Source organism: Toxorhynchites rutilus, chromosome 3, assembly GCF_029784135.1.
Source record: "Toxorhynchites rutilus septentrionalis strain SRP chromosome 3, ASM2978413v1, whole genome shotgun sequence".
In the NCBI taxonomy this organism is placed as follows: Eukaryota; Metazoa; Arthropoda; class Insecta; order Diptera; family Culicidae; genus Toxorhynchites; species Toxorhynchites rutilus.
In genome coordinates this window covers 308551266-308667704 of record NC_073746.1, presented here as the reverse complement: position 1 = coordinate 308667704, position 116439 = coordinate 308551266, and the positions used below count along the sequence as shown (strand labels likewise).

Below are 116439 nucleotides of genomic sequence, written 5' to 3'. Positions count from 1 at the left end.
CATTTGATAATTTGTCGGTCCCCGCTTTTCTTTTTATACAACAAATATATTTTATTGTAGAAAAAGAAAATAGTCAGAAATTTTTCTCGTAATAATTGTATAACGTCTTCTATATTTCGTCCACCGAAAAAGGAAATCAACAATGTGTCTTCTTTGAACCTCCATGTTGAGTGGCTATAAGACTGAACTGAAGTGATGCTGCTTTAAAGTCTACGCTTACTATATGCATTTAAAAATTGCAACTTGTTCATTTATATGCAAAAACACATAATTTCAAATTTAATTTACTCAAATACAAAAAATAACACTCTTTTGAAAGTTTCACCTTATGTAGAGTCAAATGTGCTCTTTAAAATGCTATCAATAATTTTTTATTATGTTTGCCCCAAAAAGAACGACAAGCAAATTAAAAGGTCGTGTTTTCGGGGAAAAAACATCAATAACTTTGAGTAGCATTAAGATACATACAAGTTATGCAACGTAAAATGCGTGGATTGGAAAGCTCTAAAGATCATTCAAAGACAGTTTTGATGTAAAATTTTACATATAAAAGTTAGAGCAAAAAAACCTTTTTTTTCATGGTAACCCTAACTCAACCTAGAGAAAAAGCGTTATATCGGTTATTTGAAGAGATAGAAAGAAATATTGTTCCACAAAGTTACTTAAAACAACCAGAGCTACAATATTGTCGAACTATGTTTACCTCTATCTATAAAGATAAGAAAGTTAGATTTTTTATTTCATCGACAATTTTGTTCACCCTATTTTTGATAACATAAAAATGAGCGCTCTACAACTCTACAACTTTGTCGAAGACAGTTTTTGTCTAGAGAATCACTGTCGAGCTCTAGATGCTAATTTCCACTTAAATGCACCTCCTGGACCATAGTGCAATGTGGAAAAAATGCAATTCCCCTGATTAGAATTTTGATTATACAGTAAGTAACCTCTGATTCGATATACCGAGGCACCACTTAGTGTCGCATTAGAGACAATTGTGATCTGTAGTTGCCATACAAATGGAACACAAATTTCTGAATTACTCGAGAATTAATCAAGCAAACGAAACCAAATTTGGCATGTGGATGTTTTAGGATGCAAGAAATATCTCTATGGTGGTTAGACACTCCCTCCGCTCTCTAAGGGTGGGCTGTCATACAAATGAAAATCAAATTTCTGCATAACTCGAAAGCTAATCAAGCACAATTTGGGATGTGAGGGTTTGTGGGTATGAGAAATGTTTCTATAATGGTATGACACCCTGGAATGGAGAGGGGGTCCCATAAAAATATTACACATATTTCAACCCAGAATATTCCAGCCAAACATGAGAATTTAAAATTTTCGGAAAACTCTGAAGGAAGAAGGGAAAATTCGAAAAATTAAATTCCCATATGTTCGGCTGCCATACAAATGAAACACGAATTTCTTCATAACTCGAGAATTCATCAAGCAAACGAACTCAAATTTGGCATGTGGAGGTTTTAGGGTACAATAAATGTTTCTATGTTGAATAGACACTCCTCCCCCTCCCTTATGGGGGAAGGTGCAGGACTCGAGAATCAATCTATATATATATATATATATATATATAAAAATGGATTTCTATCTGTTTGTCTGATTCTTATGGTCTTGGAAACTACTAAACCGATTAACATGAAAATTGGTATGTATGTGTTTCTGGGGCCGGGGAAGGTTTTCATGATAGTTTGAGACCCCTCCACCCTCTCTAAGGGGGGGGTGGGACTGCCATACAAATGAAACACAAATTTCTACATTACTCGAGAATTAATCAAGCAAATGCAACCAGGCATCTGGAGGTTTTAGGGTGCAAAAATGGATTCTATTGTGGTTAGATACTCCTCACTCCTCCCCCCTTTCTAAGCCGGGGGGCTGCCATACAAATGAAACACAGATTTCTGCATTATCCGAGAACTAATCAAGCAAACGAAACCAAATTTGGCATCTGAAGGTTTTAGTAAATGCAGTAAATGATTCTATGGTGGTGAGATACTCCACCCCCCTCTCTAATGGGGGCTGCCATACAAATGAAACACAAATTTTTGCATTACTCGAGAATTATTCAAGCAAACGAAACCAAATTTAGCATGTGCAAATTTTAGGGTGCAATAAATGTTTTTACGGTGGTTAGATACTCCTACCCCCTCTCTTAGAGGGGGTTACCTAATAAATGAAACACAAATTTCTGCATTACTCGAGAATTAATAAAGTAAACGAAACCAAATTTGACATGTGGAGGTTTTAGGGTGCAGTAAATGATTCTATGGTAATTAGATACTCCACCCCCTTCTCTTAGGAGGGGGCTGTCATACAAATGAAAAACAAATTTCTGCATAACTCGAAAACTAATCAAGCATGTGAAGATTTTGGGGGGCACAAAACGTCTCCTCCCCCCTCTCTGTCTTTATTATATCATATTTTCTGTATAAAACATTTATTCCATGTAACGGAGAAACATGTTATTTGCAAGTAGTTAAAAATCTTGAACGAGAATTGTGTCTGAAAATAATCTGATATTATAATTATGAGATTTGGTAGAAGTACTAGGATTATTTTTTTAGTAAAAGGTAAATTCAACGGGGTCGATTAGAAGGTCAATGAATGAACAGTTCTGCGATTGGACTCATGAACTTGCGCTTAGTAAGAAAACGTGAATGTTTGAAGGTATTGATAACGAAAAACAAATTTTGGGCGAGACGAAGTTTGCCGGGTCAGCTAGTGAATAATAATAATAATAATATAAGGGGCAAAAAATGTTTCTATAGTGGTTTGACACTCACATAGCTCGAGAATCAATCAATTGGAGGCGATCTGGCGTAGTGGTAACATCCATGCCTCTCACGTTAATGGTCACGAGTTCAATTCTCACTCCCGACATTCTTCCAAAACTGGAAGTAAAAGTGACGAACCAGCCAAAAAGTGTTGAAAGTCACTATAATATAGAAATAAAAAAGAAAAAAAAGAATCAATCAAGCAAACGGAACCATATTTAGCATGTGGAGGTTCTAGAAGGCACGAAATGTTTCTATGGTGGTTCGACACTCCTCTCCCCTCTCTAAGAAGAGAGAGCTGCCATACAAATGAAACACAAACTTTGGCATAACTCGAGAACTAATCAAGCAATTGGAGCCAAATTTGGGATGTGAGGGCTTTTGGGTACGAGAAATGTTTCTATGATGGTATGACACCTCCCTTCTCTGGAATGGAGAGGGGGTCCCATAAAAATATAACAGATATTTCAACCAAACATGACAATTGAAAATTTGCGGAAAACTCTGAAGAAAAATGGGAAAATTTGAAAAATTTAATTCGCATGTGTTCTACAAGTACATATTGACAAGCGTTGTTAGTCTATTTGATGTTTGCGCCAACGAAATTGATTTTCGTTCGAAAGTGTAAATGGATTTTAATGTACGCACTCCTATATCTTTTTCTATCTATGTAAATAAAAATAGATCGCTGAATGTGTTGATAAGAGCAAAACTCGAAGAAGAAATTATGCGATTTAGGGCTATCTTCATTCTATTAAATTTTCTATTTCAAACATTTTTTCGATGTAACGAAGAAATGTTATTTGCAAGTGATTGAAAAATCTTGAACGAGAATTGTGTCTGAAAATAATTTGATATTATAATGACGAGTTTTGGTAAAAGTCCTAGGAAATTTAAATTAAAAGTAAATTGTAAAGGGTCAATTAGGAGATGAATCAATGAACAGTTCTGCGATTGGACCCATGATCGTAAGTAAGAAAACGTGAATGTTTGGAGGTATTGATAAGAAAAAATAAATTTTGGGCGGGACGAAGTTTGCCGGGTCAGCTAGTATCCAAATAGAAAAATAAACCGCCGCTCAATTTAATAGGAGGCGAACGACTACGATTTCTACGACACAATCGACAGAAGCAGCAGGACGAATAGATTCACCCGCGAGAAGCTATCAAAGCAAAGCCGACACAGCCTTTGCTATTACCAGACTAAAACGCAATGCATTGTTATGGAAACCGATAGAATAATTGCCTCGGAAATTCCAGATCCGTCTACTGATCAACTACTCACCCGTATTCTGAAATACGATCGAGTCAGAATAACTCGAACGGATCGCATTTTCCATACTGTAATCCGTTCGACTCAAGTCCGAACAAGTTATGATAATGCGATAATGCATGGCTATTTGCCATAGACGACAACCCTAGACTTTTAGAGTGAGGGGTACGGATGTTAACCATTACGCCACATCGCCTCCGCTGGTCTTGTGTACACTGCAGAAGAAATTTATAAAATGTTTTTATAAGAATGAAGAGATTGGAAAAAAATCGATTTTATTGTTTTTTTCGCCCAATCCTAGTCTCTAGCGGTGTCCAAGTTTCGCAAAAGTAATTCTAACTGACTGCTTCGTGTGCTCTACAACTGCTCAGAGACCCCAAAATCAACCATAAGTATTCTGTAATATTCTACTGAGTAGTGTGTCGTAACGTTACGTTGTATATAACATTTTCCAACAATTGCTGGCTGAGCATACTTTTTCGGCTTTTGGATTTCTTCTGCATTTGCATTTCTATGATTTGACTTTAAACAATGTTTCATATTTCTATCACGTGCTTATTCCATCATATAAAATCCTGATAGGAGTTTGTGAACCATTGATCTTGAACTTGTGATATATTTAAGGTTTGATGATATGATACCGAAACGACCCGGGTAAATTTTGTGTATTTATTTTGCATATTTTATGGGATTATATTACAAAGCATCAATGTGTTTTTCTTTCTAAGTTTATATTACAAACGGCTTATCTAGAGTAAAATACTAGTGGAAACAGTAGCGGAATGCTACGAAACTCTTCGATTCAATGGGCATATATTTTTTGGTTTATGTTGTGTTGTTCCACTTCTCAGAATGCGTCTGTATGATATAAATAAAATCATTCGTTTGCTCTGTTCCATGATTTTCTTGTCTCATTCGTTAAATTTAGTCACTATCAAAAATCATAATACTAACTAAATGCTGAAGTGTTGAACTGTTTTTGGTTTACTTTCCGGGCTTTTACTGTAGATGGAATATAAAGAAAATAGTTCATAGTTTTTGGTATTTCTAATATCAATACTTCCTGATAGAACTTGTACACTCCGTCTCATGACAATAGTCATGAGCTCGACTTTCTGGACTTCCAGGGATGATTCATCCGCTTTTAGATTTTAGAAATGTTTCGTGTCTAACCAAAACAATAAAGGGTATAAAACTAATCTTTTTAACGGAGCTGACTGTTAGCACATTTTACACTGTGATTCGTACCTTGGTTGTATTTATGATTTAATTTACCAAAGTAAGAGCGCAATCCACTTATTCAAGGCTATGACATTGAATAAATGCTCGAGTCCTTTCAACAGCTTTCAAAAAATGTAGCGCATCCGATTTCTTTGGATAAAATTGCATATAGTCACGAGTAAGTTCTCCCCATTGATGCAAAAAAATGTGTTCTATTAGCTTGTCAGCTAAAAGTCCACCCCCAGTGTCTTATGCACTGGGTATTGTTTCACCGATTATAATGCAATAAATAAACAGGGTGATTGAATCCATCCTCTAATGAATCGCCCTGGACATTCCCGTTTCTCCCTAATGATGTGAATACCTATTTGATGAAAATTTCCTGAAGAAAATGAGTTTCTATACGCTTCAATAAATATAAAACCTAAGTTTCTTCCAATGATACTTGAGTACTTGAACACAAACATAAAGATTGGTATAATTGTCTGAACAAAAATGCATTTCTCATCGTAAACCAAACCTTCATATTAAATACAAGCGTTCAGCGCACATTATACATTGTATGACCTAGAATATTTTTGGAAATGTTCTCCTGTTCATAAAAGAATATTTTCTGAATCGTGACAACCTATGGCGAGTCGATAAAACTAAACCCTTAAAAAAAACGTCTCCTGAATACTTTTAAAATAATCGGTCACTGATTGTAAATGTAAATTACTAGGAACACAGTGTTGATACTAACAATAACTGAAGAATCGCAAATAGAAAGAAATCTGAAGCAAACGCTTCCCTGCGACTAAAAATCCTCTATGGTATTCTTCCTGTATAAATATATCATCCTCTTCCTCTCCGCAGAAGGAGTTCATTCACTCAAAACTAATCACTATTTATATCACACGCCGCCAGTTCGACAATGAGTTCCGGGGCTCCCACGAGCCCCGAATTAATCCTTCCGCCGGCAAATGGCAGCGCTGTCTTCCTCGGCCGGTGAACTCTTCTTGCTAGTGGCACTGGGCAATTTTGGCTTGATGAGATCATCGATGCATCGCAGTCGCAGCTTGGAACCCAGCAAGCCGGCGACACCCGGCGAGCCGTTCCCGTTGACGCTGTACTTGTTTTCGATCTCCTTCGTCGAGGCCTTGAACGTGTCGATCATTGCGTTCCGCACCCGATCCATCAGCGCCGGGATATCATCCTTGGTGAGACCCTTCGTCTCAATCGGCTCGAGTGTGGTCACAATGACGTGTCCCTGGTTCAGAATTTTGGCTTTATCATCCAGAAACGTTCGATACGAGCTGAACACCACCGGCATGATTGGAAGCTGAGCGCGAACGGCCACATGAAAGGCGCCCTTCTTGAACGGGTGAATTTCGTTCGTATTGCGTCGGGTGCCCTCGGGGAACACCCACAGTTTGACACGTTTTTCCTTCATCATGGTGGCCGCATCGTTCATAGCGTTGTGAGCGTTTTCGGGGTTTTTGCGATCGATGAAAATCAACCCGCTGAGCCATGCACCAATGCCGAATGGGCCCGTGTAGAGCAGTTCCTTTTTGGCTATCACCGTGCACTTGTCCATGACATGCCAGAAGTCGAACATTCCTGTGGGAGGGAAAGAAAGAAAAACATGACGTAGAGTGAATTGTAAGTTGGAAATATAAGTACATATCGGTTTTGTTACGCTTCGATGAAGGCTAAAGACTTTGTACATTATGTTATGCACTAGGCCAAGTGCATTTTTTTTAATGTTCTTTCTAATTGGATAAACGTATGTCCTCGTGTCGGATTGTTGTTGAAACAAGGTGTCGACTACCTTGGAAATCCTTGAAAATCATAGAATATCAGGGAATTCAAACAATGTCAGGGAAAATCAGGGAATGTCAGGGAATTTCGTCATCAGTCTGAAAAAAATGAAATTCCGTCTATCAGAATTTTGATTGAGCTTGAGCTTGAGCTTGAGCTTGGGTAGACTGTACAATTCGTAGTTGCTCTCCGTGATTGACCTGAACCAACCAAATTGCACCAAGAACACACAGAATGACGCTTGGGACTAGCAAATCATTCTCGTTGTGCAATTTTCGGTGATTCGAACTTTGAATGGTCAATAACGACGCCGGCCACGTCCTTACAGTCACCAGGGGAAGGGAAGGAATGTTAGTATGATATTCGCCGCCCGAAGGCCAGAAGGGTCGCCTCTATAACGTGGTTCCCTAGCGTTTATCATGGAAGGGATAGTTGTTTGTGGGAGTGGTTCAGAATAAATCAGGATTCACTGCGGTAAGTGATGTGATTCTAAAATCTTCAATTTGAAAATTTTTAAATTTTTTAATTTGTAATTTTTAAAATTTTTAAATTTTTAAGTTTTGATTTAGTAGGATTTTTTTGTAGACTTAGTTTAGGATTTAGGAACTCGCTGTCGCGCTCGCGGATAATCGAGGTTCCACTGTAACTCACCCACTCTCCCTTGACACGATGAGTTCCATGTTGGCTATTGGGGGTCGACATTGAAATTTCTGTCCTACACACCTGAGAGAGAGAAGCCAGCTGAATGACAGATAGATTGTTTTCTTCTTATTCTTTTTACGAATTCTCATCAAGAAAATTCAAATCGGACAATTTCAATCAAGCAAGTTGTTGTCATTCATTTATAAGAAAAGTGTTGAAACTTGACGTGAACTCTTGTTTGTGAGATCATTTGTGCGTTTTTATCCGCGATTTTATTTTTGACTTAGGACTACGCCTAACAGGAATATATGGGGGATAAAAATTTGAGCACTTACATGATCAGGAAATAATAAAATATGTACCAGGTCAGCCCACATCATGACTTCCAGCAGCATCGGCTCATTCGAACAAGTTTTTTTTTTTACTTTTGATAATTCCGATATAGTTGTCTAAAAGAACTATTTCGATGATTTCTAAAAAATATCCGAAATAAGAAGTAAACTGATTTTTATGATTTGCTTACCGGTGGAGTTCTTGTGTGAATTAATGGGTGTTTTGCGCTCATTTGTGACTTTTTCCGATCGTTCATTCAATTTTCGTGAATTCTTTCATTCTTTAACTGGTTCCAGTTTGATTTATTGCTGCAAGCTCGGTGAATCGATTTTTGCAATGTGAGCCATAATTGTATATTCTCCGATACAATTTGAATATGCAGCGTATGTGGAATATACAAAATAAGCGCTAATCTCCCAATGAAAAGAGTCAACATTGATGTCTCCCAGGTGCATTTTGAGGGAATTTTGTTTGTGTCCGATGGAAATAAGAATAGGTTCCATCAAAATGATGCTGTGTCTGCATTCTTAATAAGCACTCTGCCCTTCCTCACAATACCCACTTCCCGTTTGTTTTTCTCAAGATTCATTGTACCCCTTATAAGTTCTCGAAAGATGTAATTTTACGTTGATCGCACTTGATCGAAGAAATTACGAAAAGAATGTATTTGAGCGCAGTATTTGATATACTCTTTCTGAAAAGAACTGGATTTGATTTGCTGAAAACACTCTCGTGTTGTGCGTTATGTGTGGCGACGGTAGTTTTTAACGAAGCTGCTTCTGATTTCTATGGCTTCGGCTTGTATGCAGCGATGCTCGAGGATTTGTTTGACTTTTGCTTCCGGGCAGCCACACCAGCTCGATGCTGACGCTTTCTTGGTCGCCTTCTTAGCGATACTATTCTTCTCTTCGGTGGACTCCTTTTTGGCCTTGCTTGAACGAACACGATGCTCCAGTGCCCTTCATTTGCACAAACATGCTCTTGGTGGTGACTCCATTCATCAGGATTTCGGAGCTGCTACCTGCTTATATACAGATTTTTGTGATTTCAATAGCTTGCTTTCAAAGCAATTTTTGAGCTTTGGAAACAAATTTTTGGATCAATAAGTAACACACATATAACACGTAGATATTTTTTCTTTCGAATGAAGCGGTTATCATACCATTTCTTTCAACCGGCAGGTATTATTGCTCAAAATTCTGTTTCTCCAATGTAACACTCTCGATCTCGAAGCTTTGAACTTACACCCCGGTATAGAAATGAAAGATGTAGTCCGACGTCAACATTATTTTCTTATAAAATGTCTTGCGAAAAAATATCATGTTAAAATTTTCTACATATTCCAATACTTCCCCTTGGTTCACCGTGACTGGTTCGCGCTGACATAAGGGCGATCACAACAAACGCGAGCTGGCTCCTCTCTCTCAGCTACACACTGAATGGCACTTGGGAGTAGCAAACCAGTCTCATTGTGCAAGTTTCGGTGACTCGAGCTTCAAATAGTCGATAACGACGCCGCTCGAAAGCCAGAAGGGCCGCCACTATAGCGTGACTCCCCAGCGTTCATCATGGAAGGAATATTTGTTAGTGAAGAGAGGTAATAATCAGGACCCACTGAAGTAAATGATGTGACCATGTAAACGCGAACTATCGATCACGTGTCACAACAGAGATAGGTATCCTGAGAAGGAAAACCTGTTAAATCAATTGGGCCGGCTATATACTCTATAATTTATCAAGATTACTTTTTATCGAGATCCAATCGCGACGGCGAAGAATTATTTTCGAGAAACCTGAGAAGGTAACCGTGAAAAACCCTTCGAAATCACTCGACCCGGCGATATATTTCGTTATCGATTCTTAGAATCAACAAACTGAACACAGAAATAATTTTGTACACACACATTAAACATGAAATTATAAACATACAATCTGCTATATGGAACATTAAATTAGAACCAAATGTGTCATCCGAAACTATCTGCCACTGAAATGGAGTATAAAATTCGTAAATATAATATGTAGCTGAAGTATGTTAACATGGACGCATACAATGACTAATCGCAATGGCGGGAAATAATAAAAAATAAAGAATTAGAAAAACTACGATGCACTGTAATAAATGAATCAGATTATATTATGTGTTAGAGTCGTTAAACTTTTTTGATGTCATAAGCTACCCGAAATTGTAGAAATAAAAATTAGATTTTTTGGATTTTCCAGTTTCTCCCTAACGATTTCGATAATTACTTAAGAGTTATAATTTGAATTTTAAGATTTACGATTTTGGAGATTGCATCGCACCTCTCTTATTTTTGTTCGCTTGATATCATTTACTCTCCAAAAATAATCACCTCTCACACTCACATTCTATCATCTCTCCAGGAAAGCAGCGAGTTAATGATTCCTAACGAAATTGGAATCATTTCCAGGATTCCTGTTAGAAGTTCATTCGCCAGAAACAAAACCCGTGATGAACACTTGAAAATTTAACATTTAAAAGTTCTATGTCGACATATATGGAATTCAGCTTTCAAATTAAGAGAGACGTATGAATAAATGAATAAAGCAGTAAATTGACATTTGAATTTGAGTAAGTGTCAATGTTATCGCGACGCTTTTTCGTGGGGCGGTAAAATGTAATGTAATGTAATGTAATGAACATAAGAGCAATCAGAAAGTGTGTTATCCGATTGGGTTGAAAGAAACCAATTTTTAGCATTTTACATAGTGTTCGAAAAAAAAGTAATTGAAAAGTGCGTGGATAAATAAATGAGAAAAAAAACTTAGCTGAATCTACTGTCTGCTCTCTCAGCCACGCCAATGTTTCCTCCGGTTGTGATACATTCACTATGACGCATTAACTTTGAACTCGTTCTGAAAGGTACACACACAAACCCTTGTATATTGGTATGTCCGAATCTACCACACGAAACAACCAAACCGCCGCGCGACAAAAGAAAACACTACAACACTAAATCAAACACGCGATCGATAGCACAACGAAAACGATGGAGTGATCACCACCACATATGAAGTATGAAAAATGGCTTCGTCCAATACTTCATTTCGCCATTTATTTTCATGTTCATTTCCATGATTTGAGTAGAAAATTTGATTGTTTTCCATTTTACACGAGTGTAAAGAGCTCACTCCTTGCACCCTTCAAATAACGCAGGGCACAAACTGCGCATTTTCCGTCTAGAACGTTGCAAAACTCCCCCGCTCATCACTGTGATTGAAAATAAGACATTTTCGATTTCACAATTCCACATCCTATTCACAACTATATTTGAAAAAAAAACACCACTTTACAATAACAACAGGTACGGAGCACAGGAACATTTTGCACAGTAACAAGCAACTTCAAACGGAAATATCTTGGGAGACACGAAAGTAATTGATAACTTTAACATCATAGTACCTCGAGATACTTCGAAATTCCGTCTATTAGAATTTTGATTATTACAGTAATTAGAAAATTTTAATGACACCAAAAACTGAGAAGGTCTAGCTAGGGCGTGATAAAATGAGTTTGGCTTTGTCTCGAATTCTAAACTTGAGCTCGATGAAACTTTGTGAAGCTATACTTTGACGTTGGTTTCAACAAGTCTGTGAACAAGACTATAAAGAGGCTGCAGATATAACTGAATGTCAGATTTTGGGACGAAGAAAGGATGAGGTGGTTAATCGTTACATGGCGTCAACGCTCTTAGGACGTTCTCAAGCATCAGAGATCAACTTGCAGTTTTGACGTAGGATTACGTCTTTCGGGAACATTTTGAGGTACAAATTAAATATCGAAAATCGAGCACATCGTGAAAATTGTCCAATTTCAAACGTTTATTACTAAGACATTTCATGATGGATTGATGAAACTTTTGCGTCAATCGATTTCGGCACTTCATAACAATTTTTTATATTGAATAACACAATATACGTCATGAAACTAACTATCGAACAATTGAAGAATCTCAACCCCTATACTAACGGAAATACCCACTTCTGGTCGGTCGAAATTGACTACACATGCGGCGGTTCCCTAACAGAGACATCAAAATCAAGCTGCCCGGGGAAAATCGGTATTGCAAATACATGAAAGTAGGGGGCATTTTATATTGCAAATAAGGTGAGTGATACGATTAATTCTAGTAAATAAAAGTTAAATTTGCAATTTTAATGTTGGTTGCTTCGTAAAATTTCATATCAATTACCGATCGCCTATTATGAAAAATTAAGCACAAGTATAAACGTAAAATTGTGTATGGTAGCAGTAGCAGTGACTTGATATATGAAACGATTTATTTCAATTTTCATAAATGAAAACCAAGGTGTGTTCCCGATCGAGAACGGGTCATTCGTTTTGTTGTGTTCATTTTCACCCAAGGAAATTTCGCATAAAAAAATGTGAAGAAATATTCGAAAAAGTGATTTCCTATATGCTGTACATGTAGTATTATGTGTTGTTAGTCCAATTCAAATTCGCATTGGGTTGAATAAACACTCGAAAGTAAAAATTATAAAAGAAAATTACCTTTTCCATTTCAGATATGTTTTCTCTATATTAAAGTAACATGTTTTACTGATGAGAGAAAATGATAATTGTGCTCGGTGTTTTTTTTACTTTATTTCATTCATACATTACACGGGAGGCATCTTGTCTAGGGTCACAAAGGGCAGTTTTCATCATATCTCATTCCACTTCGGCATATTCTATCTGATACGCACCATCCAACGACTGTTTACCATACTTCTGTCATCATTACAGTCATCATCATTCGGCAAACACTGTTGGAGTGAATAAATAATACCCAACAACCAAACAAAACGGCCCTTTTCAGGACCACCAAATCATTATCAAAGAGTTTAACGATGCAATCCTTCAAACATATCCATAATCAACAGATAGGTCAACGGAATCCTACGTCAACTATGAGGGTCGTGTCTCGGACACAATCCTCCTGTGACTTTTTAAAGAAGATCTAGGTATTATATATTTTGAACAAACTTCTTGTGTCGATGGACGGTACCAACGTGAATTGATCATATTACGCGAGCTTTAACTAGACTTTCAAAATGAAGGAGAAAAACTCTTGAATTTGGGCAGCTTCGGATAGCAAATTGTACACGGTTCATCAAAGGATGGATGGAAAACTCGCCAAAATTTTACAACATACAAATCTTGAAACTTCGTGTGGGATGCGAAGCATTGGTTTTAAAATTTATGAAGTATTGATATAATCTTGATCTTGTAGAAAAAAAAATGTCTGGAAAAAGATTCGTGGAACTTTTGACTATTGAACCCATTGTTTTTTTTTGATTTTTGATGTATTTGACGGATGTTGAACATATCGGTTGAGCTCCAGCAGACTTAGCACTGAAACCATATGATAGCAACAAAAGAGACAAGTTCGCTCACTATTATTCGAAAAATGAACGACTGGAACATTTTTGGAAAGTAGAGGTTTACAGAACTTTTTACCAAAAATGGTCTTCTGTCTCTCGTGTGGAAACTCCAACGTTGTGAGGGGTTTTTCCGATATTTTTCGAATGTTTTTAGAAAACATTTGTGAAGGTTGTGCTATGCGACAAGTTTATTATGGTATGCTTCACTTTGGATTTGGAAGGATAGCATCAATAAAAATGTTATGCTAGGTAATTCAACGATTTCGAGGTCCTCATTCTCTTTATCTGGTGGACAAGGAAAGTTGGAAGAAAGAAGCTTTTGCGTTAAATGAGTTAATAAATGAGTAACGAAGAAAACTTTGAAAAACGCACAGAAGGGAGCCGAAAGATTGCAAGAAAAGACTTTTCTTTAAAACCGTATCAGTTTCATGAAATTGATCCGAATCAGAATGAAAATTACTCATTCTGCACTAGTGTTGAAGGGCCTTCAAGAGAACTATGAACTGTACTTGTATCAGTCGTCGTTTAACTCAATTAAAAATCACAAACCATTGATTTATTGGAAGATATCGACAAGACGTTCTTAAATTTAATTGCTCAAGCTAAAATGTTTTAGGAACTACTGCTGAAGTACTAGTAGAGAATTTGATTACATCTGGATTTTTTCTGAAAAAGTACTGGAAAATCAGGGAATATCAGGGAATTTTTTTTCGGGTTTTGAGTCGACACCCTGTGAAAACATCAAAAGCCATAGTATTTATCGGTAGACATACATTTCATAACGACCACAACCTGGCCTGTTGCGCTTTCGAGTTTGGTGGACAAAATTTTGAGTTCTTTTAATGCCATGATCCACTGAAAAGAATAATATGACCCTGACCCGACCCGACCCGTATCCTTAAATTGAAACCTCCATTTATCACATAGTTTTTTTTGTTTTTTTGTAGCTTCGACATCGAAATGTATGGTATTCCTCTTTAGCTATGTTTTCTACTGGCCGATGGAGTTCATGAGTGTTGAAAAAGTTGAAACATAGGCCAAATCGGAAATCCCTTTTCTTCGACACCTTCGAAAATTGTGGTCTGTTGTGTTTGGTACAAATACAACTTATTTCGCAAAAAAAAATCACAAAACATTTATTTTCTCTACTGAACTCATAGATAAAGGAAGTTACGGTTAACGTGTGTTGCAGGGTTGTGGCTAAGGGGTGGTAACAACTCCCCCTTCAAGACTAACCCACGACGTAGTCCTCTAAATGCATCGGAAGACGACTGGTTGTGGCTAGTCTAGGTATTGGCTGAACTGTTGCTTGACTAGAAATTGTTGAGCCAGCTTCTACTTCGAAGAGCTCGTCGTTGTCCGAACTGTCAGGCTGATGCTGATCTACAGGAACTCGTTCAGGATCGATCGATGGAAAATTCTGTGGAGCGATCTGTTGCACTGATGGGTGCTGCTTGAGTTCAAAATGATCCACCATTATATCCAACAGTGTTTGTATTACTGACGGCTTAACTGCTACGTTGATTCGAGATCGAAGTTGGTTCACGTGCGAGTGAATTAGCTTTCTCCGACCTGACTGATAATCAAGGAGAACGTTGAAGTTGACTGCACCGATGGCTTCGATGACAGTAACGGAATCCCACTTCCATTTGTCTACGTTGTCATAGAGCTTCGCGTAAACTGTGGAACCCGTCGTAAACTCTGGACATTGCCTGCAGTTAGGGATTGCATAACCGTGCCAAAATTTCAATAACCGGTTTTGCGGTAGTGAAAATTTCATTACCGGTAAAACAATACTTTAAAATAAACCATTTTATTGATGAAACGGTGTTTATTGATAATGATTAGTTCACAAGAAAACATTTTGCAAGTTTTTGCTATTTAGTTTGTTGGTTTAATTAATACTTAAGAACAAAAATAACGTTAATGTTGTCGTCTTCTAATCCAGATCGGATATCATTACCGAAATTTCCAGAAGAGGAAAACGCATATTCAGAGTCCGATGATGTTGGGCGTACAGTACGAAGAACATCGAATACCCTTTTCACGTATTTGCCTTTGACGCCCTCAGTACTCTTGTCTGAGGGTTTTCATCAATCCTTTTATAGGCGTTGAGTTTGGGCTGGATGTTGCTACCTTTGCTTGCTGCAATCGTGGTTCAAGTTTTTCCTTGAACTGTTTTGCATCCTCTAGTCTAGGTTGTCTAGCTACTGAATCAATACCATAATCATCAAATTTCGTCAAGTCACGAACGATTTCAAATGCCAGCTTGATGATTGCAGTCCGACTATTGATAGAAGACGCCGAAGTCATCATTATTGGTGTCCCGACCACGAGCGAAACCATCTGTATAGACGAAACGTTTTTCTGTGGTCTTTGCAATCAGGGCTTCAGGCAGCTGTTCCGAAATTTGTGATGGTTGCTCCGGTAGCTGTTCTAGCATAAATTGCAATCCAACGTCAACCTCATAAAGGGTGCAGTACTTCCGACATAGCAGTTCAACAGCGACCCGAACTGGTTCGAGGGTATCAACCAATTCCTTTATCGCTGTCAGTTCTTCATCGCCGAAGCTTATCCTGTGCTTCGTTTTTAGATCGGGCAGCGATTTTTGAACTGAAGTTCGGAGATCGTAAAATCGGCGTAACATTACCAGTTTTGTTTTTTCGATCTTATTTTGATTCTCGTGTAATATTTCAAAGCGACATAAAGACAGATATTTTGACGTAGGATTACGTCTTTCGGGAACATATTGGGGTACAAATTGAAAATCGAAAATCGAGCACATCGTGAAAATTGTCCAATTTCAAACGCTTATTGCTCAGCCATTTCATGATGGATTGATGAAATTTTTTCGTCAATCGATTTCGGCACTTCATAACAATTTTTTTATATCGAAGAAAATAATATATGTCATGAAACTAACTATCGAACAATTGAAAAATCTCAACCCCTATCCTAACGGAAATACCCACTTCTGATTGGTCGAAATTGATGACACATGCGGCGGGTCCCTAACATAGACATCAAAACCAAGCTGCCTGGGGGAAATCGGCATTGCAAATACATGAAAGTAGGGGGAGCTTTTGTTCCCACCGAAATATGTTCCCTAACAGAGACATCAAAACTAAGCTGCCTGGGGGAAATCGGCATTGCAAATACATGAAAGTAGGCGAACTTTTGTTACTACCGAAATGTGTTCTCTAACAAAGACATTAAAACCAAATCATTATCAGAGAGTTTAACGATATAATTCTTCAAACATATCCAAAATCAACAGATAGCCTAACGGAATCCTACGTCAACTAAGCGGTCTTGTCTCGGACACAACCCTCCTGTGACTTTTTTTATGGTGTAAACATGAAAGTTACCGAAATTACCGGTTATTGATTGTAAAATTACCAGTAATTCGGTAATGACAAATGATCCGGTATTACCGGTAAAACCGGTAACGGTAAAACCGGTTAACAATCCCTACCTGCAGTTGAACACTGGAGGTTGCAGTAGACCAAGGATAGTTCGCATTAACCTGCCCAACATTTCCTCTACCGGAGACTTCCCAGCAAGTGCAGCACTGGGTGTTGAACGGTATACCTATAGAAAAGTTTGAAAAGCTTCGACTGATGATACTTCTTCCCCCTCTACTATTTTGCGTAGCGATTGCTTCAGCGTATCGACGAAGCGTTCTGCTTGTCCGTTTGACTGTGGGTGATAGGGGGCAGTGCGAATGTGAATGATACCGAGCTGCTCACACATTTTCTTGAACGCGCTGCTGCGAAACTGCGTCCCGTTGTCGGTGATGACGGTTTCCGGAATATGAAATCTGTCGAAGGTTTCCTGAAGAAATTAGATTGTCGACTACAACCAATTAGTACAATCCGTTAAGCGGACCTGCGTAATCCAAGTGTATTCTCTTCCATGGTCCATCTGCTCGCGGCCACGGCTGTGGTTGAAAGTGTGGTGGTCACTTAGTTGCACTTGCACAGATGTCGCACCGACGAACAAGGTCTTGAATGTCGTTGTCGATGTTCGACCAGTACAAAACACTGCGCGCGATACTTTTCATTCACTCCATGCCCTGATGGCCGCGGCGAAGCTGCTTAAAAATTCGCTGATTGTAGAAATCCGGCACAACTATGCGGTCCTCCATCATGATGCATCCATTGACCACTAATAGAGACTCACGGCGAGAATGAAAAGCTTTGAGTTTTGGATTTTCGATCTTGCGAAGCCAATCACCATCGATGAACTGGATAACCAGTTGAAGTATTGTGTCTTTCTTGGTAGCGGCACTGACCATCTTAAAATTCACTGGCAGGGATGTGAAACATTCTTCAAGACTCGCGTTGACCTCCTCTTCCAGACTGACGGCAGCGATGACATGTTCGTCCTCGGGCTTCTGATAATTGCTGATCAGCCGAGAGAGCACATCCGCGTATCCGAACTAGTCAGTAGAGATGTATTCCACGTTGAAATCGAAACCCAGCAGCGATACAGCCCACCGCTGGAGTCGATTGGCGGTGTGAAGTGGAATGCCTTTCTTAGATCGAAACACTTCGAGCAATGGTTGATGATCCGTCTGCAATGTAAACTTTCGTCCAAACAGCATGCGACGAAACTTCGTTACTTCAAAGACTAGAGCTAGTGCTTCTTTTTACAACTGTAATTTTGTTCTGTCCTGGTCAAAGTTTTCGAATCGTGAGCTGACCATCAAGAAAACGATACATGATGACTGCGCCTATTCCGGTCTTCGAAGCTGCTATCAACTCCAGTGATGGGTTTTTTTTTTATCTCATATATTTATTAGGCTCATTAGCATTTAGCTGTAACAGAGCCGGGTTTAATCGTGTACATGTACATATGTTTATGTTTCTATAAATTGTGAATTACACAGTAGTTAGTAGTAGCCATTTAGGCGTTAAGTTTTCTGTTCCATTACATTATGGTAAATTACACAGTAGTAGCCATTTAGGCGTAAGGGTATTCTTTCTGTTCTTCCATTGTTCAGCAGACCGGACAGCGGAGACAGTTGATATTGATCATTGTTGGGTTATTTATAGAACAGCAGCCCGATGTTTCTTGCAGAGCAGAGCAGTTGTATGGATGAATCGATCTTTGTTCCACCGTGGATCGATTTCCATCGCTGATGATGGTTGCGTGGACGTAGTTATTCTATAACAACACAAAGATGGTCAATTGAGGGCCCTGAGTTTGAACTCACGATCGATCGCTTGGTAAGCGAACGCGTAACCAAGTGGCTACGAAGACCCCCTAGTGATGGGTTGTAGTGCGTAAGAAATAAATTAGACTGTAACACTTTCTTGATGGTGTCGAAAGCATCTTTGCATTGTGCACTCCACACAAATTTTCTGTTCTGTTCAAGCGGATGTTGCGTCTGGTACAAATACAACTTATTTCTCTAAAAAATTCACAATTCTTTCATTTTTTCTACTGAACTCATACATAAAGGAAACTAGACTAGAACATTCTACTCCACTCAATCTTGGTTTTTAACACGAACATGCGAACTCTCTACAAGTTTGCAAAACAAGTTAAATTAATTTTTTTCTCTGTTGAAGATTGTCAGAGAATATGAAATCGATAAAACAAACAATATAACTGTAAAAATGGGACAGAATTATTGAAAAAAGTTAAATAAAATAAAACTCACATATGCAGGAAGAATGTTTACATTTTTATTAATCGTACAACTTGACATACATAGACTAAATTTGAAAAACGTTCCTCGAAAATCTTCCAAGGGGGGAGGAGTAAAGGAAATTTGAAAAATCGAAATTTTTTTTCTGTGCCAATCGGCTTAAAAATGCACAAAACATCGAGATCTTGTGTTATCACGAAAAAAAAATTCTGACCGTAAATCGACTTGTTGGGACTTAGCCTGAGTGCCCAAAAAATCAAAACTTTGAGTGCTTGAAATTTTGCACATGTCATTTTTTTGGGCCAATAAACAAAATGTACATGGTCGGTTATTTGAATTCGATAATTATTTTTTCCATACCTTCATTGCCTCTCAGGCTAAGTGCCAAAAGGTCGATTTTCGGCCAAAATTTTTTTTTCAAGATGACACCAGATCTCGACGTTTTATGCATTTTTAAGTCATTTGGTATCGAAAAAAAAATTCGATTTTCCAAATTTCCTTTACTCCCCCCTTGGAAGATTTTCGAGGATAAAAAAATCAAAACTTTGAGCGCTTCGAGGCATCCCTAAATCATGTCCGATCGAGCTGAAACTTTGCACAGATCAGTTTTTTTGGGCCAATAAACAAAATGTACATGGTCGGTTTTTGAAATTCGATGATGAAATTTTTCCCATACATCCATTGCCACCCTACTGTTGATAGACGGTTCCGGAAACTGCCGCATGTACGTTTTACCATGTTTCGAATCATAAATGTCATCACCTCCATGATCTTAGCTTTGAGTGACCTAAGTGTGGTGTATTATTTCGACATCTTTACGTTTACTCAACACTGTTTGCCTACATCTGACACCTAACAGAATTAGCTATCCTGTGCTGCCAGATATATCTGAATCTTGTTCCGCAAGCATGAGAAATTGCTATTTGAAATTTACCGCAAAAATTTGTCACGCACCCTGTATCGTGTCAAGACAAAGTATACGACAAACGATAGTTTCTTCATTTTTCGAAGAAATGCTCTTTACAGTTCTGTCGAAAAATCGAGATATTTTTCTCAGAGACTTTATTTTTCTCCACAACAGCAATTTATCCTCAATAGCCTCTGCAACTACTCTATAGGTACTGCCTATGAAAACAGCAGCAAAGCTCCTGAGGAAATCTGGATGTGTATCTTTGTACTCACAATCCTTTTGTGTTTTGCCTTAAGGCACGGCAGCATGTCCAGGGCTCTTTCTGCCATCGATTGGTTTTCAATCCATCTTACTCCGTAAAATTTCAGGGGGAACTTTTCTGATCCAGTAATTAAAGAGCAATCCACACGTGTTAACGGAACGTTTTTAAATAGGCTGCGCAAGCACTGAAGAAATTTATCAATTTTCCAACCTGTCTTTTTCATTTCTTCTTTGAATGAATTGTGCACATCATGCAAACCGTAGCTACCTATGTTCGTGAGGTCGTAGTTTTGGCTACCTCTGATTTTTTTATTGCTTTATTCAACTGCTTCATTACTTTCAAATTAACATGGGGATCTTTCATGATGACCGCTTTCTACAATATACTACACCCAAACTAGCGCTAGCAGAAAACATTTCATCTTTGGCAGAAATGATGCCATTTAGTGTGCTGGAGAGTCAAACGCGCAAATAATGAGCTGTTTTAAAAGCTTAAAAATGGTTTGTATGTATGCGTGCAGACATCTCTTTCTGCTTTCTTTTCTCATTTCATTTGGGATTGTGCCAAAAAAAAGTCCATACGACGTCAATGGGGATCGAACCAAGGCCGGCTGGAATGCAAAGCTATTTAACACGATCACGCTATCCACATGGCGAATGATGCTTCAGCAATTGTTCAGCAAATACGTGATAATATTGCACCTGATTATAAAATGAAGTTGGGAAGTGTTTTCTAAGAGTAAAAAAGGAGCGCATGAAGGAGAACAATATCTATTTCGGTCTGGGCCGTGTATGTGGCAAAGTATACGGAAAGCTTATTTGTCTTTTGTTTCGCTCGCTCGTATTAATCTTATATTGCAGTACCATGTATATTATACAAATGCTTACCAGTATTTGTGAGTCATGACATTTTCTGTTATGTTATGTCTCATTAAATGTCATAAATTGGGATGACATAACATGAGCTAAAAATCAATTTTCGGTGTAGGCTTAGCTCCAAACATTTCTTCAATCCGTCGATTGGACTTGTGTTTAGAAAAACTTCATTCCAGTAACGGACGCTAACATCCATCTGTTGCTTTTGAGAAATCTTATTTGACGTTTCGTCGAATGCGAAAGCGATATCCTTGCAATTTTTGAGTGAACGCAGGGTGCCATTCAGAAATTATGGCGCAATGCCGTATGAGAAAAATCGCCAAACCAGTCGTGAATTGGCGGAAAAAATTAACTGCGATCATAAAACGATTTGTAAATGAGCCTATTCGACTGAAAAGACCTGTCAAACATAGTCAAACCACATCCCTTCACGACAACGCCAGGCCCAATGTTGTACAAGTCGTCATGAACGCACTCCAAGATCTCGAACGGGAGGTCCTGCAGCACCCACCGTATTTTCCGGACTTGCACCGACCGATTACCATCTTCTCGCTTCCTGTCAAACCATATGAAGGGCATTACCTTCGATAACAAACAGGGCCTTCAAAACTGGCTCAAAAACGGTTTTTGGCGGAACGGCATCAACAAATTGGTCGAGAGGTGAGAAGAGGTTGTAAACTGTGTGATGACACAGTTTCCAGTACTCACATTTCACATTTTCTCCCAGAATGTATCGTTTTATGGGATCAGGTCTACCACTCGCTGAGGACCAATGACCTTACAACCTGACTCATCCCTGTATTCTGCGTTTCAGTGGAAATGGATAAATTACAGTTGTTTTCCACCCACAACTGTGTATAGGTTGGTGCATGGCGCATGACGCATGTGTAATTTTTTATGGTTGAGTTTGTGGGAAGATGAAAAATCAAACTTGTGTCGAGCAGAGACTCTAACACTAGACGATACTGAAGCGTTGACAAAAGCTCCGATTTGCCGTTGCTTATATTAAAATTTACTGGCTTTCCCGGTTTTCCTGGTTTAGTTGCCACCCTGCGATTACCAATGGCCAATGGACGGTCATATAACCATTAAAAAAAAGTCACAGGAAGGTTGTGTCCGAGACACGACCGCATAGCTGACGTAGGATTCCGTTAGGCTATTTGTTACATGCTGATTTTGGATATGTTTGAAAAATTACATTGTTAAACTCTTCGATAGTGATTTGGTGGCCCTGAAAAGGGCCGTTTTGTCTGGTTGTTAGGTATTGTTTGTTCACTCCACCAATGTCCATAACCGAGTGATAATGATAGAAAGATGGTGATTAGTAATTTGATGGTGCGTATCACGATAGAAGATGCCTAAGTGAAATGAGATGAAAGCCGCCCTCGGTGGCCCTAAATGGCTACTGTGTTATGTATGGATGATATAAGGAAAGAAAAAACCTCATCAATGTAATATAAGATAATTATCATTATCGAAAACAATTATCAAGTTTTCTCACCAGAAAAAACGAGTTTTATTTTTTATAGAGAAAGTATATTTGAAATGGAAAAGGTAATTTCATTTATAATTCTTACTTTCTAAGTGTTTACTCAACCCATTTCCATTTTCGCTTTAAACCTAACGGAATGCGATGCTACATGCCTCAATGCGAATTTAAATTGGACATTGATATCGGTCATTGATATGAAATTTCACGATGTAACCAACATAAAAGTTCCAAATTTAAATTTTATTTATATTCTATCAAACATTAGTTCTATTCAGTTCATTTAAATATCATTTTTCAATTAATCCATCGAAAGATTCTTATTGGAACGAAAATAAAAAAAAAACACTTATCGCTCCCTACTTATTCGCCAGCACGTATGCAATCAGCAATGCCCACGCTAGTTACAATGAGCACTATCCATTTGTGCGCGTCGTTAGTCAAATATCGACCACGAGGTTATCTACATGCTGATTTCCCCCAGACACCTTGGATTTGAAATCTCTGTTAGGGAATACATGTCGGTAGAAACAAAAGCTCCCCCTACTTTCATGTAATTGCAATTGCAATGATTTCCCCCAGGCAGCTTGGTTTACATGTCTCTGTTAGGGAATACACTTCGATGGGAACAAAAGTTCTCTCTACTTTGATGTGCCGATTTCTCCGTATCTTCAATTTCGACCAATCAGAACGAGGTATTTCCGTTTGGAGATTTTTTGATTGTTTGCTAGCTAGTTTCACATGATATTAATATATTATCAATTGTGATGGATTGTTATGGAGTGCTCAGATCGATTGATGCAAATGTCTCGTAAATCCATCAGGAAATAACTGACCAATAATTGTAAGTACATGAGCCGCCGCATGTGTCGTCAATTTCGACCAATCAGAAGTGGGTATTTCCTTTAGGATAGAGATTGAGATTTTCCAATTTTTCGATGGTTAGTTTCATGACATATATAATTTTATTCAATGTTAAATATTGTTATGGAGTGCCCAAATAGATTAACACAAAAATCTCAACATTCCATCATGAAATGACTGAGCAATAAGCATTTGAAATTGGACAATTTTCACGATTTGCTCGATTTTCGATTTTCAGTTTGTACCCCAATATGTTCCCGACAGACGTAATCCTACGTCAATAAACAGTATTTTTGATCATAGTTTTATATAGTTTTTGTGGTAAGTGGAAAACAGTAAAATAAACTCTTTTGTTTCAACACAAATTGATAGTCCTGAGAAGGACTGGAATGGTTTAATGGGTTGTACGGAATCTGCTGCGTTTCAGTCGGATGTAGCAGTTTAGTTTTGGGAGCGGTAGCTTTTACGGATTCGCTGATGCTTTCCTTGACTTTGGCGCCATCGGCTTCTGTGCGTCGATTTGCGAGGGTTTGATTGGCACCATCACGACAAGCTAAACGACGGATAGCGGGTGTGATACGATGCGATGCAATGCACTTCGCTCCTCTGTCTCCTTTGCCGCATCCAATTGTTGATGTGAAGAGGAGCGCGCCAGCAATGCACACTAGATTTAATTCGATGCTCTCCGCTGCTTCCTCTTCTTTGCTCCCTTTGCCGCACCGCATCCATCGTTGGTTGCCGATGGCTTCCTTTCCTTTGCCGCACCGTATGGTGTTGGATAATTTGTAGAGCACTGCACACTAGAAGCCCAGATGTTTGCCGATCTGAGCGTTGAACGAGAATGAGAAATCCAAAAATGCTACCGTCCTTTTATATCAGTTGGTATGTGAGAAATAGGCGCCCCCCACTCGCCCGCCATGCAAATATTTGACTTATCGGGGAACGAAAGAAGCGAAGCAGGCGAAAAAGAAATGACGTCAATTTCGACCAATCAGTACCGTTTGGATAGGAGTTGAGATTTTTCAATTGTTTGATAGTTAATTACATGATATAAATTATTTTATTCAAGGTGAAAAATTGTTATAGAGTGCCGCAATGTTTTGATGTAAAAATCTCATCAATCCGTCATGAAATGACTGAGCAATAAGCGTTTGAAATTGGACATTTTTCACGATGCGATCTATATTCGTTTTTCAATTTGTACCCCAATATGTTCCCGAAAGACGTAATCCTACGTCAAAAACACCATCCAGACTTTGTAGCTAACGGTTACAATACCCGTGTGGCTTTCTCAAGCTTTCGACGAGGAATGGATTCGTTTATTTTATTGAGGTGCATTTCCAGCTGTAACAGATCCGGATTTAATCGTGTACATTGCTATTTTATTGACAACATGTGCTAAATTACACTATATCGCCTTTTGGCGTAAGAGTATTCCTTATGTTCCACTGTTCACAGTGGGACCGTGCAAAGCGAGACAGAACAGTTGATGTGAGGCTTCCATTATTAATGTTATTAATAGCATGAATAGAGCAATATTTCTTGTTGTAAAGCAGCAGAAACTGTGTGAACGGAGAGAGGCTGTATCAACATCATATGATGATTGTTGCGTGGACGTAGTTATAACATCACACAAAGATGGTCAATTGAGGACTCAGTTTATTGAACTAACGATCGTTCGGCAACCAAAGATTGAAACATCCGAATCACTTTTCTTAGAAATGTATTGAAGGAAATGATTATATCCTTTTTTATTATGCAACTTTCGATAGCTACTGCGAACAAAAAACATGACGGTGTCGTTTGAACTGTGCCTAAAATCGACATCAACACCGACATTTTTTATTGAAATTCATTAAACTGGAACTAGAAATTTGCAAAACATCAATTTGTCGTATTGTGATATATGAAAAATGTCTGCTTTGTACCGCACGTACTGACTGATGGAAAAAACTCACTATCTTACACACCATCCAGATAAGCCGTGAAACTGTCGAGTGATCACATTCTAAAATGTATCAATGTATAACGCAACTTTCGTATTCGAATAAGTGATCCAAAAAATTGACCTCAGCTACTACAGGAACACTTAATGTCAGAAGTATAGTAAAGAGTTCTCTTACGCTGAAAAGCTATATTTTGTATTTTACCATATGTATCGATTAGATAAATTTACCTGCTTTAAGCCTAAATCAAATAAACGAAAAGGATAAATAAACTGCGCATCACGCTCGTTGGCTACTGAAATCATACATAGAGATTTTGAGTTCAAATCAATCTTACCTAAAACGTCCAACGAACTCTGATGATTGGCAACGTCTTCTAGATAAGAAGATAAGAGAATATGAAGATAAAAAAAAGATAAAAGAGAAAAATGAGCCTAAATAAAAGGTCATGAATATAATGCAGCAGCACAAGAGCTGACTAGCGAAGGAATATAAAATGGGCATATTAAAAGAACGAAAGGCAATTGCTCTAGCGCATTGTACTGATTAGTTCAGAAATTTTATTCCGTACTCACATGTCCACTCTTCTAGACAGAGATGAGACGAGTAACGAAGAAATTCGTACGCGTTGAGTCAATAAAAATTCTAATTTCAAACTAACCTTAAAACAAATACCCAGTTGAAAACTATATATCTTTTTTCAAACATTCACTTTTTAAATTTTGAAGAGTATACCACATGTTGCATCAATTGTTAATAATTATTTTATGAATAATGAAACCACAATCAGTAGTGCAATATTGTATAGAAAATCTGTTTTTATAAAAACGAAACGGAACGAATATAAGAATTAGGGTCCAGTTCAAACATGATAGATTTATGTACTTTTTATATAGGACCATATAGCATAATAAATATAGAAAATACTAATTGCACTATTAAGCATCCTGTAACAGGCAAACAAACGATAGTACACAAAAAAAGTTAATGAATTGCTAGTAATGCGCAAACTGGATTCAGTATTCCAGCTGTCAGCTGCTCGGGGGCAAATATGATTTGTCTCTGTTTATACGCCTACATTAATTATCGAATTCAAAACACGTGGAAAATAATGTATGCTAAGACCAACACCAGAGAATGTCTTCCCAAGTAGCGAAACTAAAGTTATCATCAAGTCGTGAAACTTATATGCACAAAACTAGTAAAAAAAAAAAATTTGAATATATTTTTCATTTGTAAACGCAAGCTCAGCGGGTATAATTTCTCTTTATCCTTTTTTCCCGAATGGTTACACCATTCTCTTAAAGAGGGGAGGTGTAACATACTAACTAACCTCAATTCCAATTAAACACAAAACATCCTGACCCTCATTCTTTCTCATCCTCAATTCCGCATTCTTATAAAGGGTGTGTCACATCAAATTGCATCACGGAAAAAACGCTGTAGAAATTTAATTTTTAGGAATTATATCTTCAGCTTTCGCTTATAATCAGATAAGAGTGTATAGATCACGTTGGCCATGCTTCACTGTCAATTTTTCGTAAATTTGGAAAAATGTCGTCGAACGAAAAAGAGCGTCGTGAATTAATCCTGCGCACTCATTTCTAGAATCCGGAGTTGTCTCATCGGGACATCGGTAAGATGCTGGGAATCGTCCAATCCACGGTCAGCAGAGTACTAAAACGATACTTCGAGAATCTAACCATCGACCGGAAGGTAAAGAACGGCAAAAATGGATGCTCCGTCAGTGAAAAAGATCACAAGCGCGTAGTTAAGCAGTTTAGACGTGATCCGTGAAGTTCGGTCCGGGATGTCGCCAATAAGCTGAATTTGTCAAGTTCATTCGTCCAGCGGACCAAGCAGCGGGAGGGCCTGCGTACATACAAGGTTCAGAAGGCTCCTAACCGCGACGAAAGGTAAAACATGGTGGGGAAGACGCGAGCCCGGAAGCTGTACACCGAAATGCTGACGAAGCCGCATTGCCTGGTAATGGACGACGAAACCTACGTCAAAGCGGACTTTCGTCAGCTACCGGGCCTGTTGTTCTTCTCCGCAGAGGACAAATTCAGCGTTCCGGAGGAGATTCGCAAGCAGAAACCATCCAAATTTGCCAAAAAGTACATGGTGTGGCAAGCGATCTGCTCTTGCGGAAAGCGGAGCGCCCCCCTTCGTGATGACCGGCACGGTAAACGGGCAGGTTTACCTTAAGGAGTGCCTACAGAAGCGCTTACTACCACTATTGAAGCAGCACGAGGGCCCGACCATCTTCTGGCCAGATCTCGCTTCGTGCCACTATTCAAAGGACGTGTTGGAGTGGTACGAAGCCAACGGGGTCACCTTCGTGCCAAAGGAAATGAACCCGCCCAACGCGCCGGAGCTTCGCCCAATAGAGAAATATTGGGCGATTATGAAGCAGGCCCTCCGGAAGAACCCAAAAGTTGTCGAATCGGAGGCGGACTTCAAGAGAAAATGGATTTCTGTTCAAAAAAAAACTACAACCTGACGTTGTACAGAACCTTATGGACGGGGTAAAGAGGAAGGTGCGAGCATACGGGCTTGGGCTCGAAGTATGAATAAAAAGAAAATGCCAAAAGTTGTTTAATAGTTTTTATTTTACTGTCTAAAATTTTCAAAAGGATCGGTCTACTGGGCGAATTTCTACAGCGTTTTTTCCGTGATGCAATTTGATGTGACACACCCTTTACATAACCACTTTTCCGCATACCATATCTAACAACATTTACATTCGTCAGCAACTTTTGATTTCCTTACGGAAATCCCCCAAACCAACTAATTTCATAACATCGGCTGAACGCTATTATGGCACGCCAAACTTCCCTGTATACGACCTCCAACAACTAACAACAATAATATACCGCCCCGCTCGACGCTTGTTGTAGACAACAATAATGATAATAAATAAACATGTAATATCATATGCGAACTTAGCTCGTAAGTTAGTTGGTAAGAGAAATACACTCTTGTGACAGACATCAACTAGTGCATGTCTTTTTAAATCCGAAATCCGAGCATGCCAAAGGGACAGGCATGTATCATGGCGACCGCGTATCATGATCCTGTATCATGGCGACCATTGACACTCTGCCTGGCGGACCAGGCAGAGCGCGAACGACAGTGAATTAGTGTACGGCGACCTGTGATAGTTTACATATACGACATTACCACTTTTTTCTGTCACGTGGGCCCTCAAGCTGGGTATAGAATTCTCTACGGAGAAAACTGAAATGGTCGTTTTTTCTAGGAAGCACGAACCCGCCCAATTCCAGCTTCACCTATCCGGCAAAACGATCCAACACTCTATGTTTTTCAAATACCTGGGTGTATATTTTGATTCTAAGTGTACCTGGGGGAGACACATTGCGTATTTGAAACAGAAATGCCAGCAAAGAATCAATTTTCTCCAAACAATTACCGGAACATGGTGGGGTGCCCATCCAGGAGACCTCATTCAGTTGTACAAAACAACGATATTATCAGTGTTAGAATATGGTAGTTTTTGCTTCCGATCAGCTGCCAGGATTCATATTCTCAAGCTGGAGAGAATACAATATCGTTGCCTGCGTATAGCCATGGGGTGTTTGCATTCGACACATACAATGAGTCTCGAAGTTTTGGCAGGAGTACCCCCGCTTACTCTTCGGTTCACAGAATTATCCTACAGATTTCTCATCCGTTGCAAGATCATGACTCCATTGGTGATTGATAACTTCGAAAATCTACTCCAACTGACTCCTCAGTCAAGTTTTATGTCTTTATACCATGAGTACCTTACCCACGACGTGCACCCTTCACCAGGCATCTCCAACCAAGTTTGCTTCCCATACTTCTGCAATTCCTCTGTCATTTTTGATCTGTCCATGCGACAAAAAATCCATGGAATCCCAGATCACCTACGCTCCGATTCTATTCCGCCGATATTTTCGGCAGAATATGGGAAAGTTAGATCTGATAAACTGTTCTTTACTGACGGTTCATACATAAACGGGTCCACTGGCTTCGGCATCTTCAATGAAAATTCCAGTGCCTCTTTCAAACTCAAAGATCCTTGTTCCGTGTATGTCGCTGAACTGGGTGCGATATATTACGCATTAGGGATCATTGAAACATTGCCCATCAACCACTATTTTATTTTTTCAGACAGTCTCAGCTCAATAGAGGCAATCCGCTCAATGAAAGTTGATAAATGCTCATCTTATTTCCTAACAAGAATAAGACAACTATTGAGTGTTTTGGTCGAAAAATTATTCAAGATTACCTTAGCATGGGTTCCCTCTCATTGCTCGATTGCGGGGAATGAGAAAGCGGACTCGTTAGCTAAGGTGGGCGCTTTAGAAGGCACACTTTTTGAAAGGCAAATTGCTTATAATGAATTTTTCCACATTCCTCGTCAGTATACGCTCGTAAGTTGGCAGCGCATGTGGAGTGAAGATGAGTTCGGTCGTTGGTTACACACGATTATCCCTAAGGTCTCGACGAGTGCATGGTTCAAGGGATTGAATGTAGGTCGTGATTTCATTCGCGTGATATCTCGGCTTATGTCCAATCACTACAACCTAAACGCGCATCTCTATCGCATTGGGCTAGCAGCAAACAATCTTTGTGATTGTGGCGATGGCTACCACGACATCGAGCATGTTGTCTGGTCGTGTATCCGGTTCCATGCTGCTCGCTCTCAGCTCTCTAGAGCACTGAGAGCACAAGGCAGACAATCGGATATTTCCGTCCGGGATATCTTAGGTAGCCGTGATCCTGATCTTCTGCTTCATCTATACCTGTTCCTCAGAAACGCCGATGTCAACGTTTAATGATGTTTCCTTCGTTGTGTCCCCGTTTCATATCCCTCCTATCCAAACGATAAACTTTTACTTAGTCGCGGCAATACATACACACACTCTTTACAGATACACGGGCCAAAGGTTGTGCAGTCCACTGATCATTCAACAAGAGCCAAAGGTTGTACCGCTTATGACAACTCTACACGAGCTGATGATTGCGCCGGCTAGTGACCATTCTATCCTGGATTCCTCGAGTCGAGAATACGCACCACGCTAGATATGGGGTACATACTAGGGGGCGTTGCTGATTAATGGTCAGCTGCATCCCAATAGGAAGTATCCCGTGTCGGGCACACGTACAGAGCATTGGAGACAGGAACATCCCAATTACGAGAACACTTGTAATACTAACCTCGAGCCAACCGCGAGTAATCGGTTACATATTACTAATATAGTTGTAAGCAAACATTGTCGAAATATTGAACTCCCGGCCCCGTTAGGCTGACGCCATATGAGCCTTAATAAAAATATATATTTTGGATAAAAAAAAAATTACCACTTTTTGGGCACTTATTCATAATTCGACCGATTGAATAAAACAAAATTGTGGCTTGAAAGATAGAACCGATATCTAGCATATACGGGAGGATTGGGCAAAAATACAGATATATAGGTACTTGGTGGCTTTTACCACCCAAACACATGTGGTTCAATCAAATAATCTGCTTGGGACTCCATGCTCGATAAATCGGAGCGATAACCATCTGGAAGCAATAGACAATAGTGTCACGAATCAGGATAACATACGCAACGGCATATCATGAGGCGCATGGAATCATTCCCGCGCCACAATGGACTGACCTTCAGCATCGCTCGAATGTTTGAATTTTGGGTGGTGAACTTATCTCTTATCACCAATCGACGTCAATGAAAAAGTCGCCGATCACTGAACAGTGTTTGTAGGCAAATATTGAGTATAAACAGTTCTCATGATAACTTTAGTGTCGCTACTTGGGAAGACATTCTCTGGTGTTGGTCTTAGCACACATTATTTTCCACGTGTTTTGAATTCGATAATTAATGTAGGCGTATAAATAGAGACAAATCATATTTGCCCCCGAACAGCTGACAGCTGGAATACTTGCGCATTACTAGCAATTCATGAACTTCGTTGCGTCTACTGTGAACCGATTTTTCAGAATTCCTTTAAATATTCGGTACCAAAAAAAAAATTTCGTCTATCGCCAGACTTGCGGGAAGGACCAGATCATACTCTTGCTGACCTCCTAGAAGTGCTAGAACTTTTTACATATTGACTTACGTTGAAACAATTCTTCACGTGTATAATTTACTCGCGACCATGGAAAATGTCTACTCTAGATTCATGATTGTATCGCCCGTCGGTATGTAGGTCATTATCGACCACTCATGTTCGGGGGCCTGCCCTCCACGCCGACAACTCAGTGACAAGCCATTGGTGATTTCGTTACGGACCAAGACGATCCGGAATTAACACCCGAACGAATATTGATTACCAATTGCGTCTGGCGTTCGCGTTCGCCTCATCACGTTTGCCAATAAATTGAACATTAAAGGCAGGAAAGGCAGATGACCATCCGTGTGTGCGGGTAAGAGTGTTTACGTTACTTTAAAATCCATCGGCCACACGCTCTTCGATTATCGTTGAAGGAGAGAGAGAAAAAAGGTAAATTTAGATCGCCACTGGAGATTGCCCAGTGGATGTATCGTTTTCATTTACGCCAGAGTTCGCTCGTAATACATTGTTTAGGACGCATTCGGCGCATGGTGATTTGAACTGCTAAGACACGTTCAAACGATCGAACAAATGGGTTCTGTATATAGAAAGTACAAATCTTGTATCCAGTAGGATATAGGTAAACAACACTTCTCTAGTTTGATGTTGTCTGTTATGAATATGTTCGCGATGAAATGAGCGACATCAGCCACTGTATCTTCTTTTTTTCAGATGAAAAAAAACCATTATGGATAATTTAACGACTTCACAGCGTTTAGAAAAAGGTCCAAAATTTTTACAAAAATTAAAAACATATGTTGCTATTCAAAGAGCAAGCTCGTGTTCGCAGGCGAGGGCCTTCCTGGTCATATCAATGAACAAAAAAAAATCATTACTGACGTGAGTCATACCCAAAAGTGATTCATGAAGAATCATTACACCCCTCAGAATCTCTGGGTTTGATGTGCATACTTGGTGTCATCGGGTCTATTTAAATTGTTTATATTCTTCTTGAATTAAACGACAACTGAGAAGTGTCGTGAAAGAGAAAAAAACAGAAGGGTGGTATCCAAGACATGACCGCATTGTCGACGTAGGACTACGAAATTGTCAGCAAGCATAAACATCATTGACGAATCTACTTTAGATTCACAACCAGATGGCGCAGCGAGTAAAATGACGATGTCTTGTTTTTTCGGTTTGAAATTCGTTTGAATTTTTTGAAAAAACAGAATTTTTCTTCAAATTTCCCAGTTTCAAGTATTCTTTCTACGCTGAAAAGTTTAGAAAATCTTCATTTTTTACATTGTGGTAAGGATGTTATGAACGATGGCATGGTATTGTTATTTTCATCCGTGCTTTATTATTTCATTAATTATCGCAAATAAAATAACACAGAAATCTTGTCTAGTTGAAATAACGCTGTACAAAAATGCTTAGCAAAAATAGGAGCATATGAGACGAGATGAAGTAAATAACACGAAGCAAATAGCACTAATGACGCTTAATCTGATTCCTTTTTCTTTAAACTGCGTCCCATATTTACTCCAGAGCCTTGATTTATTATAAAGACTCCCACTACATGCAATTCTTCCAGGTAGCAGTAGATTGGTTTCTGTGAGTTCATGTTCAAACAAGTGATTCGGATTCCCTTTTCAGTCATTCGGGCGTCATAATTTACTCCATAACAGCTCTTATAAGTCCCGTTATGCCATCGAAAAGGAACGAACCATCGGTGCCTCTGTCTGATATTCATGCAGAAACGATTTAAATGTCGATGCTGCCGTAATACAAAAAGTAAATTTTGGTCCAAGCAGCTTTTCATCCACAGCATTGGCGACAATCTCGAATGCGTTTGATCGGAAAACTGATGCAAAACTTCGTTTAAAGTTTGGATGGCTTTCCTTAAGCTTATTCTCCTCATGTTTCTTTGCCTCGCAGACAAACCGTCTGGGGTGAGTTGTTGTTTTGAATTATAGAGACTATGAGCTGTATGACAGTCATTCGTCTCTTTATTCCCCCTTACACACCGGAACAACCACTCAAAGTTACACAATACTTGTAGGTAATCATTTCAGGTGCGCACAGTAGCCTCTTTTAGAATACCTTGGTACGTAATATCAGGCTGTAACAGTTCAAATTCGATTGCTGTATCAAATGTAATGAATCAGATTAGCCTCTTTAAGGAAATCCAGAGTGTCTCTTTCTTTCCGTATGTCGTTTTTCAAAACGACATCTAGGTCGTCGGTTAAGCCGTACCTCCTACGAAGGTCCGCAGATCGCATGCATTCCATTAGAATATGTCCCACTGTCAGGCGGGTGCCGCAACAGGTAGGGGGCTCTTCTTTCTTTGCTAGGAAGTTGTGAGTCAACCACGTATGCCCGATACGTAGACGCGAGAGAATTCGCTGTTCATACGTGTTGGCTCTATCCATCAGTTTGCCGGTTGATGCTTTAATTCTACGAAACTGCAGGTCACTTTCACGATTTCATTCAGCCTCCCAAGTGAGGAGAATGGAATTGTTCGCCCTTCTAATGAGGTCCTTACCAGGTATACCCATAGTGGTAATGGAGCCTCTCCGCCGTTCGTTAGCAAGCCGATCGGCTTTCTCGTTCCCTGGAATCCCGGTGTGACCCGGAATCCAACATAGGGTCGCACTACTACCTCTCAGCTGCTCTTCAATTTCTTGAATGATGGTTTCTGTTTGATTTTACTACCCTCTGCAGCTTTGAGGACGCTCGCCGAATCCGAACAAACAACGACGCTATTAGCATCTAACGCAACTCAATGGTGAGAGCTTCACACGGGAAAATGCTAAACTCATTGGGAACTCTAATGCTGGTCTTAGCATTTCCCTCGAGTATCCCAATGGCTGAGGCGTCATCAGTGACAGACCCGTCATTATGGGCAATGCGTTTGTTAGCAAAGTCAGTACGTAGGGCCTCGTTCACCACCACAAACCGTTTTATCCTACAGCTGATGGTGAGAGGAACGGCAGCCCAGGCTCTAGGAGAGCATTGACTTAACCGCATAGGGCGAGGCAGTATCTCCCCCGTTAGGGTTTGATATTTTTGCCCGGCCCTGACACCGTATGAGGTATCAAGCGATAAGATGGCTGGCCAAAATTTCAATAACCGGTTATTCGGTAATGAAAATTTCACTACCGGTAAAATCGGTAAATTACCGGTAAAAAACATACTTCAAAATGAACCATTTTCATGAAAAAACGGCTTTTACTTATAATGATTAGTTTACAAAAAAAACATTTTGTAAGTTTTTGCCGATTGAAGTAATATCTAAGGACACAGAGAATGTTGATTTTGTCGTTTCTAATCTAGATTGGATCTCATTAACAAAATTTCCAAAAGAGGAAAACGACCATTCAGAGTCCAATTATGTTGGGCGTACAGTACGAAGAGCATCGAATGCTATTGTCATGTATTTGCCTCTGATGCTCTTTGTTGCAATCGTCGTTCAAGCTTTTCCTTGATGCTCAACTGTTCTGCAGGTTTCGCATCGTCCAGTGGATTTTTTCTCCTGTTGTCCAGGTAATCAAGCAATATCATCATCGTCAAATTTGATCAAGTCAAGAACAAAAAAATTATAGGAGGTTGTGTCCAAGACACGACCGCATTGTTGACGTAGAACTACGCTGTAGTTTAATTCAAGTCGCTTGTTTATAACTGCGAATATTATTTTATAATGCTACAACCATTCTACCAGTTTTGTCACCCTAAAATAGTTTTCTTCTTGTAGAATCATTTGACGATTATTGTTTAATTATTCATGCTTGTCCTCGCAGAACAATACATGCTCGAAATAAGCGCAGTTATCATCCTTAGTGGGGAAAGTATTGCTCCTGGCAAGCGAAACCAAATCACTGACATAATTCCAGAATATTTATTTCCTTTGTGAGCTGACGATTGCCTAGCTTGATGATTCCCAACACCATTAATACAATGGCGTCAGTTTGATGCAATTATTGCAATGCTAGAGACATCAGCGAGTCAGTAATCGCGTCGCGTCGGCAGCTCAATCCGAAACTAAGACATGTGAGACTTTAAGCTTCTTTAGTTCATTCGTCTCTAATCTTCAAAAAGGCTCTTGGAAAACTTTATTTTTTCCTCGTATTACTCCTCCACTCCTCACCGTCCAGCTCGCCCAGCAACGATGTTGTTCAGTCGGTGTCCTCACGAAGAATGAAAGTTTGCCTCAGCGAGATCCACTGTTTATACTCTAGGCAAATATTCCCCTTCGTTCTTGTTTTCCTTTGTTCACGTAGACTTTAAATCTAACGATTTCACCTTCATTGCTCGTCCATATGTTGCCCTTTATTGACAGCTCTATTCGGGAAAGCACACGAATGGACAGAACAGATGTATGGGAAAATGGAAACGCTTATAGTTTACAAGAACTTTAACCATTTACACACCATGGGATTGTAATGTATAGCATATCAAACAAATTTTAGGGAATTTCCGATTCGTTTGATATGTAAATCGTTAAAATCCGTTTGCGGCAAAAATAGTTATTAACGTTAACCTTATTTCATAAAAATGTGACCTGTTTTCTGATTTGGCACCCTTAATGAAAGACGTAGTTCTACGTCAAAAGTCATCATTAATTGTGTCACGACCACGAGCAGAATGATTATTCATATACGGGAACAAATCTGCATATACGAAACGTCTTTCTGCAATCCTTCCAATGAGGACTTCAAGCAGCTGCTTCGAAATTTCTGATGGTTTCTCCGATAGGCGTTCTAGTATAAAATGCAATCTTACGTCAGCTTCATTTTTCGTCAGGTGCATTTCTTCCGCAATAGCAGTTCAAAAGCGACCAGAGCTGGTTCGAGGGTATCAATCAATTCCTTTACCGCTGTCAGTTCTTCATCGCTGCAGCTTATCTTGTGTTTCGTTTTCAGATCGAGCAGCGATTTTTGAACTGAAGTTCGGAGGTCGTAGAATCAGCGCATTACTGTCAGTTGTATTTTTCGATCTTATTTGATTCTCGAATAATATTTTGAAGGCACATATTATTTATGGTGTAAAAAAAAACCAAAATTACCGGTAATTTGATAACGGAAAATGATCCGGTATTACCGGTAACGGCAAAACCGGTTAACAATACCTAGTCTTAATGTTTTGTCTGACACTGTATATTGCCACCATTTTTTTCAACTGCTTCAATTGGTAAATTTTTTTCAAAGCTAAGCTTTGCTTTCTCAAAGCTTTCTTCCTCATGTAAGGATTATGTTCTCTAAAGTTGAAGTCGATCCCTTGCCTATTTTCATCGGCCTTATAAAGGATTAACCCTTTAACGGGTGCCGGCATCTATATTGCCACCAACGATTTTATTTTTTTCTCTTCTTTAACAATAAATTATCACTTCAAACCTTATGTAGTAACTTGTTCTGATGTCTAGCAACATGCCTGATTTTTTTAAGCACGAAAAAATCAAAAACTATTCATTTTTGAGCCATTTTTGTGTTAACAACTCTCGATTTATAGCAGCCACAGCAAATTTCCCGTAAAGTCATTGAAATACAGTCTTTTTGCTTAAGTTTTCAATGCATATGAATTGTTTAGGACCTGTTGAGTCTGATCATGAGTTTTATTAGTTGTTTTTGTTGAATCTAACATCAAAAATTCAATTACAAAAAGATAATTTTCACCATCAAGTGTTTTCCGCTAGACGGGCAGGTGGCATCTATATTGCCACCAACATTTTACGCTAACCGGGCAGGTGGCAACTATATTGCCACCAACATCTAACACTAGCCCTTTTACGGGCAGGTGGCAGCTATATTGCCACCAACATTTTACGCTAACCGGGCAGGTGGCATCTATATTGCCACCAACATTTTGCGCTAGCCGGGCAGTGGCAGCTATATTGCCACCAACATCTAACACTAGCCCTTTTACGGGCAGGTGGCAGCTATATTGCCACCAACATTTTACGCTAGCCGGGCAGTGGCAACTATATTGCCACCAACATTTTGCGCTAGCCGGGCAGTGGCAGCTATATTGCCACCAATTTTTTCAACTGTTTCAATAGTTAAAATTTTTTTTAATGTTGATATGTGTTATTCCTCATGTAAGGATTATGTTCTCTGAAGCTGGAGTCGATTCGTTAGCTAGTTTCCACGGCCCGTTAAAGGGTTAAGCCGAGAAACATGACATGATGCCTACGAACAATTGGTCGATTATTACAAAAGTCGTGAAAAAAAAGTTTGAAGCCGGCTGAATAGTTCACATTGCTCCCGCGACTAGTCCGTGTTTCGGATGACTCATAGTCTTACAGAAAAGCCAAAAATTTTATTCGTCCCGTCTTCGATTATTGATTCGTAAAATGTTTTCAAGACAGAATCTGTATGCTGCTTGAAAGATGAAAGAAAAATTGCAGCTAACGATGAACAACACTTTTAATAGAATTTCTATGAACTGAAAAACAAAAATTAAAGCAAAACTCATCATCCCACCATCCCATCCAACTCATCCCACTGTTTTTTTAAAAAAACCAGTAAAACGAATAATGAATTAAACTGAATTCCAAAACCCAGCATGAATCCGAATAGTACGAGTAGTAGGTATATACCGGCAGTCAGCGACATCATTCATTATCATCATCCTCAGCGCGCTTGCTATTGATTCAAATTATGCTCGTTCGCAGCCAAGTAGACATACTGCAGTGCACCCCCGTCTATATGTCGCGGAGTAAATATCTATATTAAACACAACCGGGTTTGAATTGCTTATCCCACCCGTATGTACAACGATGAATGAACCTCGCACATTTCCTACGCCGGTTCTAAAAACAAATATCAAATGAAACGCCCACTGAGAAATTGTCAGCGAAACTTCAGCGATAAGTTGAATGGATGTTCTTGCTGAAAGCAAAAGAAAGAGTAGATAAAATCGATCGAAGCAGGTCCATCGCGAGCTGAACTCAATGTTTATTGTTAGTTTTTCTGTGCCCTATGCCCCAGGCCAATAATATCGATTTTTCGGCTCCCCTCTCTAGGACGCACACAAAGTTACAGGATACAACTTTTTCTTTGCGTTTTGGTTCCAATGAAATACTTACACTAGATTTCGTACATTCTTAGGCCGCAACAATGTCACCGGTATCAGCATTAATGAGATTAGGATGACCACAATATAGTACACGAAAAATTTGAAGTGGTACCGAAATTTATGCGATGTTTCATAGAGGATTGGCACCAGAATTATGCCACAGATGAGCAAAATTTCAAAGTAGCTCGAAATCATTTTGATGGCGTCTGCGAGGAGCTTCCTGCTGTTTATTTCATCGAGATGGGTTTGTCACAAAAATTAGAACACTAACGTTTCGGCGAGTACCCCACTGAGGGTTATTATTCAATTGCACTGAATTTCACTTCGCAGACACCATACGAAACCGATCTGATACAAAAAAGGGCTCGACAATAATCTGCCCAAGAATGTTCTTGTGCTCGGGTAGAAAGTTATGCTGCTCCTGAAAATTGACTGTGAGCATAAGTAATATTAAGAGCGGGTAAGCGCAATAATAAACCCGGGACGCGCGCGATCCAAGTAAACCATTTGAACTAACTGCAGTAGAACGGTTTCATCTGCCTGCCTTCGAGTAGAGTTCGCTCTTTCTCTCCGTCTCTTTTCGCTCACCATTTGGATTTCAACGCTCTCTGTTTTGATTGTGTTCCGAACTAGAGAGCTACTGGAATAAAGGATCTAAGTTCCTTTTCATTTCGAATAAATTTGTCTATATTTACAGTGATGATGAAAATATTAATAAATTGAAATACATTTGCATTTTAATTTTATATAGAGAATGCACACACGCTATTCCAAAGTAGACAAAATCGATATTCATTTATGTCAATAACTCCCACAGTTCATTTTTGAGTTTCCAGTCATTGTTTGTTGGTTTTACGACATTTTTACATTTGGACACTCCCTGAAAATCTATTGCAATATGGTCAATTATAAAGTTTTCAATAGTTATTTTGTTAAAATGGGTTTGAAAAAAGGTTTTCACTTCTGTATGCGGCGGGTTATCTTCGCCATAAGGAAGCATCACGTTAAGTGAAATCTTTCGACAGTCGATACCATATTCCAGTTTAAAAAATGCTGCCCCACGCCATCATGTTGCGACCTTTACCTTTCGGTATTTTTGGTACATCGTGGATTGAAGGCAGTATTCACCGGCCTCCTGGCAGTACGCTCTGTTCAACTTCTATAAATCCAGGTAACGATCTTGTTGCTTTGTTTCATTTTAAACAAACAATGCTTCAATTTATATTCAATTGTATTGGTATTGGTGACTACCATACACTGTATGACTTCCATATGTGTATGTGCAAGCGCTGAGCGTAAAGAAATGTTTTTGTATTTTTCAAGTGTCAAGTTTGTATAAGGCCAGTTACATTTTCAGTTGTTTAAGTTGTTTTATCTATAAATCTGGAAAATGCCGAAGGGAAAAGTGCTCACGGAGAGAGAAGAAAACCAAGTTGATGCATTTCACCAAGAAAATGTTGACATCAGAGAAATTGCTCGCCGGATTGGACGATCCTATCGAGTAGTGCTCAACAATATGGCAAATCCTCACGGACACGGTAAGGTGAAGAGAGCTCTACATGAATCGAAGCTCTCTGACCGCGATAAGTGGGAAATAGTTAGAACAGCTTCGAATACCTCGCTTATGCAAATACTGCAATATTTGAATTTAAATGATTCTCGGGTAACAATTTGTCAAGTTTTGGTAGAAAGTCCTCACATAAAGACGGCTTTAAAGGTTAAAGCTCCTAATCTTACTCCATCTCACATCGAAAGAAGTCTGAGTTTTGCCAAAATTCACGTGAACCGACAGTAAGGCATAGTATGTTAAGATAAAGAATGTTTTCAAAATAATACATAGATTATCTTCAGTGACGAAAAAAAGTTCAATTTGGACAGTCCTGATGGTTTCAACGGGTACTGGCGTGATTTACGGAAGGAGGAGCAGTATTCTTCAACCAGGAATTTTGATGGAGGCTCATGCATGGTTTGGGCGGGATTCTGTGCAACCGGAAAGCTCAAGATAGCTTTCACATCATTCAAGGATTACATACATGTTCTGGAATCCTCTCTCCTACCGTTTTTGCGTGGATATCGTCACAAAAAATTCACATTCCAGCAAAACAATGCTACTATTCATACCAGCAAGGAAACTTAGCAATGGGTTAAGGACCAAAAACTTATTTTTTTTTTTGGACTGGCCGGCTCGCTCTCCAGACTTGAATCCTGTCGAAAATTTTAGGGAAATCCTTATGCGCAGAATCTACACTGAGGGAAACCTTGAAGAGCTCAAGGTTGCAATTTCGAAAACATGGAAAAATACCGAGAAAACCGTTCAGCAGAATTTGGTAAATAGTATTCCTGTTGGATTTATTCCAACGGGATTCCAAAATTATAATTCTCCGCAGCGGAAATGAATTAAATACACTTGATCCGTTTAGTCAAATGGAGAATATAATTTTCCTGTTGAATTACAGAGTTATGTTGGTATTAATGATATATATATAATAATAGTAATATAACATAATAATAATAGTAATAGTAAATGCACTACAATTCACATGAACCTAATGAAGCACAAAAATAGTGATTGTTGCAACATTGGTGATAATAACAGTATATAATTCATATTTACAATAATAATGATATTTCATTCATGGTAATAATAATTTCATGATGATAATTCATTCATTGTCCTCTGGGTAATTGTTTTTCTCTCTATGGACTTAATCCATTCATTCGATCAAATCATTCATTAAACTGGCCGTTTCTCATTCGATTTACTTCCTATGCGTTGTTTGTTTCTCAATGATAATTATGTTACTCACGTTTAATTCCCCTTCGATATTTCTCGTGTTCAGTTCTAGGGCACTATGATTTTAGTGATTTTAGTCCTAAACAAAAAAAATGTAATTTAGTTTAGATATGTATGTTTATAATTACTCCACGTTATTTTCTCACCGTTTTCTCACTCATTTTCTCAATTTGGGCTTAAAAGTAATTCCTGTTTAACCTTAGAACACAGATTCGCGACCATTTACTGCGTAAACTGATAGGTCGAATTTCACTGTGTCTACGTATAGAAATTGATTCGCAGCTGAACAAGGAATAAGGTTAAAAAACATGCGCCTAAAAGCAATTCGATATTGCTGTGAAATTTCTCGCTATTTACCTCTTATATCGCGAAAGATAACTGGCCACAAACTTTGGTGGAATGCAACCACTCACACGCGAATGCTCACAACTTGATTAAATCGAGTATTAAACAGTTTGGATCGTTCTTATTATCTTATAATGGAAACCGTACAAAATGTGGGAGCTTATCTAGTCTTATGTTTATGTTCTGTCTTTTTTTTTTTTTACTCACCAGTAACGACTAACCTGTTACTTCGATGCTGTCGGCTGTCAAGATCGGTTCAGGTGAAAGGTGGGCGCGCTGGCCTAATGGGTAGGCCAACACTCCCCCCAAGGTACGCCAACTTCCGGTTGGCTTACGACTCGACGCGCTGAACATCTAGCACCGCCAGCTTGGCGGCCGGGCGCTCGTAGATTCCAGCGGCTGTCTGTACGGTTGCAGACCGTACCTGTCCGTCTCGTCCGAGGATTGTATTGATGACTCTTCCTTTGGGCCAGCAATTTCGGGGCATCTTGGGATCAACGATGACTACGATATCTCCACTGGTGATAGGTTTCACTGCATGGAACCATTTGGTTCGACGGGTGACTTCGGGCAAATAATCCGTAAGCCATCGCTTCCAAAACAGATTTGCCAGGACCTGGGAAGTGCACCAGTTCTGCTTCAAGGTGAGCCCAGAGTTGTTAATCGTGACGAGCGGTTTGTTTCCGTTGGACGATCCCAATAGGAAGTGGTTCGGTGTGAGAGCGGGAGCAGAGTCTTCGTCTGACGGCACGTGCGTAAGCGGACGGGAATTAACCACGTTTTCAATTTCGATTAGTGTGTTACGCAGTACTTCATCAGATGGCTTTTTCGTTGTGCAGACGGCCATTAAGTTGTTCTTTACTGTACGAATAAGTCGCTCCCAGCTTCCGCCCATGTGTGGCGCCAATGGTGGATTAAACAACCACTCAGTCTTGGTATTGGTAAACTCTTTCATAATAACGTTATGATCGATCGTTTCTCTCATCTTCTTCAGTTCTCGCTCGGCCCCGACGAAATTAGTTCCCCGATCGCTGTAGAATTTACAGGGTTGCCCGCGCCTAGCGATGAAATTGTGGATTGCCATGATACAAGAACTAGTAGTCATTGAGTGTACTACTTCTATATGTATCGCTCGAACGGTCAAGCAGGTCGCTAGCATTCCCCAACGTTTCTCGACTCTCCTTCCAACGACTACTTCGATTGGGCCGAAGTAGTCTATTCCTGTGTGCGTGAACGGGCGTGAGAATGCTGCCAGGCGTCCAGGAGGTAGATCTGCCATGAGTGGAGGGTTTGGTGCGGCATGTTCAACCTTGCATCTCTGGCAATCTCTGCATACTTGTTGAAAGCGCGAGCGTAGATGCTTGATTTGATATCTCTGTCGCAGTTCGTTTATCACCGTTTCGTGGTTTTGGTGATGATATTCGTTGTGGTAGTGCGAAATTATAAGGGTAGTGATATGGTGCTTGCTTGGTAGGATGATGGGTTTCTTCGCATCTTCAGTTGCATATTGACAGGCTGCGATACGAGTTCTCATTCGTAGAATGCCACATTCGTCCAGCCATGGTGTCAGCTTGTAGAGTGAGCTTGATTTCCGAAGGGTCGTTGTTGAGCCGTCTTCCTTCTGCCTTGAACTCAGGAAAACGGAGACTTCCTCGGGGTAACCTTCTTGTTGCGCGAGACGAATCAAATAAGCTTCAGCAGCGCAGAGTTCATTTCCGACGAGTGGTCCTGTGATGATTGGATGTTTCCGTTGCTTGGATCGCAAATTTTTTATGAACCGTAACACACGTGCTACAACATTTCTCAACCGAACCCAACTAGAATAGTCAGCGATGAGGACAATCGGTTCATAGAGAGCGTAGTGGAGGGAAAGGCTTGCTACGAGTTCAACATCTGTGGATTTGTTCCGGATTCCTAACTGTGGCCACTTGTCTTCGGTTGTCCATAGGAAATCTGGTCCATTGAACCACCTGCTGTCGGGAGATAAATCAGGTTGTTTGTCCCACTTGGTGCCATCGTCGGCAACGTTTAGTTTGCTTGGTACGTATCGCCATTCCTGTGCTTCCGTAGTCTCTAGGATCTCCGTTATCCTGAACCCGACAAATTGAGTATATCGACGATGATCGGAGTTAATCCAACATAAAACATCTCTCGAATCTGACCAGTAAAACTTCCTAGAGATTCGTATCCCAAGTTTGTTGATAACTGTTCGACTGAGCCGTGTCCCTATCAACGCTGCTTGTAGTTCCAGTCGAGGAATCGATGTGAGTTTCAGCGGTGCGACTTTGGTTTTAGAGGTGATAAGTGAACAATGAATTATACTATTCTTGGCAAGGCGAAGAAAACATGCAGCTGCCATTCCATTTTTCCCTGCATCTACGAAAGTATGCAGTTGTATTTCGTCCGCTTTGGTGAATGGATATCTGACACTGTAGGACCGGGCGATGTGAACGTTTTCGACATTGGGCAAGACTTTCAGCCAGGTGAGCCAATCCGTGAATGCAACGTCGTTTATTTCTTCGTCCCATTCAATACCGGATCTCCAGATATCTTGCAACAAGGTTTTCAAGTACGCTAGAAAGTGAGCAATCAGTCCAAGTGGATCGAATATAGACATGAGAATCCGTAGAACCTCGCGCTTTGTAGGTCGTCGTTGACCATTTAACAGAGCTCCGTCAAAACGAGTCCAACCGATTTTGTACGTGAATGCGTCAGACGTTGTATTCCACCACATACCTAGGACCTTCTCTGTAGACAGTTCTGATGATAGGTCAAGACATTTCTCCTCCATGTTTACTTCTTGTAGTGCTGACGTTACCCGTCTGGAGTTGCTGATCCAGTTTCGAATCTCGAACCCGCTTTGTGCATGCACGTGCCTAACATCCTTCGCTATCTGTATGGCTTCGTCCTCAGAAGCGACACTGATTAACAGGTCATCGACGTAGTGTGATTTCGTGATGGCCTCGTATGCCGCCGGGTATTCACTCTTGAACCGTTCTGCATTTATGTTCTTCACGTATTGAGCGCTACTCGGAGAACAGCATGCCCCAAATGTCATTACTTTCATTTTGTATACTGCTAGATTCCCCTGTTCATCCGTCCAAAAGAAGCATTGGTATCGTTGGTCTTCTTCACGTATCAACACTTGATGAAACATTTCGCGGATGTCTGCAGTTACTGCAACAGGATGAATGCGAAAACGGAGTAGAATTTCGAACAGAGAGGAGAGCAAATCGGGCCCCTTTAGTAGAACGGAATTCAGTGACTTCCCATGAACTTTTGCAGCTGCGTCCCACACTATTCTCACTTTTTCGGGTTTGTTTGGATTGGTGACTGGGAATACTGGCAGGAACCAGGTGTCGCTGCAATGTTGTTTGACTTCATCGTTGGATAACTTGTGGATATAACCTTTTGTAGTATAGTCTGAAATTTTCTTCTGTAGAACTTCCGCCAGCCGTTGATCTTTCGCCATGCGTTTCTCCAGAGATCGATGCCGACGTAGCGCCATTTCTCGGCTATCAGGTAGACGGAAATCATCGTATCGAAAAAGTAAGCCTGTTTCATACCGTTCGCCGTTAAAACGCGTACGGGACTCTAAGAGAGACCTAGCTCGCTCATCTTCAAACGATAGGAGTAACTTAGCTGGCTTACAAACTCCAATGCTGTCGATAGAAAAATACTCCTTCACAGCTCGATGTAGATCTTCGTCAGATTCATCATTGTCCGAATGTACATGAAACGTATAATGAAACATATTAGGAGTCTCCCCATTACACAATCCCCCACAGACTGTCCACCCTAGTCGTGTCTTCATCGCGATCGGTTGACCCAGTTTTCCTTCGCGGCTCTTTAGAGAAAGTCCCAGCTGTGCATGCTTCATCCCAATTAGGATGCGTGGACGAGCGTCTTGGTATGACTCGATCGGCAGTCCTTTCAGGTGAGGATACAGACGCACAAGTTCATCAAGGTTCAAGGTTTGACGTGGTAGCATCAACTGGCTCACCGTTCGCACATCCTCTAAGGAAAACTTTCTGGCTTCGTGATGTCTTGCAGCAACGTGAAGCTTGACGATACTGGAATTCTTCTCATGACGTTGTGTTCCTCCAGTCCAGCGCAGACAAAGTGGACTAGTGGTTCCATCTAGCTTCAGTTCGTCAGCAAGCTCTTGATCCAGGAGCGTCAGTGCGGAGCCTTCGTCCAAAAAGGCATAAGTATGTACCTCCTTCCCAGGACCTGACAACACTACCGGGAGATAACGGAATAACACAGAGCTTGATGTAGTCTGATGTGTGTTGCAGCTATGTCTAGAAGTACTAGCTTGGAGTGATTCTTGGTTCCCGGTCGATGTTTGGGTCTTTTGGTCGTTGTGTAGCAGTTCGTGATGTCGGTATGTGCACCCATCTTTGCCGCATGGTTTGGCTTTGCAATTTCCTTTGTGTTGGCGAAGGCACGTGCGGCAAAGTCCAAACTCCCTGACTATCGCCCATCTGGAATCTCTGGAGAACTCTAGAAAGCGCTTGCACTTGTCCGGAGATTTGCAGTTTCCTTTGCACACTCGACAAGTCTCCTTATTTGGTGCTGATGTGGAAAGTACTACCGTTTTCGGGGACGTATGAGAACTCATGTCATGTGGAGTCTCAGAGTGCGTATTGAGATAACTGTCTCCTTTCTTGTTCCGCCGAGTATCGTTGCGGCTGGGTTTTGTTTCCAACGATACAGTGGGAAACGTTACGGAGCTTGCTGCTTCTGCAAGGGTAAACACCCATTCACTGAAGGTCACCAGGTTGACCGTGAGAAACGTCTTCCGATGTTGAGCCCAGTTAAGCTTGAGCGATGGTGGTAGTTTACTGACTAATTGATGTAACAAAGCAACGTTGTACATATATTCCTCCAAACCACATGATTCGACTGTCGCACAAAAGTTCTGCACGCTCACTGCGAAATCTACTAGGGTTTCCAGTCGGTCCTCACGAATCGCCGGTAACGAACTTATCTTCCCAATCAGCGAGTGAACGATGACTTCTGGTTGACCGTACAACATTCTCAGTGTGTCCATAACTCCTTGAACGTTTCCGGGATGCATTAGTCTGCATTTAACAGCCTCATAGGCTTTCCCCTTCAAACTTCTTTGCAGCCGAACTAGATTCTCTTCTTCCGTGAATCCACACATAGCTGTCGTGCTATTAAACATGGATAAGAAGATCGGCCATTCTTCCGGATTGCCGGAAAATGTAGGCAAGTCCTTCGAAACTGCCTGCCGTGCTGCAATCTGAGAGCGTGATAACTGAAACTGGTTGTAGTCTTCTTCAACAATCATAGAGTTCTCTGGCAATCTCTGAACGTTTGTAGCATTTGGAGTGCCAATAGTAGGCCCACTGGGGTGAGCCATCTCGGGTTGAACTCGCGTCGACTGAGGTAGAGTATTTGGACTAAACTGACCTGACTGTCTACGCACTGAATCTCGGTTATGGTTATCTGATTCAAGATTCTCCTGAAGGATGTTAGATTGTAACGCAAGAATTTGTCTGGAAGGCTTTTGACTTTCAGATTGAATAGTGTTTGTTAATGGTTGTTCACGCAAGCGTTTTTCTAGTAGTAACTGTCGTTCCCATAGTTGGTTGATGCGGTCTTCGTCCTGTTGTAACCGTTGCCTTCGTTCATGCAGAAGTTTTTCTTGATACAGTTGTTCTTCACGTTGCAGCTGTTGATGTCGTCGGAATTCTTCTTCATTCTGCAACTGTTTTTGCCGTTGCTGCTGGAGCTGCTCTTGTTGCAGTTGTTGCTGTCGTTGCTGCTGTTCTAATAGAACTTCTTGCCGCTGAATCGGTTTCTGCTGCGTTTGTTCTTTTAGATTGTCCACTTGTTGAGCTTGCTGCTGAGTAGCAGGATCAGATGAACGTTTATCGGTTTCCAATTGTGCCTGACTGGAAGACTCAACCCATTCCTCTACTCGACTTCTTGAAACGATAGAACCGGAACACCGACTCGACCCTTTTTCTTCAGCCAAGTTTTCCAGAATTTTATATTTTTTATCTAGAAACTCCTTGTGCTTTTCTGCCTTCGCCAGAGTAGCCACTCGTTGGCGTTCTTCTTCTTCAAGCTGTTGCTTCTCCTCGAAATTCCTTTCTTCCTGCAACTTCAAGAGTTCTAATTTAGCACGATTACGGGCGGATCTCTTCGACGATGAACATGACAATTCCGAAAAGGCCCTTTCTAGCTCGATTGTAGGAACTCCTTCAACTGACGGTGTGAAAACTATTTCTTTCTGTTGTTCATTGCGTAAACTCGATTGATGAATTTCTTTCGGCTTCTTCAACAGCACTGAATCGGACTGTTTCGACGACGACATTGGTTCTGACTTCTTTTTAGGTGGACATGTCTCTGTAGGTGGACAACTTTCCATCGGCTTGGAGGACTTTGATGGCTCAGAGTGAATCGATGCTTTGTCATGCGATGAACAAGTAGGTACTGCTGTTGTGGCTTTCTGAACAGAAGACGTACGTTTGGATTTTGCCTCCTTCTTGGCATCCTTCGATGTTGGTTGTATGTTTGAAGTTGACGTAGTTCGCTGGAACCCTTTTGCGGTCATGCAGTTGGTACATCTCCAGCTCTGGTTGGCAACTTCATCTGTTACTCCCACACAATCGTAATGATCCCATCCGTTGCATTGATCACATTGCACCATTTCTTCGGTATCAGGACCTCCACAAGACTTACATGCGTATCCATCGGCTGTTTTCTCCATTTCATCCGTCACTACCATCTTATCGCTACCATCATTCTTCGAATATGCGCCCTTGCTACCATCGGACTTAGAACCACGGTTTGACATGCTCACGAATCAATTAATTTCGTTTTTAAACGAAAATTATATAATGTTGGATTTATTCCAACGGGATTCCAAAATTATAATTCTCCGCAGCGGAAATGAATTAAATACACTTGATCCGTTTAGTCAAATGGAGAATATAATTTTCCTGTTGAATTACAGAGTTATGTTGGTATTAATGATATATATATATAATAGTAATATAACATAATAATAATAGTAATAGTAAATGCACTACAATTCACATGAACCTAATGAAGCACAAAAATAGTGATTGTTGCAACATTGGTGATAATAACAGTATATAATTCATATTTACAATAATAATGATATTTCATTCATGGTAATAATAATTTCATGATGATAATTCATTCATTGTCCTCTGGGTAATTGTTTTTCTCTCTATGGACTTAATCCATTCATTCGATCAAATCATTCATTAAACTGGCCGTTTCTCATTCGATTTACTTCCTATGCGTTGTTTGTTTCTCAATGATAATTATGTTACTCACGTTTAATTCCCCTTCGATATTTCTCGTGTTCAGTTCTAGGGCACTATGATTTTAGTGATTTTAGTCCTAAACAAAAAAATGTAATTTAGTTTAGATATGTATGTTTATAATTACTCCACGTTATTTTCTCACCGGTTCTCCTTAAATTTGGGCTTAAAAGTAATTCCTGTTTAACCTTAGAACACAGATTCGCGACCATTTACTGCGTAAACTGATAGGTCGAATTTCACTGTGTCTACGTATAGAAATTGATTCGCAGCTGAACAAGGAATAAGGTTAAAAAACATGCGCCTAAAAGCAATTCGATATTGCTGTGAAATTTCTCGCTATTTACCTCTTATATCGCGAAAGATAACTGGCCACAAACTTTGGTGGAATGCAACCACTCACACGCGAATGCTCACAACTTGATTAAATCGAGTATTAAACAGTTTGGATCGTTCTTATTATCTTATAATGGAAACCGTACAAAATGTGGGAGCTTATCTAGTCTTATGTTTATGTTCTGTCTTTTTTTTTTTTTTTACTCACCAGCAGTGACAGAACGACTAACCTGTTACTTCGATGCTGTCGGCTGTCAAGATCGGTTCAGGTAAAAGGTGGGCGCGCTGGCCTAATGGGTAGGCCAACAATTCCAGTACTCAAATTTTCCAAGTTATTAGCCGAAATGACAAGGTTGCCAATTATTGACATGTAAATCAGCCGATCGTTTTGAATTTTTCATTGATAATACTTATGAATTTTGAAATGGTCTTATAGAAACTAGACAGCTGGAATTATCATATTTAAGCACAATAAATAAACGAACAACTCTTTTGAACGAAATTGACGTAAAATGTACTTTATTATAAGCTTTCAACAATGTATGAATGTTGAATTTCTAACTGTGTTGCAACGAAATAGAATCAGGGTGGTCTTATAGAAGCTGGACAGAGTATGTTCCCATCAGAGCTAAAAGTAATTAACTTCAACTCATTCGACCATAACAGAGTGTGCCATTAATTTGTAACCCAGTTCGAATACTTTCTAGCAGACTCTGTTCCATCCAGAACATGTCTTTTTTCAAGGAGATGTGGTTTATTATTTCCTGAATCAGACGATTTCTCATCGTTCTAGGCAAGCAGTTGAAGATTGAAATCATCAGTTAGAATCGGAACTCTTTTGACGTAGGACTACGTCTAACCGGAAGATATAGGGGGTGAAATGAAAATCTAGGCACTGAACAAGTAGGAAAAAATGCAAGATTTGGAACGCTTATAACTCGAGCAGTTCTCAATAGATCGCAAAGGTTTTTGCATCAATTGATAGGAAAAATATCTACGCATCTATCATAATGAATAACATTTCATTTTTCTTGAGATAATTGAATAATTGTGAAATATCAAGCTTATATAGTGTCAAAATGCACTATGTGCCCATTTTTGATTGGTCCATTTTGTGCTCCTCAAATCGTACCGACCAAAACGGGCAACCAGAGCAGCAGCGAAATTGAATGAAGCACGATTGGAAAGGAAAAAGAAAAAAAAGAACGAAACATTGGTCGCAGTCTCACACATGCGTAATTCTCGAGCCAGCCAGTCAGCTTAAAAATCCCCGCTCCGCTGCCGTAACGATCAGCATTCTTTGTGTGGACACCGACTGGACAACATCGTTGCTGGACGGGCTGGACGGCGAGGGATCGAGTGCCTTTCTCAAGGCAAGAGGGCGGAGGTGGTAGCGCTGGAGTAGAATAGAGTAGAGTTTTCAAAGGGCCTTTCTCAAGGCTAGAGACGAATGAACTGCAAAAGTTTAAAGTCTCTATAATACAATACCTTCCTTCCTTCCGTAACGATCATTCTCATTCAAACCGTACACCACATCGGTTCGCATCACAACACATCAACAAACCAACCCAAGCAGCCATGTCTGGACATGGTAAAGGAGGAAAAGTGAAGGGAAAGGCAAAATCCGATATCGAGTGATAACAAAACAGTAAACTCTTTAGATTGAAGATAATTTTGTGATCCTGAAAAGGACCCTTTTTAGCCTGCATGTGAATCCAACGAGCGAACAAATCGTAATGAATGTATTTTTTGCCATCGCTCCCTTTTAACGCTCATTCGTTCGTCTCGTTGGACTCGCCCCTCTGGCTGAGTCTGCCGATTTGTCTCTATCCTGTGAGTGTGTACCGCTAGAGTATAAAACACGTGGACCCCAAAAAAATATCTTATTTTCTTTCAAACCGTAAACCCGTGTGGTTGTACGGCATCGGCATCGTGGACGTAACAAAGGAGGACAAGTTAAGGGAAAGGCAAAGTCCCACTCGAACCGTGCAAGTGTGCAGTTTCCTGTTGGTCGCATTCACTGATTGCTCCGCAAGGGTAACTAGGCCGAACGGATTGGTGCCGGAGCACCAGTATACCTAACAGCGATTATAGAGTTTGGGCCGTCGGAGTGCTCGAGTTGGCTTGCAAAGCTGCTCACGACAATTAGAAAACCCGCATCAAGAACAGAGCAGCTTCGGTTCGGCGCTCATCAAGGCAACAATTAGTTCCAGTGAGTGGCAAAGTGTTTCTCCGGCACGTCGCATTAAATGTAATTTACGGATGGGAAGAAATTTTCCAACTGTGAAAGCTGTGGCGAGTGGCAAACGTAATAGCTAAACAGGAAGGTTTAACCGAACAAGATGGGAGTATCGAGTGATAACAAAAACACAACACCAAAGGTTCTTTTCAGAACCATCAACATATTCATAAAGAGTAAACAGTGAACTAATCCATTTTTCAGGTAGATAGGTAGGTATTCACGTAGGAGAAGAAAATAAAACAATATATTTAATATATATATTTAACAAAAGCTGTCCCCTTTGTATAGTTCTACGTCACTCCGGTTATGTCCTCGACATTACCCACCCGTCTTTTTTCAGTTTTTTTTACAACAATTGCCTCACAATCACGATGGGTCCGGTGCAAAAATGGCAGTAAAATATTCTGGAGGACTTCGTTGTATTTCGACTGTTCATTTATGTTGATGGAAAAGCTATATGCATCAGCCCTCTATGGGATAGTTCTCCTCAATCCATCCACTTTTGCCTCCGAAGTTGCGGGTGTAAACTAGCGTAGCTGTTAATCTCTTCTCATTCACTATTTTAGGGTTACTTCTTCTTTGAGAAGAAATTCTACCTGAATAGTACACTGGAGCGATACGAATACGTAATACGTCATGATTTGATATTTCAACAGGATAACGCATCAGTTCATAAAAGTCAGAGAACTTGGTTTATTGAACAGGGGCCTCAGATTCTGGACTAGAGAATCTGGAGATACAATTTTTCACATGCCGTAGATTGGTTTAGAGTACGTCGAATAGGTTGTTTGGAATTATTGGGAACCAAGTTTGGGAAATTAAAAACTTGGTATAATTCATGTGAGAATGCCGTCAGTGTTGTAAAAGAGTGATAGATTTTCATCTGGTTGTATAATCATGAAACACTAGCATTTTTGGTTTTTAGTATTTCGCGCCTGAACAATACGAGGTTCAAATGGACAGTCTTAATAACGAAGATAGTTATTATATCCTACACTATAAACACCATTTCAGTCGATTTGGGATCTCTAGGAAACTGTAAAACGAGTGGTTCTAAAGTTATGAAAAATAGTGTAAAACGCTGGTCCGGGAAGCTGGCCAAAATTTGAGATTGAGACAATCTCAAGTTCTACTGAACCGGCTCATGTCGAATTTATATGAATACAATTTGTATACATCTCTCTATCACATGAACCATGAAATCGGGAAATGTGAGAAAAAACGTTTCAAACCGCATTTCGTCTAAAAAGATGTTCTTGACTTGTCCGAGGTTCATGCTATAGCGGCATTTCTACTGATTTAGAATCTGTTCGATTTTTTTGTTTCTGATAACCAGGGCTGAAATGCTATGGCACAATTTTTTTTAACCCCCACACTCCAACACTTCATCAGCTTGTAACTATTCTATGAATATTTTTCCTCCGTTCAATTTTTGTTTTATTGTTAAAAGATAGATGAACAAATAATGATATAATGGATCGTAAAAATATTCTTTGTTTTATTTTTACGGAGCTCGAAAAAACGCCTGAAATTCGTGTCTCTACACTAGAATACCCCCTTAATAGATTCTAGTTATTCAATCTCCCAGCCCGTTAGTTTCTTCGCGAAAATTTATTCTTCCATTACCAAATAACCCTTACGATTTTGCAACACTTCAATGCTGAATTTTGTGGCAAGTTTGTCACATTTGCACGATCTCATTGGATTTGATACGAACGAATTACAGAATGCCACATCGTAAAATTTATTTGAATTGGAAATTTATGGCCTTCATGAAATTATGTAAACCTCGGGTATTTTCGAGATTTTATTTTATATGCATATTATATTAATTTTTGAATTCTGGAGAAAAAAATCAGCGTGTGCACTCAGCTTAACAAGTCGTCAGTTTGTTCTAAACCCCGATTCACATCCTTCCGACAGTGAACGTATGACAGCCATCAGTTCGATAAATATATTTTCTGATCCGTTCGACCGACGACTGCTCCAGTCGTGTTTCGAAAAATGGCAGCATTAATTAAAGGATTGAAACTTGTGTCACAAATATCCTCCAGGAATTCAGCATTGCTGGCCGTTGCTACCAGGAATGCCCGTATGTATGCTCTACCGTAAATTAATTGTGATGTTAATCGAAAAGTTATATCCATCCATTGAGTATCAAATTTTACGTAACGGGCCTAGGTCCGTCAAAATAAGGCTCCCTTGAGACAGATAATGTTTTGTTTACATTAAAATTTTGAATGATTTTTCATTATCGATTTGTTCTTAGATGGCTGGAACAAGGATTTCAAACCAGGTAAATTCCCGGAAACCGAGAAGGAGCGGGAAGCTGCTGCGCGAAAATATGGTTTACATCCATCTGAGTACAAAGTGTATCCGGATAATGGTCTCGGTTACGGTGACTATCCCAAACTGCCCGACGTACCTGTAGAATCCAAAGATCCTTATTATCCGTACGATTTTCCGGAGCTCAGAAGGAATCTACATGAACCGGTAATGATAACCGATATTGCCCTTGAAAATAATAGATATTTTTTTACTTGGAAATGCTGAAACTCTTAATGCTTTCTAGATGCATGCTGAACCGGACTTCTGGGGCGAAGATCGTTATGGCTCAGCAGAGCCCCTACGTTACTCTCAGAGAACATATGTTCTGACGTTTCTGGCCGTGATGACCGGCTGTTTCATCATTTACTATTGGCTCGAAGATTATAAAATGTTCCGGCCGGTAATGGCCAAGCAATATCCCCACGAAGGCAAAAATTACACATTCGAGTCAAAATAAACGAAAAGCTTCTATCGATTGTCGCTCTTTGGAGAAGCTTGAAAACATTTTTTGTAATGATTCTCTCCATTGGTGAAATCGAATCGAGTTTTTTGAATAATTATCGAAATTTGTAGGGAAAGCAGAAGTTATCGTGTTGCTTGTTCAATAACGGTGAAATACTGTAAATAAATTGGTTACAAATCGATGCGTTCTTGTTGCATTATTATGGTGGTTACAGATGATTTTTCGAGAATTTTTTAGGTTTTAGGTTTGTTAGGTTTTTGCTGTCGCTAGATCACAAAAAAACAACATACAGGGACCATTACAAAATACTTTACAACCTTTTCAGTCTGGGCTATTGGGTAAATTCTCAATGGAGCAAATCATTAGCTGTGATTTAATAAATACCACAGCAGTAAACCGGACTGAATCATCCAGACAGATGGCAGTATGGTTGACTTCCATACCTCCATGCAGATAGTTCCAAGTTGAAATTATAAGTTTAAGGAATCAGGATGATGACGAAAAATAATGATCAAGGCTTCGTCAGGATTGTTCAGAAAAATTTCAAAGCATGGCAGTGATCATTCGTATTTTCAAGGCCCACCCAAGGGGCGAACCGCTAGTAATGCTATTAAATTAAATAACAAAAAAAAAAAGAATAATAAAAAAAAAATGAATTTCAAACACGAAAAAAGATATGTCAGAATTAAAAATATGTTTGTTCAATACAGAAGTCATTAAATTATCTATCTGCTCACTCGTGTACATAAGTGGTCAGATAATGTGGAAGCCATGACCAAAACAAAAGTGCATGACCCTATCATTCACTGACAAATTCAGGGAAGGCCTATAGATTTACTATGGAGCTTGCTTTCGCGGATAATCCACACTGCGGATCATCCGCTCGCGGATAATCGGGGTTCCACTGTACTGTTCTCCGAATTAATCCGCCAAATGTTTTATAAAAAAGTGTTTTCAAATGTTTTTCAAAACGAACCGAAAAGTAGAACATTTTCGTCGATGCGAGTATAATGGACATAGGGCCATATTCCAGAAAACGAGACGAGCAATTCGTCTCGTCTCGTCTCGGCTTCAGTCACTGACGAGACGAGCAAAATATCCTATTCCAGTACACGAATTTCAATGGAATGTTTTATCAGGTAGACTGGAAGAGCTCTTTCATTTTTGACGTATATAAATATCAATATTTACATCAAGGAGCTGAAATTGTAATAGTAATAGGATTACCGGTAAGTTTCTTGGTTTTTTTTTTCGAACAATAATACTTTTTTCTGCAAAAATTGTTACAAATTTAATATTAAAAGTATTGCTCATCGCTTGTCACGCAGCTTTTTTATTCATATTGAAGTAATGAAGTAATACTCCTCGCAAAAACACTCTCGTTGGTGTGATATTCCGTTAAACACCGATATATCTTTCCTGTAAATACGTATTTCCAATTCTTGTATTCTTGTTAACTAAGTTACCACAGCATCTTTCGTATCATCAAAGTTTGTTTATTCAGTTGCTAGATATGCCTCATCCTCCGGAAGCACTAAAACGATCAATAAACGAAATATGTCTGAAGCGTGATTTTGAAAAAAATAAATACTTTTTTTTATCATTCGTCCTGTTGATTATTTATTGTTTTAATTTTCTTTCAACTTTCAACTGATTCTAAGATTTTTTTGTTTGTTGCTGGACAATAGCTAATTGACTGTCTTAGAAATTTTTTCTTGATTGTGATGTGAATAAATAGAATTTGAAATGATTACGAGCTTACTTACGTGCAATAATTCTGGCCTTGAGCTAACTCGGCGTAGTTCAAACCAAATATTGGCCTTGGGCTGAACCCGACACAATATGATGAGTCTATAGATTTTGCTATTACTACAAGCTAGCCTTGGGCTTTACCCGACTCAACTGTTTCACATGCAATGGTTCTAGCCTTGAGTTGAACTCGGCGCAGATCTAGCTGATTATTGGCCTTGGGCTGAACCCTACTCAATATGGTGAATCTATAGATTTTGATATTACTACAAGCTGGCCTTGGGCTTTACCCGACTCAACTGTTTTGCATGCAATGATTCTGGCCTTGAGCTGAAACTCGGCGCAAATACAATCAAATATTGCTCTTGGGCTGAACCCGACTCATTATAGTACATTAATAGTATTTGAAATAACTAGAAGCTGGACTTGGGCTTTACCCGTCTCAACTATTGTATCCTAAAATAATCTGACGTAAAATCCAGCTCAACTGTTCAGTTCACAAGATTCTTCGTTTAAACAATAATATTTGTTTTCTTGTTCTATCTTTTATGACATTTTCACATAGCCAAACATATAGTTTGAGAAATTTGAAAACATGTTTTCTGTCATACTAGCAGCACTTCCAGGATCGAATGTCCTCTAGTCAGCGCTATCATTGCTGTTTTGAAATAACTTACCAGAGGCAGAAAAACACAACAAACGAGATCACTTATTGAAAACACACCACTTCATCCATGCACGGTTTATCATGGCAGGATCGCCAATGTGATATTCCGTTAAACACCGATATATCTTTTCTGTAAATACGCCTAACAATGACGCCTAACTGAGACGAACCAGCCCAGGAGGCTGAAAGTCTCAAAAATAAAGAATTAAAAAAAAGCCTAACAATAACTCACCCAAGATGGGTCCAAGACGGGTCTATGGTACTAGGTGAGGCCGTTTCGTCACTAAGTTGGTTAGGGGAGCGGTATATGAAAACAGTACGGAAGAAAGCAGAAGGGGAATTATTTGCTTGTGGCGTGAAAGAGACAGACTGATCACGAGCGAGCTTCGGCACTAGCGTATTGTGTTTTGTTTACAAACAAAACACAGTAGACTTCCAAGATGGCTGAAGAGTGGTTTTAGCAAGTTGGCCCACCTTAGGATATACTTCTAGGCGCCTTGAACTCACCTACTATCTTTTTGACGTATCAATCTGAACTCTCTTTTGTTTACCATCCCTCATCAGAGCTACACTCTAATTCAGGATACCACAGTTGGTACGAAATCCGGCATATTCGAAGTGGCAGAAAACTATGTTGTTTACGCTTCAACTTTTTGGCATATATTGGAAAGACGCGCAATGACAGTAGTTTTCCAAAGGATGTCTGGAAATTTGATTCACTGGAATAATCATCAAGTTACGCCATCTGTTGTAAAACCGAAGAAACTTACCGGTACAGCTTATATATAACGTCACATAACCTAATGAAAAATAAAAAAATAAAAATTTTGATAAAATATCACAGACTGTGATGTAGGAAAAAAACATTGGATTCAACAACCTACACAGGAACAAAAATGTAGGTTTTAAGCAATGTTTTTGTTTGGAAATTTTTCCTTATTTTATAGTTCGGTGGATTGCATTGGTCGTTGGCGGAGAAGTCTGCTGACCATGGCTTCCGATCATTTGAGATCGTCCAGCGACTCTTCACGCGTTAGAAGCTGTCCGAAGTGACCAATTGCGGTTAAGCGATCCGTCACTCTGTTGCTGGCTATGCCACTATGTCCAGGGTCCCTCATAAAAACTTTTTCAGGATCGGCTTGATTGAAGGAATCGTGACAGCTTCAAAAACTCCAAAATGTTTCGCCTGAGAACACGTGACAGGTGTCGGCGAGTTTCTCGCTGGAGATCATAGAGTTGTTGTGAGCACTTACCCCGAGTAAAATTCGAAAAGATAAAAGTCGGTGCAAAGTTCTACATCGTTCAGTCAGAGGATTTAAGTTTTTCTTTTTTTGTTTGTTTGTTCCATGTTAGAAAACTAGTTAGGGGCTGTCCACATACCACGTGGAGAAAAAAAAGCACGATTTTAGACACCCCCACTCTCTCTCCGGGGACAAGCGTGGACATTTTCTTTACCCCCGCCTGTTGTCCACGTGGATATTTGTTCATGTTTTTGAATAAAAATCGGGAAAGTAATAAAGTAATTTAATTTAAGTTTGTTTCTATTTTCCACGCTATGTTTTCACATTGATAAAAAAGTTTATTAATAGTAGCGATTTGTACTCAACATTTTGATTTGTTTCCCAACATTGCCCGTGAAGTTATTTGTATGACTCATTGGTTTCATCCAAATTCCATTTACGTTGGTGTTACATTATATTACGTTATATTTACGTTATATCAAAGCATCACTTGTGAATCTTTTCTCGGCCTTTTTGTTATGCTACTGACGAAAATTTGCTAAGTTGCTTAAGTTTTGAAGAAAATCAAACAATGAATTCAAGGGCTTCGTTAGTTAAATTCAGTTAGTCGAAATCATCGAAGAAAAGCTGAAGCGAAACAAGACCCAAGGCCCCAGTGGTATAAAATATGGATATCATGGATATTAAAATGTTGCATGGTGTTATGTAGCCCTTCGCGCAATTTGAAAATTCCATCATCGCCAAACTTTTGTTTTTTTTTTGTCAAAAGACTGCGCAACATTTATATACAATACGTCGAAATTTTTGTCGTATAATTATTTTTTCCACCGACCTGGACAAATGATAATCTGAGAATGAAGTATCTGGGAAATACGGTGGATGAAGAAGCCCATCGCAGCCAAACTCCAAGAATTCTTCCGGGCTGTCGAAGAGACACGAGGTTTGGATTATTCTGGGGGAACAGGACGCCTACCATGATGGTTAATCGCTGGATCGCTGGTTGTTTGGTAGGAACTCAAATTACAGAATTTCTTGCCAGTCACTCAGACACAAAGAATGACATTCTCCTGGTGAAGACAGGCTTTGAGGATAGCTAACGGAGGTCATTTGACTGGCCCAAATTTTTTCACTCAACATTGTTGTGAATGCTTAGTTTTCACATCACCAATCACTATTTGGTTCAAATCTGTGAGTTTGAAAATACGATCCATTAAACGTTTTTTTGTATAATAGTGTAGAACCCATACATTGGGTTGTTTTACGTAACCAGGCTTCACCAGGTGCCATGAGCATGGATACTGTAAAACGCCGACTATCCGCGAGCGGATGATCCGATTTGTCAGTGAGAGATAGGCACTTGCTCTTTTATTTTGGTCGTTGCTTTCAGATTATTTGACACATTTTAGCAAAGAAGTTCAACGATATAAAAAATATAGATTATAAATAAAATATGGAAATATGGACCATTTTATTGATCAATACCGATAAATTTCTCGGAAATGAAGAATAAATTTCATTGAAATCCGCATCGCATCACGTTTACTATGTCAGGCCCGGGCGGTTTGCATTTGATTTCCGCATTCGTGAATGAAAGAGCTTTCCCGCATACGAGCCCGCGCCCGCGCCTGCATCGCATCGCATTCACTATGTCCTCGGCCTAAGACCCCTAACAGTAGTATCAACTTAACAAAAGGTGTAAAAATTTTCAGCAGGAAGATTTAGAATTGAAAATTTCCGGTATATATATGACAGAATGTATGTACATTAATCGAAATTAATCGTGAATTCTTGGAAAGGTTAAACAAGTTGAAAATTTTCGTAAATAATTTGAACGACTTTCGCATTGCAATAATAACGATTCAAATTGTTCATATCAGCACAGGACCACCCTCAGCACCGTACAGCGACCCGTTTTAGTACTAATCCCGAGGAACGTTATCGAAAATGGAACTGTCATGCGACCAAACAGCGATGCGAAGTGAAAAACGGTACAGTGAGATCAAAAGGAGTGCGAGGCAAGAAAGGAATTCCAAATCGTAGCTGTCAACTTCACCAAATTCGGCTATTTAGCACTTGGAAAACATCCCGAAACTCCGTTTCCCCAGCAGCTTAGCAAACATTACCGTCGGCTGAACACAGGTATAGTGCAGGTTGTGACGGCGAGACGGCAGAAAGCGGGAAATTTGCAATAGTTTTTTCTTCGACTTCTCACCTTCTCACTGTGTGTGTTGTGGCCACAATTAAGCTGCTGCTTGTTGTGTGTATTGTGTTTTGAATGACCAGTTGCATCGGCGGAAGGTACGGTAAGTGCTTGCGAAGATCGATTACGTGCCGTGATCCAGATCGTTGCCTGATGTTTTATTTCCACTTGCAGATGGCCCTCTAGGTGGAATGCATTGCGATTATATACCATTGACGCAGCAGCAGCAGCAGCATTTGTACGTTGGAGGCGGAGGAGGAGGAATGCCGAAAAAGTCGGAACCGGGTGAGATTACTGGTCCGAGTAGCCGTAGTAAGAAGATGAATAAGCTGGAGGTCGGTGGAGGACCAGGACAGCAACAAGGAGGACCAGTACCAGGAGGAGACAACGATTTGATGAGTAGTTTTGGCCTCAAAGCGGAAGACGGCTCCTCGATGATGAAAGGTGGTCCCCCTGTGAACGGACCAGGGCAAATCAAAACTTCGGATGCGTGTAGTATAAACAGCAGTGTCGCAAACAGTGGACCAGGTATTGATACGATGTCGAAGGGAGGGCCAGTGGGAGGTCCCGATGGGCATCCGGAACAAGGCAAAATGAACCACGGCATACCTGGGATGATGTCGAACAAACCGTCAAACAAATTGGAATACACACAGCAACAGAGCCAGATATTTGTATTCAGTACGGCGTTGGCAAATAAAGGAGCGGAAGCGGTAATGAATGGACACTTCAGCTCGATTATAGCATATCATTGTGCACAGATGCAGAAACAGCATCGTTTGGGTCCTTGCGGTCCAGATGATGGAGTTGGAGGAGCGCTGTCGCCGTGGATGGATCACGGACACGGTTCGCCTGATCATCATATGAGAATGAATGCAGGTTCGATGCCTGGAGGACCTCCGGATGGCGTGAAAAAGTCTGCTACGATTCATCACACTCCGAACTCCTGTCTGGAGAATGACAATTCTGTGCCAATGTTTGGAAATGAACATCACATGAGGATGGGTCCGGGACCAGATGGTCCAGGTCCGATGGGGAATAAAAAACCAGCTACCATCCATCACACTCCAAATCCTTGCATGGACCAGGATGGATCACTTTCTATGTACCCAAACGATGGACACCACATGCGAATGCAAGGACCCGACGGGATGTCGAAACCTTCCACGATTCATCATACACCGAATTCGTGTTTAGATGGCCCGGATCATCAGTCGGGGGACCACCCTGGTGGACCGGGTGGTCATCCTCCGATTAAAATGGAAAATCCATCTCCAGGTGGTCCAGGTCCCGGTCCCGGACCAGGCAGTAGTGGTCACTCGAGCTCGACAATCATCGATCAGATGAATTCTTTGGTAGCCTCATTGCCATTGATGAAAGGTGGCAACGTTTTATCTCAATCGAGGGGACATCCGCAGCCTTCCTTACAGGGCGTGAAAGTTCCCGATGAAAACCTCACGCCACAACAACGACAGCATCGGGAGCAACAGTTAGCCACAATTCGACAGATGCAGAAAATGTTCTTTCCCGAGCAACGAGGCATGATGGATCCCCATGGGATGGGAATGAGACCACAGTTTCGGGGTGGAATGCCCGGACCAGATTTTGGAGGGCCACCAAATCGGCCCCTCAATCCAGCATTTATGAACACACCACTGGGTGCAAACGGTCCAATGGGCCCGGACGGTCCTGGACCAGGTATGATCAACGAACAGATTCCCCCAATGCAATACAATAAGCCGGGCATGATGAACCCTGGAATGTACATGGGAGGTCCAGGTGGTGGACCAATGGGACAAATGGGAGGCCCAATGGGCCCAGGTGGCGGTGGTGGCCCAATGGGACCTGGAGGACCGATGGGTCCAATGGGTCATGTTGGCCCGATGAATCGTATGTACAAACCCGACCCAGATCCAATATTTCCACCGATGAGCGAAATGGGTGGTGGATACAACGGTATGAGCAATCACGGTGGTTCCGGACCCGGTCCGGGTATGTTTAATCCTGGAATGCAGCGTATGGGGGTTCCTGGTGGACCCGGCCCTGGAGGTCCTAATATGATGCCGAAAATGTCAGACCAAGGTGGCCCTCTGCCTCACTCACCACTGGTTGACGACGATCCCCTCAAAGGTGGACCCCATCAAATGATGCTTCCGAATGCACCCCCGCAGCAACCTGGCACACCGGGATCGAACGGTCCCGGCAGCAATGGAACGCCCAATCCCCAAGGTGCTCAAAATCCAACGAACGGTAAACCTAAAGAGCAGTCTGTGTCCCCGGAACATCACCATCAGCAACAGCAGCAGCAGCAACAGGGTGGACCCGGCAGCCAGCAGGGACCGCTGACACCTCAAACACCCCAGGGAGGTCAACCGACGCCGGGCGGAGGAGGAGGACCCCTTACACCCCAGACGTCAATGGCGAACACCTAGAGGTGAGTTTTCTCCACATGGCCCATGTATAACTCGAAACTGAATTAATTTTGCAATCTGCCTTATGACAAAACAAATACATTATATGAAATTGACAAAATAAAACCGGTTACAAAAATAAACAGATCGAGGATCGAAACGAAAGTAAAATTGGAAAAAGTAACGACCGCTGTTTTACGAGAGTGCAAGAGTTCTGTGTAGAATAGAAAAAAATGGAACGCTAAAACAGATGATTGAATGGGAACCGAAATAGTTAAGCAAACAAATATGTTTAGGCAATACACACAAACAAGCAAAAAATAATGTGTACGTGTAGGCTTATGTTTTGCTCTGTCTAGAGACGGAGCGAGATTCCGTTGAATCCAGACGAAGGGCAAAATAAAAAAAAAACAATAAGATTGCGTAGCGCGGCGTTCGAAGCTGGTCTTGATTTGGTTGAAAAAATCACACACTTGCGTTCTCTTACGTTGTTTTTGTTTCTGTTCTCCAAGTGCAGTGTTTTCAATTACATATAGAACTAACACAGAACAGTAAGGGTAACAATTAACAGTTGAATAAAAAGTGTAATAATTTTAGTGTTCGTGACTTTCTGGAAGACAATAGATATCACACATTATGGGGAGAAGGAATGAATCGGTGTACATTTTTTTGTATGGACGAATTGCAGTTATACTTGCTCATTATTGTACTGAGAGGACTACTTTGGTCTTTCGGTCCCCCTGTAGCTATTCTGCATTCGGTTCCCGGAATAAATCGCCACAGAAAACGACTGCAACAGAAACCACCGCTTATAAAATGTGTAGTAGGCTATAAATATTGTGGCGCGGTATTGTATTTCAAAACAAGAATTAACCGGGCAAACGTATCGCCCCAGGCAAACGTAACGCCCCGGGCAGACGTATACCGTCCGACGCTCGCTAGAGCTCGGTCGGACATTGCTAAAGGATCGTATCCTATGTTTCAAACTAACCGGGCAATCAGTGGATCCCAGGTTTGCGTGCGAGACACCGCCGCTTCCGACGGCGGGTCGGCGGTGGACTCGGATTGCGTCATCTTGGCGGCATGGGCCGCCTCGATTCCTTATCCTCGCCAAATGGGGACTTCGTCCCCATTACATTGTCCTCAGAATAAATTTCGAAAAACGAGAACAAGAGAATAAATTTATAATAGAAATGTGAGGCACATGATGTTTTTCCCGCGCCAAATATTTCTAGCCTACTACACTTTTTCTAAGCGGTTGTTTCTGTTGCAGTTGTTTACTGTGGCGATTTATTCCGGTCACCTCTGCATTCATACCCCCTTTATCCAAGATGACGACACAATCAAGAACCGTGATGGAAATTGAGGGTTTCCGTAGCGTCGTCGGAACGATCGTGGATTTCATCCCAGGACTCCTTTGATTGATCTTCTTATGTGTTATGTAGACAATAATTTTGTGCTTCTCCATTTTGACACGAATAGTGGAACATGATGAAACGATAAACGGAGCTCGACAAGCCGATAAAAGTGCTTGCGGTGCAGTGTTAGAATTTCCGACAATCTGTCAGGCGATTCACACAATCACTTACATCCCAACGAAATGTTGTACTGTCCCATGTCTTAACCCGATGCTAGATGCCACTTCTACATACGGAGTGGAGTGGCGAAAAAATGTTCCGTAAAAAATTATACGAGATTTTAAGAACGGTGTCATGGAGAGCAATTACCTAAGAGAGGTAAAGGACCACGGAAGAGAGTTAAACGGGAATTTGAAGAGAAGCATTTGAATCATTTTTGCGTTCGTTCGTTCATGGGGATTACTCGCGAATATTTTTATTTCGCTAGTAAAATGGCCTGGAATAACTCCCCCGCAACCGGAAAATTCTGTAACTGCAATCCAAATTCCAGGTAAGTGTAGGCTAAGAAAATGAGTGTTATATGGCAGCGTATCTGAACGCACAGACTCTGAAGTTTATTTAAAATGGAGTTTCATGCGTGCCACCGGGGGCACCGAAACCCGCAGTTGCAAACGAAATTTCTGATGCTTCGACCGAAATTTTATATTCCTTGCCGGATCAGGATTTAATTTCATCATGTGTGAAACAGTTGTTTGCCACACGGTCGCGCTTCTTCATTATCAGTTTGGCCGACCAGAGGAACGAGGACAACAACAGTTAGAGGGCCTTGGAAGTGACTGTTCTTTGGTTTTGGACAATCAACTAAGAAACAAGAGTTTTTATATTTGCGAACAGGAATGAAATTCAAAAATATGTAGTATTAGTGTGGTTCGAAAGAACTTACTCTCAATGGCAAATGGTCTCCTAAGTATCTGACACCATGCTGAATAGAATGTCCTCATGCTTCCCACACAAATGAGATGCCTCATCATGCGTGGGTAGCTATATTTGACATCATGTATCGTTCACATGCTCACATTGAGCAACTGCATGACTATTACATCACACCTCCCATGCAGGCTGACAACGCTCTGCCAGAACGTTGTTCCGCCACATATTACAGTCAGGCATTATACCTCTCAAGCAGAGAGCGACAAATGGTGTGCCGAAACTGGATGGTTCATATTTTCACACAATTGACACAAGTTCTTATTTGAACCTTTCAAGATACTTTATAAGTTTTGTTACGTGAACCAACTTGTTATAAGAATTACTATTTTTTTAGTAGAAAGAATTATTGTAGTATTTTGAAGAACATAACAAGTCGATGAGCGTGCACAAGTTCGTACAACATGAAAAATTAGGCCAAGTAAAAAAACGTGAACAAGATTCGAGGCAATTGTTTGTACTCTAGGTTATTATCTGAGCTATGTGAGAAAAACGACGAAGACTTTCCTCGGTTACATCTACAAAATGAAATTCGTTGGTTATCAAGAGACTCTTGTATAGCAAGATTTTCAGCTATTTTTGAATTTATGCTGGAGTTTTTACAAGAAAAAAAATCTTAATTTGAGAGAAAATCTGAAAAATTGTAGAATAGATATTTATTATAAGATATTTGGTGGTTTAGACTGAAATGGTTCGGACGATCTCAACTTGATTAAAACAAAATCAATATTATCGGCATTTGTGAATAAACTAATCTTTTATAAACAAAATTGAGGCAGAAAATAATATTCACAGTTTCCGCATTTATCAAAAATATCACCTATGCTTCAAGGCGATGTTATGTTATCATAAGTCACTCACTTGGAAGCATTATACGAGGATGTTACTAAGTCATGTCTCTAATGCTTAAACAATGGAAAAAAATACTAGACGGAGACAAAATTGGTCACTTGGGCATCCTGAATCTCTTACCCGTAGGACCATCCTCAGAGCTGAACAGTGATTGGATGGAACCTAGGACTAACTACGACATTCCATACAGTGTAATCGAACCTTCTCGTTCAATATGGAATGAAGGCGGTCCCAGTGTTCGTAATGGTTCAATCATGTTCTACACTGATGGGTCAAAAATGGGAATCAGAACAGGTGCTGGAGTGTATGGTCCCAGAACAAAAATCTCTGTAGCTTTGGGAAACTGGCCAACAGTTTTTCAAGCAGAAATAGCTGCTATAATAGAATGCTCAAATGTCTGCCTTAAAAGAAAATATAGACATGCTAACATCTGCATATTCTCAGACAGTCAAGCGGCACTTAAAGCTCTAAATGCTTTTAAATGCTCCTCAAAAATTGTCTGGGAAGGCATTCTCCTCTAACGGCAACTAAGTCGGATAAGTTCGGTACAACTGTACTGGATTCCTGGCCATTGTGGAATAGAGAGAAACGAGCGAGCAGATGAACTTGCCAGGAACGGCTCAAGCTCACCTTTCACTGGTCCAGAACCATTCTGTGGAATATCTGACTGTGTGTTGAAAGGTGAGCTGAAGAACTGGGAAGACCGGGAAGTGTTAGCCAACTGGTTGGCGGTACAACTTAACCAGTCAAAAAAAAATATCACGCCGAGTATTAAAATTACTCAACAATTGCTGAGTCTTAATAAGAAAAACTTAGGCACAATCACAGGCCTTATAACAGGACACTGTCCGAGTAAATACCATCTCAAAAACATAGGTTGCACTAAACCTGATATTTGTCGTTTTTGTAATACCGATATTTGTGATATTTGTCGTTTTTGTAATACCGAAAGCGAAACCTCGGAACATTTGCTCTGTAATTGTGGAGCTCTAACTAGACGCAGACTTCAATACCTTGATAAGGCCATTCTGGAGCCCAAGGAAATTTGGTCTGCGCCGCCGATCAGGATTATAAAATTTATCAAACAGAGTATTCCTGATCGGCACCTATCTTGTATAGCTTTCAGTCTACTTCTTCATCAATAAGCAGTGTTCGCGCCACGCGCAGCGAGCGCAAAACGTGTTCTGACATGTCAGGACGATATAAATTGAAACCTCCATTTGTCTACAATACACATTTTCCGATCATCACCCGAAGCAATTATTGTCTATTCCATTCCATCGCATCACCTAGTCACGTGCGAGAGCGAGATGAATGGAGCAGCAACATAACAACGAACAGCACCCGATCGAGCCGAGCGAAGCCGACAGGACAAAAACCCCACCAACTTTCTGACAAATGCAAAGGGAACGCAGAACAGACCATCCATCTTTGCCAGTTTTTTCCTTACCATCAACGTGGAAGTGACTTACCAAGTGATGCGTAATTAGTGAAATAAAGAGAAAATTTGGACTATAACCTCTTGTGTTTTTAACTTCCACAGTGTGCTTAGCCAGAACCATTCCAACCGCAGTTAGCCCGGTTTATGCGCTAACAAGCAGTAGGTAAGCTTGAAGCGGAGTACAAAAAAAATGGGATATACCACAATAGTTCAGAATAATGGACGCAGTGGTTCACATCCAACAGGGAAAAAAAAGGCATGTCACAGTCATGAAAGAAGCCAATGGGATAATGCAAGAAAAGTTGATTGCAATAAGCACAGAGCTTAAGCAGAAGTTCAACCAAGGCTATCAGAAGTTTTGTTTGCAACGCAACATCGAAACATAGTATCCTGCTTTGTGGAACATTATTGAAAATGTTTGTTATTGTTGTATTATAGTGATTTTCAGCCTTTGACAGGTTCGGACCATTTGTTTTATTCTTTAGGCTCATGAGCGCTTTAGCTGTAATAACGTTTGCAATAAAAATATGGACTTTTTTCGGATGATGATAAAAAAAATCTAAGACAGTTAATTGAGTTTAATAAATTTCCCATGGAAGGTAATTATATTAGCTCACTTGAAAAAATTCTACGCGCTTGCGAGCGGCGCCAGGGCGGACGAAAACATACGTGTAGGCATGTTTTTGAGTTCTTTTTTCGTTTTATTCATTCATTCTTTCTCAGTTTTCGCTACAAAAATGTTGAACTAGATCTTACGTTTCAGGTTTGCCCAGAAATTCTCGATAGGACGCAGCTGGGGGACGTTGGGCGTGTTCGCCGACTTAAGTACCACATCGATCTTCCGCCGCTCCATCTCCTCTAACAATCGTTTCGAGTAGTGAGCCGACACTAGATCCGGCCAGAACACCACGTCTTCGCCCTTATGGTATTACTTGATGGACGACGCAACTTCCGGCAGGCACTTCGTACTATAAATTTCCCCGTTCACAACTTTGACATCCTCTTCTCGCTGATTGTCAGCCACAGCAGAACCTTCTTGGGGAACTTGATGTGTGGAATAAACATCACTTCGGAGCTCTCTTCCTTCGTGGGGGAAGTCAAATACGAAGTGGCCTGCCAGTTGTTGCCATCCAGAGTGAGATAGGTCTCGTCGTCCATCACCACCGCCACGTCGCGATTCGCCGGGAAAATCGACTTGACCATCATATTCAGCCGCTGCCGCTGCGTCATTGCCTGCAGCTCCGAGACCAGTGGAGGAGACTTACGCTTCCTGAAATGTATGTTCATGTTCGCCAGGTACTTTTTCACCAAGCGCACGCAGCGATATAGCCACTTTTCTCTCGATCTTCTTCTTCTGCATCCTTTGGAGTTTCTTTAGAGCTTTCTTTCGATGCTCTGATTGTTTTCCAATAGTGCCAAGATGTTGTAGATGCAGGAACGGGCGTATCCGGCGTGCACAAATTGTCGCACGATATCCGTTTACGACGCGAACATATCTGAACGCACATACTTCTGAACGGAGTAGCTTCACTGTTTTCGCCATCACAGTTAGAGTTTGACTGATAGAGCTGTCAAATTTTTTCTGCTAACTCATGGGTTACTATGATTGATGCTGGAAGGGGAGGTTCGTTACTGCGTGTGAAGGTAAACCCATCAAAAATCGGCAATTTTTGTCCATTTTTTTTAATGTAAACGTTATATTTAGCGGTTTTGAAGGGATCCAATTCAAATTCATATACTTTTAAAGTTCATAATGTTTATACCAAGTAAGAATAGGGCTGTCTACAAGTTCTGTTACGCATTAAAGGAGGGAGGGGTAAAGGGGTCGGATAAGTATTATTTGTTTGACTCTCAATAGATAAGGAATACAAAAATACGTTACGTTAGGGAGATAGAGTATATTTTAAAACACTTTTTGCGTTACGTAATATATGAGAAGTACATAGTACAACAGCGTTTTGCCTGCCACTCACCTTAGTGTTCTTCGTGCACTTCAACAATTCTTAGTTGAGGGCTAACTATGCTTTTCCGAAGCGTCCAATCGTGCATTGTGTGGCAGGACAAGTAGAACGATACGCCTCTTGCTCCAGGACGGTTGAACGAATTTCCGACCCGAAAAAGACTTTAAACAGTGTTCAGATTCGAACCTTTCCCTTCCTATTTTTGTATGCCGTTCCATTGATTCTTACCCTTTTCATGGCTTCCGCTTTGTATTCTGCTGTCCGCCGAACACCACACTTGCATTTCGGGGTCGTGTCCGGGTTGCAATCCGAATCAGAAGGTATTCCGATTAAGTTGAATCGCGCATGCCTCTTACGGCATCGGTAAACAATGAATGAAATTGTATATCTATTGCAGTGCCGCCCATGGTGATTTTAAGATTTCGGTTTTAAGAGGAAACTGAAAAACATGACTGATCAAGTTGGCTGTCGTCAATCTAATCAACGCATCACTTTATTCTCTCTACTCATCGATCACTGATACAAAGGTTATATGAAATTCTTTGTTTACCACGTTTCTCTCGCCAGTGGGCTTAGACACAAAGGTCGAATGAGAATAACTCCTACAATAATAATTGGAAACATGGACTTATGGGGTTCCTCAAACAAACGACTATTTGAAACCTCAATTGGAGGGGGTTCGTAGAACTGACTTTTTCTGAAATTTTGATAGTCAATGTTAGGTATCCTCAAAAACTCAAAAACCACCAAAAAGTCAATTTTGATAAAAGTGGCGCCTCAGAGGTTTCCCAAACAAACAATTCAATTGTGTTTTTGACCAGCTAAATTCTTTTTAGGTTACTTCTATGTACTTGATTGTTTTTTCCTGCGAGGGAAGTTAGTTTGCTGATATTTGGCAGATGTGTTTGCGTAAGGAGAAAGAAAGATCATAAAGTTGTCTGGCATTCTTCCCCGACTCTCAACGGAACCGAAAGTATGGAGATCTAACAATTTATGCTCTTTGTTTCCTTTTCTTAACCCCTTGAACGGAAATGACGAGTCCAGCTCGTCATAAACTTTCCTGAACAAACTGACGTTATGACATTAAATGATATGGCTAAAAAAACGGGGGATATTTTATGCAAAAATGAGAATGACAGCGTTGGATTGAGTGAATATGTACCGTAAGTTTCCATAAACTAAGAAAATTCAATCGTCTGCAGTACTGACTGTAAAAAGTTGGCGTTCAAGCAGTTGAGTGCCCTCGTTGTTACAGATGATAGTTACTATTATGACCGGAGATTCGGATCCGGAGCTTTCATCATGGTTGAAACAAATCGACATTAAGCCAGGATGCGCGTACTGTGCCGTATGTGTCTGTGAAGTTGTTCTCAGCAACTTGGATATACAGGCTCTCAGAAGCCGTATGAATTCTAAAAAGCTTAGTCAACGAACAAAAGCCGGCAATGATTTCAAATATCTAACAAGCTTTTCACACCAAGAGCTCGAGCTAGGCACTTCCAAAGCTGTTGCATCCGTTTGTGTTACAACTGTACCTGCTGTTCAACTTCCGCGAGCTTTCTTCCTTCGAAAAGTATCGATACATTCATGCAAAACATTCAAAAACAAACAAACATTCAACATTCAAAAACGATACTAACAAAGCTGAATTCACGTCTCATGGACGGCATCAACGTGAATGGAGAAGAAAAGCTCTAGGATTCAGGTGCAATCCGCAATATGTTACAATATACCATAGGTGAAGTTAAGGAGATCATTAATCAGCTAAAGAACCACAGAGCAGCTGGTAAGAATGATCTCTTAACGGATCTTTCCAACCGAGGTACAGTGAGACTGAAGCAATTAATGCACCGGATGATAGTCAGGATCTGGGACACAGAACAGCTACAGGAGGAGTGGGAAAAAGTGGTAATCTGTCCCATCTATATTAAAGGTGACAAGCTGGATCGTAAAAAAACAACCGTGCAATCACAATCCTGAATGGTACCTACAAAATACTATCCCAGATCCTGTTTCCCGTCTATCGCTAATAGCCGGAATTCATACCCGGTTGCTGGACGACGAACCAGATTTTTCCACTGCGGCAGAGCCTCCAAAATTGCCGCAACTATTAGGTCCCTACACATCTTCGTCGACTTCAAAGTAGCATATGATACAATCGACAGACGATAGCTTCGGAGAATCATGAATTAAAATTGTTTTCCTCAAAATCTGACAAGACTGATTCAGGCAACAATGAACGATGTGCGGTGCAATATGTGGATCTCAGGCGATCTGTCGAATCGTTTGAGACATGCGGGAGACGATTTTCAACAGTGCTTCGCCGATGATGAGGACATAATCGAAAGAACACATGCGACGGTAGCGGACTTGTATATCCGACTGAAACACGAAGCAATGTTGATTGGGCTTGGGAAAAATACGTCTACGACTAAATACATGCTAGCAGAAGGGGCTGATCGTAATAGAATCCTTCGTGGTTCGTAGACGCATAGTCAACAAAAGTCGTGTCTACTATGGGCACCACAAATCCTTAAGGAACAACAAACTCCGACTTCGTACGAAGTGTATCACGTACAAATCCCTGATTTAACCGATTGTCCTCAATGGGCTCGAAGCAGGGACGATGTTTGAAGAGGACCCACAAGCGCTTTATGTTCTCGAACACCGAGTGCTCAGAACACGTAAACGAGGAGCCCTGCGAGCGAACCAGTTGGACTAGACGCAGTCAGCAGGACTTGACAAGCATCGGTGCGACCCGGAGACGTAACATCATTGTGAATCAAATTGTTGGTGGCAAGCTCGAATGAACAAGGAGCCGATTACAAGGTGTAATTCTATCCGTGCCAAGAGATGAATGACGGACGAAGTTTAATAAATACTCGTCGATAACAGAGCCTATGGGTACTAGGGCACCCTCAACAGTAAGTTGTCCTTGCTGTGTGGATGCGGAGCTCCGACACAGTGGACTGTGGTTTCTCTAGCTACTTGCGGGATGCAAATGAAAGCTTACAAAAAAAACAGTCTTCAGAAAACATACGCAGCGCTGCACTGGAGTTTGAATTTTCTCATCGTGCTTTCCGGGTAAAAAATCTCGTTCGTTGAGCGGCGCGCGTAGCTCAGCATTGTTTATGTACCCCTGTAGATTGAACGATGATTATATGAAAAAGTTATTTAGCAGTAGGAAACTGACGGTGAGGATAATCCTGATTGTCAACCATTTTTTGGGAGTCTTGAAACCGAAAGAGTTCGTCCGTTGTTGAACTATAGAGGCTTTAAACTCTTAATATTTATTCGCCTCTCAACCGAAAGAGTGAGTTCAATTGAACTTAAACTAGTTTGGTGCTTAATCAGCATAACTCAAGAAGGCAATAGACATTTTTGGACATGAACCATTGATCTTAATTGGTAGAATATGCTGATTTTCAAACCATGAGTAGAAATCTAGCACATCAAAAAACGTTGATTTACTATACAATCGCGCTAACCGCTATTTATGACCAACCTTACTTTCCACAGGGCACGAGTCATGCGTCATTGGAAAATGCGCATCGCATTTTGACGTTTTGTGGTGAAAACAACAAAACACAGCGTTCTGCTGCACGAAATTCAGAATATCTCCAGTTTTTCTGTTACGATTAAATCTATACTCTACAGATTCCTTCCAAAACTGCACGCTAAATTTGCATTGGCTTATCGTGATAATTTTCCAGATAGTATTTCTCCCGTTTCGTGATAATTTTCCAGATAGTATTTCTCCCGTTTCGGCGCAAATATTTATTTTTTCCTGCTAGACTGACAATACTTGTTTACTGTTCACAGATAAACAGTGCAGACGTGCACTCGTATGGTAGTCGTGTTCGTCAAGGTTTTTTTCCCAGTACATGCTGATTTTTTTTGTTTCTTCCAGGACGATGGATCCTCTTGACGATTACGTTGAGAAGCCAATGCTAGAGGCGGAAACAGTAGTAGAAGAGACTATTCTTGAAGAAATTCCAGTAGAACTTGAACCAATCGAGACGGGACCGCCGCTCACAAGTGCCTTGATTGGTCCAGAGAAAGCGATTTATAAGAACGTACTCATGGTATTCAGGTCATTCTACCGAGGCCAGTACAGTGTGGCGAATGTGAAAACCTGGACCGTGAGAAGTAACACACTGGAAGAGTTTCTGGATTATTTGTATGAGTTGGCGCGACCATATATGAAACGTGCGGTTGAGTTTCGATCAGGTGAACCGTTTTGGAGTGAAAAGGAGGTTCCCACAAGAAAGGATCTTCCATTGTATGTTACTTTCAAAGATCGTATACAAAAAAGGGTTTGGAGGGCGGAACAGCTGGAAGGCAATATGCTGCTAAAGTGGGGCCGTAAAACTATCACTTTGAGGCTATTCGTCCATTCCATCCGTATTCAATCCCGCGCAGAGTGGGAGACCGTTAAACTGAAGCTCTTTGAGGGCAAAACTGAAGTCAGCAGCAATGAGAAGCGGACGGAACAGGATATGGCAGAAGAGCAAAAGCTGCAAGCGTTGGTTGAGCGCTTGAGAAAAATTCACCATGACAAACTTGCGCCTATGATGGAGGATGCTTTCCATGGGTGGGCTCGATTGATTTTGTTACAACCAACCCAAGCACAGGCGGATCTTTGCTATGGTGAACCCCCGGATAGTCTGAAACAGAACTTCGTGGAAGTCAACAAGAATGAGAATCGGAAGCGAATCAGGGTTTCTGGACCAGCCCAGCGAGAACATGTTGCTGATGGGTTCGGATTCGAGGACGAAGTGCAGGCGCTCCGTCAAACTGTTACTCAAATTAAAGATTTAGTCGAGATGTTGGACCGCCGGGTTGGTCTGTTAGAGGAAAAATGTCACGGTTACAAGCAAACGGTTGTTGGAATTTGGCCTACAAACAACCCGACGAGGTTTGAGGCTAATGAAAATAAGAACGATGGAGATGAAGCCCTGATTGATATAGTACTGTCAGAGGACGCGACTGACGGAGTTCAAGGTGAGGGCAGCGGCAATTCTGACCCTTTGATATTGGTTGGCATGGGACAGCACGTGAAACAGGAAATGGAATGTGAAGATGATTAGTATTTTAGTGGAATGTGATTAATAGCAGCATATAATGCAATGGTTTTGACTATCACATTATTTCGTGATAGAGTTATACTTACTTAAACGACAGTTAGATATTTATTTTCATATGCTGAATTATTTTGAGATTTTACTTGTATTCTCTTTTCTTTTATTTCAGTTCAACACATTTCCAGTTTTTTTTTTGTAATTGTTTTATTTTTTTGAAAGTCAAACTCAAATATATTTTTATACAAATACATACTTTTTTTCCTCCTTAACCCTACGATTAATAAGATAGAAACCGATTATTCGCGGTCGACTCGAATTTAGAAGGTTGATTTTTTTTTTCATTAGGAAAAAGAGGAGATATAAGGACATTGTAACAACGTTGATGATCTCATTAAATTCTTATATTTATAATGTATTTACATTTCAACTTATTCTATTGTTTGTGTGAAGGAAATCGATAACAATGTTTTGGTAATCTTACTTGCAAACATAATAGTCCCACTTATAAAATATAATAACTGAATCAAAAAAAAAAAATCTCAGGGCACAGGCACACACTGATACAGTGGAACGTTATTCCCTTTTGAATTCCTCATGAAGGTATGTTTAGAGTTCCCGTGAACGTGAACGCGGACAAACACTTTTTTTTGTTAATAATTCATCAGTCCATATATAAAACGCGAGGAAAACATCTTGAAACGATAGGAAGAAAAAATTTCTAGTTGAAAAACATGTTTAAACACAATTCACATTGATAAAAATGAGTTAATTCAATAGTTCACAACAGTTCTGAATTTCCACCGTGGAATCGAGATGTTGATGAACTCACCATAGTTCACCGACTTCGGTGAACGTGAACGTGAAAACAGTGGTGAATATAGACGTCAAAATATTTCCACGTTCATGTTCACGTTCGAATGTCCCAAGGCATTCTGAAAATTATTTCACCGTGAACTGTAAAAGGATATGTTTAGCAATTCTCTAGTTTTCAATGAAAATTTTGATATGGATGCAATTTCAATCAATCGGATCTCTGCGCGGGTTAAAAAACTTCGTTGGTTTGGGTTGATTCGTGAACAACTGTATATTTTATCCGAATTACTTTATTGAAGATCGATGTTTATTTACTTCACGTTCACTGTCGAACTTTTAATATGAACGTGAACGTGAACAAAATCATTCTATTCACCACTATTTTTTGAGTTGTTTGTTCGCAATGTAGTTCACCGTGAAATGATTGTCCTATTCCACCACCTGTTCAAGTTCACGTTCACGGGAACTGTAAACCGGCCTTGAGATGCAAATGAATAAAAAGGCACAAAAAAAACGAAAAGATGAACGGAAGGAGCGAGCATAAATAAAAAATTATTCGTTCTAGTCGAAAAATTCGACTAGCCAAATGCGAGCCAAATGCCTTTCTAGCTCCTGCCAACACCTCAGGTATCTTTAAGTCCGCTGGATATGATTCAGTGGAGGCATATCATTTCAATCACTGAACCACTGTCTTCGATAGAACCACTGAGGTCAATCAGGTTCCCATAGGTTGACCAAATAGTTCAGAAATTAAATCGGGACACGTAAGCCATGAAAACTTTTTCATTATAATATGTGCAACTTAATTCGTTCGGTTTTTTGCATGAAAAACACATTTATTTGAATAATAAAATACGTTATAACATTATTCAAAGTATTGGCCATCGCTGGTCACATCTTTTTCCCATCGGATTTCGTCGAGAAGTTTATCTTTTTAGCTTAAGCTTGGGTAGACTGTATACTTCTTAGTTACTCTCCGTGATTGACCACAACCAGCAAATTTGCGCAAAGAACATATTGAATTTCGTTTGGGATAAGCAAATCATTCTCATTCTGCAAGTTTCGGTGATGCGTACTTTAAATAGTCAATAACGACGCTGGCTACGTCTCTACAGTCTCCAGGGGAAGGGAAGGAATGTTAGTATGATATTTTCAACAAGAAGCGTCGCCTCTATAGCGTGGTTTGCTTGCGATTAACATGAAAGGAAAAATTGTTAGTGACGAGAAACTCCTTTGATATTCCTCGAATAGACGACATATTTTTCAACGGAGGGAGTTTATGAACTAGGGGACTATTCTTTTCTTTCTTTGCATAATAACCATGGATGACAGCTATTACGACCATCCTCCTTGGGGGCTTTGAATCCTCTTCTCAGGTTTTCAATAGATTCAGGCTTTGTCGGACATGCTACTATAGAGATCCGTCATTCACAGACGAAGTTGCAAAAGAAGCGTTTATATTTTGAAGCCAAGATCGAAGCCAGCCAATTTTTGATACCCTGTTCTGGATTAAAGCGTATCCCACTCAATGCGTTCTGCATCCATTGAAACAAATGATAGTCGGAAAGGGGATTGGTCTGCGATATAAAGTGGGTGAACCAGAATTTCCCACCCATTATTTTCCAAAAAGTTTTTAATATCAACACCAACATGAGGTCACGCGTTGTCATGATGGTATATTATCGACTCGTGTCTGGTTGCATAATCTGATCGTTTTTATGCAATAGCTCGCGTTAAACGGACCAACGGATCCGGATACCTTTTGACTTTAACACCATTCAGTGTGCGAAAAAAAATTCGCCTCAGAATGCATTCTCAGAATATGTGCGAAACAAGCATAGTGTAGCGCATGTACTGACGGGCAGAAGCAAATCAGAAGAGAAATATTAGATAGGACGCGGAGATTGGTTGTGTATGATTGAATCAAACGTACGAATTGTTTATTTTATGCTTTGAGCTTGAGCTTGGGTAGACTGTACAATTCGTAGTTGCCCTCCGTGATTGACCTGAACCAACCAAATTGCACAAAGAACACACAGAATGACGCTTGGGACTAGCAAATCATTCTCGTTGTACGAATTGTTTATTTTATGCTTTATGCTTTATCTCAAAAAGTAAGGCACAGCTTGGCGCTTTGCGCCACTCTCCCTTAAGTCCGATTGAGCTGATAATTTGTATAGGGTGTTTTTTCGAGGTGGTGAACATTTTTTAATGGGGTAACTTTTTGAAATTCGAGATGACCATTTTCATTGGCACCCTAAAGGACACATATCTCATGTATCGATCTCGTGAGAACAAGAATGAATCAACCAGAAACTTTCGACTGAAGAGTCATAAAAAAATTCGATGCATTCTAGAATAATATCCGAAGTAATTGAAAGGGAATTCATTTTTATAAATTTTTGCTAGAAAAGCTTCTGTAAATTCATGAGTGTGTTCTGATTTGTAGGTGTAATGATGATGAAACTTTCGACTGAAGAGTCATAAAAAAATTCGATGCATTCTAGAATAATATCCGAAGTAATTGAAAGGGAATTCATTTTTATAAATTTTTGCTAGAAAAGCTTCTGTAAATTCAGGAGTGTGTTCTGATTTGTAGGTGTAATGATGATGATGTTTTGAATTGTAGAGGCTTTCTCAAACTCCTCAACTTTCTCAGTTCATTCGCCTCTAGTCTTGAAAAAAAGGCAAATTTGGAAAACTAAACTAAATACTCGGAATTGAGAAGGGCCATTTGGAAAGTCCCGCAAGTGCTGCGATCTGGTCGCTAGCAGGAAGAATGACTTAGGTACTTAGGTACCACTGTTCCAGGCCTATTCGACAAGTAAAATTTCGGCTAAAAAGTGCATAAGGTTGACGTATAGATGGCGCCACTTGCAAAAATTTACTTGACTGTCACAAAGGACCATCTTTCAATTGATAGGGGAGCCGCGAGTAAGACGGACAGTGGGGGTATAATGGACAGGTGGTTGATGTGTATAGTTGCATTATGAATTTCAAATTTCTATTGATGGGAAACCCTTCTTCATGCTATTCTATAATATTTAAACCATCCTATGACAATTAATACTGATCAAAAGTGAAATAGAAAAACAAAAACCGAAAATCGAACATGATTCCGCGTGTGGATGTAACTTTTGCGGCTTCGATATTAAGCATTTTGAGTGGTTTCATATCAACATTCAATTCGTTGATGGTTATCTTTCGGTTTGTGAGTTGACAGAGAAGCGATATTAGGTATGTACGGAAAAGTAAATTCATTCGTAAGTGGTAAATTTAAATTATTGAAATAATTGCACTGGAGGGGTTGAAATGGACAGTCACATCCATAATCACATCCAATGCATGATGGGGAGAATATTGAACTCTTTTTTATATTGCTTTCTCTTTCTGTTCTATTTCAGTTACTGGACGCGTAAACTCTGAGAGAGTGAGAGTGAAATTATTCCTCTCGCGAGCGATAAACCTCTACGCTTCGTATATAATGGACCTGTCCACATTCCCCCCACTACATGTCCATTATACCCGCACCGATAAAAATGCTCTACTTTTCGGATTGTTTTAATTTCAGTTAAAAACATGGAAAAACACATTTTTATGAAACATTTGGCCAGTTATTTCGAAAACCAATATATTGAACTGTAAGAAACTGCTTTTAAATTTTTGAAAACATTAGTTTCCAAAGATACAAGTGAAGTTTTCCTTAACATGTCCGTCTTACCCCCATCTCCCCTACGTGTGGAAATTGTATGAATTGGGGAATTGTTTCCGCATCCACCGTATTCTCAAGATCTGGCCCCAGCGACTATTTTGTGTTCGCAGACCTGAAGAGAATGCTCGCTGGCAAGAAATTTAAGACCGATGATGAAGTGATTACCGAAACTGAGGTCTATTTTGAGGAAAAACCGAAAGAGTACTATAAAAATGGTATCGAAAAGTTGCAAGATCGCTATAATCGCTGTATCGCTGTTGAAGACAATTATGTTGAATAATAAATTGTGTTCTCTGATATACATATAAGACTGCTATTTGATTTTAAGTTTCTTTCAATTTGAGTCGTGGTGAGTGACAATTAAAATGTACAAGGTTTGGACTAGCTTTGAAAAAGAGTTCATTGAACTCTGGCCCTGGTCAACGAACTTATGAATAAGATTCGGGCACAGAGTAAACTGAGAAACACACGACTGGTTATCTCTCTGGTCGAGAACATTCTGACTGTCTAGTCCAGCCTGAGGGCATCCGTATACTAGCACATAGGATTTGACAGCGTCAAACATGTCCGGGTCGCAAATGCAATTTGCGACCACTGTCACTCGCGAGAACTGCCAAACTCTCAAGCTGGTGTAAAACAAGGCACTTAACATACTACCAGGTGGGTCAAAACGTGAAGTGGTTTTCTGCAGCCATTTAAAAAATACACAAAAGTAAATTAAGACGATTGAGCACAATTTGTGGAATATACTGAATATACTTTGTGGAATATACTTTGTGGAATATACTGATACTTTATGAGCAACAGCTAAATACAACTGAAATTATTGAAATAATGCAGAATTCATTCAAACCCTTTTATTTCACTTAAATTCTTTCAATTTCTTAAGTTGGTTTACATTATAATATAATACTACATTTCAAGTGATCAACCTAGGGTTCTACGTTTTATATTATCATTCAGACCCTTGTGATCATCATGATCATTACATTTCACATAAATTTTTTTTTCAAAAAACAATTCTTTTTTTAGTTAGCGAATGGGCGCACCTTGTTCCATAGATTTGCCTTGAGTTCGCCGAGTAATTTGATAGGTTTGGCAATGACAGCTAAATTTGTAGCACATCTTGACTCGCGGATCATATCCCCTTGCCCGGGGCTTGGTCTAGTCAGGTGTTTATTTAGAAGTCACCTTCAAGCTTTACATCTTTTGATGACGTTTATCGTCAAGCGTTTGCACACGCTGTATCCAAAGTGGACACAACAATGAATTTTGGAAATGCGAAACAATGAAACTATGAACCAAATCATGTTTTGTAGTTTTTTATTTTCAATTAATTCTAGTCGGATAGACAATTCAATCTTCCCTTTCAAGCACCCTATCACCGCCGTTTTGCATTCCGTTTTAATTTGACCCCATTGCTGTTAGAATACATCGTCCCGCTCAGTTCATCCCTGGAGTGTTTGGCCATTTTAGCGAGTTCCTCTCTAGACGTCTTCTGAATATTTTCGACTTGATTCTGCACAGATCGGTTTTTATACTGAGCTTCTCCCTTCAGTTCCGTCCCATCGAATATATCCTTCACATTGACCATTCGTTTGGTGAAAAACATCTGCGGGGTTACGCGATTCTTGACCTTGTTTCCGAACAAGCACATCACACCCCAATCGTCGCCACTGTTCGTGGTGGATCGATCGTGCGTATCCAGCAGCCAGAGGGCATTTCGCACCTGAATGCGAAAGAGTTCCATCTCTTCTAAGCTAACGTTCTTGCTCACATTCAAAACTGTTTCCAGCGGATTCACTATATACATGGGACTGTGATCCGGTTTCAGTATTGAACACCCAATGTTTAAGCTGATCGCTCGTTGATTGAAATCAAAGTTCGAGTAAAACTCATAAAACTGGACCAGCAAATCCTCAAGCGAAGAACTATTTTTGGTGGTGAAATCCAATCTGCTAACGTCTCTGAGAAATGAGCAATTTATTTGATCTTCCGTCACTCTGAGATCCGTTTTCGTTGCACTTTGGATGAGTTTGTTAATCGGTGGTAATATTGGGTCCTTGAGTTGCTGAAGGAAGTATATCACCAGCATCGTAAGCGAAAAATTTGTAATCCAATAACCAGGTGCGTGATTGGTTAGACCGACGGATTGGGCCCACTTTCGTACGCAAAATGTAAGCGGCTGAACACGATCGTCAATTTGTCCGAAAAGATATAACAACTCTGACATGTAAACGCCCGTCATGGTGTTCATTGTCAGATCAATTTCCAAATCCAAATGCTCGTGATGGTATTTGATGATGGGAACACGAGCCTTCAGTATCCGACGGACACTATTGACCCCGGGAAGGAAAAGTTGCAACACGTCTCCGATAGATTCCAGCTGGCGTTGTACCTGCGTCCTCTCGTTAGAGTTCGATGCCTTAGTATGGAAAACCAACCGCGAATCTCTGTTCCTCTTGGAATCTGGTCGTGTATCGAGCTCCAGTATGATATCTAGATCACAGCCCATTTTACCGTGACCATTCACGGACGATCCGAACGGATAGGCTGAGGCTTCCGGAAAAATACCCTGCAGGGCAGATTCCACCTGTCGTACGGCTAAGAATCGCAATCTTTTCCCGAGATCGTTCAAATGAGTAGCTTTGTGTAGAATTTTAATCTGATCTTCGACACTATCAGCCGACACTAGTAGCTCTTTCAGTTCCTGTTCAGCGATTATTTTGGACTCCTCAGTGCCGTTTAACTTCGGTTTTCTATCCGTTTTCGCTTTTGCTTCCTTGGTGTTTAGTCTTGGTTTAGGACCAGCCCTGAACCAGAGAAAATTTGACCTTGCCCGTACACCAGGTTTTTCCTCGTTAAAAACCGCCGAATTGATTGCTGCTTGAGCTTGTTCCGGTTCATTGAACTCGAGTAAAATGTAATGGCAATCGCTGGCGTCTTCTCCCAATGTAGCAGCCGTCCCTTCGACTCGGTAATGATACGAACTTTCTATCATACCGAACTGTGAGCAATACGTTGCAAGCTCAGGGAATGATCGTTCTGAGCTCACCTGAACGAGGATACTTCGACGTGCTTCTGCCCTTCGCTTCTCCAACATCGATTCGAACGTGTGAGGAACATTGTCTAGGAAGAGGGGGATTTCAGTCGAAAAAATGAATTAAAGAGGCCTTAGATCTTACCACTAACTGATCGCACAGATAAAACATATTTCTCGAAAGTAGGGATGATTGGTCGTCTGAATAAACACCCAAGCTTTTCAAAGATATAATTTTTCGGCACTTGTCCGCCTGAACGACATACGTGGTACATAATTTTACATTCAATTTTGTCGGTTTGAAATCTATATATTCCTAGACTGATATGAAAATAGTACTGTTTAAAAGTTAGTAAACTCCGAAAACCGCATTAGAAATGATAACATCGATTACATGAATCTGTCAATCTGGTTTGTTGTGTGTTTTGCTACTTTTGTTAACTGTTTACAGTGCTATATTTGTCAAGAGCAAGTGAAACAAGGTGAATCAGAACAGTGCGTTTAGTGCGTTATAATTGGAAAAAGAAATTGAACTTTATTTTGTGCCATGTACATTCTGTTGTTTATTCATAATCTATTCAGCATTTCACCAAATATTTTCATATACAGAAATCAATTGAGGGACGGATCTGAATTACCATAATCAAATCTGTGTTTTTTCACCTCACTTTTTTTAGAAAACGTGCATTAATATTTTTTAGCCTGCGCAATGCCCCTCCCGGAAGCAGCGGTCTCTTTTTCATTTTCGTCTATCTCCATTGCTATCGTCTTCATAAATAATGAACTAGTTGCATCTAAATTTAAATATGCCCATTCGTAGATTGTTCCGAGCTGATCGTCTTCCAAATTTAAAATAAACTCGAAATAAATAGACACATCATTGGTTTATTGGCGCGAGTAATCTGAGCGCCACCATCTGTGTCATCAATATCGAGCAAGTAATGTAGCGGTGAGGCACAATTCACTAAACAAGGGTATAAATAATGTTTTTCGAGATTTCTATTCTACTTTGCTCAGAGAGTTAATTTGGTGTATTTCGAGTTGACTTTCCGTTGCTTTGTCATTGTGCCATTCTTTAGCGCCCTGTGCAAGCATCAAGTGGGCTTGTCTAGCATCTGCATTCTATGGAAATAAGAATGAGAAGAGGAGCAATAAATTATGCCTTTACTGCTAGGTTTTCAGCATTGCACATTGTACTGGGTAATAATATATAATATGTCATTTTCCGCCGGCTTTTAAGAAAAAATAACCAAATCGTCATCTTCTGCAACAATCTTTGTAACATTGCCATTCTTTTAAAATTTATTAATTTTCCAATATTTATCGATTGGGCAATGAATTGTGAATTTGATCCACTGCAGTCTGACGGCTAGCAAAATCAGAACTTCGCAGGATTCTTGAATGCTTTTATGTATAGTAGAAGTCCTTTATTTTCGGGCACTTTTCCTCATAATTTTTTTTGGGTCAGCAGCTGCATATTACTTTATTATTTCATATTACTGCATACTACAGATCATTATTTTTAGCAAAATTGGTACTTTCGTATTAGCGTCACCGGAGCCGAAATACAATAGATAGCAGATTTATTGTACACACTGGCACTAGATATCTGAGATATCTGTATTGTTGCTGCCTTGTTGTTCGTAGTGTTTTGTCTTTTTTTATTGTTACGAAAATGCGATTTTATGATTTGCGGTATCTAAGTATGAACGCCACAGGAGCGCAATTTTCATGATGTTTTTTTTCGTAATGAAATTTATTGTGAGAGCAACGTAATGGGGACGTAGTTCCCATCAATCGACGATAAGGAACAGAGGTGGCCCTAAGCCGCTGAGGAGACGCAATCCGAGTCGGCCGTCAACCCGCCGTCGGGCTAACGCTCGGTCGGACCTAACCAAAGGATTGTCTCCTATGTTTCAAACTAACCGGGCAATCAATGGAACACAGGTTTGTTTGCGAAAGGCCGCCGTTTCATCAAATCATATTTCTTGTCGAAAGCACTGACAATCTTACTGCTTATGTTCTATCGCATGTATTTATTTATTTTGACTTAACGTCTTTACAACATGGCCTGATTCACAATATCACTCCAATTAATTCGGTTTATGTCGACAATTTTTTGAAAACATACAATTGGAAACACCCACCGTCTGAAATCATCAGTGGATCATTCACCAGCAACTACAATTAATCTAAAATTAATACGGATCAGTAGAGTTCTGAAGAAAATAGGTCTGGAATGGGAAAAGAGATATGACAAGTAAGTTTACAGTATAACAACGCCAGACCATATCGGCTGGAGCAATCGGGCGGTCGTTAGGCGCGGACGTGTGTTTCTGTTGCCCCGCGTTGCTTGTTTTTTCAGGGACATGGGGCAGCGCATAAAGAGATAAGCGCGTTTGTGCTCTGTTGTTGATCATTTTTGATTGAGCAAAACATACCCAGCAAACATTAAATCGTATAACTTTGCACATGATAAGTCACATATAATTTCGTATCAAGTCACAATCGCATAAAATATCAATCAAAATATCGATCATATATATCTAAAATCGCATAAAATGCAAAAACACGATTTTCCATGTCATCGATGGATTGAGTGGTAACGTTGTCGTATCAAATCGCATATCAGTCCAAAAAGCATCGCATATCGTTATATACGGCTTTATATGCGTACAAAATATGACATATACGTATATCGCCTCCACTTTTGTGTGTATATGCTAGTTATCTGCATTATATATCATACAAATGTGTCTTGGTTGTATGTATATTGCCTCCAATTATAGCTATTCATACGACTTAATGTTTGCTGGGTTAAATCGTATAATTTTGCACGTCTTACAAGAAATCCGAATAAATCATAATCGCATATAATATCAATCAAAGTATGTATCGTGTATATTTGAAATCGCATTAAATGTAAAAACTCGATTTTAAATACCATTATCAAATTAAGTCGCAATTCGGTATAATAAACATCAATTTTATGATGCACATTGATTCGTTAACCAGCTGCCGAGGCATCCAGACGTAGAGTTGTTTGCGTCTATTGTACCGTTACAACAATACCGTTATTGGCTTCGTGACTGGTGGAGTGCTTTTGTTTTCACCCAAGCGGGTTTGTGAATGTCGCGTGTGATCCGTGCTGTGGAAAAGCGGAATACCAGTGCCACAATCAGCGGAGAACAAAGGCTGCTACAGCGGACGCTGTGACCTTTTGCTGGTGTCGGATTATCGGCATTGTTTTTCTTGCATTGCCGTATTATCACCGAGGTATACCGATTCATCGCATTATTGGCCGATACACCATCTCGTCTGTATCAACGTGGTCTGCCGTTCGATTTGGTGCAACGAGGTACATATAAAATAAATATAAATATAAGATTAGAAAATTAGAGAACATTGATTATAATGGAGAATGATGAGGGATCTCCAGAAATGGAGACCTCCGACTCTGAAACCAATTCAAAAAAAGGAAATGGGAAAAAACATAAACGAGTCCCTCCTACAGAATGTAGTTCGTCTGGGGACGAATCTGCTCATCCTACCAAGCCCCCCTCGAAAAAAATTGCCTCCTCCCTCCTCCCTGAACTCCCCAAAACTCCCACTCCTCCTCTCCCACCATCGATTTCATTTCCCTCTTCTGATATTTCCGAGCCAGTTCCAACCTCGTCCTCGTCTTCCTCTTCTGTTGTATCCTCTCCCCGTGTCAAGGTTTATCCAGAAGATGCACCTGGAACTGGTCCCTGGGTTGTTTTCTTCCGGCCCAAACCAAACGGAAAAGCACTGAATGTTATTCAGATCACGAAAGATCTGACAAGATACTACTCCTCCGTGATCGAAATTTTAAAAGTTAGACCGAACAAACTGCGTGTTATCGTGAGTGACCGGAAACATGCAAACGGTATTGTGATCGACCAGAGGTTCACCCTAGAGTATCGTGTCTACGTGCCGTCCCATGACGTAGAAATCTCGGGGGTGGTAACTGAAACGGGTCTGACGTGTAAAATGATAAAAGAAGGATTTGGAAAATTTAAAAAACTCCCTTTGGTGAGTGTTAAAATCTTGGACTGCCGCCAACTAGGGAAAGTCTCCCAAGAAGGGGGAGAAACTAAATTCACGCCGTCCGACTCGTTTCGAGTAACTTTTGCTGGTTCCGCCCTCCCTGACTACGTCATGGTGGATAAATTGAGGCTGCCTATGCGACTCTTCGTGCCAAAGCCCATGACTTGCCAAAAATGCAAGTCAGTTGGCCACACTTCAGCTTATTGTGCCAACAAGGAGCGCTGTGCCACTTGCGGAGAGCAACATGTGGGCGAATCCTGCAGTGCGACTGAGCATAAGTGTCCATATTGCGGAGGAGCTCCACATGTACTCTCAGCTTGTGAAACTTACAAGAGTCGCTGGGAGAAACAGAAGCGCTCTTTAAAGGAACGCTCGAAACGCACATTTGCGGAAATTTTAAAGGGCGCTTCTCCACTGGCCCAGCAGCAACAACAACCAATCTACACACACAATGTTTTCTCTACGTTGCCAGTTGATGAAATGGAAGCGGACACAGCTAGCGGGGGCACACCGCTTATTTTCAAAGGGAATCCCCGGCGCAAAAATGTGACCACTCCCAAAATTCAAGAACAAGTCCCCCCGGTGATACCCCCTGTTAGCTTGCCTAAAAAATCGAGTGCAGCGGACAAGCAAAATCAGGTTCCTCCTGGCTTCCGTGGGAATAGTTCATCTTTGAACAACCCAGCACTCGAGGGGACATCAAAAACCCCAACTGTCCCTGTTTTTCCGTCCAGTTCAACTTCCCAATCGGGATTTATAAAGTTGTCTGACCTTGTGGATCAAATCTTCACGTGTTTTAATGTTTCCGACTCCATCAGAACCATTGTTATCTCAATGCTTCCAGTATTAAAGACAATTTTGCAACAATTGATGCAAACATGGCCCCTCCTTGCAATGATTATCTCTCTTGATGTCTAATTCAAATAGAGAGGTCGGAGATATCACTGTTTTACAGTGGAATTGTCGTAGTCTTATCCCTAAATTGGATACATTCAAATTTTTAATTCATAACTCCAATTGTGATGTTTTTGCTCTGTCCGAAACTTGGCTTTCTTCGCGAGATGATCTCTCTTTCCACGATTTCAATATTATACGCTTGGACCGTGATGACAGATACGGAGGGGTGCTATTGGGGATCAATAAGTACCACTCATTTTTTCGAATTGACCTTCCACCTATTGGAGGGATCGAAGCTGTTGCTTGTCATGCAAACATCAGAGGCAAAGACCTCTGTATTGTCAGCTTGTATTGGCCTCCGAGAGCTGCGGTTAGCCGCAAGCAACTTGTTGACATGTGCTCACTCCTTCCTGAGCCACGATTGATCTTGGGAGACTTCAACTCTCACGGAACTGCCTGGGGGGAACAGTACGACGACAATCGTTCATCGTTGATCTATGACCTTTGTAACAGCTTCAATATGACCGTTTTGAATACTGGGGAAACAACACGTGTACCTAAACCTCCTGCTAACCCAAGTGCTCTTGACCTCTCGCTTTGCTCGAATTCACTATCGTTAGATTGCAAGTGGAATGTAATCCAGGACCCCAACGGTAGTGATCACTTGCCAATCAAAGTTTCCATCACCATTGGGTCGAATTCTTCTGAATCTATAAACATGGCATATGACCTCACAAGACACATTGACTGGAAAAAATATGCGGACGCGATTGCTCTAGCCATCAATTCCAGAGATGGCTTACCTCCATTGGAGGAGTATAACTTCCTTTCTCGTTTGATCTATGACAGCGCAGTTCGCGCTCAAACGAAACCCATCCCAGGTTCCACTATTCGCCGAAGGCCTCCCAATCTATGGTGGGATAGCCAATGTTCCAAGCTTTATGTAGAAAAATCGAATGCATTTAAAGCTTTTCGGAAACGTGGAACCCCTGAACATTTTCAAACGTATTTAGCCCTTGAAGATCAATTTAAAAACTTAATCAAAGGGAAAAAACGTGCTTATTGGCGAAATTTCGTGGGAGGTTTGTCACGAGAAACGTCAATGAAAAAATTATGGAAAGTGGCTCGAAACATGAGAAATCGCTCTTCAACGAATGAAAGCGAAGAATATTCACATCGATGGATTTTTAATTTTGCACGGAAGGTTTGTCCTGATTCCGCTCCTGTGCAAAAAATTGTTCGAGATATACCACAAGGTAGGTGCGATCTTGATTCCGAGTTTTCGATGGTAGAATTCTCTCTTGCTCTGCTTTCTTGTAACAATTCTGCTCCGGGATCGGATAGAATTAAGTTCAACTTGCTGAAAAACCTCCCTGATGTGGCGAAACATCGCTTGTTGAATTTATTCAATCGGTTTCTGGAGAATAATATTGTTCCAGATGATTGGAGACAAGTACGAGTTATAGCTATTCAAAAACCCGGAAAACCCGCGTCCGACTTCAATTCGTACCGCCCAATAGCAATGCTGTCTTGTATACGGAAATTGTTGGAGAAAATGATCTTGTTTCGCCTTGATCGATGGGTTGAAACGAATGGCCTACTCTCAGATACACAATATGGGTTCCGCAGGGGCAAGGGGACGAATGATTGTCTTGCGTTGCTTTCTTCAGAAATTCAAATGGCTTACGCCGAAAAAAAACAAATGGCTTCAGTATTCTTGGACATAAAGGGGGCTTTCGATTCTGTTTCAATAGAGGTTTTGTCGGACAAATTACACTCTCGGGGTCTGCCGCCTCTATTGAATAATATGTTATATAACTTGCTTTGTGAGAAACATTTGAACTTTTCTCACGGAGATTCGGCAGTAAGTCGGGTCTCTTACATGGGCCTCCCCCAGGGCTCATGTTTAAGCCCCCTTTTGTACAACTTCTATGTAAGCGACATCGACAATTGCCTTACACAAAATTGCAGCCTAAGACAACTTGCAGATGATGGAGTGGTGTCTGTCGTAGGATCAAACGAATCCGACCTGCAAGGACCCTTACAAGATACTTTGAACAATTTTTCAACCTGGGCCATTGGGCTAGGGATCGAATTCTCCACGGAGAAAACAGAGATGGTGGTTTTTTCTAGGAAGCATAGACCAGCAAAACCAAAGCTTCAACTTTTGGGTAAACCGATCACTCATGCTATGTCATTCAAGTATCTTGGGGTCTGGTTCGACTCCAAATGTACTTGGGGGGCCCATATTAGGTATCTGAGTAAAAAATGCCAGCAAAGAATAAACTTTCTCCGTACAATTACCGGCACCTGGTGGGGAGCCCATCCCGAAGATCTTATAATGTTGTATCGAACAACTATTCTCTCAGTGATGGAGTATGGCAGTTTCTGTTTTCAATCAGCTGCCAAAACACACCTCATTAAACTCGAGCGAATTCAGTATCTTTGTCTCCGTATTGCGTTGGGATGTATGCCCTCAACGCATACCATGAGTCTCGAGGTTTTGGCAGGCCTACTCCCACTAAAAGATCGCTTCAATTTATTATCTCTTCGGTTCTTCATCCGGTGTAAGGTTATGAACCCATTGGTGATCGGAAATTTTGAGCAGCTGATCGAGCTAAATTTTCACTCCGGATTCATGAGTTCATATCATGAATTCATCTCCATGCAGGTTGATCCTTCTTCGTATATTCCCAACCGTGTTTGTTTCCTTGACTACATCAATTCCTCTGTGAATTTTGATCTGTCCATGAAGCAAGATATCCATGAATATTCAGATTACCAACGATCGAGGATCGCTCCAACGATCTTCGATGAAAAGTATGGGGGTATCAATTGTGATAATATGTACTTTACTGATGGGTCCACTATAAACGAGTCCACAGGATTTGGAGTGTTCAACGAATTTTTTAGCACCTCACACAGTCTTCAGAATCCTTGCTCAGTGTATATTGCTGAATTGGCAGCAATTCATTGGGCGCTGGACAGCGTCGCCTCACGACCTGTTGAACACTATTACATTGTAACGGATAGTCTTAGCTCTGTCGAAGCTATCCGTTCAGTGAGGCCGGAAAAGCACTCGCCGTACTTCCTTGAGAGAATACGAGAAATTTTGAGTGCTTTATCGAGACGCTGTTATGTCATTACCTTTATCTGGGTCCCTTCACATTGCTCCATTCCGGGTAATGAGAGGGCTGACTCATTAGCAAAGGTAGGTGCAATTGAAGGCGATATTTATCAGCGTCAAATCGCCTTCAATGAATTTTATTCTTTAGTCCGCAAAAATACCATCGCTAACTGGCAACGCAAGTGGAATGAAGATGAATTGGGCCGGTGGTTTCACTCGATTATCCCTAAGGTTAGCCTCAAACCGTGGTTCAAAAGTCTAGACTTGAGTCGGGACTTTATTCGCACCTTCTCCCGACTCATGTCCAATCACTGTTCGTTAGACGCGTTACTCTTTCGTTTCAATCTGGCCGGTAGCAATCTCTGCATTTGTGGCCGAGGTTACCACGACATCGAACACGTTGTTTGGGCGTGTGAGGTGTATCTTGTTGCCAGATCGAATTTAGAAAACTCCCTTCGGGCTAGAGGAAGGCAGCCCAATGTGCCGGTGAGAGATGTGTTGGCTCGGTTAGACCTTGATTACATGTCCCATATATATGTTTTCCTTAAAGCTATAGATCTTCGTGTGTGATTGTCCCTACATCCTTATACCCTCCTTTCCTTCCTTTGCGGGTAATTCGTCCCCTTGCTATAAATAGTAGAATAAGTTGAAATGTAAATACACTATAGATATACGAATAGATTTAAGAAATGAGTGTTCATCAACATTGTTACAATTTCCTTATATCCCATCCTTCTCCTAAAAATATGTCACCCTCCTAAACTCGAGTACACCGCGAGTAATCGGTTTTCCACCTTACTAACCATAGATCTAAGAAAATTTTTTATATATATAGTTTTAAAATTATATTTAAGAATTCGGCTCCTTTAAACTTAAGTAACTGAGCCTGTAAAAATAAACGAATTAATAAAAAAAAAAAAAAAAAAATGATGCACATTGTCGTAAAATATATTTAAGCCGCATCATATGCGTATATTACGCTGATGCAGTTTGTGTGTCGTATAAGCGTATAATTTAAATCGATTCAGTACTGTAGTGAATCGTGTTGCATGCTGAAGAAAATCATGAAACAGTGAATCATATTAGATCCTAATAAAGAACATATTACATCATATTGAAATGTCAATGAAATGCTGATGCACTCGAAAGTATTAACCGCTGTATAATTAAATTTCAGATAGCCGCGCGAGATAGCTGGTGGATGATAATCCAGACGACCGGAGTTCGAACCCACATCGGAGCAGTTTTCACCAAACATCAATCTGTGTCATTTCAAACATTCATATTCCACTCCCAACACAAGTCAATCAAACAATTATTATTTCTACAAACATAAATATTCATATAAAAAAATGGCGATTCGTGAGGCTATAATAAACATTTAACGAAAATATTTTGCGCCTTTTGTTTTTTTCCTATGCCTGTAATAAATCGTATATGAGTATGGCAAAAGTCGCTATTATAGCCGGTCAAAGTTGCATATTCATCCAAACAAATTCGGTAAGCATTTGCTATGTATGTATATGGCCTTCACTTTTGCATGCATATGCCAGTTAGGCGCATTATATGCCAACCAAATTTTAGGGCATATGATGTTATATATACGCTTGTTATGCGATTTAATGTTTGCTGGGTAGTTCTCTGCCTTAGTGATTCAAAACTAATATAGTTTTATTCAATGTTTGGAAGATATTTTTGAGATGGCTTGATGAAGTGAAGTATCAGGGGAAGCCATAGGGAGCTTGTAGTGTGCATAAATAATTAGTGATCTGTTGGGCAGGCAAAAGAGATCGCTGCATAGGATTTATATGAACTGACCAGATTGAGCTTTGTTTAAATAATTATTTTAGCGGAATGGTTGCAAAAACTACGCGCTATTCTATATTAATAACATACGAACATATGTGTTTTCACATAAAAATATTTAATTGTAGCATCAAAGCCGTATAGAAAAATATAAATTTCTGTTATGGCTATGATTCATATCAATTGAAGCAGATTGATTATTCAAAAAGTTGCACAGGAACAGTGCAAACTGCACATTGCGCCAAAAAAAGCGGTTGAAAAGCAGCCAGAAAGATCAGCAAACCCCCAGTAATGATTTCCGAGTACCTGAATGCTCTGCGGAGAAGTGAAATAAGTTTATTAGAAAATTGAACGGAAACGGAGGAAATCCATCAATCAGTTAATTCATGGAAAAACCAAGGAAACATCCGAACGTGAGCTCGAGCGTTTGTAACTTTGATCTAGGTGCAAACATGTTGATAATCCTTTCCTGCCAATTTTTGATTCAAATTTAGTGGGAAAATCGCTCAATGAACATCGTGAAATAGGTGCTAGTAAATTAAGTAATATACGTCACACAAAAACTCTTGTTCGTGAAATAGCTTGCCTAACTGTTTCACGAAGTTCATGTTAGTTCTATGAAATATTTCCCACTAGTAGAAAGACCGCAACTATATTCAATTCATCTACAAGAACGCTGATTTATAAAGAATCTTCTTCTGCTGCATAGAAACTACGAATGTAAACAAACGATGTGTGCCCAATACATGCTCTGTATGTATGTGTAGCAGGAGCCCTATTGTGATGTTGCGTTTGTGGTAGTGAAAACTCGTAGTGGAGAGATCGTTTTTGTTGGACTCAATTGTCGCGTGCTCGGTTTTGATATTACGTTGTAGTGAGAGTATCACATCCGAGGGCATCACAATTTTTTTCCATACATACACACAACTTTAAATTGTATCTCATCTAAAGATTTTAAGTCCGCCCACTTCTCACTCCATGGCAAACGGCACGACTGCAATTGAGGGACGAATGACCTTTGGGTCCCTTAGAAAACAAGAACTGAAGTCCGATTGCAATTGTTCCCATATTGTTGTTTCTAAGGTTAAGGTGACATTGGTTCGAAGTACGAACGAAAATATGATTGTACGATAACTGACGAAGAGAAACAAACAATTTTGTTCGATAGAAGGTGGCGAATTTGAACGATGCAAGGGGGAAGCAATGTAACCACACCAATACAACTCAATGTGGTTGTTTACTTTCACTATGGCATACAATTCGTACTACCACTTTTTCGCATCCAGTGTCATCGCCGCCTAATGCTCGCATTGTTATTTTTGTTTAGTTCCTGTCTCCAGTTCTCTTGAAGAGGAAGGTGATGGGGTCTGAAAAACGTGAAAAAAGTGAGATAAAAATAAATAAATAAAATTAATTCATAAATTCGTGAATTTGTTGATTCGTGTATTCAACGCGCTATTCAATCACCAATGTTCCGCAGCTCATGGCAAATGAATCGAACTAAATTGCATGCAACCGATACTCCGTCACGTTGAATATTTAGTGTTTGCATCATTTCTCACACTCATTCGTTTCACTTCCTCACTGAGAATGAGCACCCGAAATATTCATACGCATCTTCGATCAACTGATAGTGGAAGAAAACAAAATTCCATTCAGATAAATATCATTTCACTGACACCGCATCAGACGTTTATACGCGTGTTCGTTTGTATGTTTTCCTGGTTTGTTTTTAGCCCGGTCCCATTTTTGTGCGGCTTATTGCGCACAATTCGATGAGCATAGCACATTCGAGTACATACCGAGTTTATGGTTTTATGACCAACGAAAATTTCATCAGAACGCAATGAAAAGTGATATTTGCAGCATGAACATTCAGTGACATCGAGAATGAACTGATTTCTGTCGATGGAACGAAGACTATATCAAAACAAACCTGATGGTGAACCAGCAGCCAAATCGTTATAGGCAACGTGATAGAAAAAAGTGAAGAGTGTCGAAGAAGATATTTTGCTCTGACAAAATTTGTTTTTCGATTTCAACATGTTCTTTCGAAATTTTGCATCCCTGTTCTAGATTACTATTGGTTGCACTTCTTGGCGTCGGCCCTTTCTGAAGAACGGTTACGATCTTATGAAGACATTAAAATTGAATTGATAACTGGGTCGCTTCATAAGGGGCTGTCCGCATACCACGTGGACAGAAAAAGCATGATTTTAGACTTCCCCATCCCCCTCCATGGACAAGCGTGGACATTTTCATACCCCTACCCCCTTTTGTCCACGTGGACTTTTTTCCTTTTTTTATAAAAACAATTGGGGAAATAACTGAATTGGCCCATTGTTTTTGTATGGTAGAGAAATGACTAGCAAGTACGAAGTACAAAGCAAATGTTTCATATGAGTTTAATTTTGAAAAACTTGTGAGTATACAATATTTTTTTGTCATCATCAGCGAAGATATAAAGGTTATCTGGTTTGCCAACACGGAATCACGCAATGTTGAGCAGGTGAAGAACAATCCGCATCTGAGTATAAACTTCACAACTTCAAAGATTGATCTTGAGTTTACTAATTATGATTGCATACGCCATTTTACTACAGATATATTCTTGATCGAATGAAAAATTATCTTTTCTTTTTGAATTATGAATATTTCATGATATAACGATCGCAGAGCACATCGATGGGCAGTTGTGAAAGTATGAATATGTTCTATACAATATCCAGTCATTGCTTTGACAAATGCATTGTTTCATGACAGAGTTACAGCGTTCCAAAAATCACCCAAAATTTACGATGTCGCATTCCGCTCCTCTATTTTTTTCGTCGACTGCAGTTCTTTGTCCCCTCCGGTATATGATCGATCACTGCAAATGCCGATTCATATTCACTCTGTATTTCCGATTCACCTTTAGACGGTAGCGCAATACGAAACCTTTTCCGCCATAGTACGTAAAATTTTCCAAGGATCTTTATCGAACATTCTGCTTTGAGTGTCTAGATGTTTCAAAGTGCTCAAATTTCAACTATGAAAAAAATATTGAACATTTCTTGCGACCTATTTTTTTGCCTTAAATTGACTCAATTAAAAAATAGAACGATTTGATTGCGTTCATTTGAAAGACGAGAAAATTTTGCGGGAAAGAGCTTCATTTTGTTGATAGAAACAAACAAGCTTATCATGGCAGAAAATTAATAAAAAAACGAAAATTGTTATGTTTTGTGTTTGTGTCCACTTAACTTAAATCCATCAAATTAAATGTTTCACAGCTGCATTCTGTGTGAAATTTTCAGAAAAATAAATATTAAAATACTGGGTCAATAATTAAAGTTTGACGACTAGTGGTGCATGGATCGTTTTACGCAAATGTAATTATTAATTCCTAGAAATCAACTAAATTCCAATACCTCGAAAAATTGCAACTTTTCGAAAAAAGAAAAACAAAGAATTGATTTTACACGAAAAACTATACAGACCATTATTTACATCGATTCTACCAGATTGAAATCGGTGTATTGTTTGAAAGATATACCAAGGTTGTGGCTTCCGATGGGATTTTTGACAACGAAAAACCGTAAAGCCATCCCTGTACACCTAATAGTTTCACATAAATGCAACCAATTATTGCTATAAACTAACTTATAAAAAATAGAAACAACGTTGTTTAAAATTAAATGTATACGCAACGAAAGAGTATTTATTTCTATTCCTCAATTTCTTCGTCAAAGGATTGATTCGATAAAAATATAATGTGTGATAATTTTTCCCAAGCTATCACTTTCCCACTGGGTTCGAAAGAGATCCTACCCCTCGGCAAAACAAAAACCGTAAACGTCAAAACACAGCTCTCGCGGGTATCATCACCATGCTGTTTTGCTGTTTTCAAAATTCCGGTGCGTATCAGTTTTAATCGCACACAGAGATCCCGAGTTCCAATTTTCCGAATCCCGAGCCAAGATGGCAAAGCACAAGAAGGATGGACGGTCGTCGACAAATGGAGCCTCAAATGCAGTAGCGAAACAATCCAAAGGTTCGGCAACGAGCCAAATTTGGAGTGACGATCGTTTCGCTCATTTGGTGAACGATCCACGCTTCAAAGGAATCCCGAGGGCAGAAAAGAAGGTGAAAATCGACAAGCGGTTCCGATCGATGTTCAGCGATGAACGGTTCAATGTGAAACAAACGGTTGATAAGTACGGGCGGAAGATCAAGCAGGGGGACAGTGAAGAACTGCGGAAGTATTACGATGTGGAATCCTCGGCGGAGGAAGATGAAGATGCTGAACTGGAGAAGGCAAAGGAGAGCGATGAGGAGCCCGACACGGAACAGCAGCCAAGTGGCAGCGAGAGTGATTTGGATGGGCCAGAGTTGAACGATGAGGAGAAGGCTATGTCCATGTCTGGAGATGTGAAATCCAGATTGAAGGATCTCGAGGTGGATTATGCTAGAGGTGAAGGAACTATCATGTCGGACAGTTCCTCGGACGATGATTCCGATGACGGTGAGCAAAGCGGTGACGAAGTGTTTATCGAACATGTCTGGGGAGAGCTTGATGGTGACGCGGAGCGCACAGACGAAACCACCCGACGCTTGGCGCTTTGCAATGTAGATTGGGACAGAATCAGAGCGGTGGATATAATGGCCATGCTGAGCTCGTTTCTTCCACGAGGTGCAACTATTTTGAGTGTCACGGTTTGTGCTTAATTTTTTTGAGCTGATAACTTTAACAGACTCAGTTTAATTTCAGATTTATCCTTCGGAATTCGGGAAACAACGTATGAAAGAGGAAGAGCAATCTGGGCCACAGGAATTGACTGGTCAGAATCCAGTTGACTCGGACGATTCGGACGATGATGAGATGGACGAGGACGAGAAGAAACAGAGACAAGTCGAGCGGCTTCGAGAGTATCAACTGAATCGATTGAAATACTATTACGCAGTGATTGTGTGCGATAGTATCGAGACGGCGGATAAACTGTACAAAGAGTGCGATGGAGTTGAGTACGAAAGTACTGCGAATAAAATCGATTTACGATTTGTTCCCGATGACATGGACTTCGATGACGAACCGAAGGAGAAGTGCACTGAGCTGCCAGAAGGGGGAAAATATGAACCAAGAATATTCACCACAACAGCGTTGAATCAGGCCAGTGTGGAGCTGACTTGGGACGAGAATGACGTCGAGAGAAAAGAGTTCAACGAAAAAATTCGTGCCGGAAAACTGACTGAGGTATCCGACGCTGATTTGAAGAAATACGTTGCGTGCAGTAGCAGTGAGGAGGAAGAGGACGAAACAGATCAGAATGAGGATGCGCCAGAGGTAGCGGAATCGGAAGATGAATCGAAAGCAAAAACCAAAAGCAAAAAAACTAGAAAGCAAGATATGATCGCAAAATATAAAGCTTTGCTGGGTGATATCAAGGAACAAGACGAGAAAGAACGGAACGAAAAAGTCGAGATGGAGTTCACCTGGAAGGTGAATGAGGATGGCTCGCAAGCTAAACAATCCGATCAGGACTCGGAATCGGAAGCCGAGAAGAAGAAACGAGACAATGTGAATCCGTTCGAGAAAATTCTTGAAAAAGCGAAAGAAAAGAAGAAGCGACGGAAAGAGCTGAAGAAGAAGAAAAAACGCGGAGTGTTGAACAGTGATGGTGACCCAAATGAGGACAGTTCGGATGACGATCTGCCCTATGGGGTGGATTTGAATGATCCATTCTTTGCCAGCGCCTTCGACGAAAAGGAATTTGATTTGAAGAAACCGAACAAGAAAGATAAGAAGAAAAAGAAAGACAAAGATGCGGACAACGAAGAAGATGAAGAGGAAGCAGCCCGAAAACGAGCTGAGCTCGAGTTGATGCTCGACGATGGCGAAGATGATAAGAGTCATTTCAATTTGAAGAAAATTCAGGAGGATGAAATTGATTTGAAGGCAGTGTCCAAATCCAAGCGCAAGCGAATTCTGAAGAAGAGCAAAAAGCAAATCGAAGAACAGCGACACAAGAAAACTGCCACGGATGATTTTCAAATCGATCTGGAGGATGATCGGTTTAAAGCAATTTACGAGAGGGCAGATTACAATTTAGATCCTACCAGTTCGTCATTTAAGAAGACGAAAGCAATGGAGCAGCTGATAGAGGCGAAATTGAAGAAGAGACCACTGCACGAAAGCGATATTCCGGGAGAAGATGGTGTGGCGCAGGCTAAGAAAACAAAGAAAGATGTTACTACCAGTTTACTGGTAAAAAGCATTAAACGGAAGATTGGGAAATAAATGGGAGTTATGTGATCATACTGTTTTTCTAACATTATTTTTCATTGCAAACTTCGGAATGCCATGTTGGAGACTGCGGGCTCTACTATATGAATTGAATCGTCGATACAACCACTGTCACTATCACACCGAGCAAAACTTCGTATTTCAAATCGAGATACAGTGCGGTATAACCGCGAAAGCGAGTTCCATTGTAATTCTATGGACTTTCCCGGCATTTATCATTGAGTGGTAGGCTCTTGCGCTTTTGTTTTGGTGTACTGGTGGTGTACACAACCTTACAGATAAATAGTTTAATAATTCCTGTATTGATGGTCCCTATTCCAGAAAACGAGACGAGCAATTCGAGCAAAATATTCTATTCCAGTACACGAGTTTCATTGAAATGTTTTATTTGGTAGACTGGAATGATCAGTGATGTCAGATGAAAAGACATGTTTTTGTTTTGAGAAAAGCATCAGTTTTAAAATTGATCAATCGATACTCTTTTCTCAGTGCCAAAATATTAAAAAAAACATAACAAAAAGGAGTTAGTTTAATATATCTTTTGGTTTCATCGATATTTTTCCTCGAGCATATGGTTTCATCACTCAGACGTTTTGTTATTATGGATTTAATGGGGGCAATGTTTGTTCACCTAATCAACGATTTATCAAAAAGTTTTAAATCTATATATATGTGTTTTCGAGAAGTAGTTGTTTTGAAATACAAATTTTCGTTCAATATGGGAAGACCTTTTTCGTGCCGTGTTCATATATTCAAAACAATCATCTAGCATCCCTGGATATGAATTCAATGTTTACATTGGTTGTGTTGTTCGGAAGAGGTCCATTTGAAAATCTATAAAATCTTGCAATTACTGAATTGAATTTGATGGTTGCAGTTGAAAACATACATTGCTTATGCAATACTAGTTTAGCCGTGAAACAATTTTTGAAGATAAAGGCGGAGCATAAGAATACCGATGCTTTCAATCAACAAACACATCAAACAAACTAGACGATTCGACTGATTCATCGACGAGCGCGGCCAAACGGTCGTCGAACCAGACGAGCTACTCGTCTGTTTTTAGTCGAGCTCGGCTTCTGGAATATGAAAACAAACGAGACGAGCGCTCGTCTGCTGAAAAGTTTTTTTTTGTGTCCTCTTTTTTAGTCATTACTTTTGTTATTCGCGATTCTCGTGATCCGCGGTGACATAGTCAGACAATTCCGCGGATAATCGGAGTTCTACTGTATATATACTCTTACCGAGCTCGAAATTCATGTCAAAAAATTGCATACATTTAAGCGTTTTTGAAACGTTTTCGAAGGAAAATATCAGGGACGCGAACCGAAACAAAGTAATTGCCTGAAGGTATGTAACAAGCAAACCAAACAACTCGAATAATTGTAAGATGTTGTATCTAGAACACGACCGCATTTTTGACGTAGAACTACATATTAAATATTGAATATATTAGGCTGTCAAAAAAGTCCTGCGGTATTTCCGCGAGGTGTCGTTATAAGCGCGTAGTTCTAGTTGTATTCATTGTATCGAGTCATACTATAGCTTGTTGGAAAGGTATTTTTGCGCGCTATAATATAGTCCTTGACAGTGTTTTGTTTGGTTAAGTCGTTCGTGAGTTAGTGTCGCAAATATAGAGCAAAATAAAGAGAAAATCCGACATATTTTACAGTACTACTATGACAAAGGCAAAAATGCATCTCAAGCTGCCAATAAAATTTGTGCAATTTATGGACCCGATACAGTTTCCATTTCCACCGCACAACGATGGTTTCAACGTTTTCGTTCTGGTGTAGAGGTCGTCGAAGATGCGCCACGCTCCGGAAGGCCTGTCGTCGAAAATTGCGACAAAATCGCTAAATTAGCCGAGAAAGACCGGCATAGTAGCAGCCGTAGCATCGGCCAAGAGCTGGGGATAAGTCATCAAACCGTTATTAACCATTTGAAGAAGCTTGGATTCACAAAGAAGCTCGATGTATGGGTGCCACACACGTTGACGCAAAAAAACATCTTTGACCGTATCGACGCTTGTGAATCGCTGCTGAATCGCAACAAAATCGACCCGTTTCTGAAGCGGATGGTGACTGGCGATGAAAAGTGGGCACTTACGACATCGTGAAGCGCAAACGGTCGTGGTCGAAGCCCGCTGAAGCGGCTCAGACGGTGGCCAAGCCCTCATTAACGGCCAGGAAGGTTCTGCTGTGTGTTTGGTGGGATTGTCAAGGAATAATCCCAGCTATGAGCTGCTTCCCTATGGCCAAACGCTCAATTCGGACCTGTACTGCCAACAACTGGACCGCTTGAAGGTAGCACTCATGAAGAAGAGACCATCTTTGATAAACAGAGGCCGCATTGTCTTCCATCAGGACAACGCCAGGCCACACACTTCTTTGGTGACGCGCCAGAAGCTCCGGGAGCTCGGATGGGAGGTTCTTTTGCATCCGCCGTATAGTCCGGACCTTGCACCAAGTGACTACCACCTGTTTTGTCCATGGTGAACGAGCTAGGTAGTCAGAAGTTAGCCACAAAAAAGGCCTGTGAAAATTGGCTATCCGAGTTTTTTGCCAATAAGGAAGCGAGCTTCTATAACAGGGGTATTATGAAGTTGACATCTCGTTGGGAACAAGTCATCGAACAAAACGGCGCATATTTGACTTAAAACAGATGATTGTAACTAATTTTATGAACAAATGAAAATTTAAAAAAAATACCGCAGGACTTTTTTGACAGCCTAATATTAGGGGCTGTCCACATACCACGTGGACAGAAAAAGCACGATTTTAGCCCCCCCCTCCCCCTCCGTGGACAAGCGTGGACAAGCGTGGACATAATCTATACCCCTCCCCTGTTGACCACTTGGACATTTCTCCATTTTTCGACAAAAAAAAATCGGAAAATGATTGAATTGAGCTGAAATTCAAATTTTAAATTTGTTTTATCCCAACAGTTTATTTTATTAGGCTCATTTAGCAATTCAGCTGTAACAGAGCCGAATTCATTCGTGTACATTCTTTATCTTAAGCTAACTTTTGTTGTATATTACACTGTTACCATTTTTGAGCCGTAAGAGTATCTATCGATAAACATTTGTTTTATCTATAACACAGTAGCCGTTTAGGCGCAAGAGAATTCCTATTCTATCGATACACAACACATGTCGCCTTTTTTCGGCGTAAGAATATTGCTATTGTTCGAATGTTCACAGTTGGGCTTTCACAGCGGGGCTGTTGATATGAGGCTTCCTTTGTTGCGTTAGCAATAGTGCCAATTACCGATGCAGCAGACCGAAAATGTGAGCGGTAAGGGACTGGGATTACCCACACATGATGATTGTTGCGTGGACATAGCAGCTAGAATACACACTAAGATGGTCAGTTGAGGGGCCCTGAGTTATGAGCTCATGATCGTTCGCTTAGTAGCGGACACGCAACCAATTAGGCTACGAAGACCCCCTATTATCTTTCTTATAGCTGTTAAGTTTCTTCCAAATTCCATTAACGTTATTATTGCGACTTTTTTGAGACGCTCAGCTATCCTCTCCTCTTCTGAGACTCCTAAGCTGGTTCGTCCCAGCAAAAATGACCTAATAATTTCCGAGAGGTGTGTTTACAATGAATTTATTACATTTATACAATGGGTTCTTTTCCCTGGTCTCCAACACCAATGGTGGTGAATCACGAAGGGGAAGAAACAAGGATATTTGGATTTTGAGATGTGATGGGATGGATAACGCCAGGTTATAGACAACTTTTTCACAAAAGACTGCTCGTATTTTTTGTCAACCTTTCGCTTGAGTACTAGTTTACATTACTTCGCTTAACTCTACGCAGAATAATTAATGTTTATTTCTGGACGGAGCATCGCACAGTGAAATGGTGAAAGTGGAAAATGAATGAGATAGAATGAGGACGGAGAATTGTTGCTGTGTTTGCAATCGGGTTTCCGCCTTGCTCGTACAAACATGACTCAAGTAGGTCGTTAAAATAAAACATCTGGCGCTTGCGCCGTGTGACGAATTGTTCACATGACGGTGCAAGTGTCGTGTTTACTTCTTGTGTGGGAAAAGGTTGTTTCTTCGGTCATAAATTGTTGACTGCAATTGATGACTAATAATTTATGACCTGTGTTTAACGAAGGTTTGGGATTTTAAGAAATGACTGTGGTAAAGGACATATTTGGGGGGCGTAATGCGACAATTTCATATTCAAATTTACAAGTGGAAATCTTTTAGAAAACAGTGTAATTCTACGTTAACAATGCGGTCGTGTCTTGAACACAACCTCCTATAATTTTTCTTCTTCATTTCGACGTTCAGTTTGTCCAATGAAGTGTGATACACATAAAACGTCACCCTCAACGTCCCGTCAACCAATCTCTTCTGAAGTCCACTTGATTACGCTTCAACAATGCCAAACCGGCTGTTGAATCATCAACGCGCCGCTGTTTTTGGTCGATGGTCAGCAAACGCTGCACCCATCGCGCGGGTAGCTAAAATGTATCACACTCTAGAGATGGGCAAACCGTTCATGAACTGATCAAAAGAACTAGTTCACCAAAAAGAGTGAACGAACTTCATATGAACTGTACACCCAGTTCAGAACGAACTGTGTACGGTAGGCGGTGCATAAGAGGAAAGAAAACGAACGAGTGATAGATGAAAGATGCTGCAAAGTGAATAGTTATCAAATTAACGAATGGAAACAAAAGATAGCCCCATGAAACAACAAAAATAATGTTTCGGTATTGTCACTGTGGGAGATAGTATTAATGATGCAATTTTAAAGAATATAAATGATAGTGTAAAGTCGAGTGTTCGGAATTCGTTAGAATTTCGTTGAATCGAACTATCTGTTACGTAGCTGACCCAACTGCTGACAAGCTTTGCACTCTCTCTCCACGATAGGAAGAAGAAAGGAGAAGGAACTGTAGAATGTAATGAGAGAGCCTATAGGAAACTGAGAGTTATAAACGAGAGCGAATCTTTTATGTTAGATGCATGAACAACAAACTCAATTCATTCTCTGGATTATTGTTGGTTCGAGTGGTTGATTTTCGGAAGAAAAGAAATAATTGGTTACGACAATGGCGCAGTCGGTAGTGCATTATAGGTGTTTTTTCGTAGGAATCAAACGTTAAAAGAAAGGTGTGGTGCATAATATGTGGATGTATAATTTTTCCAATTTTTCGGTCATGTAGATTCGTGGAAAAAATTTGTTATTGTGTCGGCCATGTATATGCGTGGAGCAAACATAGTGTAATTGTTACAAGAATGTATATTCGTGGGATGAAGGTGATTTCGTCGTCCATGACGGACATGGGATAAGCTGAACTTATTGAAGAAAAAATAATTGTCGGCCATGTTTATTCGTGGGACAAAAACAGAAACGTGGGACGAAGATGACTTCGTCGGCCATGAAAGACGTGGGATGAGCTAAGACTTATCTGCCATGCAAAGAAATATTGATTGTTGGCCATGACTATTTGTGAGACAAAAAAAAACAGAAACGTGGGACGAAGATTATTTCGTCGGCCATGACAGACATGGGATAAGTTAACGCTTATCGGCCATGCGAAGAAAAATTGATTGTTGGCCATGAGTATTCGTGGGACAAAAACAGAAACGTGGGACGAAGGTGATTTCGTCGGCCATGAAAAACGTGGGATGAGCTAACGCTTAACGGCCATGCAAAGAAAAATTGATTGTCGGCCATGACAATTCATGGGACAAAGAAAATGTGGGAAGAAGATGATTTCGTCAGCCATGAGAGATGTGGGATAAGCTAAAGCTTATCGGCCATGCAGAGGAAATTGGAATGTCAGTCATGGGACAAATCATGAGACGAAAAGGGATGAATTAGTTTTCGTAGGCAATGGAAGTCGTAAGATATGTTGAGGCTTATCAGTCATGCAAAGAGAACATAAGGAAATAGCGTACATGAAGCAGATGGAAGAGTGATGATATATTTGCCGTTTTATAGGACGAAGTAAATTTCGTTGGCTATAACATTTATTGAATATGTTTAGATTTAGCAGTTATGGGTAGAGAAATGTCGGCCATTCATGGGACAAACAGGTTACGGAAGTAACAAAGAAACGGCATAATTTAATTTCAAAGCTATGAAATCTAAAAATCGATTGTTAATTACGAAAGTTACATGATTTGTTTTCCTAAACAACATTTTACGATGTGTGGAACGATTTTTGTCGTTGGAAATGGAAAAAAAACATTTAAAAGTGTATTAAAATATGCCTCCGCTGGAAAAAGTGACAAAATGAAGATTTTTTTTCTCGAAGCTATGTTTCTTTAACTCGTCGGGCGAACTGGTTATTTGTTGAACATACATAGAATAAATTCTAATTTGGCTCTGAAGCATACAATTTTGCCAGGTTCCGCGAAGTAGCGATTCGGTGAATGGTCGAAAATGTATGATTCCGTGAATCAGTGTGATAATGTTGGATAAAGGAGATGTAAACCACGAAAGTTGAAGTAGTGTATGTCATTTTTTGAATACGATGATCATTTGTTGAAATGAAATGACAACTGTTAAAAGGGCAAATATCAAGATTAACGTTAACTAGTTGCGATGTATGGAAAATATGTGCATGATGTTATAAATATATCAAATAAAGGCGGTAGCTAGACGAAAATGAAATAGAATAATAGAAAAGAACAGTCATGGAACGCGTATTAAGAATGAACTTCTTCGGAATATATTTATTTCTGTTTTAAATTGAGACATTTTTTTGTTAGCAATGACAGTTGGAAATGCGAAAATTATTTTATATATTGGTAATCAATCGTGTTTTTCTTGGAGAAAGTTCGAATATATAAATTGGGTATGAAACATTCAATTGATTTAAATATAAAATTTACTGAACATTTGGACGCAATTTCACAAATCAATGAAAAAAAACAGATAATTACGAATAAAACATGAATGAATAAAATATTTTCTAGTTTGTTCTGGAGAATTTTTGACGTAGGACTACGTCTTTCATTTCTATACCGGGGTGTAAAACCAAAGTTTCGAGAACGAAAGCGTTACGCCGGAGACCGAGATTTTGAGCGTTAATAGCTCTTAAACAACTGAACGAAATGGTATGATAAACACTTCATTTGAAAGATAAAATGTCTACGCGTCATATACTTGTTACATTTTCATCCAAAAACTTGTTTCAATAGTCTTAAAATTGCTTTCAAAACAGGCTATTGAAATCAAAAATCGGTATATAAGCGAGCGCCGCTCGTAAACCCACTCAGTTATGATTGAACAGCGATTGGAGCATGTTGTCGCTGTTGTTGTGAAGCTAATTTCGTTTGTCATGAAAGCGCTGATGAACGGTGTCACCAAGAGCCTGTTTGTGCACCTAAGGCCAAAAGGGAATCCATCAGGAGGAGAGTGATGCCACGGTTCCGCTTGAAACATCGAAGCAGCCGCCACACACACACACACACACATACACGCGCGGAATTCTCGTTGCTATCATCGTTGCTGAAAAATAATCTGCCAGTTCCCCTGGGAATTGAAAAATACATTCATGCGAAATAGTTTATTTTAATGTTTTCTATCCATATAACACTGTGACCAAATACATTTGGTTTTGTTATTTTTCAATCAATCGCAATTAACAGGAAAGCTTCTGAATATTTTTTTCCCCATCAGTGGAAATTTTCGTATCCAATATTGGATGCATAACATGAAAAACGGAAAATGTTTCACATCGCGAAAATCAAGTCATTTTCGAGCGATTATTTGCTTTCTACTCATATAATGCTGCGACCAAATACATTTCGTTTTGGATTTTTTCAATCAAGTGCGATCAACGTAAGACCACGTCTTTCGGCAATTTATTAGAGGTGCAATGAATCTTTAGGAATTCCCACTCTACGCGCACTGGCAAACAATGTTTACTCAACAATTTCTCAAACTAGAAATGGGTGTTGTGAGAAAGGATTAGCGAACGCGAAAACGACAAACGGGAGAAAGATACGTTTGGAGGTTGAAGGAAATTGGCAGAAAACTTCTTCATTCTATCATTCAAATAATGTGATTCATACCACATCGTTTTGCCAGAAAGAGATTATCGGTAACGAATTATTATCGAAACCACGATTTTCGCTAAATGCTCCTTTCAGTTCGGCCTGTAAAAAATTTTTCTGTACTCTAATCCATCAAATTTGGAGCCCTGAAAAGGGCCGTTGATTATATGCTAAGCTAATAGCACGCTCTCCTCGGATACGATGGGCCAGCTGGATGTCCTTGGGCATGATGTGACGCGTTTTGCATGGATAGCACACAAATTGGTATCTTCGAACAAGCCTCCTGCAGCGTCATAGCCGCGGAACTTTGGAAGCGCAAGTCGGTTTTGAAGTCCTGAGCAATTCCACGAACCAAATGCTGCAAAGGTAGCTTGCGGATTAGCAATTCGGTCGACTTCCGATAGCGATGAATTTCACGCAAAGTTCCCGGTCGATAGCGATGTGGCTTCTCCACCTATCCTGCTACTGGTGCGCTTATCCGAGCTGACTTCGTGTGCCTTACCACCGAATGACTAACGAGCTGTCGGCGAAAGACTAACGAGCTCGAGTCCTCACGGTGCGAGAGTAGAGTAAGAAATGAACGAAAGCAAAGGAAGCGTCATTTTATAAACCATAAAAGTATAAAATCTAAATCCCACCCTTATTATATTCGTGAGTATACAGTAAGCTTATACAATAAAGAGGGTGGGGTTTACATTCGATTCTTTTATGTTTTATAAAATGACACTTCCCTTGCTTTCGTTCATTCCTTACTCTACTCTCGCACCGTGAGGACTCGTTTCATCGGGACTAAGTAGACAGCTCGTTAGTCTTTCGGTGGTAAGGCACCACGAAAGCAGCTCGGATAAGCGCATCAGCCGCAGGAAGCGTGAAGAAGCCACATCGCTATCGACCGGGAACTTCGCATGAAATTCGTCGCTATCAGAAGTCGACCGCATTGCTGATCCGCAAGCTACCTTTGCAGCATTTGGTTCGTGGAATTGCTCAGGACTTCAAAACCGAACTGCGCTTCCAAAGTTCCGCGGTTATGACGCTGCAGGAGGCTTATTCGAAGATACCAATTTGTGTGCTATCCATGCAAAACGCGTCACATCATGCCCAAGGACATCCAGCTGGCCCATCGTATCCGAGGAGAGCGTGCTATATTAGCTTAGCATATAATCAACGGCCCTTTTCAGGGCTCCAAATTTGATGGATTAGAGTTCAGAAAAGTTTTTTACAGGCCGAACTGAAAGGAGCATTTAGCGAAAATCGTGGTGTCGATGATAATTCGATACCGATAGGTGCCATGGATATGGATTTCATAATGAAAAATATGAAATATATGACATGATGTAGTGAATATATCCCCATATCGAAGAAATCACTTTGATGAAACTGTTTACCGTTTGTCGTTTTTAATTGTTGGGAAAGGGCATTATTTCTGCTGACTAAATTCCAAGAAAAAATCCATTCCTTCTTTAAGCGTGATTCATTCTGCTTCGGATCAACGGAACAGTATGATAATCATTTCATACAAAAGATAAAATGTCCAAGAGTTATATGATTGTTATTTATTGAGTCGAAAAATTGTTTCAAAAGCTTAATGATAGCTTCGAAAACAAGTTATTGAAATCATTCGTATCCGTATGTAGCGCGCCCACTTGGAAACCCATTAATCTTATTGGAATGTGAGATGGGGAAGCTCATACTTACGTCTATGCATTATGCTGTACACTACAGACTTTTTTTCTCCGTACTGATTAAGAAGCCGACCGAACTATCGGTCGACAAGTCAGTCTGCAGTCGGCGGGGGCTCTTAATTTCGTTTTTGCAGGCCGAACCGAAAAAATTTCAGTCGAGTTAACTCTTTTTTACAGTAATGCTTTTGAATCCGGACACATTCAATATCATACCACAGCCATAACATTTTTTTCATGTTGAATTTATGCGATTAATAGTTGCTAATAAAGTTACTGATAGTTTCTTGATAGTTACTAATCAATCGCATTAATTCAACATGCAGAAAATGTTGTGGCTGCGGTATGGTATTAAATGTAACGCAAAGTGTCCGGATTCAAATACATTACTGTATACTTACTTCGATGTTATTCGTTTCTCTCTCAGGGTAAGCAACGAATATAATAAGGGTGGGGTTTAGATTCTATACTTTTATGGTTTATAAAATGACGCTTCCTTTGCTTTCGTTCATTTCTTACTCTACTCTCGCACCGTGACGACTCGTTTGTTTGGGACCAAGCAGATAGCTAGTTAGTCTTTCAGTGGTAAGGCACACGAAAGCAGCTCGGATAAGCGCATCAGCCGCAGGAAGCGTGAAGAAGCCACATCGCTATCGACCAGGAACTTTGCGTGAAATTCATCGCTATCGGAAGTCGACCGCATTGCTGATCCGCAAGCTACCTTTGCAGCTTTTGGATCGTGGAATTGCTCAGGACTTCAAAACCGACTTGCGCTTCCAAAGTTCCGCGGTTATGACGCTGCAGGAGGCTTATTCGAAGATACAAATTTGTGTGCTATCCACGCAAAACGCGTCACATCATGCCCAAGGACATTCAGCTGGCCCATCGAATCCAAGGAGAGGGTGCTATATTAGCTAAGCATATAATCAACGGCCCTTTTCAGGGCTCCAAATTTGATGGATTAGAGTTTAGAAAAGTTTTTTGCAGGCCAAACTGAAACGAGAATTTTCGTTTGGATGCCATACAGCATCGAGAAAATTCCGGAAAGATCTAATCGTTGCTGAAAAATAATCTGCCAGTTCCCTGGGAATTGAAGAATACATCCATGCGAAAGAGTTTATTATAATGTTCACTAATTATATGACGAACACAGCGACCAAATACATTTGATTTCGTAATTTTTCAATCAAGTGTAATTAGCTGGAAAGCTTCTGAAAATTATTCTTTCTCATCAGTAGGATATTTTCGTGTCCAATATTGGATGCATAACATGAAAAACGGAAAATGTTTCGTATCGCCAAAATTATATAATTTTCAATCGATTATTGCTCAGTCGCCGAAATTTTCATAATCAGAGAGTTCATTCTCCTCTAGTTTGCCTTCCAAATTGCCATCGTAAACCACACCTTCTCTCGATTCAATCACGCACGAAAAGCATACTGAAATGATATTCTGGTGGTGAAACCGATTCATTTTTCGTGAGGCGTCGTGCACAAATTACGTAACGCGATAAGGGGGGAGGGGGTAGATGTTGCGTTACTTTCTGTTTATTAGAGATAGGAAATTGCGTTACGAAAGGGGGGGGAGAGGTGGTTCAGAATTCGGATTTTTAGCGTTACGTAATTTGTGCACGACGCCTGAGGACATCGACAAGACAACATCGTTACTGAACGAGCTGAACGGCGAGGGATCGAGGGATTCATTACCTGGCCTGACCTGACCTGAAATGCAATCAGTTTGTTTTAACTGTGAGGGAGCGCAGAAAAGCCGATGCTGATACTCTCGTGACCAAGAGAGTATCAGCATCGAAATACGGTTCCTCGGGAAGACATAGAAGCAGCCGCCACACACACACACATACACGCGCGCAACTCTTTTCGTTTGCTGGTTATCGAGAGGAAACCTGGAAAGAAATGATCGTTACTGAAAAATAATCTGCCAGTTCCCCTTGGAATTGAAAATTACATTCAAGCGAGTTTATTTTAATGTTTTCTATCCATATAATACTGCGACCACATACATTTGGTTTTGTGATTTGTCAATCAAGTGCAGTTAGCAGGAAAGCTTCTGAAGATTATTCTTCAGAACAAGGTTTTTTGTATCCAATATTGGATGCATAAAACCTTGAGTCTCCAACGTAACACTCTCGTTTTTGAAGTCACCCAAATATATATTTATTCATTCATTCAGGATGGATTTAGATTCAACTTCAAACAAATGATCTCTAAATCAACGATAGTCCTACGTCACCCTTGCGGTTATACCATAGATATAACCCACTTCCTGTTTTTATTAAAATCGAGAACAGAACAAATTAGCCAGATTTGATTGAAGTAAACCATCGTCGTCGACCAACTTGGTTGTTGCGGAAGCAATAAAGATTTCGCTTGTGGACCTTCTGGCTCAGTGCACCCGTGGCCGAGTGGTTAGCGTCTCAAATTATCATGCCGGGTGTTCGGGTTCGATTCCCGTTCTGGCCGGGGGATTTTTCGTCAAAGAAATTTCCTCCGACTTGCATTGTGGTCACGCGTATTCAAGAGCTTGCCCCTCGGAATACATTCAAGGCGTGTTATTTGGCTTAAGAAATCTCAACCAAGTATTAATGAATGACGCTAGTTAATGCATACATTGAGACGGCAAAAGTTCCACAAAGGAACGTTAACGCCATTCAAGAAGAAGAAAGACCTTCTGGCTCAGATAGTTGTTGGAATTCGTAGAACGGGAGTATAATTGGTTTGAATTCTCAGAAAGAATATTTTTGAATCACTCTTGGCTGGTTTTGAAAAACTAAGATTGATCGAAGTTTATGGTGTCACCTTGAAAATTTAATCCACATGATTTATTTATAGGATAGAGAAGGGGAGTAATGTGGGAGATAGTATTAATGATGCAATTTTAAAGAATATAAATGATAGTGGAAAGTCGAATTAGTTCGTTAGAATTTCGTTGAATCGAACTATCTGTTACGTAGCTTTGAACCAACTGCTGACAAGCTTTGTACTCTCTCTCTCTCCACGATAGGAAGAAGAAAGGAGAAGGAACTGTAGAATGTAATGAGAGAGCCTATAGGAAACTGAGAGTTATAAACGAGAGCGAATCTATTATATTAGATGCATGAACAAAAAACTCAATTCATTCTCTGGATTATTGTTGGTTCTAGAGGTGTGCAAATCAGCTCATCATGATGAACAGCTCTGATCATATCAGCTCATCTAAATGAGCTGTTCTTTATGAACAGCTCTTCAGCTCAGTTGTCAGTGCCGACTTTCAATTTGGGTCCCAAACTCGATAGCCACGAAGCCAGTTTGAAAATGTTAAAATTCAAATGAAATTTTTCACACCATATTATTAATTACTTGAAACACGTATTCCAGACTATTATTTACAACAGAATCGGCAAGTACAACATTTCCGACATTTTTACTGAGGCTTTACATTACAATAGAAAGTTTTCTTCAAAAAAAAAAATCTTATGAGATTTTTGCACCGCCTGAAAACAAAGTGTTTTTCATTGAAATAGAATACTCATTTGATACACAGAAGTTAATTTTCATTAATAATTTGAATTTTAAAAACGTGTTCATTCTGCCTGAGAGCCAATTATTATTTTTGGCGCCCCCTAAACTGGTAAACAAAGCTCAATGCCGTCAACGCGAATATAACAGTTGAAAAGACGAGGGACAAATGAAACTAAACTGATGTCTTAACACGAAGAGCGAGAGACGGTCAGTTCATTTGAATCTTACAGCTCACACACTCTCTTCAATTCTACAGCTCTTTTCTCTCCTTCATCATCATCAAAGTGAGCTGAAGAGCTGTTTGATTTTTTTTGCGAGCTGTTCCGCGTCAACTCACTTCAAAGAGTCGATTCTTCGGAACAGCTCATGAGCGGATGGCACATCTCTAGTTGGTTCGAGTGGTTGATTTTCGGAAGAAAAGAAATAATTGGTTACGACAGTCGCTTTCATGAAAAACGCAACAATTCAGGATACGATGGTTTTAAATGGGATTGTTAAACTATTTATCAAATAAAATTTTTAAACAGTCTTGTTAAACAGTAAAATTCGCGTCGCTAATATGAAATATGTTTTATATTCTATCATATTGTGCTCGATAATTTTAAGATGCATATATTGCAATACATCGTAAGCGAAGCATCACAATGCTAGTTTATGCTGAAAATAATTAATAACGACTCAAACGAAATCAAAGTTTGATTTTCTATTGTGCTAAGATATTTCTAACAAATATCGGACGAATAATGATTTAAACGGCATTTTATGAATGCTCTGACATATCCCTACACTGTACAGAAGAGTTAGTGAACTGCTCATAAGAACTACAGGGTGGGCCATTTAAAGTGGAAGCATCTGGCAACCCCATAACTTTTGACAGAGATGTCAGATTAACAAATGTCATACCGCGTTGGAAGCGTCATTTCAGTACAATTTTAACCATGGAACAATACACACCTAAACAACGCGCTGAAATTGTTCAGCTGTACATTCAAAATAACTTCTCAATTGTGTTAACTAAACGTGCGTGGAAAAATAAAAATAAAGTTAAAACATCGCCTGGAGACAACACTATACGTCGATTATATGCCAAATTTATATCGTCTGGTAGTGTTGGTAATGCCAGTCATCTGTCCAGACAACGACCAAGACGTTTCGACGAGAATATTGATGCCGTTCGAGCCAGTGTTGCAGAGACTCCATCGACATCAGGTCGCCATCGTTCGCAAGAGTTAGTCATCTTTTTATTGCCATTTGTTTGTGAAAATGAATTGGACAATTACTGGTTCCAACAGGACGGCGCTACATGCCATACAGCGGCTGCCACGACCAAATTATTGCGCGAAATGTTCCCCGGAAGATTAATATCGAAAAACGGCGATTATGACTGGCCACCGGGATCACCTGATTTGACGCCTCCTGACTTTTTTTTTATGGGGATATTTAAAATCCAAGATATACACTGGTAAACCAAGGACCCTGGATGCGCTGAAAGATAATATCCGACAAGAAATTGCTGCCATATCGGCCGAAACATTGGGAAAAGTGATGGAAAATGCCGAAAAAAGGGCACATTTTGCGGTCAAGGCCAGAGGCGGTCATTTACGAGATATCATAATCAAAAAGTAGTTAGAACAAATCTCCTTGGACCAAAATAAATGAATTTCAAAAAAAAAAATTTTAAGTTCCACTTCTTTACTTTGCTATTGCAAAAACAAATCCTTCCACTTTAAATGGCCCACCCTGTAGTTCACTGAAGTGAACGGTTGGTCACTTCATTAAAGTGAACCGTTTTGCCCACCTCTATCGCACTCGTTCTTTTGAAATACCTATGGCATAATTTCACTTAACGATCGTTCAAAGCGAGTCGATTTTACGATTTCTGGATTCGTAGCCTCTTTTGGCCTTCCAGAGCGAGGTGCATCTGCGGTGCTTGTACGGTCCATTTTAAATTCACTAAACCATCGATAAACTGTTGTTCTCGAACCACTGCATTGATTGTTCAGGAGTTTTCCCACCGAAAAACAATGTTTGATCAAAATACGATATTCCTCTTTTTCCATTTTTTATACGAATGCTCAGGTAGTGACACTTAAACTATTGCAGTTTGTGAAGCAAATAAATGAACTGTCATGAAACTTCACACTTCACACATAAGCTAGTGACAGATGAACCTCTCGAAATTAATCTTGTTCATTTTAAGTGGCACCATCTGTTGAAAAATCCGGGGACTTCTCAGCCCATGTAGCAGGCTTCAGGTTCAATTTACAGGCAACTAGTGATCCCCCATTTTTGAAATTAATCGTTCATCCACTAATCGAATACTTTTTAGCAGTTTGTTATTCGATACGATTAATCGCTCCAAATAATCGATTAATCGATTAATCGTCACACTGAGAGAAATAATTATTTAGACTAATATTTCTGATTGGTTAGAAAGCCATCTGGAATCAAAAAAGTGTTCATTCCGCCTGAAAATCAATTATTATCTTTTACGCTCCCCTAAACTCGTAAACGAAGCTCATTTCGAATCGACGGCATTAAGCTTCTTTTAGGAGTTTAGGAGAACGTCAAAGATAATGATTGATTTTCAGGGTAAAACTGCAGCGGCCGTACGGTTTTTTTGCTCTGGATTTGGATCGATTAATCGACGTAAATTATTCGTTCGCTTCGATTATTGATTTCTGTAGGAAGTATTCGATTAATCGATTAATCGAACGATTATCGGGGATCTCTACATGCAACATCATCGCAGTTATTTTCTTTATTGAGAATATCCAAATATTATCCGAACAAAAACGATACAAATTTTCAAAAATTTGGGTCGTTGCGTTGTATAAATCACGATAAAAGATGCCAAAGGTGAGTGAGGTACGCTGAAAACTGCCCTCTGTGGCCCTGGATGAGATGGCTCTTGACGGTTAAGAGAGCACACAATTGTGCAGAACAAATCTCGCGTAACTTTTGAAAAGGTCCTATGTAACAAATGTAAACAAATCGAGTTAATGGATGCACGCTATTAGTTTTCAATCATTGAATGTATCACAAAAACAATCGTTCACGTATCTATCTTCTTCATCTTTTTGTCGCCGATACAAAAAATATCCAATGTACAGATTCGTATTTTAAGCACCCGGCTGTTACTTCGGACGCCACTTTCCTCTGACGGCCGAAACGTCCGAAGTAACAAAGCAGTCAAAACAACTCGCAGTCGTACTTCGGTCGTTTTGGAATTTGTTTCTTACAGGTGTTGTTATCGATTTCAGTGCAATTCAACGAGTGATAACAATAATAATCAGTCTTTAGAACGAAATGCTGATATTTGGATTGTTGTTTATTAGTTAGTTTCAAATTTTTATAGTGCAACGTAATATGTCCAATGTGCAAACGCGGGGAGTCAAAACGTCCAATGTAACATTTTTCGCTCCGAGGCTTCAACCTTAATCTCAAATCACGGAACAATAGTTACGATTGGTTTTACGAAGTTATTCTTGACAGCTGGTGGTGAAAACAGTAATAAAGATTGATAGCTTTTAAGACAATTCGCAAAATAATGTTCGGGTCTTCAACTACGTTTTTCTCGAGTTGGCGAAAATGTTACATTGGACCTTTTCAAAAGTTACGCGAGAAATGTATAGGAAATAGGAAAGCTTTCAATTTTCGTTAATTTTAACCATTTACGTATTAGAGAAGCGTAATGTGTAGCGTTTTTAACAAATCTTAGGGAATTTCCGATTCGATTGGTATGCAAATCATTAAATGTTATTGTTATTTTAATGTTATTAACTTTAACTTTATTTCATAAAAACTATATATTCGCAAGCAGAAACTATCCAAGTTTGCCAAAAAGTACATGGTGTGGCAAGCGATCTGCTCTTGCGGAAAGCGGAGCGCCCCCTTCGTGATGGTGCCGGTAAACGGGCAGGTTTACCTTAAGGAGTGCCTACAGAAGCGCTTACTACCACTATTGAAGCAGCACGAGGGCCCGACCATCTTCTGGCCGGATCTCGCTTCGTGCCACTATTCAAAGGACGTGTTGGAGTGGCACGAAGCCAACGGGGTCACCTTCGTGCCAAAGGAAATGAACCCGCCCAACGCGCCGGAGCTTCGCCCAATAGAGAAATATTGGGCGATTATGAAGCAGGCCCTCCGGAAGAACCCAAAAGTTTTCAAATCGGAGGCGAACTTCAAGAGAAAATGGATTTCTGTTCAAAAAAAAAACTACAACCTGACGTTGTACAGAACCTTATGGACGGGGTAAAGAGGAAGGTGCGAGCATACGGGCTTGGGCTCGAAGTATGAATAAAAACAGGAAGTGGGTTATATCTATGATATAACCGCAAGGGTGACGTAAGACTATCGTTGATTTAGAGATCATTTGTTGAATCTAAATCCATTCTGAATGAATGAATAACTGAATATTTGGGGGACTTCGAAAACGAGAGCGTTACGTTGGAGGCACAAGGTTTTATGCATCCAATATAGGATACGAAAAACCTTGTTCTGAAGAATAATCTTCAGAAGCTAACCTGCTAACTGTACTTGATTGACAAATCACAAACCCAAATGTATTATATGGATATTTTATGGAAAGAAAACATTAAAATAAACTCTTTCGCTTGAATGTAATTTTCAATTCCAAGGGTAACTGGCAGATTATTTTCCAGCAACGATTAGATATTTCCACATTTTCCTCGATAGATTATTTTCCAGCAAAGATTAGATCTTTCCGGAACTTTCTCGATGCTGAATGGCATCCAAACAGAAAGAATTCTGCGCGTGTATGTGTCGATCCTTCGCCGTCCACCTCCTCCAGCACGTTAGGCAACGATGTTGTCTTGTCGATGTCCTCACGAAAAATGAATGTGTCTCACCACCAGAATATCGCTTAAGTATGCTTTTTGTGTGTGATTGAATCGATAGAAGGTGTGGTTTACGATGGCAATTTGGAAGGCAAACTAGAGGGGAATGAACTCTCTGAGCTCGGAACTTTCGGCGACTGAGCAATAATCGATTGCGGGCGCATACAATATTGGATACGGAAATATCCTACTGATGGGGAAGAATAATCTTCT

The 116439-nt window shown here is 40.2% G+C and overlaps 8 protein-coding genes and 1 long non-coding RNA gene across 11 annotated transcripts; 4 read left to right on the top strand and 5 right to left on the bottom strand.

Annotated features, from left to right (window-relative positions):
- Positions 1 to 4719: 4719 nt before the first annotated feature.
- Positions 4720 to 39100, bottom strand: LOC129775742 (1-acyl-sn-glycerol-3-phosphate acyltransferase alpha). Of its 2 annotated transcripts, none has more exons than XM_055780810.1 (2): positions 38607 to 39100; positions 4720 to 6884 (listed from the first exon to the last, which is right to left on the bottom strand). In XM_055780810.1, exon 2 carries the CDS (start codon positions 6880 to 6882, stop codon positions 6229 to 6231), a length of 654 nt encoding a protein of 217 aa, XP_055636785.1. In that variant the 5' UTR covers positions 6883 to 6884; positions 38607 to 39100; the 3' UTR covers positions 4720 to 6228. The 2 variants fall into 2 exon arrangements, with proteins under 2 accessions (XP_055636785.1, XP_055636784.1); XM_055780809.1 differs by lacking the exon at positions 38607 to 39100 and adding an exon at positions 25806 to 25835.
- On the bottom strand, positions 14698 to 17383 carry LOC129774424 (uncharacterized protein K02A2.6-like). Its single transcript, XM_055778161.1, has 4 exons — positions 17355 to 17383; positions 17109 to 17286; positions 16942 to 17057; positions 14698 to 15178 (listed from the first exon to the last, which is right to left on the bottom strand). The coding sequence occupies exons 1-4, from the start codon at positions 17381 to 17383 to the stop codon at positions 14698 to 14700; spliced, it is 804 nt and encodes a 267-aa protein (XP_055634136.1).
- Positions 39101 to 42066: 2966 nt separating the features above from the next.
- On the bottom strand, positions 42067 to 48567 carry LOC129774423 (uncharacterized). The gene has a single exon (XM_055778159.1). The coding sequence runs from the start codon at positions 48565 to 48567 to the stop codon at positions 42067 to 42069; it is 6501 nt and encodes a 2166-aa protein (XP_055634134.1).
- A 383-nt stretch (positions 48568 to 48950) lies between these two features.
- Positions 48951 to 49571, bottom strand: LOC129775746 (uncharacterized). The gene is made up of 3 exons (XR_008743003.1): positions 49411 to 49571; positions 49209 to 49335; positions 48951 to 49142 (listed from the first exon to the last, which is right to left on the bottom strand). It is a non-coding gene; the product is annotated as an uncharacterized LOC129775746 (long non-coding RNA).
- Positions 49572 to 53568: 3997 nt separating this feature from the next.
- On the top strand, positions 53569 to 54613 carry LOC129775745 (NADH dehydrogenase [ubiquinone] 1 beta subcomplex subunit 8, mitochondrial). The gene is made up of 3 exons (XM_055780811.1): positions 53569 to 53733; positions 53911 to 54134; positions 54214 to 54613. Exons 1-3 carry the CDS (start codon positions 53646 to 53648, stop codon positions 54424 to 54426), a joined length of 525 nt encoding a protein of 174 aa, XP_055636786.1. The 5' UTR covers positions 53569 to 53645; the 3' UTR covers positions 54427 to 54613.
- Positions 54614 to 60058: 5445 nt separating this feature from the next.
- LOC129775736 (collagen alpha-1(III) chain-like) lies at positions 60059 to 63296 on the top strand. Of its 2 annotated transcripts, none has more exons than XM_055780803.1 (2): positions 60059 to 60387; positions 60464 to 63296. In XM_055780803.1, the coding sequence occupies exon 2, from the start codon at positions 60481 to 60483 to the stop codon at positions 62719 to 62721; it is 2241 nt and encodes a 746-aa protein (XP_055636778.1). In that variant the 5' UTR covers positions 60059 to 60387; positions 60464 to 60480; the 3' UTR covers positions 62722 to 63296. The 2 variants fall into 2 exon arrangements, with proteins under 2 accessions (XP_055636778.1, XP_055636776.1); XM_055780801.1 differs by having other exon boundaries at positions 60059 to 60392.
- Positions 63297 to 72868: 9572 nt separating this feature from the next.
- On the top strand, positions 72869 to 75052 carry LOC129775740 (uncharacterized). The gene is made up of 2 exons (XM_055780807.1): positions 72869 to 73149; positions 73210 to 75052. Exon 2 carries the CDS (start codon positions 73214 to 73216, stop codon positions 74387 to 74389), a length of 1176 nt encoding a protein of 391 aa, XP_055636782.1. The 5' UTR covers positions 72869 to 73149; positions 73210 to 73213; the 3' UTR covers positions 74390 to 75052.
- A 5167-nt stretch (positions 75053 to 80219) lies between these two features.
- On the bottom strand, positions 80220 to 82353 carry LOC129775738 (poly(A) RNA polymerase, mitochondrial). The gene is made up of 2 exons (XM_055780805.1): positions 82094 to 82353; positions 80220 to 82037 (listed from the first exon to the last, which is right to left on the bottom strand). The coding sequence occupies exons 1-2, from the start codon at positions 82221 to 82223 to the stop codon at positions 80290 to 80292; spliced, it is 1878 nt and encodes a 625-aa protein (XP_055636780.1). The 5' UTR covers positions 82224 to 82353; the 3' UTR covers positions 80220 to 80289.
- Positions 82354 to 95695: 13342 nt separating this feature from the next.
- On the top strand, positions 95696 to 98148 carry LOC129775737 (ESF1 homolog). Its single transcript, XM_055780804.1, has 2 exons — positions 95696 to 96541; positions 96597 to 98148. Exons 1-2 carry the CDS (start codon positions 95807 to 95809, stop codon positions 98121 to 98123), a joined length of 2262 nt encoding a protein of 753 aa, XP_055636779.1. The 5' UTR covers positions 95696 to 95806; the 3' UTR covers positions 98124 to 98148.
- The last annotated feature ends 18291 nt before the right edge of the window (positions 98149 to 116439 follow it).

Bases quoted from the DNA above. Each gene is read 5' to 3' on its own strand.
- LOC129775742 (XM_055780810.1), bottom strand. From the start codon at position 6,882: ATGTTCGACTTCTGGCATGTCATGGACAAGTGCACGGTGATAGCCAAA.
- LOC129774424 (XM_055778161.1), bottom strand. From the start codon at position 17,383: ATGGAAGAGAATACACTTGGATTACGCAG. The intron at 17,287-17,354 runs GTCCGCTTAACG...AACCTTCGACAG, and splicing joins AATACACTTGGATTACGCAG to ATTTCATATTCCGGAAACCG. The intron at 15,179-16,941 runs GTAGGGATTGTT...CCCTAACTGCAG, and splicing joins CCTCCAGTGTTCAACTGCAG to GCAATGTCCAGAGTTTACGA.
- LOC129774423 (XM_055778159.1), bottom strand. From the start codon at position 48,567: ATGTCAAACCGTGGTTCTAAGTCCGATGGTAGCAAGGGCGCATATTCG.
- LOC129775745 (XM_055780811.1), top strand. From the start codon at position 53,646: ATGGCAGCATTAATTAAAGGATTGAAACTTGTGTCACAAATATCCTCC. The intron at 53,734-53,910 runs GTATGTATGCTC...ATTTGTTCTTAG, and splicing joins CGTTGCTACCAGGAATGCCC to ATGGCTGGAACAAGGATTTC. The intron at 54,135-54,213 runs GTAATGATAACC...AATGCTTTCTAG, and splicing joins GAAGGAATCTACATGAACCG to ATGCATGCTGAACCGGACTT.
- LOC129775736 (XM_055780801.1), top strand. From the start codon at position 60,365: ATGACCAGTTGCATCGGCGGAAGGTACG. The intron at 60,393-60,463 runs GTAAGTGCTTGC...TTCCACTTGCAG, and splicing joins TTGCATCGGCGGAAGGTACG to ATGGCCCTCTAGGTGGAATG.
- LOC129775740 (XM_055780807.1), top strand. From the start codon at position 73,214: ATGGATCCTCTTGACGATTACGTTGAGAAGCCAATGCTAGAGGCGGAA.
- LOC129775738 (XM_055780805.1), bottom strand. From the start codon at position 82,223: ATGTACCACGTATGTCGTTCAGGCGGACAAGTGCCGAAAAATTATATC. The intron at 82,038-82,093 runs GTAAGATCTAAG...CCCTCTTCCTAG, and splicing joins ATCTGTGCGATCAGTTAGTG to ACAATGTTCCTCACACGTTC.
- LOC129775737 (XM_055780804.1), top strand. From the start codon at position 95,807: ATGGCAAAGCACAAGAAGGATGGACGGTCGTCGACAAATGGAGCCTCA. The intron at 96,542-96,596 runs GTTTGTGCTTAA...GTTTAATTTCAG, and splicing joins CAACTATTTTGAGTGTCACG to ATTTATCCTTCGGAATTCGG.